At 39.8% G+C, this 144,179-nt stretch overlaps 1 protein-coding gene and 1 long non-coding RNA gene across 2 annotated transcripts; both read left to right on the forward strand.

Annotated features, from left to right (window-relative positions):
• Nucleotides 1-21,679: 21,679 nt before the first annotated feature.
• Nucleotides 21,680-29,567, forward strand: OSR1 (odd-skipped related transcription factor 1). The gene is made up of 3 exons (XM_036380480.1): nucleotides 21,680-21,733; nucleotides 27,092-27,784; nucleotides 28,325-29,567. Exons 2-3 carry the CDS (start codon nucleotides 27,138-27,140, stop codon nucleotides 28,458-28,460), a joined length of 783 nt encoding a protein of 260 aa, XP_036236373.1. The 5' UTR covers nucleotides 21,680-21,733; nucleotides 27,092-27,137; the 3' UTR covers nucleotides 28,461-29,567.
• A 1,553-nt stretch (nucleotides 29,568-31,120) lies between these two features.
• Nucleotides 31,121-94,667, forward strand: LOC118685104 (uncharacterized). Its single transcript, XR_004979925.1, has 3 exons — nucleotides 31,121-31,628; nucleotides 61,242-61,342; nucleotides 94,543-94,667. It is a non-coding gene; the product is annotated as an uncharacterized LOC118685104 (long non-coding RNA).
• Nucleotides 94,668-144,179: the final 49,512 nt, after the last annotated feature.

The following is a 144,179-nucleotide window of genomic DNA, read 5'->3' on the forward strand; positions in this document are numbered from 1 at the left end:
GTTTTCTTCTTTGGGCTGCAAATAATTGGGATTTAATTAGTTCAGAGTTTAGAAGCTCTGACCAGAGAGAGCATGATACTTAGCTTCAGCCTTGTCTTTTCATTTACACAACAACTGCACCTTCCTTGTTAGGCATCACTCAGGGTTTCTGAGCAGTGACAAAGTTCAGCTACCATCAGACAGACAGACAGTAAGAGAGTTTGACCTGTACACTCCTATCAAGAAGAAGTCTCAAATTAAGTAGAGATTAGTGGGTAGTTTTAAGTCATTTTCCTATATTCACTCCTCACTTTCATTTTTGTTGCTGACACAGTTGGAACTGAGATTGTGTCAACACTTCCTTTTCAGGTGTTTTGGCTTTCAGGTTTTGTTTCTTTATTTTATCAAAAATGAAAGCTATCAAGACACAGTGGATAATTGATAATTCACCATATTGTTGAAATGAAAAGTGTCCTTATTTTATCTTTGAAAGATCTGTTCCCTAGATCAAAAATTAAAGTTTCTCAAGTTCTAAATATTGTCTCAAAATAAAATGTTTAGTAGGGATTTGAAGGAGTTTGGAAGCGGATGGAGAGACACTAAGAATTAAATATTTTGTAATGTTCTGCTACATGCTTGCTCAGCAGAAAGTATTTTATTAATTCACAATGGCTTCAGCTAAAACTGTGATTAATATGAAGTTTCATTTTTAAATAATTTTAACTAACAACACTCAAATTTATTATTATTGTTGTTGTTATTATTACCATTACTATTTGGACATTTGGAATGAGAGGTTGGAGAGTAGTGCTGCAGAAAGGGACCTGGGGGTTCAGGTCACTGACCTGTTGAACACAAGCCAGCAGTGCCCTGGCAGCCAGGAGGGCCATCCCTCTCCTGATGGCATCAAGGACAGCATGGCCAGCTGGGCAAGGGAGGGGATTGTCCTGCTCTGCTCTGCACTGGGGCAGCCTCACCTCCTGTGCTGGGGGCAGCTCTGGGTGCCACAGTATGAAAAAGAGGTTAAGCCATTAGAGAGCATCTAAGGAAGGTCACAAGGATGGTGAAGGGCCCTGAGGGGAAGCCATGTGAGGAATGGCTGAGGTCACTTGGTCTGTTCAGCCTGGAGGAGGCTGAGGGCAGAGCTCACTGCAGTTACAGCTTCCTTGGGAGGGGAAGAGAGGGAGAGACACTGATCTCTTCACTCTCATGACCAGGGACTTGAGGGAAGGGCCTGAAGCTGAGTCAGAGGTGGCTTAGATTGGACATTAGAAGAAGGTTCTTCGTCCGGAGGGTGGCTGGGCACTGGAACAGACTCCCCAGGGAAGTAGTCTCAGCACCAAGCCTGAGAGAGTTCAAGTGTTTGGACAATGCTCTCAGGAACATGGTGTAACACTTGGGGTGCCTTGTGCAGAGACAGGAGTTGGACTTGATGATCCTGATGGGATCAGCTTATCCTGTGGCTCTATAATAGGTCTCCTTCTACTCCTCAAGATTTTCTGTTATGGATCTCTGAGGTGTCTGCTTCCTTCATGCCATGCTCTTAGCACTTTAACCCCCAGACTGCCCAAACCTTTCTGACCAATGCAAAGTGTATTGTCTGATTCTCTGGTCAGTTGTATATCTTTGTTGTTGTTGTTGTTGTGGTGGTTATTATGCACACTTTTCTCTGGTCTGTAAATGGTCACACTGACTCTTGCAGTAGAATACCTTCTTGCATTTTTCTCTCCAATCAGCTGAGGAGAATAAAAATAAGGCAAATCCCCTTACAGCGCCGGCATTTGTCTTTCAGGGAGCTCTCTGCCTCTTCCTTCACACCTCTGTGTGGTTTCCTCTCTCTATTGCTCTACTGTATGTGAATGTACTCATTTAGCTATCAATGCTCTCAGTGGAGGATTTGCTACTGAGAAATAAAAGTCTTATCAGAAGTGAATGAACTGAGCATTTTTAAAGCTTTCATCTGGAGTTCATTAGATGAAAGGAACTCTATCAAGTTATTTTCTTTCTCTCAGAACTGAACCTGAGCAGACTTTATTCCCTGATAACAAGAATAGAGCGCTAATTTGTGTGTGATGGTCTCTATCTTCTCATGAGCATGACATGAGGTAAAATTTTAAGCTGTAGTCCAGACATCATTGAACCCTTCTATTTTTGTGAACAGCAACTGAGGTCTAATAATGAGACTCTTCTTTTGCTTTAATAAGTTAAATAAAGAACTTTGAAACAACTGTGTACCAGAACAAAGAACATGTGCATTACAGAGAGGAAAAATAACAGGAGCATATTCAGAAAGGAAGGCATTACAGACATTATGGACTCTGTTAATGTTGCATATCCATTTCAAAGGCATCAGAATAAGGTATTCTTCAAGGTATGGGGAATGTCAAGAAAAATAAGACAGGCCAGAGGATCACATAGGCACCTTCCAGCTCTAATCTTTCTAAATGTCAGACAGAGTGTAATAATTTTGCTCCTAACATTCAAGGAATAAATAATTTCTTCCTCTTAAATGTAGCTGCTGCAGTCAAAGGACTCTGATGGGCAAGAGTGTGGCTGAAAGAAAGTAGGTTATTCAATTGAGATAACTGAGTTGTGTAAAAGTGGTTTAAGATGAGGCATCAAGAATATATGGCAGTAATCTTCAGTCATGCACTGCCCAGTAGTCAACATTCTCTTAGGCTCTTACAAGGTTTGCAGTTTATGAAAAACATTTAAGTGTTTCTGTTACACATTTTGGTTGCCATGTTAACTTGGCTTCCATCGGACTGCAACAAACCCAAAACACCTCCTTACATACTTGCTTTATGACATTTCATTAGAATGCCAATATAACAGTTTTATAGTAAATGTAGGATATGGCAGGAGACTAAAATAACACTGTATTCTCTAAACACTTTAATCTAGGTTTAATAATTTTAAGGTTTTTAGACATTTGTAACTTAACCTGTGGGCATAATCTAGTAGTAACAGTGCTTGAGAGAAGTTATGAGCACTGTGCTCTGAGATTATAAGTGGCTCAAATAACATAGTGGTTCCAAGGGAAACTAAATCTTTTTAAAACCCCTCAAACATCAGTTTAAACTGTTAACTTTAATTTTATTTTAAATTCATGTTAGAGTAATTGCATCAAGCTGGGATTATGTGTGTTCTCTGATTCTGTCTTGCAGCACTGTTGCCTCTTTTAACCATTTCCTGTATGGGTGATTCTTACTTGTTGTTTATTAATGGAGGTTTCTCCTTCCCAGGGTGTATTCAGTTAAAACAATATCTTACCAATGACAGCTTTGCTGGAATATTATTGGCAGCACTTGTAATTTATGCATTATGGAGGGAACCATGTAATGCTTAATGTATATGAGGATAATTTTATTTTGCAAAGTATTTGTCAATTTAAAAATAGGTGTTCCATATCCAAAAAATAGAAGATTACCATTTGTATGGAAATATATATTTCTCTTTTATATAGAAGATTGCTACTTTTTACTGATTTGGATATAGCTTTTCAAACACCAAGCAGGAAGAACAAAAGCAGCATTTTTTACAAGTTTTGCATATGAACGTGTGTCCATGTTGTGGTGCTTAGCATGACACACCTCACAGGACTCCAAGATGGAGAAATTGTTGGGCAAGCACCTCTGAAAATCACACATCCTTTTTAGCCAAAATATTTGTAGCCTGGGGGAAGTAGAATTGTTCTGTAAATTACTATAGACCTCAAAATAGTCTTAGGGAGAAAAACCCCTAAACTTTATTACCTTTGCTTTACAGCAGAGGAAACTAAGAGACAGAAAGGCTAAAGCCAAAAATGTTACTGAAGAAGTCAACAGAGAATGTGGCTTCTTGTGTGAGCACTTTGAGCAAAACTCCCGTTTCAGGAAAGATGAGGAGCCTACAGCAAGAAGGCTGAGAACCTTATTTGGTTAGCAGAATAGGAGAAATCAAGCACCAGGAATATCTCAGTCTCTGGAGAAGAAAGATAGGGCAAAGAATTAGCACCAGTACCATGGTCTAGCAACAAGAATGCTGTTTATGTGTGATATACATAGTTAATTTTTTGTCCAATTTTTCCATCAAGTCCAAACAGCCTTAATTCAACGTGATCTTACTCTGAGATGAATTCATATGCTAGATATGTCCTTCAAAACAACAACATAAAATACTGCTTAATGAACACCTGAGAAAATAGGCAGGTCCCTGGAAGAAACTTTTTAAAAATCAGTCTGGCTTTTAAAGGAACCCAAATGTGATCTGCACTTCCTTCATCCCAAATTCAAGTACAATTCATATGCTTATTTACAATTTATTTGATGCCTTGCACATAGAAGTTTGATGTTTTAGATTCCTCAAGCCCTAGAACTTCTAAGCATTTTCCTCAGCTGCTGAGTTAAGATAAAAGAGAATATATCATAAAAGGGCATTAATTGATCTTCCATTAATCCTCTGTCCCATACTGATGAAATATGTTATTACTTAGGTTTTTATAAATCCTGGGCAGCATTTCTATCACTGTGCCACCTTAACCATAAGGAATTTGTGTTTCTGTGGAACCCTTAACCCCTGAAAAAATGTCAAGTGACTCTATACACAAGTGACTAAGAAAATGCTGTCTTTTGTTTATAACTGCCTGGACTAGTAAAAAAAAACCAACCAGCACACCCAAAGAAGACATTGGATCACTCCAAGGAATCTTCCATTGGAAGACTCCTTCTGTCCTTTCAGGGAATGACAGCCTCCCTCCATATCACAGCACCAATCTGAGACTTATCAGAAGCTTATTTCAAATGAGAGGTGTCATTTCAAAGACAAGAATGGGCTGCTCTGCTCAGGGAATTGGACATAAAACAAGGGAAAATAAGAGCCTGGTGGCTGGGACCTGCCATAGAAAAGTAGGTAGAATGAATACTGAGGTTTTATGGGTTTCCAGCTTTTGGCTGCTGCCCTATTCCATCTGTAGCTTAAGTCAACCTCTGGCTTTAAACTCAGTGCTCTCCTGAAGCTGTGTGCCTGCCCTAGATTATGTCTTTCTCACAATGAATGACCCAATATTCTTGTAATCTGAAGGGAAGAGATTGGACAAGTTATTTGGTGTGTGAGAGCCCCATGTATTCTCCTCTTCCTCACTCATGAAAGCAATCTGAATCACAGTATTTGACTCCAGGGAGGAGGCACCTTTGCTCTGCATGTGAATGAAGGCTGATGCTCTCTCCCTAGCTTGCTTGGTAAAAAGTTCTGGCTTGGGATGTAGCCTGTGTATTAACTCGTAAAACCTGGGCTCTGGACCCTTCAAAAATAGCTATAAAGAATGACTGGGAGTTGTGTATTTGTGCAGAAGACACATTTGACTCACATTGTATGTATGGAAGCACTCACATGGTGGATAAACCCTGGATATCTCCAGGATTCATCTAAAAAGACACCTTGGAATTACAGCTGGATTTAGGTATATAATCTGTTTTCTGGATTATTCATCACTTTTTTCCTCACAATTTCTCTTTGAACTTCCCCTCTTACTGGAAAACCGATATGTTACAAATAAGCATATCCCCAGCAGCTGGAAGTAAGTTAAACAATACTCACCCAGCAGTATTTCAGGTCTTAATAAAGCCACTGACCCAAGAAATGGAAACCTATAAAATTTCGTGCTGGCAGGTGAAGAGCTTTTCACTGAACCTGTCTTCTTAGATCATGGGTTTTGGCTATGCTGTGTTTATACACTCTAGCCATGATACAATATGGGCCACTCTCTATTCCAGATCCTGCCCAACCAGGTTGCAAAAGCATTGCAATTTGTCCCCACACCACCCAGCCCTGGTGGGTATGCTAACTTTGGTCCAAACAGTCTAAACGCCAAAAAAATCCCTCACCTTCTCTCTAGCATATGCAAGGTTTTGTGGGGAGCTACTCCCCTGCCTGATGGAGAGAATTCACCTTGTAAACACTTTTATTGTCAAAACTTGGCTTTTGAAGCACAAACTCCTGTTAAGCGCCTTTGACTCTGCTCCCACCACAGACAGACCTCCTCCGTGTGTCCACATCTTCATTGCCTCAGCAGAAATCTTCTGCCACATATAATCTGCTGGAGGCAAGTGCCAAGAAACAAAATAGCTGTTGTGAGGTAGGAAGAGTGTCAGTGTAAAAAGAAAAAGGATGGGAAGAAAGAACAAAACTAACAGCAGTCTGAACATCCCTAGAATTGAGGAGAGAAAAGTTTTTTCCTCCTTGTTCCTGCAACAAGCAAAGACTGGGAGTCAGGTAGCTGTGTCTGCCTAAGTTCTGTCTAAAGATTTTGGGGTTTATAGTTTGATTCCAGCTTTATTAATTCCAAAAAGTATGTAAAAAAAGTTTTGACCTTGTAGTGCTTCTGTAGATAACCAAGACAGATACACAGTGTCCCAGATAGGACAGCTGAGTATTGAGTCCAGCCTGAGCACTGGTGGCCTACAATGCCCAGAACCTGAAAGGGAAGATAATCTGAGCATACTTGTGCTCAATGAACAGTCACTTTTCTTAAAAAAAAGATGGGAACTAGACAAACATATTTTATTATATTGCTTGTTCCTGGGATGCTGGTTCAGACCCAGCCCAGCCTGAAGATGTTTGGACCTTTTGCTCCCACCCTGAGTGAAAGTACCCAAAGACTGTCAATGAAAGAAGGCAAATTGTGTTACTCTTCTGTGCACACACACACAGACATGCCAACACCCAAGTGTGCCTCTGTGCACCTACAAATGGTGCTTAATCATGAGACCAGGTATTGGAACTACTCTCTGAGAACCGTGGAAATCTGTCCTTTTGGTCCTTTTTTCCTAACATTTGTAAGAAATGTATCCTTTTATCTTAAATAGGACTGAACACATAAGTGAATGGCATAACACCAGGATGGAAAATATTTATACTGAATGAAGGGCTAATGAAAGCAGTGTAGCCTAAGGCTCAGCTGCAAACCTCAGCCCTGGCTACAAACATGGGCTGTTCTCACCTACCATGGACACAGGCAGAGATTCCCCCTCCCTCTGATACCTTGTTTCCTTTCCTGTGATATGGTGGTGGCAAAACTCATGTCCCCACTGCTTTTGTAATGTGAGAAACATCTATATCCTACAGCAGGGAATAGGACATAGGGATTAATGTCCCTTATTGAGACAGCCTCTAACTCCATCCCACCAGGAAATGTCTACCTGCTTAAAAGGCAATGGCATAATCAATGAACAGATGGCAGAGGAGGAAAATTGAACTTGGACATCTTTCCTTCCTTGTTATGAGCACTGGCAAAGAAGGTTAATAAGAGCCATGTGTCCTCCCACCCCTAACACACACCCCTTTCAAGAATGAATTCTAAGTGTTCTGCCCTTATACTGATTAGTTCAGTTTTCATGACAAATAAATGGTGTGGTCATCCTTGCCAGAAAGAAAGCCCCTTCAAATCATTAATCTTTAATAAAATTTTAAAGGCTCAGCCATATTCATGTGTTATTTGGAAAAATATGGTTAACAGAAATCATCAAGTCATAACGTCACCTTCACTTAACTAAATATGAATCAACAGATTTGATGAGTCCAGGCCAGGTCCTAGCAGAAAGGATTGTGCATTGCAAAGGCTGTGCCCCACCACTAGGGTAACTTGGCAAGGCTTACTGGAAGCATTGGCACAGGAGGTACAGATCAAACGAGGAGGGCCATCCTTTTCACTCTCTTGAATCCTGAAGGGCCAAAGACCACGAGCAATATGAGGGAGTGATTCTCTGCCAAATATAGCAGGAGTGTGTTTGTGTGCAGCAGGTGCTGAAAGAATAGGCTTTAAAACAGGTTAGATGAATAGCACCCTGTGACTGCCTGCTTCTTCCCACTGATGCCAAGGCCGCTTACTCCAGGGGCAAACTTCTACACTGCAGATTTCTAAAACTGAATAAGACAGTGCCATTCTGTGTTGCTTTTCACACTTTCTGCCCAAAAAAGAGAATTATTTCAGTTATAATTAGTAGTGAGTGCCAGCAATCACTCTTTTGGTCACTGAAGTTAAGCAAGAAAACAACCAAGTAAATATAAACTGAAAAAAAAAATCTTTTTGCTAATTTCTCTGTATCACCTACTTTTTTAGTTCATAATAAATCCGATACATATACCAGGGTGGAAAACTCTCAACAAAATTCAGTTATGACTTTCCTTATAAATTCATAGAGACTGAAGGAAAACTGAATTGCAGAAGATGGCTTTGAAGTGAACCTTCAGCCTGACAGTCAAAATCAGGCTGTATAAATTATACAAAAGTAATATCTGAGAAGCAGCATTCAGCTAAAAATTCTAATTCATGTTTTTGGTCATAATTTTTGGTAAGAATGTCTTAGAGAGTGAAATTCTGTTTTCATGGAAATCTGGGGAAAGTAGTGGTTCTGTGAAAATGTTTACAGCTTACATGTGCATGTTGAGAGCTCTAACACAATGGGTTGAGTCAAAGTAGAACAGTAATATATGATCAGAAAATTAGTGAACATGTGAAAACACAAATAAGTCTCCATTGCAAACAGCTTGCAAGCAATTCATTGCCAAATGAAAAACTTAATATGCTATCCATCAAATGGTATAAAATAAAGACAGATTAAGAAGAGCTTCCATTCAGAATCCATAAGCAAAGTGTCATGAAGTGTGAAATATAAAAGTTTCATCTGATCTGAAAAGTTAAGCTCAATTATTCCCAGGCATCTCCTTTAGCAATACAGTAGCTGAGCTAAATCTAGCAATAGTTGACTTAAACACTGTCTTTAAAATTTAAAGTAAGAACCAAAAAAGCGCAGATACAAGTTTTATTTAAAAAATGTATATAAATGGAAGATCTTTGATGAAGATAGAAAAGATGGAAAGGATACTATAGTCCTCTAAGACAGGAAGTCAGGATTGTATGGTCGCTGGAAATCAATACTGTTAGTTCCTGTGAGAAGTAGATGAAAAATATCTAAAACCAACCACAACTATAAACATCTGGATGCTCAGCTGCCCTGTTGGATGAGAGGAAGCAGGTGCAGTTGTCCTCTTGGTTTGAATTAGCCTTACACTGCTGATGGCAGACATTCCTGGAAGAGGATAACAGCCCCCAGATGGAAACATGACCAGTCCCAATGCAGTGGACAGGACTGTCTGGATTTCAGTGGAAGAAATGGTGCTTGGGTAGAGTAAACCACAATAAGGATCTTATCTTTGGAAGTCATAACCTTTTCCATACCCTCTTCCCTCAGTAAACACTCTCCCTTGAGCCAAGAGAGAGATGAGAGAGCCTCAAGCAGATGGAAAAAAAAGAGGAAAGACACTCAGCTGGCCTGCACACAGCAAGGCTGCAAGAACTGGGGTGTGTGCAGACAGGATGTGTCTGTTCAGAGAGGAGATTTGTAACCAATATTGCTCAGGTCTACTGAGTTGGGAAAAGAGCTAAATTGTACCACTGTCCAGTTTGTGAATAGCATGGTCTTACTTCAAAGGAGGCCCTATTTCAGGCAATGTTAATCAAGTTTATTTGCATGAATTAATAAGACTATAGATGCAAACATTGCATAACCATGTACCTTGGGTACAAAATACCTTTGGCACTTAAATTGCTGCAGAAGCCACCATTAAGACCACTAATTCATAATGAAGGAGATGCAGAGAAAGTTCATCAAAAGGAAATTGGACATGAAGCATCCATCCTTCTGAACAGGATTTGTTTACATTAGGATATGAAAACTGAGGAAAAGGAACATTAATGAAGATAAACAGTTTAAATTAGCACAAAACATATGGGTATAATAAACTGCCCATGAGATATAAGATGTGGGATGTTAGAACCTGATATGGCTTTCTAATAGAGATAAAAACATGAAAAAAGCACCAAAAATAATTCTCAGCAATTTTACAATTATGTGTAAGAAATCCATGTGAAGACAATTGGACTGGTTTGATTGGGACAGTTAATTTTCTTTACAGCAGCTAGTATGGGTCTGTGTTTTATATTTGTGCTGGAAATGCTGTAGATAGTACAGAGATGTTTTCATTATTGCACAGCAGCTCTTAAACAGAGTCAAAATCCTTCCTCCACCTCACCAGTGAGGAGGCTGAATGGGCACAAGGAGCTGGAAGTGGACACAGCTGTGACAGTAGACTCCAACTGACCCAAAGGATGTCCCATATCTTATAGCATCATGCTCAACAGAAAAAGTAGAGGCAGAAAAATAGGAGGGGGAACATTCAGAGTGATGGCATTTTGTTTTCCTAATCACCATTATGTGTGATGGAGCCCAGCTTTCCTGGGAAGTGGTGACCACCTGCTTCCCCTTGGGACCTGGGGTTTTCTAAATCCTTGTTTTACTTGTCAGGTAAAATTTTTGTTTATGAGGCTTTTAGTTGGCCTATTAAGCTGCCTTTATCTCAACCCAAAAGTTTTCCCACTTCTACCCTTCCACTTTTTCCCCCCATTCCACTGACAGGAAGTGAGTGAGCTGCTGTGGGGGTCTCAGTTGCTGCCTGGGGCTAAATCATGACAAAAATACAAACCTGGATGTCTAGAGACCAGATACCAAACTACCCTGACTCAGGAAAACTTTTCAAGCTCAGTTTCTAGCCCTAATTTTCTCCTGTGATTAAAGGTCTGAGTTGTACCTTTAAGTTATTTTCCTTCCATAAGGATTATGCTGAGTCACAACTCAAAAGGCAGTCTCTGCAGTTTCCAAAGGAGATCAAGAAATATAAGTGTAGACCTCTCTCTTGGGTAACTATCCACAGATGAGAAAAGCAGCATTATCTGGTTTCAGCTTTGCCTTTCTTCTTTGGGAGGGGGTGGTGGTGACCACTGGTCAGAAGTCATGATGTCTGACCAGAGAATGACTGCTGTGGAAGAGGAAAGGTTCAATTTTGAGGCTCCACTCCTATCCAGGACACTCTAAGGCAGACAGAATGTCCTGGTTGTTTTCCATCAGAGTCAGAAAGAGTAGAGCAAATTATAAGTCAAAGTCTATGACTCTAGTCCTGCCCAAAATCTGCCCCCAAAGAGAGGCTAGCAGTTTAGAAACTTACTTGCTTTATGTGAGCAAGCTTTTGTGAAAACATTCACAATTTAGGAAGTAATTTTGGCAAGCTGACATTTCCAAGCAAAAGCTCCCCAAATTGCTTAAAAATTGCTTTGTGACTAAACTAAGACAGAATACAACAGTAGCTGAGACAAGGCCAAACTGAAGAAAATGCAGATTGCCAGCAGCTATTTTCCCCTCTCTGAAATATGATATGTAATGTTTTTCTTTACATAATCCCTGGCAGTTAGGTGAACATTTTTACCCACCTTTTACAGATGGATATTCCAGAGCAGAGAATTGATCAAGTATTTTGAACAAAGCTATAGATGAATTTGATAGAAGCAATTGATCCAATTCCACACCTCTTCATTCATAGATGCTTTTGTCTCTTTTGCCCCTTTCTGGGGTAGAAAAGTGTGGGTTTTAGCATTCACATTCACCATTACACCAGGGACATCCTCTCCTTAGCTGCTTCACTTGAATTTGTTTATTCTGCTACTGTTCTCTGATCATCCTTATTACCACACACTAAGCCAGAATTATTTTGGCGTTGCAAGAGACTGAATTGTTAATGGTTAATGACTCAAAACAATTGCCCATTTTTAATTCTTTTGGATCTTCTAACCAATATTTCTATCTTAGGTTCTCATTATTATGCTTGCATTTATGTTATATACCTGTTTTTTTTTATATTTTCACTCTTCCTGCTTTCTACATTTTTTTAACTTCAGTACTTCTGTAATTTTCATTATGTAGAGTATTGAATTGAAATTCAAATGCAATATAAATTGTAATTAACAGGGTTTAGGTCTCACCTGTTTCTATTGTTCTCTTCCATTTTGGAAAGCTACCCATGTTTTTGTTTTGTTTTTTTTTTCCTTCTCCTCTGTTGGCTGTATTGATAAATGAATTCCTACACCTTGCTGCACGCCAGCCCCACACTGCCCACTGCCCCTTCCATGGGACACTTGGTCACTGAGTCTGGGTGAGCCCAGTGCCTCTCCCTTGCTGTGTCCAGAACCTGCTGGCTGTGGGGCTTTTTTCCTGTGGCTTGTGCATTCCCAATCCTCATCAAGAGATTGTAAACTCAGTATTAGTTCTGAAGTGTGTTCACATTGTGTTTTGGTTTACTGTGTAATGGTCTACCCAAATTAGCTTGGAATCAATGGGGTCTGTCATCTAATTTAGCTGACTGTAGAGCAGACAGTAATGAAAAAAGGCAACATTATATACCTTACTTATTCAATTGGCAAAAAGTCCTGTTATCACTAAAATATCTAGAGTTCCTTACTAAAATGTCAGCATAACAAAAAGTTAGATGGTAAGCTTTAGCATTGAGAGGTGTTCCCTTTCCCATTACAGGAATGAGAACTATTTCTAATGAGATGTCAAAAATCTCCAGTTACCGTTTAGTAACAGTAAATAAAAGCAGTAACAGCAAATAAAAGACCCTGTGGCAACAAAAATATCACAAAAGAAACCACAAAGATTCCTGATGTAATCATAAGGGAAAGAAAGAGGATGTATAAGTTTTAAAATGCATTTAACGTAACTCACTTGTACAAAAATATTTAAGCCTCAAGAGACTATTATTCATGCTGAAATATTTGATTTGTAGTATTTTCAAACATCACTGCAGCACAGTGTCACACAGAGACTTCAGATGAAAATTTTTTTTTTCTTTAAGACAGAAGGTCCCAAAATGAAGGCTTTAACTGGCGAGAGCATGAACTGTGGGTTATTTCAGCTGCTGTGAACTGGAAAATACCGACTTCAGCAAGAGCTGTCGGAGAGGGGCAGCACGAGGAGGCGTTCGGCCAGCAGGTGGCGAGTTTTCTTCAGGATTGCACTTCCAAAAAGAGGGTTTTTTTTTTATGGTCCTGTCTCTTGTTCAGTGATGCCCTGACTGTTTAATTCCTGCAGCTTTAAACGCAAAAGCCTATCTCAAAATAACCTTAAAGGCCTGACCTCAAACCACGAATAGCAGGAAGTTCTCAGTTAGGGTTGAAGCTCTGTCACTACTTAATCTTCCCCTTGGGCCAGCGTATTGCAACTTATTCGGTATTTAGGATTGCCTGATGGCACAAAGCCCCCCCTGTTAGGTGACCTTTATCTCTAACACTTCAACATGACTGTGTATGACAGAAAATTGTCTTTCCAACTTGACTCTTAACCTCCTTTGCTTTTGTGACTTTTAGTTGGCCCCTCAGGTTTATTTCCATGTAGTTTCAAAGGGAAGTTATATCGGTTTTGAAAGTGAACACTAAAAAAACAAAAAACCCTAAAAACCCCTCTTTTTTTTCTTTTTCCTATAGTACTGCTATATATTTAGAAACTGCTAAAAACAGGAAAACCATTGTGAGTGATTATACAACTAAAATTCTGAATTCATATACATTATCCTAAATAAACAAAATTTTAGGGTTGTTCTAAATAATTAAATTCTCACCAGATCAATATTTCTACATACTTTAGCCAGACACAAGTCCTGTATTATTAAAACCAACATTTTTTTCTTAAAATAACACCTTTCCACTGAGTAAAAGCCAAGAAATTGGATCTGCAGTGACACAATACTACAGTTGTTAGATATTAATGTCACTGAAGTCAATCATAAAAAATCATATGGTTTTCTCTGGGAGAAAGAATACTTGAACTCCGTGGCTGCTTCAGTGTCATGCAGTCATGTCAGCAGCGTACATATGGCTAAGGACCAACTGGCCTCTGGCAATCATCATTTTATAGAAGAGAGGACCCACAGATGTGGTTTAGAGGATCAAGGACTGATGTAATTGAATTTAAAATGCCCTTGTCCCCTGCAGAGAGCTGGCCATTGTGCCTGCCAGCAGCGCTAGTCAATGAGCTTACAGCCAAGGGAGTGGGCAGCAGAGCCAGGACCAGCAGCCATGGACTACACATTTGTTTGGAGCAGGGAAGGTGACCCCAGTGCATGAACCTCTCAGTCCTGTAGTGAATTTCCATCGCTCTACAGGACATGAAGTACTGGCAGTTTCAAATATTTGCTGAAAGAGTGAAGGACCCAAACGTGTTTTTAAAGTTGACTCCCATTGGGTACCGAGCCAGGTTCTGCCCTCCCTGGATCTCTTTCCAAGGTTCAGGTTCAGGATATTTAAAACACCACCCACATTTCTGAGCTGCAGGCTGTGATTCTACAGACCTGACCCAGCAGATCTGCCCCTGGGGCCTGTCCAAGACTGTGGAGTGGGTTTGCACAATATCTTCCCATTCTTCAGCACCTCTTGTCCCTGTTTTCAGTGCCAGACAGGCATGGCAGCTGTTGTGTCACAGGCATGGAAAGCTCACAGCTCTTGACAGATTGCTAGAGCTCTGTGGCACAAATGATGATTCATTCACCTCTCATGCCTCTGACATGAATTGAATGTTCCTTTGGGCTCCAGTATCCAGTCTGTTGGCATGAGGAGATAGAGTATGGGGAATTGACTGAACTCAGAGCCTTGTTTCATTACATACCTGTGCAGTGGACAAAGCCAAAACAAGATCCCAAATAATTAGGATGTAAATTGTGGAGCCCTGTCAATTTATGTTGCTATCTCTAGTCCTGCTAATCCCAAAGGAGATGCTGAACTGCTGCCATGATACATTGCTATAGTTAAGCTAGGAGAAGCTTTTCTAACCACTTCTGGTGCAGAAAATGTTTCATTTTTTTCATTTGTAACAAGCTTGTTGTCACATAGGTGTATGATCTATCAACTACTGCAGATCTGTACTTCATTAAGTTCTGAAGATAAAGCCTGATAAAAATGTAGAAATAGAAAAGACTTATACTCATCCCCTAACTTTCAGGCTATGAATTGAGATACCTAAAACAAGAACCATTGGGTCTGTGTATGCACCAGCATACGGTCAATGAAAAAAAGGAAAGGTTTCTCTAGAATGATCTCAACAGGAAGTTCCCTGCTTCCAGGAAGTGCTGGATCCACTGGAGGTCACTAGCTCAATGACACTGTGATGAAATCACTCCATGGAAGATAAATCTTGTGGAATCCAGTCCTGTGATTCCAGTCCTGTGACTGACAGACCATGGCATGTAAATGTTGTCTTTATTCACTGAAAGTTATGGAGTCCTCTTTTAAGTGTTAACAATAGTAAATATAAGGCTTATCAAGTTCCGTATATTCAAAAACATTTAAAAGTATAAAGGTCATTGATATTCCTTGATTCAATATAGATGTCCTCCTGCTTCCATTGTTCATCCTGTAATGCTGTCTGTGTTAGTATCTCTCTGTACTTACAAATACATACAAAGGTTCTTCCCTTTTCTAGTGTATATGTATTTATATGTATGCACATGTAACTTTTAATTCATATGTATCTTTTGATACTACCTAGAAGTAACTCTTTGAAGCCTGAGAGATTGCTTTTGGTGATCTTTTTCCTAGACAAACCAGAGCTGGATGGGTTAGAGGATGCCCCTACTGGGTTTCCAGGCCAGCAGAAATGCATATTTTATAGCAGTGGAGAAAGGATTTCCCTTTAAAACATGTGGCATAGGCATAATCCACAGCAAAATGATGTGATGTCCAGGCTTCACTGGCATTTCACTTCAGTGTCCCAATTCACACTGGTCTTTGTCTCACAGGCCCCTTTGGAACTCATGTCACCAAAGCCTCCAGCTCCTCCGGGATCATTAAATCCTTACTCAATTTCCAGCAGACATGGGAATTGTATGTGAGCAAATGCAATGTACACAAATCATTCCAGCCACCCTTGTATTAAATGAACTTTTTTAAGAAGCTGGTTTTGACCTGATAGAACATAATGGTTTCAAGGGAACCATATAGCCATTACAATCCATCATATAAATGAATACTTAGGGACACCTAAATCCAAAGATTATTTGTCTGCTGTACATATACTTGCTTAGACGAGGCTGGAGGATAGACTCCTCAAATCTGCAGTGAAAACATCTGTACTTTTACAAAATTTTCCTTAAAAATGAGCGCATACAAAAACTTTCTCAAAAATGAGCATATACAAAAGTCTTTCTCAGATTTCAAAATGATCAGTTCATTTTGAATCAAAGTGACCCCCAGCATCAAATTACATTTTGGATGTATTGCTAATAAATTATTGGTTTAGAAAAGCAAAGGAATTCAGAATGATAAAGAGTATTTTATACGACCAGTTCTGATTGCAGACCTTGGTTTCTCTATAACCTGATGGTTTTTCATGTGTTATTAATTACTGTGTACTGTACTCCTTTAACAACTATGGCAGATACTGTAAAGCTGAGGAAAAGCAAGTGATATAAAATACAAAAATGTTCTGCAAACCCTGCTTTTGCTTCCTTTTGTTGCTCTCTCGCAATGTAAAAACAGATAAATGGTTTCCTCTTTCAAATACAACAAAAAGAAATGACTCCTGGGAGGAGCCCTAGGATGCCAAGTTTGAGCCTGGATTGAATTTTTATGACCACTGTAAAAACTCCTGAAAATAGGAAATTATAATGGAAATGCTGACTCTCACTGCACCAGTGTGAGCAGCACCACCACGGCATTATTAGTGATCTAAAGGGGCTGGAAGTTAAAGTGGAATCATTTACACAACCCACTTCACATCGCTTTGCAAACAAGGGGTGTGTGGGGCGGGAAACTTGTGGTGGGGGGGATCTTGCGCTTAATTAGTTGCTTGCAAAATCCATTGTGATTCTTGAAGAAGACAAATCCCCTATCGCTCTATTCCGTGCTCTGGGTTTTCTTTCCTACCCCGCAGAAGTTGCTGGCAGAGGGCTGTCCCCGCCGGCTGCGCGGGGCGCGGGGGGGGCCCGCCGGGACTTGCGCGCCCGCGGATCTCTCCCCCGCCGCAGTAACTCCCCAGAGAAGGGCGGCAACACATTAAAGCGCCGGCTTACATCTCAGCATCGCAATCAAGCAAGAACGATTTGTCCCTTGTTAACAAAATGGAGCTGTTCCAAAGTTTGGCTTTTATTTTCAGGGAGCCCTAGAAGTATGAAAAAAAAAAAAAAACCAAAAAAAAAAAAAAACCAAAAAAAAAACCAAAAATTCCAAAGCTAGACGAACAGCGCTATATCCATCTCTGCACAGATTTTCTTTCTGAGGGATGGAGGCGGCAGCTGCTATTTGAAGAGCGTTTACTCGCACCGCGGGAGCAGTTTCCACCCGCGTTGTTTGCCGCTATTCTTCCCTTTCTTGTCATTAGCAGCTATTAAAATACTAAGGGTACAAGGAACCTGAGGAGAGAGCTGTGGTTGGGAGGGAGGGGGGGGATCAGTTTGGGAAAGGGGGTGCGGGAGCGCCCGCGCTGCCTGCGGGCCCTGCCCGGCGCCCACCGCCACCCGCAGCTCCCGGCCACGCTCCGCGCTCGGCCCCCGGGAGCCCGTGGCCTTCCCTGCCCCTTCCTGACTCTCCCTTTTCAGCTCAGTCCAGGGAGGGCCGTGCCAGGGAGGGCAGAGTCCACACGCTCTAATCCTTCACCGCGACCATCAACAAAACCGAAGGAAGAGGAGAAACCAGGCAAAGCGAAGAAGAGCAGAATACATATATACACATACACATGTATTTGTATCCCGGGTGCCACAGATAACGGGGCGTTACACCTTGCCCGGGGAGGAGTGAGGGCAATGCTCAGTGCACTTGTGCCTGCTCTCCCCTGCGTGTCTGCCGCCGGGGCTGCTCCATCCTCCCGGTGAAGCTCCGCAACCTCTGCCGAGCGCTGCCGGCTGCTCGGTCCTGCTCCCGCTTCCTTTCCCCGGGAGTGCCGGGAGCTGCGGGGCTGCCGAGCGGAGGCGGCTTTGCCCAGCCATCCCCCACCCACCGCCTCTACGTTCGCCAGACTCCGGGGGCGATGGAGCCCCTGGACTCGCCGAGCACACGAACCTCCCCCTGCTCCGCCGCAGCCGCTGCTCCCCCCAGCCCCAGCGGCGGATGATGCTTCGCGAGTAGCACAGTTGTTTCTTCTCAGTAAAAGAATTTTAAGGGACTATCGCAGTTCCCCGGTGGGCAGAAAGTCCCAGGAAGAAAAAAGGAGTTTTATCCTGCCCATGACTATGGGATGGGGCCGGGAATCGTTTTTCTTGCAAAGGTTAAGTGGGTGAAGTTGGGTATTCCAGCAGCAGCAGAGAAGAGGAACACCAGTTAGGCTGTGTAACCCTCTCCCAGGGCGTGTGTAGGTGCATCCAGGGATGACCGGCATCCAGAGGAGCGTGAACCAGAGGAGGCGCGATCCCCAGAGCCCGCAGAGCGCAGGGCTAGCCCTTGAACCCAGAACTCCTTAGAGAGGAGGTGACAAACGCAACAGGCTCCCCACGGGAGCGATGGTGAAATGCCCTCAGATGTTCTCCCCGTGCCCCCTGAGTCTGCTTCTCAAGTGTCGCTGAGCCGCTCCCCCCGGGTCGGGCACCAGCAGCGGCACCGACGGCACCGGAGCCAGGCGGCAGCGCCCGACGGCGGCTCCGGCGCTGCGGGAGCGCAGCGGACCGGCAGTCCCGGTGTGCTGGGTCCGGGATGCTGCTCCCCGAAAACGGGGTGCATAGAACTGGGGGCCTTTGACCTGCAGATACGTGGGACAGGATAGGGACGGGATTCTGGGAAGGGGATACAGGTGGGAAACAGGAACGGGGGCTCCGGTCTCCCCAGTCATTCCACAGGTTTCTCTTGCAACGAATTGGGTTTCGCTGTCACGTCTAAATCCTACAAACGTGGCTAGCTTTGGGAGCAGATGCCTTCACTTTTCACAATTCTCTTGAAGTCGTAACATTCCTAATCGACAGCAGATCTTCTCTGAGGGAAAAACGCAGCATATTCCCTGAGTGTCAGATTGGTTTTGTTCCCCGTTCCCCGTATTAGGTTCCCCACCGCTGTAAGTTGACATAATGCAAATTAGCAAGGGACATCATAAAAATCCATTCGAGAATAAAGGTTTTGGAACAACATACGCTTCATAACTTAAACGCCATACATTTAAAACAAATGCACTTAACAAGACAGTTAACCTGAAACTTCAGTTCTATCGCCAGTGGGTTGACAAGTCCAAATATTTTTATTTTTTAACAAATACGTAAATATTAGACGACACATTATCCAGGCAGCTTTCAGCTACAGCTTCCAGGAATATTCTAGAACAGAATGATTTGTCAACGATCTGCTTTGATTATAAACTACTTTCGCGTGGGAATAATTTTTTTTGTGTCTCCCTCCCCCGTAGGCAATGAGATCATTTACTGCCACGCATTTCGATGTTTAAGTATTTATTTCAGAATGATAGGGTTTGTACCTGGAAGTGCATGGTTTTTATTTTTTTCCCTCAAAGGCAGCGCGTGCAGGTATCGTAGCTGGTTTTGTGCTTACCGTCTCAGCTAATCTGCTATTTCTCTAAAGAGAATTGCGACTTTTGTTTTATTAGTGCATGCACCCACCCTCAGCTAAAACAAGATTTTTCCTATGGGAAAAGATACATCTCCAGTTAGAAGAGCTTATCTGCGGTCTGTGTCTTGGTCTGGAGACACTTGGGAATCTTACATTTGTGTTCAGACAACTGGACTTAAACTATATTTGAAAATGCAAAGAAGTCAGTTTACAGTACCGGACACAGGATCACATTCTCGACAGGAATGAAAATACGAGGTTTAGGGGTTTGGGTTTTGAGGGTTTTTCCTTTTTTCCTTTTTTTTTTTTTTTCTTTCTTTTTTGCTTGTCCGGGGGGATGTTTTGTATGTTTATTTTTTTGTTGGGTTTTTTTTTTTTTTAGTAGGTTTTTTTTTGGAGGGGGGTTGAGTGTGTGAGTGTTATAATAAAGAAAGAGAGAAAATAACAACATGAAACGCGAGAGAACTGAGGAAGAACTGGGAACGTCTTTGCTTCCCCTCAGCCTCATAAAAAATGCCACTCGTTTACAAAAAAAGGGAAGGAAAATCTCTTCGCCTGCCTGGAGCAGAGTGCTATGTTGGACCACAAATTGTTCATAAAAATAGAGAGGATTTGGGGTTGAAACGGCAGGGCTAGGCTTGCTTCGCCACGCTACTGTCATGCTCTTGAGCACTTATTCTGCAGGATGATAACGTAGTGTTTTCTTGTTGCTGTTTTATTGATTTTGGTTTTATTTGTTTACTTGTTTTTCCTTCGGAGATGGCGAAAAAAAAAAAAGGTGCAATAACAGGGGTGTCATGAACAATAAAAAGACACATGCGTGTCCCTGAGCACGGTACCGTGTTATCCTGACGGATCTGTCTTCGCTCGCGTGCTATATTACCCTGGCTTCTCGGGACAATGTAATGTACCCAAGCAATTTTCTCCCCTTCCCGGATCTAAAGGAGTGTGAATGGATGGATGAATAGAAAAACAAATAACCGAGGAGATTACGGCCTCAGGATTAATTATAAAGCACGTTTAACCTTTTTCTTTCGAGGGTTATTTTGCTTTTCCTGTGTCGCCCGGGCAGTCGCCCCCGGACGTAAAGCAAAGCTTTGCGTCTCCTTATCCACGGGGAACCCGCGGAGTTTCGCACGCCGTGGAACCCCTCCGGGGAGCGGGGAGAGACCCTCCCAGCCCGTGGGAGGAAGGACAGGAGGAAGGCACCTAGGGCAGGGGCGCTGGGGCGGAAAGTGGGGATCAGGAGGGATGATGGGACGGGCGGAGGAAGCGTCCTCCCGGGGGTGGACCCCTCACAGGTAAGCGGCTCCCGGGATCCTCTCTGAGGATCTTCTCAGAGAGGCAGAACAACTTGCGATCCCTAAACCCGTCCAGCGGGAGCAGATCCCTCCCTCCATCCTCCTCCCCACTTTTTCATCCTTTCTGCCTTTGTCCCCCTCCCGCCCTCTGGGCAGGTCCCGGTGAGTCCTGTCCCGCGGCTCTGCCCGGCGGGGAGGGGGCGCAGCGCGGCGGCCGAGAGCGGCGCGGTTCGGCGCGGTTCGGCGCGGTTCGGCGTGGTTCGGCGCGGTTCGGCGCGGTTCGCCGCGGTTCGGCGCGGCTCGGCGCGGCTCGCAGCCGTGAGGTGCAGAGCGGAGCGGCGGGGCCGGACCGGCGCAGGGAGCGCTGCCGCGCAGCGGCGCCGGGCGAGCGTCCCGAACCCGCGGAGCTGCGCGGGGAACCCGCGGGGGAACCCCCGGGAGGACGCTCCGCCGGGGGGCCCTGGGGAGATGCTCCGGGAGAGGCTGCGGGAGCGGGGAGCGGGGGAGAGCTGAGAGGTTCGCGGGCTGCGAGCCCCGGGCTGCTGTGCCTCCCGGAGAAGCGGGTTGAAAAGTTGGTTCTTCCCAGCCAGGAACTTTCTCCCCGCGTGCGCATGCCCGGAGTGCGGTGGGAGGTTGAGGGGGGAGCTGGGAGGGGGGGTTGAAATAAGGAGGAGGCAGGAGGGAAGGGATCGGTTCAGTCTGAGCGCGACTGCTCCCGGGCGCGTTCGCACTCCAGCGCACGCAGCCGGCTCCGGGAGCAGGAGCAGGGAGAGCACCTCCGGCCGCGCCGGCCGGAGCACCTGGACACCTGGCCCCGCTCGGATCTGCCTGTACCCGCTGGAGGAGCAGTGGGGTGGGTGGGGTGAGCTGTGCCCCCCCAGGGCCAGCACAGACACTGACCTAGCCCAACCTCCGTTTTTCTTTTTTTTTTTTTTTTTTTTTCTTTTTTCTTTTTTTCTCCCTATTTTTTTCCATTATTTTATTTTACCAGCTCCAATTTAGCCCAGGATCTTTTAACTGCTGCCAGCGGTGGAGCACAGATCGGGATTAGGTAAATAAAAAGAACAACTCATTCTGTTTGGTTTTGTTTTGCCAAGCCTCGGGGGTTGGGGATATCGATTCAAACACTTCCTTTACTCTACCTTCTTTCTTTCTTTGCCCCCATCCCCTCCCACAATCCGCTGGATGGTGCAGAAGCGTGGATATTGTGGTTCACGTGAGGAGGACTGCTCTCTTTGGGGCGGGCGGAGGGCTGGGGTAAGCCTTCACATGGGTCTCGGATATTTTGATGCTATTTTAAGATTTGTCCTCCCCTTTTCAAAGTTGTGTCTCCCCCCTTGCGGAGAAGCAGTATTTCAAACCCGAGCTAAAAATGACACATACGAGCAAAACAGAAGCCTGCATGTCCTTTACGGCCTTGAACTTCCAGCTTTTCTCCTTTCTATTATTGGCATGCCTTTCCACTTCTTTCTCTTCTTTCTTTATTTCTGAGAGGTTTCTTCTTTTCTTTTTCTCCTTTTCTTGCAACTCCAGTGTTTTAGGATCTGAAAAGCCGCGTCTCTTTCTTCCCAAGGCCATAACAGGAATGAGCCTGATGTTTATATTTGTCTGATCGAAACAAGTTCAGCGCAGGAGAGACTAAGCTTCTCTCGAGGCCGAGCCTATAAAGTGTCAGTGCAAAGCCGAGGATTAGAGTATGGTTGTTATAGTTGGCTTTTGGCAGGGAAACTATAAAAATAGAGCATTTTGGAGATTATTGTAGCGCCGCAGGAATTGCTCGATAAATCGCGAGCCAGGCAGGAGGGTCCCGGACAGGTGCACCGTAGGTCCAGTCCAGTAAGTCCGGAGTCAGCTGGGAAAGAGGCCCGACCCCCACGGCAGCAGCGCTGGGCCCGGGGCCCCGGGGTGCGGCTCGGCGGCAGAGCCCGGCTGCGGGAGCGGGGCCGGGGATGCTCCGCCGTGCCCCGGCTGCCCCCGGCGCTGGCACCGCAAAGCCTCGCCCCTGCCCGCGGCCGTGCGCGCTGTGGCCGTGGGAAGCGAGGGGGGCAGAGGCAAGAAATCCTCCCTGCGGCCGGGAGAGAGGAAGGACGATGTATTCCTGTGCAGGGGAGGCAGCGGGTATTTCTCTAGGGAGAAAGCGAGGGCGAATGTTGTGCTGGGGGGCTTTCAACACCCGAGGGGATTGCAAAAGCACACGCACAGCACCCCCAAACCTGCCTAAGAACCAGTGCGGGAGAAGGTGAGGAGCTGGCCCCTGCGGCCGGCCCACCCACTCCCGCCGCGGGCCGCGCTCCCGCCCGTGGCCCCGCAGCCGCTGTCCCCCAGGGGCCGAGCTCGGGATCTCGGCTGTTCTGGATAAAGGCTGCCCCGGGCAGTGCGGCCATCGCTGGTGCACTCGCCCCCCGGTTATTCTTTATTATTATTATTATTATTTGAGAAACTAAAGCCCATCTCATTCACCCGCGCTCGCAGTGGTGGTCTGGGGAGACTTGTCAACACCGATTTCGTGATAAAATGTGAATGATGATTTTATAAGGATTGAGCGGAGATATCCAAGGCACACGCTGACTGAGTCCTTCCAGTCCTCATTAATGTTAGTAATTAACTCTTTCACGCTCAATTAGCCCCAAATAAACCTGCTTTAATAGATTCTGCACACTTCATTAATACTTTGAATAAATCTGTGTTGAACAATGCATTTTATTCCTCAAGAGCACCACGCTCGAAAAATGCGGAGCGAAAGGGCAGTTTTATTCCCTTTCCACTTAGTTTCCCAAACACAGATAACTTACAAGCTTTAACTTTAGGAAGGTAAATTTTCTTCCCCTCAAAACAGACAAAATAAATAACCGACCTGGTGGCGAAATGCTGCACACCGATGCGTGCAGCCGAAAGGACAGGGCTACCAGACTTGAAAAAAATTCAGGCAAAACTGTGGAACATTTTTTTTACGGAAGAACCTGATTGCTGTAGTTTGTCGCAAGAATGCATCATTTTATGCCCGCCACTTTATCATGTTTGTAAAAATAAGCAACGTTCTCAGGGTAATTTACCTCCTCCATTCTTCCATGTGGAACTAATTAGCAAACCTCATTATTTATGAGTCAGGTATTTAATGTAACAAATATCCCTTTCAAAGGATACATCGGAAATTGATAATTCAATGTAGAAAGGAAAAATACCGACTAGCCACAAGATTACTTAAAAATCCATTTAATTTCTCCTCTTGCTGTGCTACCAGCAGAAAACCGGGTCTATATTTTTTTGGTTTTTTTTTTTTTTTCTGGCGTATAGAGTAGGTAGAATTTAATCTGGAAGGTTAAGATTGAAATGGTTTTAAAACAGTGGCAACTGGACAATAGCATTACCGTATCTTCACTCAGGGCAAAGGGTAAGAAAGCTGGAGACAGATGTAGACTTTCAAGTTTATGATCCTATTTTGCAGGGTAAATTTATCTTGGCATGAGTGGGTTTTGTTTCAGTCAGAACACAAGTGTTTTGTTCTTAATTACTCACCGAGCTACTTTGTGTTAAAAAAGAAAACCACGTACAGTTTTATTGCAATGGGGGAATTCAAGCAGAGAACTCGCGGGGTCTTCTTCTGTAAAAAAAGAAAAAAAAAAGAAGACCCGATAACGATCTGTTTACATGAAGCAGAATTAAAGGTGGAGGTGACACCGAAATCAAAGAAACGTTGATCTCTCTGCGGGCAAGTGGGAGACCAGAGAGCTACTACACTGTGAAACACATTCGCTTTGATGTCCCGAAGTGAGGGGACTTTATGAAATAGCCTGCTCTTCATCCATATTTTTGACTATCCCGGTCGTACAGAGCAAAAGTGTAGCTTACATTTCTGGAAAAGTGCCAAAAAACTTGTAGTAACATGAACAGTCTGCTCCTACCTCCTCTTTTCTTCTTATTTTCTCCTCCTCTCTCTTTTTCTCTTTTTCCCTTGTTGTCTTTTGCTTTTTCATCATTTTTAGGATTTTTTTTTAATTTAACAGAGCTTCTCTAGCAAGAACCAAAAAATTGCGGGTGTAAGGGATGCTATTATGACCTGACTGCATTTCTTCTTGGTTTGTGCCTTGTTCTTTATTGGGAAAATCTAAAGAGAATTTTTAAAATATTTTCAAGCGAGAATTTACCCATATTGACGTAGTAGATTTCTGCTTATATATTCCATATTAAGTGTTTTCTAAGAATACAAAGAAAGGAAGAGGGATAAAGATCATTTGCAGTAGCCTGTTTCATGTTTAAGATATCTAGAGCCACCTAGACAGGGAAACGGACATGGAGCCATTGTGAAGGACAGAAACAGACATTTTCAGGTACCCAGACGAGAGGACAAGAGTGTTTTCTGTGCACTTTGTTCTTGGGGTCACCAGCTGAAGCATTTGTGCTGTGATGTGGACATGCTTAGTGTATAGGCAGCACTAACTGAATAAAAGTATATCCCCAGTAGAGCAACAAAACAGTCTGGTTGGTTCAACAGCCCTAAATAGTTCAGAAAAAAAAAAAAAAACCAAAAAAACAACAACCAAAAAAACCCCAAGCACAAAAACTCCCACCAAAACAAAACAAAACAAAAAACCCCAAACCCTAACAAAATAGAAATAGGGGAAAAACGACCAAAGGGAGGAGAATAGAGAATATAACGTGTGCATTTTTCAATCAGTCACTATCAGAAATGTATCCAATTGAAAACCAAAAAATGTCACAATCTCTTATTCTGGGTCATTGCAGTGGAATTCCTCTAAGGTTTGAGTCTCTCTTCCTGCTGCTGATTTATGTAAAGCAGAGTGAAAGGTGGGCCTGGAGTATAGAGCTGCTCAGAGTAAGCTTCTCCCTCTCACACCCTCCCAGCCGCAGCTCCTCTTTCTAGGCAACAGCACACATATAAATCAGATTTGTTTCCCTGGTCTTTAGACCTCTTCCACCAGCAGTTTCCACACCCCCAGACTTCCAGCTCAGAGGGACAATTACTGCTCTGCTGTACTTTGCTGCCTGTTTCTCCAAAGGGGCTTAACTCTTCACATGGGGATGAACTCTAATCTGAATACTGTGAGGACCCTGCTGGAGTCCCCTGTAGGGATCTTGTAGGGGAACCTGCCGAGATTTAGCAGGAACCCAGTCAGGATCTTACAAAGATCCTGTTGTGTGGATCCTGTGGGAACACTGCAGCAAACATGTGGGGATTCTGGCAGCAAATAGCCCCACTGAAGGCAAATCCCAGAGCTCACAGAGGGGAAAGTGAGTATAAGTTGAGGACTGCTGAGTAAGGAGGAGGCTCTCTGGGCTGAAGGGATATGATTCTTCCAAAAGCCATGGGTGCCTCACAGCCACAAAGGGAGGAAGCTGTGTCCCCACCAACAACCCTCGGGAGGCATTCACTGCCAAATGGTTGACAGCAGCCCAGGCTGAATTTTCAGACTGGGCCAGATGTGCCTGAATGCTGCTGCCTTGTAGCATTTTCCCCTCCGTCTTGTGGGGTGGGACGTGTGGGGATCTGGCCCAGGAGAGAGGCTAGGGTCTTGGCAGGACCCTGAAACCCAGACCAAAGTGGTGGCACCCAGCCCAGGGAAGGGCTGAAGCTCTGCAGCTGCTGGTCTCGGGTGCCCCATGGGAAGGGTCTTGCCAGTCCTTGTCTTTTAGCATTTTGAAGAGCTCTAATTAAGCAATTGCTTAGATTAGGAAGTGGGCTTGAATCCAGGCACTTCTCCCTGGGAAGAGCAAATGGCATTTCAGGTTTGTCACCCAAATTCAGCATTTTCCTGTTTCTTTTTGCAGTACACAAGAGGGAGGACTTTGTCAGGTATTTTCCCCATAATGTTTTTTCACCAAAATTATCTTATTTTTCTGAAAGAGGGGGAGCATGCAGTTCTGAACATCCAAGTGCCTCCATCACCTCAGAGGCTTGGCTGAGGCCAGACCACAGGGAGCTGAGTGACCCAGGGGCAGGAAGCTCCTCACCCATCCCTTGCGTCACCTCAAGAGACAGGGCTAAATGCAGCTTCTCTGGACAGATGTAGTGGGCAGTATCTCACTATTTTCTAAAGGCTGAGGTCACCTAGGAAGGGATTTTAAATTACTTGGAGATGACTGAGCTTTTTGGGCCAAAAATGGCATCTCGGCTCTCCTCGTGTACAAGATCATTGGAAATCTGCACAGCAGGGGATGCTGCTGAGAAGTGAATGATTGTGGATGCAGTACAACATTTGTGTGCAAGAGAGAGATGGGGAGAGGGAGACTCTGGAGATGCACTCACAGCAAAGACCTGGTGAGGCCTCTAATTCCAAGGCAACCTCTTCCTGTGGCTTTAGAGAGGGATATTGATTAGGGGTGAGGTAAGGTGCTTTGATTTTAATATAAATCTACTTCTTCCTCTTCCCCTCCCATCTTTATTTTCCAGATATTTTCCTCCCCTGTTCTGAAGATCCTCCTCCTGAGCGGCCACCATGGGAAGTAAAACCCTGCCGGCCCCAGTGCCCATCCATCCTTCCCTGCAGCTCACCAACTACTCCTTCCTGCAAGCATTCAACGGGCTGCCCGCCGTGCCCTCCGACCACCTCTCCAACCTCTATGGCTTCAGTGCCCTGCACGCCGTGCACCTGCACCAGTGGACTCTGGGCTACCCGGCCATGCATCTGCCCCGCTCCTCCTTCTCCAAAGTGCCCGGCGTCTCCAGCCTGGTGGATGCACGGTTCCAGCTGCCCACCTTCCCACTCTTCCCACATGTCATCCAGCCCAAGCAAGAGGCTGCCAACATGACCCTCAAAGCCAAACCCCGCTTTGACTTTGCCAACTTAGCAGTGGCTGCCACGCAAGAGGACCACTCTAAACTGGGACAGGCAGACAGTCAGGGCTCACCAGCAGGGCTGGGGTCTTTGCTTGAGGTGACTAAACTCTCTCCAGAAAAGAAACCCACGCGGGGAAGGTTACCATCCAAAACCAAGAAGGAGTTTGTGTGTAAATTCTGTGGCAGGCACTTCACCAAGTCCTACAATCTTTTGATCCATGAAAGAACCCACACTGACGAACGGCCCTACACATGTGATATTTGTCACAAGGCTTTCAGAAGACAGGATCACCTGAGGGATCACAGGTAACTATTTTCTTTCCTGTTCTTTTTCCCTTGTGTATTTGTACTCTCCCAGTTACCAATCCACACTCAAGATTTTTATAAGAGAGGTTAAGTACCCATCCAACCAAGAGTCTTCCCTCTAGTTTTTCCTCTGCCCACTGTTGGTGGAAGAGCCCAGATAACTCACAGTGGAAGACATACCTCACTCACTCCATAAAGACAGCTTTTACAACCTCCTTTTTTACTTCTACGTATGTTTTCAGCCTCCATTTGCATCATGTGTCCTCTGCCTCTAGGATCACTCAGAAGTGTCATGAAGACACACAGTCTGGTGACCCCAAAGTAAAAGAGAAGTTCTTTATCCCTAAGAAGGGCACCCTATAACCCTCTGATGCCCCCCTCTCTTGCACACATACATACCAACACTTGCCCAAGAACCACGCTCCAGCACTCAATCTCAGCAGTAGGTATAAGAAATGTCCAGCCCATTCTCCCTCAGGTGGCTTGCTGCTGAGTTTAGGCCAGTTATTTCTGATATGTCAATTGTTTTTCTCTCTCTAGATATATCCATTCTAAAGAAAAGCCTTTTAAGTGCCAAGAATGCGGGAAAGGATTTTGCCAGTCCAGAACACTAGCGGTCCACAAGACACTGCACACGCAAGTAAAGGAACTGAAACCTGCCAAACTTAAGTGTTGAATCTCCATCTTCTATGAACTTTTCCTCCCCTTCATACTTTACACCAAAACTAGAGCAGAAATGAAACTTTCAGGATGGGAGCACTGGACTTTGTGCTTTGTTTTTGTTTCTACTTTTAAAAGGGCAAAATCTGCACCCCTTCAATTTCCCTGTCCAAGCAGTTGACTTCCTAAGTCGTGGGTGAAAAGATTATTTTGAATTGAAAATATACGTGAATGATACAGAGAGTGCTAGCTGACTTGTGTGGCTTTGATAAACTTTATGCCAAAAGGTGGTGCTCACGTGTTGGACAGGAATCTCTTTAAAACCAAACAAAAACTCACAAGACACCCCCGACCAACCCTGCCCCCACCCAAAAAAAAACCCCAAAAAACCAACCAAAATCGTATCTTCCAAAAGTATTACTTAAGAAAAATCCAAACTCTTATTTTATACTTTTTTTTGACTGTATAAAGCTTCTTATTTTTACACTTCAGGAAATACAAAGAATTCCAGAAGACAATTAAGAACTGAAACGGTGGTTTCTCATCACAGCACCATTAAGACAAGGAGAGGGGCAACTTGCAAATCTCGTTTGCTAGTTTGTTTTCAGAAAAGAAGAAAATTAATGTTTGGAAATGACCTAAGTCTCTCAAGTGGGGAGTTCTATCGTGTGTTAGAAAATGCATCCAGATCTCAGACCCACGCGTTCCTGGTGTTGGGACAAATCAGTGTTCATGGGACATGGAGAACTTTTTTATTACCTTGTGGTCTAGTGTGCTGTGAGGAAGTTTGTAACTTCTGGACTTATTTAAAAAACCCAGAGGAAAGAAAGATGGCAATACGTCAAACTGACGGTATGCACAACGTGGTTTTAGTGGTACTTAAAGTCTTCGTGTGTCCTGGTGTGAGAGAACAAATCTCAACTTGAGAGCGTATTTTTTTAAATGCTGGCTTTCTGAACAGTGTATTCAAATTAAGAGACATTCCAATAAGTTCTGTTTATTAAAAAAAAAAAAAAAGTTGTATGGCTGTTTGGCACTTTATGCTGATTATTGGTAATTGACATTTATCACTGGATTGTGTGTGGTTTTTAAGTATTAAAATAAATTGTTATTTTACAGGCAAGTCTGCATGGAATACATATGTGTTCATTTTGTTTCTGATCTCTGATCTCTTCCCTGGTAAACCCTCTTTGTCAATATTCAGAACGTATTTTTTTTTTTTCTTAGTTAAGTTGTTATTTTCTCAGTGGTTGTTTCTACCGTTCTAACTAGAAAGTCTGGATCTTTTTTCTATGCATTAGCTTTCCCCCTTCTAATTTTCCTTTTCTTCCCTTTATTTTTTTTTTAATTTTTGTGTTTGTTTTTTGGTGGTGTTTTTTTTTCTTTTTTAGTCCTGACAAAAGTAAACATCTGCGGAGAGTCCAATAATTTTGCCGCTAGTGAGGAAAAAAAAATCGTCCTGGGTAACTAAATCGTGGGTATTAGCTGATAAGATTAGGTGTCAGAAGTGTTATAAAACAAATCAGATGAGTAATGGGTGAACTGTTGCTGCTCTCGGTGCCTGGAGGCGCTGCGGGGAGAGACGCCTTCGCACCCCCATTCCCGCGTTTGTCAAGAGAGGCCATTTTTCAGTCACATCTTCGCCCGGTTCCGCGCAGATTTGGGCGGCCTTTGATTCCCGGCAGCTGTCTTAGATCAGAGATGTTTATTCCACTGCGAAACCTCTTTGGATCGAGACGGGGGAGAGAGCGCAGCGCTGGGGCATCCGCCTGAGCCTTTGAAGCGCCTCTTGCCGCCGTCCTTTCTCGTCCTCTCGGCAAACCCTAAACCTTCCTCCTCCCGTCACAAGTCAGTGCCCCCGCGATAAGAGAAGCCTCTTTTTTTTTTTTTTTTGCAAATTAGTGACGCGGCAGAGGTGACCTCGGAGCTGCCCAGCGGCTCCTGCGCGGCCGCGGCGCGGATGCTCGGCCGGAGCGCGGATGCTCACCGAGCCAGCCGCTCGGTCCAGTGCGGCTCCTTTCGTCTTCACCTGCCGCTTTTAGTAATTATTTCTTTATTTGGTCAAAGAATCCTATCAAGGACAGGGGAAAAGGTGCGTTTCTAACTCATTTAGTGTAAGGGGAGGGGGAAGAAACCTCTCTCCCCCTCTTATTTATTGGACAACCATTCCAGCGCACCGTAACTAATGAAAAGGCACTTGCAAGGACGGGCTGCGGACCCACCTCCAACGTGGGAAGGCCCTCGGGGAGCTCGGGATGCGAAGTGCCGCCTGTGCCTGCACCCAGCTCCGGGGGCTGGGAGCACGGGCAGAGTTTGAAGCCGGCTTGCTTCGGCTTTGCTTCGGCTTTGCTTCCCACCCGCACTGGCTTCTCACGCGGCGAGAAGGTTTTTGGTTTTGGTATCTGAAAAGCAGCAAGTGAGGGGTGCGGGGTGAAGTCTGCAGTAACCTGCAGGCAGCCGGGGCCGGCCCTGCGCGGGAGGAGGGCGGGACGAGCGCGGAGCCCTGCGCGCCGCTCCGCTCCGCTCCGCCGGCATCTCCTGCGCGGAGCCCGGCTGGAGCGAGGAGCATCCGCCGCGGCGCTGGCTCGGGATGTTTGCTCGGCAGCTCTTCTCGGAGGCAATTTGAAGGTGTCGTCTCCCGCGCCTCTCCGCGGTCCACCGTGGGGGTTTAGAGGGATTGCCTTGCACAAGCCCCGCAGGAGCGGCCGCCTTTTCGCGGCGTGGGTCGCTGCCCCGGAGCGCTCCGTGGGACGCGCCAGCCGCCCCCGGCGTGCCCGGCTGCCCCGCCAGGGGCATCGCATGCCGCGCCGCGCCGAGGCCGGACCAGCAGCCCCGAGCATTGACACGGCGTTAAGGGCAGCCTGAAGGCTGGGTGGTTCATCCTCCTCCGTGCCCTTCTAAACGGAGAATCAGAGAGAAAATCCCCGATGGACTTCCCCGTCCCTGTTCTGTCGCTCCTGGTACCAAGTAAGGGAAAAAGGATGCACCCGGGATCCTGTCGCCGAGCGAGAAAGTAAAGGGCACTGTCGCTCGGAACCAGGTTTTCAGGGGTCGTAACTACGAGGCAGAAACCCGAGTCGGGTCCACAGGGAGGGAGGAAGGGACTCAGGTCACTCCGCTGAGGCTTTCCCACGGTCGCTCCACCGTCTCCTTGACACCGGGAAACTGAAACACCCGTGGCGAGGTAAGAAACCGTGTCAGTAACTGGTTCCTGGGAGCCATTAGAGCTGCGGGGTCGCAAAGGTGGAGAAACCACTCCTCCCAGCTGGGCATGAGAAGCGTTTCATTTGAAAAGCTGAAGCTTGGTGATCTGACTGCCAAGAATTTCTTGGGATCTGCATTTTTATGTGCAATTAAAAAGAAAAAGAAAACCTCCAGAGCTGACATAATTGGAAATACAGATGTATTAAAACTACGTGGGCATGCTGAGCACAGGATGCACATACAGCCTCTCAATGCCACTTGTACTACACTTAAATGTGTGTGTATTTCCTCCGCCCAGAAAGCCACTTTTGCCCTGGTGCTAACAAAGGCTATCTATCTGGTCATGCTCCCAGCTGCATGGGGGAACAGTTCGCCTTTTCCCTCCAGCATTTTGAAATTTGCTAGGCAGTATCAGTTCAGCAATTCCAAGGAAAGCAAAGTAAAGATGAAATCATGAGTCAGAAGAGATAAGTTGTACTAAACCCCAAAATAAATGAAAGGAATTAGAGGGGAAATGTGCCTTTTGAATCAGGATCACAATTTAAATGATTAATTGCCTTCCCTCTCTTTCTTTTTCTTTTCTATCTTTGCATGTGTTTTAATTTGACATTCATGCAGTGAATAAAACTTACTTAGGCCTCTGTCTGCCAATGGAGAGCTGATTCTGTTTTCACAGTTGCTTTAAATTTTGCATTTTCATCATAAAAACATCACTGAATGGGAGTTTGCAAGAGTAAAAAACCGGGCACCTGACTCTAGTTGCCCCTTCCTGCAAGATCTATAAGGAAAACACAGATTTTTAGATTTTAATTATTTTTTTTTAACCATTTCCAGTTACAGAAGGAAAACATAAAGATGTGTTGGCACATCTCTTGCTCTCTTTCCCCCTCTTTGCATTCCAGTCATTCTTTTTCTGCCCATAAACTGTTAGTACTCCGCAAGAGCCTGATTCTGCACACCCTACTAAGCCTGTTTTCTTGTTAGATGCAGGAAGAAATCCTGTCAGATGGGGTCTTCAGTGTACATCCATGAAACAGAGCAAAAGCTTCTCTCAGAATGTGCGCTGGAACAGCAAATAGTTACTTTTCAGCTGTGGATTGCATGTGCCTCTGAAAAAGGGACCACAAATCATTGGGTTTTTAAAGGTTCTGCATGAGTTGTATATTAATCCCAGTTTCCCTAGGGATGGATTAATCCCAGCTTCCCAGTTGTGTGGCTAGAGACACTGTGGATGGGGTTGGGGGCAGGGGGGAAGCGAGATGGGGAAAGGAGAGGGAAAATAAAAGATATATCACAGGAATACATGGCCTAAGTGGCAAGGAGCCATAAGTAGTTTCAATACCTTTTCTACCTCTGTCACCACATGTAAGCTGAAGTAACTTAGGCTCCCTCTTTCGGTTTCTTCATCTGTAAATTGGGGGTAATGCTGCTGATTTTGGTCCCAGGAGACTTGGCACACTCGTGTAGAAACTCCTGCTCAACCCTCAGCAGTGAAAGGAGAAACTCCAATTTGTCTGAGGGCAACTGAAAGCAGGGGCTGATCTGGGTGATCTAATGGGCTGTGGATGACAAATTTATATTCACGTGTAATTCTTTTCCAGCCCTGGCAGTTTTGTTGAGAGATGGAGTCCTAGAGCCCAGTATGCTTTTCTTCTCTACATTCCTATCCAGTGACTACACAGGAGGAGTGGCATGGGCCAAATTCATCCCTGGTGGGACTCCAATGACATCAGTCATCTTTATAGGAGTTTTTTGAATGAAGTCAATTGGGTTTTACAAGGACCAAGTTTGGCCATATGCATGTTTAACTGCTCAGAGAGCTGCAGCAGTGAATGAAGCTTCCCTTCCCTCAGGAAGAATCAGTTCTCAGTCTGGGAGACACAAGCAAAGCCATTGACTTGTTTTTGCACAGTCAAGTTTACCTTATTTAAACTCAAGGAGTGGCTGAAGTGTGCTCAGCATCTAGCAGAACTTCAAAGAAACAGTAGCCTAGCTGCTGTGAAATGTTCCCAGCTTTTGATGGAGCTCTGCATTTGTCCACAGGCTAAGTGCAGGTCCTACTGATCCCCAGCAGACCCATGTCCATGCAGAGGGCAGGCAGGAGCACCAGCAGGAGACCTGTGAGCAAAGCAGTGGCTTCAGCACGGGGCTGTCTCGGGCTGTTCCCTCTGCCCTTTATCAGACCTGGCTTTTCCAGGGTCCCTGTCATGCCCAAATGTCTCTGCCCCTTCCAGTTCACATCTCCCTCTATGCTGCTCTCTGGGGCTACCAGTTACACCTGATGAGAATGTGGTAAATCACTAAAAAGGGGCATTCTGTCCTCCACCTGTGACTTGGCTGCTGGTGCTAACTCCCCTTACACCTTACTCCTATGCTTTACTGGAGTCTGACATTGCACCAAACATACACAAAAGTTTATAGTAGCATTATAGTTCCTGACTCAGTGGCTATTGAAAAATAAACCAACAATCTGATCAGTGATTACGAAAAGTTTGTCTACAGAGTTTGTCACCACTAATCACTTAAATTATTTGCAAGGTCAGTTCATTTTGTTTTCTTATTGCATCTTCTAAGGAACAGTAAATTTGAACAACTAGAGAACTGTATTGCTAAGTCTGAGTAGAAGATGTGTTCTGGTCATATGAGGGACCTCAGCTGTTTCCCAAGGGATGAATGTCATGCCTCTTTTCCTGATTTCGAATGTGCCTTCTGTCTTTGTTAGATCTTTAAATGATGGAAGTCACATTTAATTTTCAATATTTTTTACATTATTTGTGTGTAATAAAGAAATCTGAGATTATGGGCTTGTCATCTCTTTTACATCAACTTGACTGAATCAAACAGAGCTATTCTAGTTTTATAGCTGAAGTTGTGAATTAGTAATGATTTTGCTGCTGCCACAAAACCCATACTATTGAGACCAACTATCACTTTTTTGTCTACTTTTAATTTTTGTAAGTTTTATTTTACCACTTTGTCTTCTGTCACTATTAGTCTATGTCATTTAAGAGAGAGGAAAAAAAGAAAGTGTTATTAGCTTTTCAACAGGATATATCAACTTGTACTAGAGACTTGATAGTTTTTGGGTTTTTTTCCTTCTTCAATCTTTATTTCTCAGGTAATATTGATTTTTTTAAATTCACATTTCTAATACTTCTTTCTCTCATCTTTTTTTTTCCTCAGTCTTGATAGAATTCATGTCCTGCCCATTTTAATCTGTGTTTCTGCCTTTTATTCAGGTCCATTTTACTTTACCTACATGCTGCTGGAACTTTATTTTTATTTCCCACATCACTGGATCTGATGACTCTATTTCAATCTGACCTTTTTTTCTTCATCATGCTCAAGTAAGTCTTCCAGAACAAAATTCACTACAAATCTTTCTTTTTGTAAGTCTCTGAATTCATCTCTTCGTGGTCTTGCTTTCTTCACTTGTTTCAAACAACCTCATAATTTCCAGCCTTCTCTCATCATGACACCTTTTCTCTTTCTGGCCTTTTGGTTTCAAACTGGAGCTGCTCAAATCACATTTTATGAGTGAATGATTAATCTATTTTTTTATCAATTTTTTTATCCTTTCAAGGATTGTCCAGACACAACATGGCTTTCTTCCAAATGCATGTAAAGATATTTCAGTTTATATATGTCTTGGAATTTCTTTAGAGCCTTGCTTTTTATCTATTCATTCTCCAGGAGTTCAGTACTAGGCTAAAAAAAAAGAAGTCTCAGGTACATTTTCAGAGAAGAGAGGAGAAACCTTCCCTGTTAGAAAATATAAAAATAGGTAAAAGCAGATCTCATCTAAAGTTATATGACGTAGGAGAGGTCTGTGTGCTATTTTGGGAATAGCTTCATCTTGATGAGTGTGTTCCTGACCCTACTGTCCTCCCTCATCTGCCATAGCCCTCAAGGCTGGACAGACACACGTCCAGAGGGAGGACCTCACTGCATGGCAGAGAACAAAGCAGGATGTCAGCAATACACAGCTGCACAGGGCTGTGGGACTCTTCCTCCTCCCAGGAAAAGTCTCTTTTCAGGCTCTTCCATCTCATAGTAGTCGAACTCTCAAATCTCAAGAATAACAATTCCCCATGTTTCTTCCCAAACTTACACACACTTCTGAGGCCACCTCAGTGTTCCAGGCACAGCCACCTCTGTTCTGCATGTTTTCCTCCTTCCTGGATGTCTCTGCTGCATGCAGAGAGCACCTGCAGCCTCATGCTGGTGCCTCTTCCAGTCTGACGTTCAGCTGGTCTCACTGGGACCTGCTCAGGGGTTGCTGTAGCTGGCCACACTGTCATGAGGGCTTGAGGATGTATTTTTTCTTGTGAGTTGCATTTCGTTGTAACTGAGCATGGTGATAGGACAGCTAATTACACACTTTTATTTTTGTTTTGGAATGGTTTGATCTGAACTTTAACAAAATTCTTTATTTTTTCCCAAGATGATTTTTTTTCACTTCGGATGAGAAATTTTGTATTATGAGTGAAACTATATTGGCTACAGTCTGGCTTTTCCCTAGGTAAGATAGGTTCTTTTCCCTATCTCTTTGCACACAAGAAACTGGGTTTATGTAAGTGCTCTTGAAAGGGACACAAGAAATAACATCATCTGTGGCAGAAGGAGAAATCACAGACCATCAAGAATGTGCCACTTTCCATGACTTCTCTTTGAACTGCCAGTTAATTCATTTGGTGCCTATTGTGTACTTATTTTTGTGTTCCTCCTTAAAATGCACTTTGCTTGGAAAATTACTTCTCTAACACTTTACAAACATCTCTGGCTTTCACCACCCCTCAAGTGTATTGCTGGGTGTCTACTGAACATCCCATGAATTGCTGGATACTTCTGGTATGTCAAATTTAGACTGTGTGGTGAAGGCTGCCCTGAACAACTCTGAGCAGAGTGTTGGCTGCTGGTCATAGCAACCAATAAATAATTAAGAATCTGGATATTTGATGATACTTAAAGAAGGATGACTCATCCAGCCCTCTACTGTTGATTTCTTCATTAGCACAGACTTAGATCCAGGCCAAGAATTGGTTTTCCCTTATGCTTTTATTTGGTGACCACTTGGATATGGCTTAGGAAACAGTTAGTGTCTCTCCAGAAGTTGGGAAATGTTTATTTCCAGCTGTTTATTTCCCTCAATGGATTAATAAGTCTATGTCAAAGTGCTGCAAAAATGAAAACTAGATTTTCAAAATGGAGAAGGAACAAAATTCACAGAGACACAGTGTTTTCACCAAACTCCTTTTTTTCTGCACCTCAGTGTTTAAATGAATGGTCCAGTTCCTTAGATTTCCAATGTACCTAATCAAGCATGTAAACCATATGAAGGGTAACAAAAGTAATTCCCTCCACTGGAGAGAACAGGAGGGGAAACCAGATAGAGTTGTTAGTATTCTGGAACACAACCTTTCCACTGAACTGGTAACAGCTTGATTATCGCATTATGGAAACAACACTAAGTTCCTGCAAAGATTTCACTCAGTATAAAACAGCCAGCAAGAAGGACTCAGTGATTCGTGCCTTTTACTCAGAAGCTGTCATCCACAAAGCCTCCTTCTCTTTTCCTCTGGCACAGAGTTTAAGTCTTAAATATAGTTTCAGACTTTTGGTCTTGTTTACTGATGTCTCGTATTCCTTACCAGGTGGGGAATTTTTTTCTTCTGAGTTTGGGAGAAATATCTTTTATACAGTTATCATGATTTTAGCAAGACAGGCATTTTATCCCTGGGTGGATGGAACATACTGTCCTGTTCTCCTGGGGTGCAGATTTACCAAATTCCCTTCAACAGCAATCTTGCAAAAGTAGAATGAGCACAGATAAAGCTGATCATAAGGACAAAGCTCTCATTATCACTGGCACTCCTGTGAGAGCAGCAATGAGATGCATCAGAAGGTACTGAATGGTGAATGAGAGAACAAGTCCCTCTTCTGGGCAATTCCATGGCCAAACAAAGAAGCAGAAATGTCCTGCCACTGTGGACAATATGGAAGAAAAAGATCAAGAGAGGCTTGACTAAACCTGGAGGTGTGAACAGGGATTTGAAAGTCAGAATTCCAAAGCCAAACTTCTAAAATTAACATACAAGCACCAAACTCATGGTGTCCCAATTTTCAGAGATACAAAGTGCCAGAAAGTCCCAACTAAAGTCTTTGTTGGCTGCAAGTATTTAGCATTCACAGCATTGATTTTGGAACTTAAATTCATGATTGTTGGTTTCAGTAGAGTACCCAGTTTATAAATCACTCCTTGCCTTTGGACCAGTGTTTGTAGATCTCCAGATGGAGAAGAGTGTGACTCAAAGGTGGATTTGGCAACTCCAATATGCTTTAGGTCAAACATCTGTAGGGAACATGTGTCTGATTTCCTTACAACTTCATTGTTTCAGTAGATGGTGTATCCAGTGCAATGTTATATCTGCTACTGAAATAGCTGAACGCAAATACCACGAACCTCTGGGAAATTTTTGTTAATAGGAAAATAATCTAAAACAAATTCATCTGGTTATACAGCCAGGAGAAAAGAAATGAAAATAAAAGGAATTACTGATCCAACCAAGTAGGCACAGAAATGAAACCCCTCTAGGATTTTCTTTTTTAGTTTCTCCAACTTCCATTAATTTAACGAGCAAACTAGGTCAGCAGCACAGTCTTGTTATGCTAATAAATGAATGCCATAGATTCACTAATGCTAAAATGTCCAAGCATTCAGCATCATTTGCTGCTTTGCAGAGGGAGCTGTGGCACAGCAGCTCTGTCTTTGGCTCCAATCCTAATTCAGACACTGAGCCGTATGAGTCAATGTAGCAACTGCAGTAATGAAAATCCAGCTATGGAGAAAGCAAGCTGCAGTACCACAGAATAGCACTTAGCCCTTTTCTAGCCAGGGTAAGAGAAGTCATGTAAACTGAATTTTAAGTTCCTACATTTGAATTTTATGCTGATAAAAGACTGGGAGGTCAGCCTGAGATGTGGAAAGTTTTGTATCAGGCTCTCCATTACAATACTGATGTATTTGCTTGTACTCTTCAGTAAACTTCAATAGTGAAACATTGTAAAATCTACAGAAACTTCTGAGATGCTGTTTTCTCCAAGTGATGTCTCTTTGTGGAAGGAAAGTTTATTAACTGTTAAGCTGGTTATCAAAAATCTCAGTGGACCAAAAACTGATAATAGCTTCATGTAGTAGTATTTTATTTCTCATGTGGTAGGTGGAGATCTCCATGGGGAGCTCCATGTCCCTCTCTTATTTTCAGTTTTTGCTGTCAAGGTATACAACAAGTTAAAAATGCAAATAAATGCATTTGAATTAATAAAGCTATAAATCAGTTTAATCCTTAAAAAGGCTGTTTTCCTGATCTGGATTCAAAAACTTATTGCAGAATAACTTCTTGGAACACAGGTACAAAGTTTTACATAACAGATTGAAAGTGAACAGTTTACAAAAAGTTCAAATGTTCTTTGCAAGAAAAATTGGCATATTTATATAAACAAAAAATGCAATGCAGAAATGTAAAAACATGTAGAAATATAGCTTAAATATATTTAGGATGAAATTATTCACTTTATGGTGATATTTCAACGCTATCTAGAATACTGTAGTACTTCTTCTGCCTAGTCTTATAGGCATGAAAAGGACTTTTAAAACAGCATATCTTGAATTTATAACTTGTACTTTTGATTGAAAAAATAATAAATTGGACAATGAAAGGTGGTTAAGACATACTGAGTCTGGCTCTCTATTTCCAAAATAGTATTTATTCATTTTTGGGGTTTTTTTATGTTGTTGTTCTCAGAAGCAAGAACTACCAAATCCTGTTGAGAATATGAACTACTCTTGAGTTTGGCATTGCTGAGGGCAGTAATTCGTGTCTGAACATACATGTAAGAATAGGCACATGCATGGCTCCTTGGCTGCTTTTATGTACCATTCTTGACCTGTGGGGAACTTCTTGTGTAGATGGTAGAGCTTATAGTTTTTCTCAGCTATTTCAGGAAAAGTTTCAAGACTTTTTGGATCTTGGGAATGATTAATCCTTCAAAATGCTGACAAGCTAATTGAGGAAGGTAATCTTAGGTTTAACTCTTCCACCTTTTCTGCTGATGTGAAGTGAGGATTGATCTGCCAAAAGGAAATTTGCTACAAAATGGGCATTGGCTTTAAAATTGTGAGTTAGTTGTACCAAAGGTTTGTCTGATCACTTTATGGTATAGACCACCTCGTAATATTTCAATTTGAGAACTTTTTCCTGTATTCTTTAAATCTCTTTGTCATGGAAACATTTCACAGTGACAACTCAACCATCCTATATTCACCGTGTGACATCAATGCTTTAGATAGCATGTCTTGAAGAGACAAAAATCAACAGCATTTGTGATCTAGGATGAAGTAGAAAATGAATCAAAACAATTTAATCAAACCAGACACTCTTCTTACTTAGCACTGATGCTTGTATGTGTGCAGCATATGAAGCCACATAGTATGTGGCTTTGTGTTTAAGTCCATAACTTAGATGCAGCCATCTGTAACAGAAGTTTGGCAAAATTGGAGAAAATAAAAATATAGTCAGAATGTTTGTTTAAAGCATAATACAAAATTAGTCAAATTAATGAACAAATATTTACTATATGAGAGTATTTTAGTGTTTATGTTGTCCAAATGATCTTTGCTACGTAAATTGTGTGTGGACAGCCAATATTTGCTTTTCAAACTGTCACTGGCCAGACTGGCTGCCTGGCAATATTCCTTTTTCCTGATTAGATGTGTGAGTAATATTTCCAATTAATATTTTTGCAGTTCTGGGTTCCATGAATATTCATATATGACTCCTTTAAATCTGGTGTCTGAATTCATTATGCCAGCAAAATTCAAGGAAGTTGTGGCTTGATGATATTAATTAACAAAACCAGCAAAAGGATATTTCTATACAAAATGAATTGCAGTGTTTTCCCCAGCCTAACACCCAGACACTCATCCTCTGGTAATACACAATGAAGATACTTATAAAGAAATAAATATACATAAATAAAACAATTGAATTTTATTTCCTGCTTGCAAACTGTTTGTGGGTGGCAGTTTATTCTCTTCTCTTATTCCAACTGGGTCAGATTCAAGTTGGGCTTGAACACAGTTTGCATCTTGCCCTTTTTCTTGTGAAACTTGGGAACTTGCAGAAAGGGGTCATCTGGCAGGAGAAGGAGTAGTGTTTAGAGTAAGACTTTCCAACAGAGGTGAAGCTTAACTCACTGTACTCATATGGTGGCTGGATGGCACTTGGTTGCTCCTCTCATGCCAGTGAATCAGAAGCCAGATGTCTTATTTTATTTTTCTTTAATTCCAGACACAGAGTAGTGTGTTGCCAGGGTCAAACAAATATCCACGTATCCAGAAGCAAAAATCATGATCATGCTGAAGGGTTTACAGTTTTAATCCCAATGTAGCCAGATGGAACGTGCCTGGGCTCCTCTGGCCCTTGCTGCTTGACCAGAGGCGGCAGCTGTGGTGTTTCACCTCAGAGACACCTTTGGCTGGCTGGATGCTGCAGCTGGGTGCATGGGACAAGTCCAGGCAAGCAGGAGCTCAGGTTTACCTCTGGCAGAAAGGCTTTAGGCAATGGTGAAGGAAAAGGAGTTGGGTTCTGCTGGAGGGTTTTGATCCAGAGCTTTATTCCTGGCACACAGGCCTCTGAATGCAGCAACAGCTCCAACAGAGCCATGAACCGCGTGGTTGCTGCGTCTTTTAACCCCAGGGAGAGGGGGAGGGAAGGGGTAGGGGTCCCACCGACCAGGTAAGGGGGGGGAGTCTCAGGGGACAAATGGCACCTGGATGGCCCAATGTCCCCAGGGCTGAGAGGCATCTTTTGAACTCTGCCAATCACTCAACGCCCTTGCTGGAATGCCAGATTAACAGACAGCACTCAGCAAGGGGGCAAGGGAGGGGAAGGGAGAGGTTATTGGCATACCTGGGAAAGAACCGGGATAGCTGACACAGGCTATTACATCACACCACAACATACAGTCAAGTTGGAATGTCTCAGAATCTATTTTTGAGTCAATGTCCACACTTGAGCTTTTGTTGCAAAAATCACTTTGAAGAGGAGGATAAAATACTTCTACTTAAATATTTTGACATTTTCATCTACATTATATGCAAATAGAAATTGTTCTACTTAATTTTTTATAGGTGTTATGTAGACACGATGTCTGAGTAGGCTGGCATGAGTTATATGTCGCACATATAAGTTTATTATTTCTTGCTATTGCAAAGGTTGAATGTTAAGTTTGAGCTCTAGAAAGCCCAGCTTCAGTGTCCTGTATTGCCTTAAGGGTAACATCCAAACTGCTCATGGCTGTTGGCTCTTTAGATAACATGCTTCTGAAGCTACAAAAGTGCCAGCCTGTGAAGTGGCTCAGGGATGGGTCTCTTGACTCTGAGACTTAAGAATACACAGTTAAAATGAACACTTAAAGTCTTTGTTTATACAACAAAAACATCTTATTTCACATGTTGTTAAAAAACTACCAATCTTAGGGATGCAATAATTTCAACCTTTTGTGATGTCTGGGGGACAATGTTTAAAATTGGGAATTATAGCTGTTGTATCATGAATGTATTCCTTAGGAAAAAGAGCAATGCTTTTTATACCCTCCTGATAAAAGGAAGTCTGGTGGAAGCTTCATTTGGAGTCCTGTCCTGTGATGGTTTGGTGTGGTTGTGGAGACAGGCCAATGCAGTGATAGGGAGTGGAGGCTTCCAGAAGTGACAGGATAGAGAGGAAAACAGGCAAGGTCTTTTTAGAACAGAGAACCAGCAAGAGGGATGATATTTGCTCAAAGAAAAAATTACCCAGCGGTTCAATAATCACCACAGTTTCTCTGGCAAAGGATTTGCCTCACTCTGCTAGGCAGAGCTCCTTTCACTACTCCCAAGGGCTAGAAGACTTGGATAAGGGAAATGTCACTTCCTCCTCCTTCCCAGGGAAAAGTGCTGTCAGAAGCTGTCCTGCATTTAACAGTAAATTGACTTGGACACTAATGTTACTTTCCTGTCTCTTCTGTATTTTTCTCCAACAAGGAGATAGATAGCACCAATCTGGGTCTGAATACTCATTTGAGAGCCCATTTAGGGATTTTTTCTTCCTCCTATATGTGGTCCTGGGACTCTGGCAAATGAATTTTGAAGTTCCTGTCTTGATCAAAAGTGTACAACCACATGAACGCTGAAGTCCATCTGAAACCTGGAGGTTTTGCTTTGTTTCTGGGAGTTTTAGTGCTAAGAGACTGGATAAGAAAGTAGAGGGAGAGGCATCTCTTCTTTCTGGAGAGTCAGAAATAATCTTTGAATGATATTCCCCTATTCATGTGGGCTGTTAAAACATGACTGAGCCCAGATTTAAAAAAACTTCTGCAAAATTTATCCTTAGAATGTTCACCCAGTGGGAGAGAGAAAGACCTCCTCCCTAGAAAGACATCATACACTGCTGTAATTGGCAACATGTGCATTTGACACACAACCTAAAATTAAATTGACATGTCTCAGGGATTCCATCTGCTGTCAGATCTAACCTACCACAAACTGAGCAGCAGAGCTAGACTCACTCAGAGCCTCTGTCTCTCCCCTCAAGCTTCAATGATATGATAAAATAGGAGTCAAGGCACAAGATTTGTCACCATCTTTCTGTTAAGTATTCTGAAGAAAGATATGATCATCAAGATGAGTAATAATGGCTGAAAACTTAGAAGTCCACTGTGTCCTGTGTGATGCTTCCTTACCATTTCTTACATCTTCATTGCTGATGAAGGTTATTGGATGACGGATTCACCAATTGCATGACTTTCCATGAAAATTGTTTCTAGAAATGGACTTAACAAAATCAAATAAAATAGGTTATTAATGAGAATTAAAAGAATGGCTGGTGTCAGAAGGAATGCACAAGTCTGTAAGCCAACAGAATGACTTCTAAAGCAAATATGACAAGATCAATTGTGTCTGTTGAATTCAGGGATTAGAAACCAAAAAAGCCTCATTGGCCTCAATCATTCATTCTTTATGGCAAAAATGGCTCATGGTAGTGGGCACTGTGCTGCCCACTAGATCTTCATTTTGCTCTGTGTTGTCAAAAAACTGATGTCCACATGAATAAAGACTGATATATTGATTTTAATCTGAACAGGAGCAGGCGTTTGCAGTTCATCTGTCACTTACAGACTGAAAATAAATTTCTTGACTTAGCAGATAGTTACATTTAAAATATTTTTTCACTGTAATAGTAATCCCTAACTATAAAAAAAAAAAAAAAAACCAAAAACAAACCCAAAGCAAATTAATTGGAAAAAACTGTTTATCACAGCTGAGCATTCCCAGAAGGGGAATCAATTTATATAAACATGCTAAAAATGACCTATTTATGAAATGTTATGCAGAGCTGAGAAGAGAACCACAACAGATCTTTATCTTATGTTCACTGTTTTAGAAGCACAATGTCTGGGTGAAAGCTGAGGCTGGCTATTGCATATGTTTTAGATGTGAATGTCAAGGTCATCTAAAATCTGTTGCCAAAGCCACTGTGATTGCCAGCAAAATGTTCCAGGGCTCTTATTGTATGCTTAATATGAATATGCTTTCCTTTGCACATGAATCACAATGAATGCAGCAACTAGTTGATCCTGTGAAAGTCACAAAACACAAATGTGAATGAAAGAAACCATCATAAATAGTAGATGTAGCCCCTAAGGAAAAAAAAAAAACACAAGAAGGCTTGTGTAACAGGTTGGCAAAGTTCAGTTGCATCATTTTCTCCTCTCCATTAGTACCCAGATGCAAGAGATGCATTCAGAGCTCCTTGGGAGCTTGGGCACATAGTGCAGAATGCTCGATGTTGGGAGTGGAGCTGCTTCAGGGATCATTCAGCAGCTCCTGGTCTGTCTGCACTGGTGTTCCTGGTGTTGATGCAGATGTTTCTTCTGAACACCTAGTTACCACAGAAAACTTTAGATCACACAGAAGTACTTTATCATTGCTGGAAATTGCAGTGCTCAGTCTCGAATTCAAAAGTTTCCCTAAAATCAGTGCAATAGTGAGGCAAAGCCTTAAGCAGCATCATTCCAAACCTACAAAATTAGAACAGCTGGAAACATTGACAGGGAGTAAAACAATTTTCCAAATGAGAGAAACACATACAAGTTTAGGAAAGAGCAAGATATAGATTGTTTAACAGTGCCCTGTAACATTTGTGATGTTGCCCAGTAGCACTGCTCTAAGCTAAGACAATCACTGTATAAACATGGATATTTCTAAGAGTGTTAGCTTTATTCACTGAGGAGCTGAGTGAGAGATAGGGGGAAGGCAGACATAGCAAGGAGGAAGGGAGGGGAAAAGGCTGACAGGAAAAACAAGGAGAGTGCCAAGGCAAGAAGATAGTGTTTGTGTTTAAAAGTAGAAATTGAAGCTGTGCCAAATCAGAATTTTCTTCAGGAACTTGAGAGCTGAAAACTTCATGAGCATGCTCAGATCATGGGCAGAGGGAGACACTGCAAATTCACTGTAATATTCTGCTATGAGGCTAGGGAGAGAAAATGGAGAAAAAAGGAAAGAACTGGCCTTTGGCCACTACTGTAATAAACTGAGGAAGGATAGAACACAAATCTTAGCAATTCTTTAGTAAACTTGGCTTAAGCACATGGTGTTAAACAAAATCTAGTAGCAGGCAGGGGATTTCATACCCTTTCTATTCTAGGACCAATAAATAAATAAATAAATGATACATATACATAAATACATAAACAAATGAGATTCAGCTGGTGGATTTGGTTTTGCTCTGAATTTGCAGGGGAAGGTTTCTGAAAGTTGAAACTCTGAAACTCAGGCTTAAATGGCTGAATGAACGTGGGCTTGAAGAAATTCTGCACTAGTTCTTAAGTCCCTGGAATAGCACAAATTCATATTGATGGGAATTACTCTTGAATTGAGTTCAGCCAGGGGGTTCACAGCTTTTATTTTGGTGCTCTGAGATCATGTTTACATGAGACACCCTTGTTGGGAAAATACACTTCATTTGGAAGATTATTTGAAATTTTATTTCTGGCTCAACACAGTTCTGGATAGTTTTGTGTGGACTGTAACTTTATCAACAAAGTTACAAGAAAAAAACTGTTTTCACCGCCATAAAAGAATAAAATTTTGATATTTTTTAATACAGGCTTTAAAACATGATATCTCATCTATGGGATTTGTAAGGTAGGTAAGATTTATAAGATAGGAAGTCATCCTCCTGGCATATAATGAATTCTAAACTACTCTTTAGAAGATAAACTGTGGAATTTGGACATAATCTAAGGCTCCTCTCCCCTTGCAGGGAAACAATGACATCCATGCTTGCAGGGTCTCAGTGTTAAAGGTTTCAGACATAATAAGATATGTTTAATAAGGTATGTTTATTCACTACAATTAATGATTTTATTGTCATTGAAAATGCTGAATTCATACCAGAGAAAGACTAAAAGAGTCAAACCATCATTTCTGCCTTGTCCCTCTTCTCTAAAATGGGGCAGTATGGTGCATTACAGTGGAAGAAGTTAATGGACTGGAAAAAGTCTGTAGAATCTTTTGAAGCAAGGTAAAAGGAAACAAGGAATGATTGTTCAGATGTGCTCTCTGTTCATCTGTGGGCATCTTTCTACTGGTCACTACTGGAGTCCATGTACTGGACCAGCTGAAGGTTTTATTGACTTAGTCCTGTGGTATTCTCTCCTGTAAAAATCATCACTATTCAAAAAGCTGGATGGCAGTGTTCTACTACTACATTTCTAAATGAAGAAACTGAAGAATAAACCCAAGAGATCTGGGATTGTTGCTTTCTTTAATGAGAAAAATGGTAATGGCATTTCCTCCAATATTTAGCTGGATGAACTTTACAGACACCATTCTGATGAAAACTCAGAGCATCCCATCTCCTCCTCCAAGCACCAGCAGAATTGATTACAATTGATTCTTGTAAGAACTGCTTACAGAATCGCAGAGCTGGGAATGGCCTCAAGAAACTGCCAGCATTTCCTGCCTTGAAGGTTGTACTTCTGTAACTTCTGACAGAAGTCCTTCTAATCTATGTTAGAGACCCTCAATAATGAAGAGTTTACAACTTCTCCAGAAATTTTACTTCTGTTTGAATGTGACTGCCTAAGGCCCAAAATGGCTCTTCTATATTTCAGTTTTATCAAACTACTATTATTGGTCTGTTCAGCCTCAGTAGAAAGTGTATTATTCCCATTTTCCTGGATGCAGTCTATTATATGTTATTATGCCCTTCTTTTAGGATTTTATTTTGTATACTGAGTTCACATTTGGGATAAGACCTTATTCTGGATACTCAGTTCTCTCTTTAGTAAAAGAAATTTGTCATTTCTTTTACTAAAGAGAGAGCCATGAAAAAAATCTGTATTTAAAGTAGTAACAGCAGAAACTTGTGTGTGTGCTGCACTTTATCCATGCAGACCATTGCTTTGGATTGGATTCCACAACTCTGTGTAACCACAAAGTTCAAGAGCTTCTAAAAGGGCACTGTGGCAGGAGTAAACTTTACTATTCTATTTTTTATTTAAATACTTTATCAAATATTTGGAAATTTCATACTCACATGGAAGTCAATCCTATTACAGCTGCTACTGCATTCATGTTGCATCAAAATAGAGAAATAAAGTAGCGGATAAATTATTCTTGCTATTAAAATCTACTTCATTTTTTTTTCCTGCAGAGATAGTATTAACCTCCATGAGAAACTATGTATCTCAGGCCTGATCAATTAAATGAGGAATTTGTTTTAAAAAGGTATATTTTTCTTAGGTGGATTTTTTTTGAGTATACAAATTTTAATAAAACCACATCTTTTCATGCTGCGATAAATTTGATCTGTGCAAGTGATTTTCATGCTCTCAAAATAATTCAGAGTTAAAGCTTGCACTAACTTGCTTCACTGGATATCTGTTTATTCTTAGGAATACTGAACTTTTTAAACAGTATGACTCTGTCCCTTGTCCCTGATTAGTAATTCAGTAGAAGTGTCATAAAAAAAATCATCAAAGAAATGAAAATAAGTGGCATGACACTGGAGACCCCATTCGAGCAATGTTGCAGCTCATGCTGGAAATGGAATCTCCAGTTTCATTTGTTTTGATGTACTGTATAAATATTTAAAGAATGCAAGCTGCAATTTTATCCAGCCTTTGCTGAATTTCAGTGTCATGTCTTGGTGGGGGTCTTTGTGCTGATACTAATTGCTCTTAGAATTGCTGGTTCAGCAGACCAATGGGGGATGTATGTAAGCCCATTTTGCTCAGAAAAACAACACAGAACAAGTTTGACTCGAAGCAATGGTTCAAGTCTTATTGAAATACCACAGAAGACAGTGAGCCTTGCTCAATGTTATGAAATTCAGTTAATGAATGATGAATCTCACCTAGCCCTACTCTGTACATATGCCATTCCTGCCTTTCAGGGCTTTTTGGTGTAGAAAGGATATTTTCATACACAATGAAGTAATTTAAGAGTGACTAAAATAGCCAAATCACTTCATGTAAGTAACAGTGTCATTAGAGAATGTTTTGTGATATTTAATTTAGAACATTCATATGAAATTCTCATAATCTGCTTATTGAGAAATCAGATCCTTGTAGTATTAGAGAGCCAGGACACTCTGTCTCAGAAATTAACAGTGGTGTAAGATCAACAGTTGAAGATTAATATACTAAAGTGACACTGTGATGCTCTGTGGATTAAACTGAGGACCATCAGAGCTAAAAATATGAAGTGAAGACCCTGGAAATTCTATCATGGGTTAATAACTGAATCAAATTCACCAATAAAATACATCTGATGGATACATGTAACCTTACTTGGAGGATGAAAACCTGCCAACTAAACATCTATCAGACTCAAGGGGTAATTGATATGAGCTGCAACATGAAACATTTGTGGGAGCTATCAGTCATTTGGCTGTTAATTCATCCTGCTTTCCAACTGTGTTTGCTGAAGAGTGCTCCCAGCACCTGAACAGCAGTATGGGAGGATACTTCTGTAGGATCACTCATCTCACCACTATGACATCCATACTCTTAAAAAAAAAAAGGCAGAGCTGCTGTTTGGTCCTGAAGCTAAGTGACAAAGGGTCATTCCTGTCCACAACACCCCTTGAAGAGGATGCCTCTGTCCAGGGTGGGAATTGGTTTGTTGCTTGGTTTGTGCTATTTCCAAGCTGTGCTGAGGCGCTGTGAGTAATTGTATCCAGGGCTGTACCTTGAAGCACCTTAGGAATTCAATGTCAGGGAAAATCACAGGAATTAACCTGGCTGATCCTGTACCTAGCCCTGTTCCATTAGGAATACAGTCAAAATTCATGGACAGGAACTTTATCCAGCATATCTACTGGTGGTGATGCTAATAAAGGAAAGGGAAGGTGTGTGACCAGCTGCTAGATGACTTCTTATTGTTTCAGAGAAAAGGTCGAAAAGTTAAGTAGAGAAAGCTTTGGTTAGTTCTGAATTACACCAGCCTGCATGGTTCATCAAAAATCTCCCAGACTAAAATTTTCAAGCCTTTAGGCTCTAAATGTAGCCATGAAAGAGAAAGTGTTGCTTTTCCCTAAAAAAGGATGGACTTTTGTTTAAATAGTAGTGCAGGAAACACAGAAAGATATTGCTAAATATTACTGAAGTATTTCTGGGAGTCTGAAGACTTTATTCTTCCCTGGGAGAGGATTATTCATGAAAGCATAATTTAAAACTACAAAGACTCCCGTACTGCAGCACAGCAGCTCACTGAGCTGACAAAATAGGGGCAGCACCAAAAAATGTGACCTGGTTTGGAGTCTGAGGAGCTGGAAGGCAGTTTGCATCAGAACTGCTCATTTTCAAGCTCCCCAAAACCGTTTCAGAGGCAATGTTTTCTAAAATTTTGTTTTGTTTCTGGAGTTAAAGAAGCATTTGTTCAACCCACTCAGACACATGTTGTGATTCTTGGGATGTCCTGTGCAGAGGCAAGAGTTGAACCTTGATGATTCTTGTGGGTCCCTTTCAACTCAGTATATTCTATGGTTCTATGATTCTGCTTGATTTCCTTGAAAAAAATAGATGAAAAAGTTTTGTTGTCATTAATATTGTCCAAGAGAAATATGCTCTCCAAAATATATTCATGTTCATTTCAGGGAACATATCTTGTATGATGTACTGTCCAAGGATGCAGTCCCATATTTAAACACACCTGTACAAAAAATATGGGGGCTATACTTATTTCAATTGCTTTAAATATAGATGAATGTAACACTGACTTCAACTTACTAATCTCATTTCAAAGCAAAATTGCCTTTTCTCCACATGACAGAGCTGTTCTTTCTGCAGCTTGCAAAAAGTACTGGTTTGTGCTTTGGGTCTGTCTGTCTTTAAGCAAGGAAACACATTACACTGCAGTTTTCTCATTCTGCTCCATGAGACTTAGATAATTCACAGTGCTGTGTAAATAGCTCTTGAAATTTGCTCCGTGGGAGATATGCAGTTCCAATAATTTCCTACCTTTGTTACCTCTGAAGTATAATTTGCTTCCTTTAAGAAGATTTCTGGACTTCTGTTTTCAAACACAGGCCTCTGTTTTGGTTTTGTTGCAATTAAGTCTTGCAAAGAAAGCACACAATGTTCTCTCTTGTAGCCTTCACTGTCAGTTTTTCTAACTTTGCAATATCTTTCTAAATTTTTCCATGCTTCATAATTTTGATAAGAACACCAGGAGTAACCAGGAGAAAGTTCAGAATGAAGGAGAGGAGAAGAAGCTTCCTGATTAGCATGAAAAATAAGTATTAAAGGGACAATATTGTGACAGATCTGTAACGCATGTCCAGTTAGAAAAGGACAGGAAAAATGTATATGAAGGTATAATGGATTCACAATTACATTTGTCCTAAACCATTGGGCTTATAGAAGCTAGTTTATGAACCTGCTTTGGGATTCTTCTGGTTGAAAGGGAGTACATTAATATAAAGTACAACCATGGCTGCATTATGCACTGTATGTCAGATGACTGAAGATATTAAAAACATGATGGACTGTGGAGGGTGCTGTGAAATAGAAATTCATGAACAAATGTGCTAATAAGTAAATGAAATATTAAGTATATTATGAAGCATTATTTGTAGTAGAAAAAAAATGATTGTTTGCAGATGACCTAGGTTTTTTACTTTGAAAGTAGAATCTCAAAGTAAGGCAGGTGGAGATTAATTCCTTGTCTTGTACTCAAGTTAATTAATTTTTTCTTTCTACAGTGTTGAGGGAGGAACCCAAGATTAGTTTTCAGAGTGTTACATGAATAAGTAAAATTAATGTGATGTCTCTATCTCCAGAATGCATTTTTACATGTGAGGATAAATTACTTTTGTGTCACTTTCAAACCTAAATAGTCTCTGTCAAGAGACTATAATATCCATTAAAAAGATATTTTTAATGCTTATCAGAGGTGTTTCTGTGCCAAATACACACTATCCTGTGAAGTACAGAATAGTGTGCTGGTTACTCCTTTGATCTCAATATCCTTCATCCTGGTCTGCTGCCAAGGATCATTCACTCTCTGCACACATCAGCTGGGACAGGGAAAAATGAATGCATCTGAATTCACATCTCACTTTCCCTATTTCTCTGACTCTGATGTCCTCAGGGAAGCTATTCCTCCCTAGTGTGGCATGAGCAACACCACCCACATCTGTACCTGCAGCACAGACAGATGGCATCTTCCTTGTTTTGCCAAACAGCAGACAAAGTGCCCCTCTTTAAAGCTTGGAGCCAGCCATGTTATGATGACTTTTCTGAGGAAGGACAGCCTGTGGCACAGATACATTACAAAGTATAATGCAGAGCTACTGATCCAACTTTGCCCACATCAGGATGCGATCACCTCAGCATGGCACTGTTAGTTCAGGTGCCAGCACTATTAGTTCAGGTGCAGCAATGTGCTAACTTGGCTCTGCTACTTCCAACATTCACATAATTTTTTCCTAAAAAGCCTTGCCCTGACTTGCTCAGCTCTGCTATGTGGTGATACAAGGACTTAGACAAATTCCCTGTCTACATGATGCCTCCTGTTAGATACCATGTCTGCATTTATATAGACTTATTTGATTTAACAAAAATCAATAAATTTCCATTTAGGAAAAAATTATTTCATGTTGGTTAGGCACTGGAACAGGTTGCCAAGAGAAGCTGTGAATGGTGCATCCCTGGAAGTGTTCAAGACCAGGATGAGGCTCTGAGCAAGCTATTCTAATAGGTGCCCCTGTCCCTGTCCATGTCAGGGAAGCTGGAATGGGATGATCTTTATGGTCTCCCAACTCAAGCCATCCTATGATTCTGTAACTCTGCTCAATGAACTTAGGTGGCAAATTGACATCCAGTAAAAGACTTTACCTTGAATAGTTCACCACCCTAATGGAGCAGGAGGAATAAGGGTTTGCCTAGCAAAGCAGCAGATTGATGTCTGGCGTGCTGGGGTTTGAATTTTCACTGAACCAGCTCCCCCATGCCTCTGGTGATGCCTAAAGAGTTTTAGCTGTTTTAGAAAGACTGTGTTTTATTCCAGGCATCACTGGATGCTGCTGCTGAGAAGTGCTCTTGATGCCTCAGGTTTTAGCTTTTATATATTTCATATTCTGTACTGCTTTAGTGTGTAGTTCTGAGCTTCATATTTGGGGATAGTAAGCTCTCTTCACAGAGTAGGTAGACAAAACAATTCCTTCTCTAGCTGAGGACCAAAGACAAATGATCCAAGTTTCAGGTCCAAGAACATAAACAATGGTGGACTGAAGAGAGTAAAACAAGAAGGATGGGACTTCATAAGCTAAAGCTATAACTGGACAATTAACTATATAACTATATTAACTATAATTGGACAATATCCTAATGGACAGAACTTATAAAAGTGCGAGACCCCATGACCAGTTGTCCCTTTTGGTGACCATTTTGGATTCGTCTTGGGTGTAACCCTGGCTGAGCTCTTGTGCTGCCCAAGGTGGATCTGCTGAGGCCTCCTAATAAATACCTCCTTTGTTCTTTAACTCTGTCTAGTTTCTGTTCTAGGTCAGCCTTCACAAGTACACCAAGGGAAGCCAGGACAGATTCGTTGTTCTATACCCACCTGTGTCCATCAAACTACAGACATCTAACAGTGATGTGGGGGCTGGTCTGTGGCTCTGTGGTTGAGTGTGACCACTCACAGCCACCAAAACAAGTTCTTGGCAACACAGCCTATGGCTGTGAGTGCACAGTTGGCCTGGCCACTGCAAAAGGCAGTGCAGGCTGGCAAGGGAAAAGAACCAAGCACTATTCTTTCATGCTTATGCTGTGACAAGCACAAGGTGTGCAAATGTTTACAGCACCTTAGCGAACAAATAACTTGGGATTCACCTGAAAACACAGTGAGGAGATGCCTGAAATTGCAAGCAGGAGATTTTAGAAAACGGTTCCCTCATGACAATACTGTGGTATCAGACATCATTAAAAGCCTCAGAGTATCTTAAAGTAAATACACAGTGTTTGCTTAGACCAGAATAATTTTTCTGTGTAATTTTTTCACTGTTTGTTCTGATTTCTACCATGCTTTTAGGGTAATCTTAAATTTTACTGTAGCATGAATTTGGATCTGGCTGTATATATCTTCCATTGATTTATTATTTTCCTATATGCTGTAGAATAGAATATTTCAGTTGGAGGACACCTACAATGTTCTGACTGCCTAAGAACTACAGAGATGACCAAGAGTTAGTGTTAAGGGCATTTTCCAAAGGTCTCTTAAACATTGACAGCCATGGGGCATTGATCATCCCTCTGGGAAATATATGCATATTTCTATATTTAATTTGATATGGTGAAGCTGTGAAGAATCATAAAAGTACTTTGCCCTGAAGTGCTGCCATCAAAGAAACAACAGCAATGGGTCCAAAAAGCCAGTGCTTTACACACAGAATTCTTCTCAGCCTAAACTTTCATTTTTCCACTAAAACAGCATAAATGTCCCTTGGAGAGGGATTGATTAGGATTACTGGATTACTTATATCCATTTTAAGGTATTTTTGTGCTGCAAGGGTGGTAGAAGTGCTCCAATTGTGAATTAAAATAAGGTCTTTTCAGTCAAAATTGCTTTCAATTTCTGTAATCATTAATTTAATAATGGTAATTATGATCCATTACAAGAGTTCCATGCCTGCAACACTCATGACAGAGCTCACGGTGGTAAACCTTGCAGAGCCAGTATAGTGATGTATGTCAGACATTGCTCCAGGTGTTTTTCAAAGAATAAGTGTTTTACTGCATATGTGTCTGTGGGCATTGGACTTTGGCACTGAAACAGACCTTGTGGCACATGGTACCCACACAAGTGGCTCCTGCTCCTGTCTGTGAACAGCCAGAACATCACCTCCTCTTGCACTAACAGAGATTGCACAGGGTCACAGTCAGGTGGTAGATGCAGCTATCCTGGAACAGTCAGTTTGGAACTGTCTATCCTGGAACTGCAGACACCAGATTGGAATGACCCATAACCTGCTTGTAGAAGTTCCTTATGTGTTGGAAATTCATTTGTTTCCTTTTGAATTACTTGAACTTATTCCAAAAATCCTGTCTGTTTTGAATTTATTTCATGATCTTTCTCATTCTAATGCAAGATGAACAAATTTTGAATACTTTTTCATTTACATACTAATATCTGATCAGGGGAAAAATTCTAATACAAGACAAAAGTTCAGCTTCTACACAAAATAGGTTGAGTTTTTCAGGCTCTTGTGCCTCAAGCTGGTGACCAGGCAAGTGCAAAGCAAGTGTAAATATATACCACTGAAGAAGGTGATGAGAAAGGGAGAGAACTTATTTTAATATGCTCTTATTGTCGATTAGAATGATGTTAAAAAAAAATAAAATTTCAAGTCCATGCATTGCCAGATAATAAATAAGAGTGAAACGTTGAGTTTTGAACTCATATGGCACAGGTGCAAGTGATTACTCCAAGTTATGTGAACAGAGGCAGCACATGCTGATATTTGGGCACGAGAGGCTTGACATTTGCATATACATCTTCTGTGGGTGCAGCCTAAGAGCAGAGGCAGATTTTCCACTTTCCAAATCTGCAAGCCAGAACTTGATGAGACAATGATGCTCAGGAGAAGCAGTGAGAATCAGATGGTAAAGTGGATTAGGTAAAGATAACGAAAAGATTTCAGGAACCCATGTAATAGGAAAGGATCTCAATTCTATTTATCTTACTTTGGTTCCTAAAAGAACACATGCTGCAAAGTATTGGCCTGTGCATGCACTTAAGACATTGGAACTCTGAATTAAGATGTATTCATTCAAATCCCTTTTACTGTAAAAGAAGATCATGTGTTTCACATCACTCTCACCACTGGAGTTTAAAAAATCCATTCATAGCCATGATTTCGCCAATGGACCACCTGGTGTGGATCCACAAAACTGCCTTCCACTAACAGTCACCTGCATTTTTAGGGGTCATTTTAAATTTTGGTGAAAAAAGAATGAGTGAAAGCAGAACAAAAGAAAAACCAAAGCCCAAGTTACTGAAAGCTCCTGGAATAGACCGAGTGAAAACTGATTCCTGTGCTGTTTCATGACACATCTAAGCAAAACTCGGCGGAAAAGAAACCTCTTTGAAGCTCATAACTGTTCAGTGTTTGCTGAGGTGTGTTGCCTTGCACCTGTGTTTGTGAAATAAGATGTATTTTGAAGGGGGCAGGGTTGATTTTGGAAGGTGAGATGGCTCACTTTGTTGTGCAAGTCAAGTGCAATGGCAGCACACCACAGATGTCTGCCACATGTTGCACACATTTTAATATTCAGTAGCAAATGTTCTTATTATATGAGAGCAATAAGAATAAGGTTCATTTCATGAAAGCAGGTGAAGTAAACCCCATTGAGATGTGTGTCATATGGAATGCATAATGGATGATGGTCCAGATGCATCCAAAAAAGAAACGTGCTTTGTGTGCAGCTGAGATAGGGGAGCTTGTGGTAAATTCTGCCCTTTGTCTATGAGGCTTTGGCTCTGGACAGGGATTCTTGTCATGTGTTTCTGCCAAATATTTTGGTATTTAACTCATATGTTTTACCATATATGGGTATCCACTTCAGCACTTTCGTGTTTACCATTTGTGTATTTTTTTACTTCTTGTTCTTGCAGAACTGCTTAGTTAAAAATTCAGTGGGCCCAACAATTACTGATTTACATTAACTCAAGACTCACTCTTTTAGTTTGTAATAAGTAGAACACAAGGAAGAAAACAAAACATAAAACCCCATCCAAATAAAAAAAAAAAAAACTAAAAATAATTGGAACAAATTGAAATTCTCAGCAAGAGAACATTACAAGGAAATTCTGACCTCAAAAATATACTCGGCTACCAGACCCTCTTTGGGATAAGTTGCATGGGTAACTGTACAAGCTGAATTTTCATCCAGTGGGAGGTATGATTCCATTTTACAATGGGTCATTTACAAGATGAGAGACCTAAATAAAATGTTGTCTGTTTGTCAAATTCTAATCTTCTCAGGAATCTTCTTCCAGTCTAATTGTAATAATGGTGGTTGTAACAGTTAGTACACAGTCCCTCCTATGAGATGGAGTTTGAATTCTTAATAAGTCTGACTGAATTCAGATGACAGGGGTCAGGAAATAAAACATAGGTTTTTACCAGGACGCTAATGTGTCAAATCAGGCTGCTTATTTAGGTGCCTAAATATGGATTTATTGCCTTATGTTTGTGTTTTACATTAGATTTGCATGAATAACATCTGAAACCTTACATTCTTGCCCTGAACAAATGAGTAATGTTTCTTTAAGGAAAAAATAAATAAAGCCAAAAAGCTAAAAACCCCAGAGCCTTCATTAGTTTTTGTGCTAACCAACATTCTTACATTTTATATTCAAACCAACATATTAACATGAAATAATCATTCCAGATGGAGGAAAATATCACTTCTAGGGTCAGGAAAGGGGTACATAAAATTCTGGCAAATTAGAAGGAAAAATCTACAGGGGCTAAAAAGCTCATTAATATATGCTTTAATCCCCTTGTGGATCATTGTGGTTTGGACCTGAAAAAACTGAAATGAGAAAATGCTACCATAAGCTGACCAGCTTTAGTGCTGAAAGGCAATATCCAAAATGTTCCTCAGGCTTCCAGGGAATGAAAGGCCTTAAATGGATATTTCTATATTGTTCTTCTCTACAGCTGACTGTGTAGACACCTACCCTAAATTAAGCTGTCCCAGGTTATGGTGTGAACTTCAGCAGAAAGCATGTACCTAGCCAAAAGTCAGCATAATTTAGAAGGTAGAACACTTTATAAGCAAGATATTTTAAAGTTTTTTTTTTCTTTTTTGCAGGAAAATAACAACAAAAAAACCCCAACCACTGAGCATTTTTGTTTTGCCTTGGGGATATAATTTCAAGAAACTACAGTTTATGCTATGATTTAGCTAATCTACCTAAATACAGCATCTGTAACCCCTTTATGTGGTAATTAGTATTTTGACAAGAAAATTTTACTAATTTTCTGTCACAAAACATTACCCAACTATGTTAGTATATGCTCTAAATTTTAATTTTAATAGCAGAATCAGTTGTCTCTTCCTTTTATGTATTTCACCTGGTAAGGCAAGCAAACAAGTCACATCTCCTTTTCCTGTCTTTTCTTCCAACTATGGGTTTGCTTCTTTGCAGCTGCAGGAGCCACGTCAAGGGGCACCAACTCATAGAACAAGAGGCAACATTTTTAAACCATATTCAGCTACAGCACTTGATTCCTGGTTCCTTTTGATGTGAGCCAGACATTAATTATCTCCATGTTGAGAAGTGGAACTCATTTTGCATGAGTGCTGATTGAATTTGACCAAAACCCAAGAGTTGAAGTCCCAACATGAGGCTGCAAAGCCAAGCACGTGACTAGTTCTGCATGAATTTCACCAGCTGGCTGTACAGCAGAAAACTCAACGTCCATGGCCAGGACCTGCAGGCATCTGAGGGTACTACTGAAATGCAGCCCATCTATTTCATACCTTCTGAAGCAAAGTGTGATTTATAGCTGGCTCAGGCTGGGCCTCTTGGATTCAAACCTCTTACTGGAGGAAGTACTTACACAGAAACTGCTACTTCTGCTTTCCTTCCATTCTTTCTATACCTCTCTCATCTGCACACACAACATTTGCATGTGTGTTACTCCTATAGTACATATAACTGTTGACTACTTCAAGACTTTGGATCAATAGAAGCTCAGCAGAAAGGGAGGCAATTCTACCAGACAGGAGCCTGAAACATTTCTGAAATATTTCCTAAACATTAACAGGAGCCAGGAGGTATTTTGATAGTCTTATAAATTTAAACTCATTTATAATAAATACTGAATTTATTGGTTTATTATGCGAGCAGGAATTGCATATTGTAATATAAAATCAAAGGCTAACATAGTTCAGATATCTTCAGCTATAATTAAGACTTCCATGTATTTTACAAGATTTGAGTGAGGAATACTATAAAATCTATAGACCTTATTCATTAAAAAAAGCTGCTTATGTAATCAATTCACATTTTTCTCTGTGTTTTATGGCACCCTGGAATACCGGCATTCAATATACATTGGGTGATTTCAGCTATATTTATAATGTTTATGGCTGTGTTTCTGCAAATATAGATGAGATATGGCTGCTAAAAGGTAGGTCTGTTTTTATGCATGTTATTATTTATTATGCATATCACAGTAGCACCCAAACTGTATCCACATCTTTAGTGCCCCTCATGTCAGTCCCCTTTCTAGCAGCAAGGTCTGTCCTTGATTTGTAGCTGAGCATCCCCAGGATTGGTGCCCTGGTTTGCTTACCAGTGGTGGGAGGAAGTCTCTGAAATAAACCAGGTATTTTCTAAACAGATTTTGTTTGAGGACTGCCCTCCTTGAGAAGCAGCTCCTGGTCACCTGACTTCTGACCTCCATATCTTCTTTATGCTCCCCAAAGGATTCAATCCTGTGTCCCTCACCTGACTGATCTTTTTGTCAAGCCCATTTAAGCCTCTACAAAGGAATACATATATTCCTTTGTTTAGCTCTGTGCACACATCCTGATAAAACCACCCCAGGACCCTGACATTCTCCTGGTGTGCAGGTCAGTGCTGCTGTCCCTGTCCCATGTACCTCACTTTGTCCTGCTGCACACCTGTGTCAGTGCTGCTCTGAAAAGAGCAGTTCTTGCAGGCATGAATGGTACATCTGTGCCAGCAGCCCAGAGAGTCACAGCCAGTTTTATTTCCAATCCAGGGCAATGTCAGCCACAGCTCTTTACTCTGGCAGGGTAATACTTTCTCAGCAAGGCACTTATATAAGAGAAAGGAGAACTGCATGCTAACATTGGCAAAAAAATTAAAGGTCCACACATCATGACCTCTTGTATGAATAATTTAGTTAAAATTAGCATCATTACTGTGATTGCAGTGAATGGTTTCTGAGCTGTTGATTAAGATACTAATTTTGAAAGATTTCCATGCCATAATCATTCCAAAGTTGTCTATCTACTAATGTGGATGCCCATATATTTGGTAAAAAGGCATCTGGAGTAGAAGAGGGGTAGGGATGTATACTAAAGCAGCCTCTACCTCATATCCAAGCAAGCCTAGAGAGATTCTAACCCATTCTTCCACTTCATGGTTTTCTTGCTTTAAACTGAGCAATGTCATCTACACAGCTGAAAGGGATCTGCTCAGCTGAGAGGGTGGTGGTGGCCTCCAGTCATGCCTGGGAAGTGCCTGTATATTTGCTGCCTGTATCTGTTATTAATTTGTGTCTTAAAATAAACTTGTAGGCATTCCCACAGGAACTTGAAATTGAAAATATATGAAGGATTGGCAGGATCAGATTCATAATGATGCATTGTTCACATTTGTGATCAGTTTTTGATGCTGAATATGTTCTGTACATTTCATGACAGATTTTTTTTCCTCTAATTATCAGCCTTACTGCTAAACATCTAAAGCAGGATGATGTAAAGAAAAATTACTGCACAGTTCACTACAATAGGGGAAGATTTATTTAGTCAGGGAGATTTCAAGTGGACATTTAGATACTGCCACAGTGGCAGATAAATTAGCATGGGAAAGTGCTGCTGATTCTACTTTCCAATAGATCTAGCACGTTAGCAGAGCACCATGGGCTGGAAAAAATTATAATCTACAAATGGAAAATCGCAATATACTGAAATCTAACCAGGGAGTCAGAGGAACATGTCTCCTGGAATGGCTCCTGTGTTGGCAGAAGTGACTGGGCAGTGATCCCAGAGTGTATTAATCTCCAGTCATGAAGCTAACACAGGAAGGTCATTTAGTTATTAGGAAAATAAAACAGGTTTTATAAACTGAAGTGTGGTGATCATGAAAGGATTACACTCCTACCAGTTTTGCTCAGGAGTGTCCACTGGCTATGGTTAGGGCAGCAGGACAGCCTGTTACAGATTGTCTCCAATCTGCAGGAGAGCACAGCTTGCAATCACACACTTTGGCTTTCTGTCTTTGCCCAAAAAAGGTAGTCCCCAGTTGTTGCCAAGATTTGTGTCTGAGAGTGGCATCTGGCAGGAGCTACAGCCATGATAGAGAGGGTGTTAACAGCTGAAGAGTACAGGCAATTGCTGTTCACTGCTTTAGCTAGCACCTTCTTCTCATTTTATTTGGTTATACAAGCATTATCCATGTATTTTACAACAGCTCTCTGCACAAGGTAACCTCTGGATGTCCCTTGGCCTCCAGGAGCATCCTAGGACATGGTTACTGGAAAGTTTGAATCTCAGTAGGCAAAAGAAAGGACAGAATACAAGAGTGGAATACTCCTCACCAAACTTTAGTGATTTATATGTAGTTAATTGAATTACTTCTTCTATTTCTGGATTGAAACAAGAAGTTTCACCGATCTCCACCTCACAGAGGACAGGTTTAGTTTAGATTTTAGGAAAAGTTCTTTTCTGTGAGGGTAATGAGGCACGTGGACATGTTACCCAGAGGCATTGTGAATGCCCCATCTGTGGAAGTGCTCAAGGCAAGGTTGGATGGGGTTCTGAGAAACCCGGTCCAGTCAAAGGTCTCCCAACCTATGTCAGGAGTGAGAAGGTCTCTAAGGTGCCTTTCAAGACAAACCATCCTATGATTCTGTGATAGGATCAGAGACCTCCAAGCATGGATATTGCGCAACTTGTCTTGGTAACCTGTTCCAAAACCTAGCTGACCTAAGGTTTTTGGAACATGTTAATTAGTGAACTGTCCCCTGGACATCTGACAGAAGCCCTACTGCACCAAACACCCCTCATTGGCCTTCTTCATCAGTATAGACACAAGCCCTCAGATTGCCAAGTGGGACCCTTAACAGCTGGGGCAGGACCATCACTGAACCAGGGAATGCAGCCTCTCCCCCCCATCCTGGCCTTAGATTCACACATCATAGAGAGAGTTGAAAAGAGACCAGAGAGAAAAAAATATTGTTTTCACTGCATCTATGTTTTCATTTGCTTCATATTTTAGGAGCCATCAGACAAAAGGGCAAGGAAGGAAGCTACAAATCCTTTTCAAAAGGCAGAGAAAAGAAATGAACAGCAACAACAAGAAGAAAAAAAAGGAAAAAGGTAATTTTGAAATATATCCTTAACTTCTAAGCTGTAGAGCCAGGCCTTGGATATTGTTAATGAACCATTAGCCCTGTCTTAATCACAACATCTCTTTCTTTTGTTCTCACACCCCACTGCTTTTTCACAGCCGGACACACTTGGATTTTCAGAAGTGACAGCACTCCTCTTGAGCATGGCTCACGCTGGTTGTAATGGACACATCTGTGCTTGCAATGTTTGTCTGTCATATCCACTGTTTGCTTTTAGCAGCACGAGAGGAGAGTGTGGCAGCCTGTGTGTGTGTGCATGTGTGGGAGCAGCAGTGAGAATGCAGAGACTACTTAAAACCCTGCTAAGCTGCTCTGTTTCTCAATACTGTATTTATTGCAACTCACTTTGTAGTCAGATGAATGGAGTATTTTTTTAAAGGAATTTTACTCCCAATTGTTTTTACTACAACATAAATTTGCTGACTCTTTATTAGACAGTAAGAACTTGGGCAACCCTTTGTGAGACTTGATCTTCTATTGAAATGTGTTCAGCTTTGCCCTGGAAGTTGGCCTTTCAGCTGAATAACAAAAACTCACAGGCAAAGCTCCCCATACAGTCACAGCATTGCTCTTCTCTGCACAAGCCTTTCTCCAACACTCCTCCTCAAATGAGTTCCCCGCGGCAGTGTCAGTAATGGTGAGTGAAACATGGCCAGGGTGTACTGTTAAACTGTGAGCACAATTTTGGGCATGGTTTTGGGCATGGTTTCAGCCCTGGCCAGCAAGCAGCTCCTGCACAGTGCCTGGCAAGGTCTGGGGAGCCGCCTGAGAGATCTGGCAGCAGCAATGCTGATGTGGTGAGAGTGTGAGTCATGCCACGTCCTTTTGGCCCCCTGACGCAGACTGGCCTCCAGTATTTACTTGAGGAGATGCAATCACACTAACTGCCCTTTTCTTTCCCTTTCCTTTTTTCCTTTTTTTTTTTCCTTCTCTTTCTTTTTTCTTCTCATTTTTCCTTCTCTTTTTTTTAGTTTCTTTTTCTCTTTCCTTTTTTTCTTTTTATTTCCCCTCTTCAGCAACAACTTAGATTACCATTGCTTTAAGCTCCGGTTCTGCACTGAAGGTTGTATGAGTGATCCTTTCTGCAGCTTTGGACTCTTCCTCATCTGCCTGCAATTCTGATTTTTCCCTACAACAATTTCACTGACCCTGTGTTTATACTGAGTGAGGTGTGGCAACACCTTCGAGAGCTCTACATAAGTTTTACTTTTCATTTTTCTTGAAACTATAGAAATGAACCCAACCATATACTCCTTACATAGGGAAAGGATAAAAAACCATTATCTTTTTGCTCTCCTTGATAATTTTTTTTTTTTGCTTACATATTATTTAAAACAGTTTTTTTTTCTTATATATTATCTAGAATTTACATTTAAAAAAATCATAGAAGCAGAGAATGTTTTGGGTCTTAAGGGACCTTAAATATCATCTAGTTTCAATTCTGCTGCTATGGGCAGGGAATATGTGGATATGCATTTCATGCTGTTTCTTACCTTCAAGTTAATCCTATAAATTAGAGTGTAAGATACAAAGGGATGAAATGTTAGCCTTAAAATGCATTTAGATTTAATTTATCCTTTTGTGCATCTTCCTACCATCATTCATTCAATCTGCTGCTATGTTCCCTTTTGTATATTGTATCCTAAAAATCCTTTAGAACATTTCCAGAATGTTTATTAGCCAAAATGGATATTGTGAATCTAATGATGCTAAATATCAAATTAATTTCCTTATTGGCTCAATATTCTTGGATTAGTAACATGCTGCTTTGAAATAACCCATATTTCAGACACACACTGTTTCTTCTGTATTTAATATTTATATAATTGAGCCAAAACGTAATAATGTGAAGCAATAATACAAATTAATATTAAAAATATTAATACTTTACTTTTACTTAGGGATGCTGATAGCTGGAAGAGCAATGGCAAATATAATTAAAGTTGCATAACTCTTCCATTCTATCCATTCTTTAATTCACTCATGGTTTTCTTAATTGATCAGTATCCATTTCCAACATTTGTATTCATAGTTCCTGTCTGTAAGTGATTTTTTTGGGTGAAAATCTATGTAAAAAATGTGCCAGCAATTCTTGAGAATAACAAAACTACAAAACTCAAAACTCAAAACAATCCCACAAAAAAAGCCATTATTTTCCTCATAAAAAGAATAACTCAAAAAGTCTGTCTTTTAAGAACAGCCTTCATTAAGATAGCTTGAGGAGGAAGATGAAGAGCTAAATGCTTTGTTGTTACAAACGGGGAAATGTTGATAGGAAAAACGGAACTTGTGGTCATTTTCATGTGCAGAAAATCTGGCACATAACTTGCTATGGAAATGGCCTCTTTTGAGACAAAGTGGCTTGGTAAACATTGGCCACATTTTGACCAGAATGGGAATCTTTGGCAAGTCAGCTCTGCTTGCATGGAGTATATTTCTTGTTTGTAGCTATGAGCTGTTACTCAGGGAACCAATTGTGCAGTGAGTGAAAAACAGTTCAAAAATTTGGGTTAAACAGACATCTTGCCTAAAACTTGAAAGTCACACAAGTCTTTGACACACAGAGTATCCAACATCACTAAAAAGCCTCTCTGAAAAGAATGGATGGATTCATCTCAGTAGGTCACATTTTTGATCTTTCAGAGTTTAATTACTGCATGGGTTTTGCATATACTGTAAACCAAGAAAAGAAACTTAGCTTAAGTCTTGATTGAATGGTCAATGATCACCACCGGTACAACTTTCCACTTCTGCTACCTTTTTCTTCTTTACTCTATATTTGGGAATTTATTGGCATTTGGATTCAATTTGACCAAATATGCAATTGTAAATACAGAACAAATAATTAGGTTCCTTTTTTGATACGAATGTTAAGCAAGCAAGCCAAATAGCTTGATTTTGCCCCAGATATATTCCAGCAGCACTTATATTTAAAAAATAAAGATTTTTAGAAAAGCTGTTCCTGTCATCATCCATCTATCATTGAGAAAAATTGTATTGGTTGTGTGTAGATGGAAAAGATCAGGGTTAATCCCAAAAGTAGATTGTGGGCTTTGCTAGCCACCTGTCAGCTAAGGACCAGCACACTGGAGGAGAAGCTGAAAAATACCTCGAAGAAACTTGTCATGCTACAAATTCTGACCTAACAGCATTATTGACTCTGGAATCCTTAACACCTTACTTTAACCATTCAAATATTAGACATTTGGTTTAAATTGGTTACTAAAGTCCATTGTTTAGGCAATGGAGAAATAGATACAAGTCTTTTTGGATGGTGATGCACCCCAGCTTTCAGAAGATGGTTGTGATACAGGACAGACTGTCCTCTGAAGATACATTTCCGATTCCTTGAGATTTAGAAAGAACTTCATATATTGTTGCAGGTACCTAACCCTTAAACTGCTAAAGTCAGTGAGACAAATCCCAGAGCAGATTCTCTAATACCAGCAACAGTCAACTGTTGATTGAATTCAGCAGTTTATTAAATGATTCTTTTTCAATTACAATAATATCAAGATTTGGCCATGCCACTTAACAGAAGTGAGAGGGGACAGGTGACATGTGAGGAAGCTGTATATGCTTCACATGATTAGGAGCACCTTCTGTGAATACTGGGTCTCAGAGTATTTTCTTCTCATTTCTGCCACATTCCAGGTGGAATTGCTGCAGTCCTGTTAGGGCTATTTATTGGGTACCTAAAAGTACCCTAGTTGGCATAGAGGTCACTTTCTGACCTTTTATAAAATATGGAATATAATCTTTAAAAGGTGTCTAATTTTACCTTCATTCCCACATTCACTTCCTTAGGCAATACTAGATGAGTTTTGAATTATATTTTTGCTTCTAACCCTGGAATTAATATTGTCAGCTGTTTAAGATGTTTAATCCACCACAAAACCTTTCCCTTGTATATATATATTTTTAATCTAATTTTTACTTATCTTTAAGTACACATCATGCTATATATGAAAACAGAAAGTCTTCTGAATTGGTCAGCACACACATAAAAGGAAGGTGCGAAAAAGAACCTATTCCATAGCCTGAAACCTGTGGTCACTATGTGTCACATGAGACCACCCCACAGCAAGTAAGAAATTAGAAATGTTGGGGGCTGCTGAACACCAAATTTTCACAGCATATTGGCACAAAGTTGTTTAGCACAGATGTTTCTGTAATTGTGATACACTGGGAAAGTTCTCAGTCTTCCAGCTTCAATGGCTCCCAGACTCACACTTCCACCTGCGTGGTGTGGTGTCTGCTCTGAACACACTGGCCTGTAATGTGAACCATGTGCTAACATGCATGGCTCAAAAACCTGTTAAACCCCCCCTTTCCACCCCTGTTCCCCTCACATCTTTAGGCTTGTTTCCTCTTTTCTATTTTTATGTTTAAAGGGTTTACAAAATGGAGAAAATAGAGACAGCAGAAATCTGGAGAGGGATTGGAGATGTGGGAGGGAGTTAGGGAGTTGGTCAGGTACTTCCAGTTTGGTAGAGGATTAAATTTGCTCACTGCTCTGTGCAGAGCATGCAAGGGCCTTTGGAAAGAAATGTGGTGATGCTCTTTGTCATTGGATGAACAATTGTGGGGAAAAATTTGATGCATGGCTTCTTTTCTTCAGGTTAAAGTGCAACTTAAAAAAAATTAGGCATGCAAATACATTTCAAGCCATTTATTTTTCTAGTGAGCTGTTTTTTTTTGATCAACATTGTTATGAGTCTTACTAGCTCTCACATAAAACTTTGCCTAAATAAATCTCAGTGTGCTTTCAGTTTTCATTGTATACTAGTCAGAGGTTCAATGCGGAACTCACCATTGTGCAAGTGTATGTTTAAGTTAACACAGGAGTCTCAACCTCATAACATAGGAAATGTGGACCAATATTTTTATAATATTTTTATAAACAAGTAGAAAAACATGGGTCCCAGAAATGCATAAATAAATTTTATTTAAAAAAAGTATGTAAAAATGTAAGTAGATAACAGAACATAATGTACATGAATTAAGCACACATTCTCTATTAAAAAAAAAGACTGATTTTTTCCCAAAATCCTGGTTAAAGCAAGACAAGTAAATTGTATATTACTTATGTTTATACATGTACCCTCACTTATTGTTTGCTATTTTGTACAGGTACCATAAAACTGGTAATATTTTCAGCCAGAGCTTTTTGGAAAATTTCCCACAGAATATATTTGCACTGGAAAATTGCTGATTCATAAAGAAATTCTTTTACAGAGGGAAAAGTTGTAATGAAATGGTTTTTAAAGGAAATATACAGAGCTATTTTGTAAGATCAAACCTATTAATTTTGTCATTTTCTAAAAGAATTTTATTTAATGTTCCATATTTTAAAATTTGTTGTAAGTATAATGTTAAAATTGTTGTTTGTTAAAATTTTCTTTGGAAGGCATATTTAACTGGCCTAGAAAATTTCCTTCCTTCCTTCCTTCCTTCCTTCCTTCCTTCCTTCCTTCCTTCCTTCCTTCCTTCCTTCCTTCCTTCCTTCCTTCCTTCCTTCCTTCCTTCCTTCCTTCCTTCCTTCCTTCCTTCCTTCCTTCCTTCCTTCCTTCCTTCCTTCCTTCCTTCCCTTCCTTCCTTCCTTCCTTCCTTCCTTCCTTCCTTCCTTCCTTCCTTCCTTCCTTCCGCCACTTCCTTCCTTCCGCCACTTCCTTCCTTCCGCCACTTCCTTCCTTCCGCCACTTCCTTCCTTCCGCCACTTCCTTCCTTCCGCCACTTCCTTCCTTCCTTCCTTCCGCCACTTCCTTCCTTCCGCCACTTCCTTCCTTCCGCCACTTCCTTCCTTCCGCCACTTCCTTCCTTCCTTCCGCCACTTCCTTCCTTCCTTCCTTCCGCCACTTCCTTCCTTCCTTCCTTCCTTCCTTCTGCCACTTCCTTCCGCCACTTCCTTCCTTCCTTCCTTCCTTCCTTCCTTCCTTCCTTCCTTCCTTCCTTCCTTCCTTCCTTCCTTCCTTCCTTCCTTCCTTCCTTCCTTCCTTCCTTCCTTCCTTCCTTCCTTCCTTCCGCCACTTCCTTCCGCCACTTCCTTCCGCCACTTCCTTCCGCCACTTCCTTCCGCCACTTCCTTCCTTCCTTCCTTCCTTCCTTCCTTCCTTCCTTCCTTCCTTCCTTCCTTCCTTCCTTCCTTCCTTCCTTCCTTCCTTCCTTCCTTCCTTCCTTCCTTCCTTCCTTCCTTCCTTCCTTCCTTCCTTCCTTCCTTCCTTCCTTCCTTCCTTCCTTCCTCCTTCCTTCCTTCCGCCACTTCCTTCCTTCCGCCACTTCCTTCCTTCCGCCACTTCCTTCCGCCACTTCCTTCCGCCACTTCCTTCCGCCACTTCCTTCCTTCCGCCACTTCCTTCCTTCCTCCCTTTTCTTTTATTTTTGTCTTTAGTTACAATATTGAGAAACGGTGAAGTTAGAGAATTTGAGCCATTCAAGCGGTTTTTTGTGTCATACTTAAAAAGACAAAGCTATACATTGTTAAAATGACAGTTTTACCATGGACAATTCCTTATACTGTTAATAAATTTTTCAGTATAAGTACTTTTATATATGTTGAACAGTGTCTAACCTAGAAAGGTCAGTTTTGTTGTACTAAAATGGTACAGTTTGAACTATATATCAGTTAGAAAAGGACTGCTACGTTGGCATCTAAAACATTACTGTGCCACCTAAAAAACCCTTTGAGCAGGCAGGAGTGAAGCCCCCAGAGACTTAAGCATCCCACTTTTCCATCTGTTGGTAATAAAATAACACAGAGGCAAAGATGGGAACTGGACTGTCTTTGTTCCTGAGAAGCAGGGCTCCCTCTCTGGGTGCTTCCCACATCCAGGGAGAATGGCTGAGCTCTTGGCAGCCCTCCTGGTCCTCACTGACCTTGGGCTAACGCTTCACCAGGGGGTCACTGGATAGCAGATTGATCACCCTGGAAGTGCCAGTTTCTCAAGGGTTACACAAACAACCTCCAGTCATTAAAACTAACTATAAAAAAGCCCATTCTCCTTATTTTAAAGTGGCTGAGTCACTGTTTGAGAATGGAAGGTGGACAAAACCACTGAATAAACTCATCTTAATAAATAATTTATTTACTTCTATTTATCAGGCCTTGTAGATGACAATAGAAGTGGCGATGGACGTGAATACCCTCTGCTTATAGCTATTACAATGACTATTTTTTCATATTAAAATTAGAAAACTTGAATATGAAACTCCAATTAACACTTCAGAATAAAGAAAAGTGATTTTCTTCCTCAAAGGATGCACTAAAATTTTATTCTGATGGTGATACATGAGTCATGGCTGAAGGAATAATAACCCCACATGTACTTTGAAAAAAATTCTAGGTTAAGAAGGAGCAGATTTAAGCTGGCTGAAATAGTAGGGATTTATATGATGTTTTCATAAAAATGTCTCTTCATACTGAAGTTCAGTTTTTAATTGGCCAGAATATCACAACTTTGACTCACTTTGCAAGCGTTCGGATAGAAGTAGATGTCACTTTTTGACAGGCACAGAATTTCTATATAAATACAAAAATTCTAGAAATAATGGTCTGAAATATTTTAATTTAGAAAAAAAAATAAGACAAAAAGTATTTTCTTTTCACTGAAATTTTATGTGTTGACCAAAAAAAAAACCTAAGCAACAAATTTAAACTGAAGTCAAAAATTTAAATGTTGTGGACTGTAATGTACATATTTAAAGAGAACTGAGAATTCACCCAAAATAATAATATTGAAAAAGTAGAAATAATTTTTACTTTACTTTTTTGAGCACTGTATGTAAAAGAAAATTAGTCAGATCTTACTTTTTTTTTCTTTGTTTCTTTCTTTAAAATAGATAGATAGAATTTTCACAGTGCAGAATCTAAGCTAGTTTTAAGGAACTTTCAGAAGACTGTTCTTGTGTGGTGGACATTCCCTGTGTAATAAACTGCACACATGAACCTCCAGGATCCTGGTCTTTTGCATTTTATTAAGAGGAGTGATGTGAAGTCTGTGTAATGCTGGATAAAATTATGAATTGCAGTGGTGGTTTTTAAACTTTCTGGAATGTTCACCTGTTCATAAAAAATTACTATGATGATACAAAATATTATCTCTTTTTAGGTGATAATTCTGTTCCGCTGAAAAATGAATCAAATGAATACAATAAAATTAATTAATTTGAGCTATTAATGCAATTAAACAGATTTCAGAGTGCCTACCTCAAATGCTCCAGTGACCTATAAAAGAGGTTATATAACGTAAAAGAAGCCTGTGTTTATGCCAAGTATTGAAAAGTTCCAGTGTCTATATGAGGGGGTAAGTAAAAGGATGCCCCAGTTTCTGCAGTGTTGCACTCTAAGATGCATCACATTTGCTTGAAGTTACTCATTCTTTGGGACCATGAAAAGAAGATAAATTCAAACAGTTTGTCACAATTACAGATGTGCCTCCTTTTTAGTTACTTTTTCTCTGCAAATGACCTCTTTCACTGCAGGACATGAAGATGCAACTTATGTACAATAATGGATTAGCTCTTAAGATTTCTGGACTTGGTTCATTACTGTTTCATGTGCCACAGTCAGAAGGTGACACCAGATTTGAGTTCCTAGTTGACTTTTAATAAGTGTTGCATCCTTTTAAAAGGCAAAAATAAACTTTCCAATACCTGTGAAATAGCATTTCTTATAAGAAGCAATGGCCTATTGCAGCACTTGAATGCTTAGGTTAGAATTCATGTGCTTTGAGTTTGAAATTTAGATTCTCTGCCACATCTTGTAAAGGACTCTTGGGAGCTTGAATACACAGTTTTGAAGAAAATGCTTTGCTTTAATGTTTGTGTTTTCTTTGTAAACTGCAATGGAACCTGGTAACCCATGGAGGAAATTTGCAGCTCCAAAGTTTCAGCTATAGCTGAGAGAGATGAGGTTTTACTGGACTCAGCACTTAGAACTAGAGATTGATGCTTTCATATGTAATTTGAAATTCATAAAAAGCATAAATGGATCTTCTTTCCTTCACCTTAAATTGCAGCAGATATGGTGAAAAAAATTTTTGCTAAAGGAGCATCTGTGGAGAAATACAAAGGTTTCAGCAAGCTTTTTGCTGGAGAAGAGCTAAGCCATCCTGTCCTCTTGTACCTTGAGGAAAACAGTTAGAAATTTGATACATCAGGACTGAGGAGAAATAACAAGATCTTTTTTTTCTGAGAAGACATTTATGTATCAGTTTATGTTTAGCTGGGGAAAAAAAAAAGAAGCAAGAAGAGCTGGGTAGACAGCTGGGTTAACAGTAGGCAAGCACTTGCAGCCTGGTGACATTTGTGAAAATAACAATATTTTTCATTTGTAGACTCTTCATTTAGGCAGCCAAGCTTTACAAGCAAGTGAGATCCCTGCAGAGTGAGATCCTTTCAAAGGGTAAACTAATGTGTCTTCATACCAGATGCCTTTTTCCTTGCTCATTTATGTCACTTTTACGCTACCCTGTGTACTTTTTTAAGCTTTTCTGAGCGATTACATTTTCTTTTTTTAAATGACTGACAGATGTTGTGGATTGAATGTCTATGGCGCCAATTAGTTCTGCAGAGGAAAACAAACAAACAAACAAATAAACATCCCAAAACAAAAACCAAACAAAAACAACAACAAACAAACCCCAACAAAACAAAAAAAAAACCCAAACCAAAAACAAAAATAAAGAAAAAACCTAGGTCCAAACCCTTGGCTTTATGCTCTTGCTTTCTCCAGCTCCTGCAATCTGACTTAATTTCACTGTCTCCTTCAATACTTATAAAAGCTGTGCTCACCTCAGACCTGACCTGCTGCAGCTCTTCCTGCTGCCAACTTGCAGTAAAATTTATTGCCTTGTTCTATCAGATGACATGAAACAATGCCAGCAATTTCTCCAGTGTTATCTATATGTGATCAAACAGCACTTAAATTACCCACACTGAGCAAAAATATCTTGTTTTCTCTTGAATGTTTTTAACCTGTAAAGTCTACTGGAAGCATACTTGTTTGACAACAGAACTCTTAGGCGGAAGCTTGTCAAAAGGAATACTTGACAAGCCAACATTTAAAAGTGCTGGGAAAAGGAATCTTATTGTATACTGCAGAACGTTGCAGTATCATTTGCTTTAGAGGTCAGCCAGCTAAAGTTATTTATTGTTCAAAAGGTGTTTTTAATCAATTTGAAAAAGTATGGCTTCTCTCCAAGTATGCCTCCCCTCTCCACAAGCACCAGTAACTAGGATTAAAGAAGTTTAAATAACAACAAACCAAGCTTTGTATTTTCGCCTTGTGTCAACTCACACTGCTGTAGGAAAAGGAACATTGATTTTTCTTTTGTTACAATGCACTTAAAATGAAGTAGGAAAAAAATCATCTTGCAGTATTTACAAATACACCCCCAAATCCTCCAAGCCCTATGTTTCACAGTGCTTTCCACCTAGAATCTCTGATCACTCATTCCTTAAACCTGAGGACATGTCAACATTTGCAGTGGAGTGAGGCAAACATGCCTGTGCTCACAGAAATGGAAGTCGGTGACACCTCCGTGTGTATCAGCACCCTGTGGGCACACTGATAGGAACCCATAACGAGGACAGTCATGTTCATGCCTTGCTGTCACCAGGCCTCTTTGAACCTGCTTCAGACCTTTTTCCCTCGATGCAGCTCTGCACAAATGCAGTGATGTGATTTACAAACCAGTGCAGCTGTCCCTGCATCGCACTCTTGCACAACTCCACCAATACGAGTGGGACTCTTTTGCATCTCCAATAAACTATTACGTACTGTACTTTTCTTATCTTTATCTCTTTCTTTCTTTTCTGAAAACCTCACATATTTTGTTGCATTTACATTAACCCAACTTCCCCTTTAGGCAGAGAATGCTATTAGTATCTACAAATGAGTAATTGAGGCACAAAATGGTTAAGTGATGCACCTATGGTCACAAAGAAAGTCCAGGGAAGGTGTAATCACCTTGGTAACTTGAAGCATCTACCTCCATCTAACTCAAAACCCTCAAGCTGTCCATTTCCTTTCACTGATGTACTGAACAGCAGTGCCAAAATAATTTAAGTAGTATCCCAGGATGAATTAAATGCTTCAAATACCTTGCCCCATCTTCAGATTAGCACTCCCTTTCTTTACTTCTGGCAGGTTATAAAGATGTGTCAGCATACAGATCAAATTCTATACTTGTTCTAAACATGAGCAAACCTTGAGGTTGCCCAGTTGCAGTTGTTGGCAGAAGATTGTTTAAACTCAGAGAATGCTGGTCAGCTGCTGACTCTTCACGTGTTGCACACTGTTTTGTTGCACGTTGTCTAAGTTACCATTCAACATACGATCTAAGTTTTGATAATGACAAACAGTATAAAAGAAAAAAGTCTGAAAGGCAAAAGGGAATAAAAGCACGGCAGGTCATTGGGAGTTTGCATGTATAGAGAGAACTCCAGCACTGCTACAGTCAATAGGAATTTTGCCTTTGGCTTCAGAGGAGCCAAATTTTCACCCACAGACCTTCTGTGGGATGTGTTCTCATCTTCCAAAAATCTACGCTGCTTATTTTATTTGGCCTTTTTTTTTTTTCAGTTTGATGGTAGAAAGTAGGTTCAAAAACAAATTTCTAATCACAGTGCAGTTATTTAGATGTATTACCCTTCCTTTTCATAACTTGGTCTTTTATGTTTATTTTTATCTAAGTTCTTTCTTCCTTGCTTCCCTTTTTTCTTTTCCATAGTGGCTTTACTGACTTCTGCAGAGTTTTATAAACTTACCTTCTTTCAGTAAACTATTTGAAAACAACGATACTTTTATAATTAAAATTTTTCTTTCTCCTTTCCCCCAAACATGTTGTCAGCTATGTAAAAGCTAAACAATCAAGTGGTATTTATTTAATTATGATTTTATGTAGTTATTTAAGAGAGTTTATTAGTTTAGGTTATTTAAACCTAGCTATGTTTAAAAAAATATGCACTGTACAGAATTACATCAAATTTGTGTAGTCCATAACAATAGAATACTATTCAGCAATTTGGTTCTGTATCAATATTTCAAGTATTGTTACTTATGATGAAGAAAAAGACATCTTCATGGAGAAATCCCAATAACTTTAACAATACTCTGCCTGTAGAATATGCCTGTCTTACTGAATAAAGTAACCAAATGCAATATGACTCTGAATATTATGCCCTTAATATTGTAGGAGCATTGTTGATCTCTCTTCAGTCCTTCTACATTCAAAAGTATGCTGGGGGAAGAATTGTCCTTATAAACCAAGAGAGGCTGGAATTCAGTTCATAACTAAGGCAGAAAGGACTCAGAAGTTATCTCTTGCAAGGAGTATTGATATCTTTCACCTGGTTGTGCCAGGGAAAGCCCCTTCTGTGCTGTTAGTCCTGCTCCATGTACGTGGGACTGCTCTGAGCTTTGCATCTGACTCCCAGGCTGCCCCAGCCAGCAGAACTGAGCTGGCACATGGGAGTGGAAATAACCTGTGCCAGGTACAGGACTGCTGTGGATCAGTGCAGAGGAGCAGGAGCTGCATCACAGCTCTGTCAGCACAGTAAGCTGCCCCTGGGGCAGCCCCAGTGCCTGTGCTTTTAGTAAGGCCATGGCTGATTCCTAAATAAGCTGGTGGTGCTCGCTGTAGTTTTTTTCAGGATATTCCACGTGACCTACCCCTTTGGCCTGGATGAGAATGAAAACCAGAGAACTTGCTCTTTACAGATTAAGTAGCTGGAACTCTTTGGTATTGGCTGCAATGAAAAACTGCTGGCTGTGGATGTAGAAACCACTACTACTAGGGTATTGAAATTATTCTAATTAATGAAAGTAGAAAGTAATTTCATTTGCATTATCAGAACTTTGTTGAAGAGTTCTTTAAGAAAGAGAGGGGGGGAATTAAAGAAAAAATGTGGGCAGGAGAGAGGAATTTTAATGTTTTTCTATCCTGACTTTATAGGAATGGTGCTATTAATGGCTTAGTGAATGCTTGTTTGTTTCCATGTGAAGGAAGATGGATGTGTGAAGAGTCACCCAAGTTCCAGGGAGAAACTGAGCAAGACAGATTAGTCCCACCTCAGCCTGACACCTGGGGCACATCCTTATCTAGCGGGGTAAATGGATCAGAATCTTACCGCCCGTTTATTTATTCTCCTTCTGTTTGGAGACTTTCCCTGATTAATTACTCTCTAGTAATTGCTGCTGTTAACTAATGTCAAATCTAATTAACCTGGAGTCCCTTCATCCAGTACCTTCAGCATCCCTATGCAGAGACGAGAAGGTCATCAGCAAGGAGGTTCTGAGGATGGCCACACTTTACCCATTCGTTTATTTGCTTTGGGCCTTGTTTGCTATTCCTGCTGCAATGCCTGGCGACAGCTTTCTAGAATTCCCATCAAGTCTAATTGGCCTGCTGAAGCAGCAGTGAACACAAGATTTAAGAAATGTTTTCTTTAAAAACTTCTGGTCCTACAGACACTTTGAGATCAAGTTTCACTCTGCTGAAATCACACACGATTCCCTGTGATTTTCATGAGAAATACTGCAAGAAAGTATTAAAAGAGAAACATGTCTCTGTGGTTTGGAGGGACTGATGGCCAGGGGGGTTGAAGAGTGGGTGGTGGTAACATAGCAAGGCATCTACAGAATCTTTAAAGGTTGCCAAAATTAACACATACAAGGTATTCAGTATCAAAGTTTTCAATATTTGGCTCCATAAACACAATACCGGTTGCAAAAACAAAGCTAAGGATTTCATGCTGATTACTTAAATAAAAATTGTTTAATTATGAACATTTGGGAAATGAAGTTATGAAGGACTGACCAATATTGCTATGGCTTCCTAGTGTTCCTAGCATACTGTGAACACTGTGCCAGCATCTCACTGTGTAGAGCATTGTAGATCCATCTTTGGTAAACAGTCCTGAGGCTCAGTGTGCTTCGGGCAGATGGCTCCATGCAGAAGGAGGTCTCCCATCATTAAAGCTTATGGCTTTTAGCTTCACTAAGGAGTGGGCTTTCCAGTCCAAAAAAAGCTACCAGCATTGTCTGTGGAGAGGCTGATCAGGGATGTCAAGATTTTATCTGCTTTTAGGTATTTTCATAGATCAGCACTAGAAGATTTATTTCAGAAAATGAATAGGAATAATTCAAGTCATGTTAGTATTCAGGAAATACTGGATAATACTTCAGATTGGTCACAAAAATCTGTTTTTTCTTTATGGTTTTCTAAGATTAGTACTGAAAATATGCATCTCTTGGAAATTTCAGTCCTGGATTACTCCTGTCTGTGTCTGACTTTTTAACCTCTCCTGTCCATCCCTCTGACTGGCTGCAAACCATTTTTCTGCCTCAATTGCTTTATCTCACCATTTACAGGTCTCATAGATACAACTTCCAGTTGAAGCTTTGGCAACATAAATGAGAGCTATAGAATGACTATGGTATTAGAGCAATGAGTTGTATGTTCTCAAAAACAGAGTTTGAGGTCACATGATTTACACTAGAGTGGTAGTAGAACATATTCCCAGACAGCAACCACTCAACAACTGGTGAGCTCTTGGTATGACTACCATGTACCACCTGTTTAAGGCTTTTCAGTCATAAATTGGATAGTAGAAAATCTCATAAGGCTAATACATTGAATGCTCTGTCCTGCCCTGTTGTATGAGAAAAAGAATTGTTTATGAAGTAAATTCTGCACTTTAGAGTCTAGCATAAGAAGGTAAACAGGATTTAATTTTAATTTGTAAATAATTTAGATTGCAGCAGTTCAGTTGTTGTTTCACAAAAAAATCAATATTTGTACTGAGAAGAAAAGGAAGGTGAGGACAACAGGTATCCAGAGTTTGAAGACTTTTTCAGCATTGTATATAAGTCATTCCCAACTAGGAATCTAAGATGTAACACTGTAGTTACTCACTGGGTTGAAGGCAGATATGTTTAATCACAATACTCCTTGTGTTACCAGTGCTCTCACCTAATCTACATCTTTGAACTACACTCCTTTTCTTCACTGCAACTCTTCTGTTATGAAAATTCTAAACCATATCACTCTTAATGGCCATGCCTCACTACTAAATTAAACCATTACACATAGTGTTTTCAGGACACAAATTTATTTACCACTCATATTTGATTGCTAGTGTGGCGCCTGATGTATTTGCCTGGGTAATTTAATATTTTCCCTAAATGATCACTAGGCACACTCTTGGAGTTTGAAAATATCAGGGACTATTTCCACCAACTGATTTGGTCACAGCCATCCCACTTTAAAAAGCCCCAGAAGTCCTCAGAAATACACAAATAGTTTTTCCCATCATACTGAAATTCTTGTCTAGAGATTGTCTTGGATAGGTCACTTTGCACTCCTTTCTTCTCTCAGAAGTCCATCAGGAGTCATTCAGAATTAGATAATGTTATTCGATGTTAATTTTTAAATAGCTAACATTGGGATTGTGTTCTGCTTTCATTTCCTATGAAGGCAAAGCCAGGGGAAGATACAAAACTGAAGAAAAAAAATATTCCTAACATTTCTAAGTGAAACACATCACCACCAGCAGCAGAACATTAAACCTTCTTGATCTTCTGAACTTCCTAGATTTCCTGTGAACAGTAAGGTGGATGAAATTTCTGCCACCATCTAAAACAAGAAAGGAGCACTCTTTCCAGATTTACACAAATGAATATATTTGACATAAAATATGGTGTTATTATTAATTTTAACCAATCATATAAAATATTGTTAGATTGTTAACAAAAATGTAGGTGCAAATATCTGGTTTTCATTTATATGACACTAAAGCCTTAAGAATATTTACCACCTTGAAGAATGACAGTCTTTTATCCTATTATTCTCTTACCTTTCTTGTGCAATTCCTGATGTGAACAGGTGGAAAATGGCAGAATTGCTTCAACTGTGATGTCCACAGAGTCAATGATGTCAAAGTGAATAAATTTAAAGAAAAAACTTCTTTCCCTCCCTTGTTCTTTCCCCTTCCTTCCCCTCCCCTCCCAACAGTACAGAACAAACCATAATAGAAAAGGAAATATGGCAGGAGGTGTAGGCAGATAACATCTGGCTGAGGAGCTCAACTTCTGGAGCTCTGAAACTGCTTCTATAATGGCAAGTTAAAGACTACCTGGAAACATTCCCAGACACTGAAACACTGCACTGTAAAATTGTTAGCACAGACCCTGGAATGGCTTTGACCCTCTCCAGCTAACCCCTTCCCAAGCATTCCTAGATAATGTGCAGGAGTCTACATTGCTGGGGGATCATTGCCAGGAGGCAGTTTGGGTGGAGTTACAATTTAAACTAAAAAACCTTAATTTCACAGATGTGGCCAAACTGTGCCACTTGGCCAGCCCAGGGGTCTTGGCTCTGCTCAGTTTCCTGGTACAGATGTTACCTGAAATTTCCAAGATCTGTCCACACCTACAGTTGGTTCTGCCACAGATTAAATTCTGTTTTTCTGGAAATATTTCTAGGTATTCTTTTGCAAGTGCTCATGAGATTGCAATTCCAAAGTCATTTTGATATATATTTATAATTTCTGGCATATCTGAGTGTTTCACAGATAATTTTAACTTACCTGACTACACAAGATGTATAAGAGACCAGGATTATGAACATATTATGAAAGTCATACACAGATCTAGAATAAAAAGGTATTTTCATGGCCACCTTCCCCCCCACACACTCAGAAGCACTCAACCCCCTTCCACCTATGATTTATTTTTGATTCTCAAAATATAGCAAGGTCCATCTGCAAATCCTTTGCAGTCATACTGAGTCTATAATATAAGATATTTTAAGGAAAAATAATGATAAAGAGAATTTTCCAACTCTATTTTACCTCTTCCATAACACTGTGCAAATGAAATGGCTTATTACTGTAATTCCCTCATAAAGGTACTCTTGCCAGAGCTACAGCATCTCTGAAAACATGACTCAGCTACAGATATCAGTACTATGTGCTCAGATTTTATACTGATGTATCTGAGAACAGAAATCTTCCCTTATTAGTCATCCTCTTACTTTTAACCAGTATTGTCTATACTAAAAGTGACAACACTCAGATACAGGTACACACATAGGTATGCATTTGTTTGTTTGTTTCCTTTCCAGATGCAGTTATACTGACAAACACTTTATTTTTCTTTATAATCTTAATCTAACAAGAAAAAAATGAGTTAAGGTGTTAAAAAATACCGTTACTGCAAAAGGCTTTCTGGTATGTTTACACCAGTTGATCTATACCAAAAAAGGTCTTTAAATATAGACAAGTGATAATATTCATACACGCTGAATAAAGAGGAAAACTTCTGTTAGAGGTCTTCAGCATATTAGACTCAGTTTCAAAATATGTGTGAGGGAAATTGTCAGAGTAGTTTAACATGAAAAGTTTTGAACAGCTCATTTACTGTAATGAAGACAGAGTATAGGCAAAGCCTTCTTAAGGGTCTTTGTATTTCCAAGCGCCTTCAGCAGTTGCATTTATGCAAAGCAAGTGACAGGGGGGTTATCCATTGTATACAAAAGTACTTATTTTTTTTTTCCTAGTTGCATGCATTTCTGTTTCATGTGACAGATTCATCTCTGTATCTTCTGAGAGCTTAGGTTTTCAGAAGATCTTTCATCACCAAAGAGGAAGACATGTTAATACTGGTAGGTTTGCCATAGGATTTCTACTTTGGGATAGTAAAGTTCAACGGGTTGCACCAATTTAGCTGCTATATTGAGAAATACCACAGCATAATATTGGAAATACTGTATAAAAATGTCAAATTTTTGTCACTCTTCAGATGTAATTGATGTGCTTAGGATAACTAAAATTATCTTCTAAGCTATGAGACAGACCTTTCCAGTGACATGCAAATATACTCCAGAGGAAGGCAGTTTTATGAAAAAGCAAAAAGGAGACAGGAAGAGGAGAAATAAAACAACGGATAGATTTACAACTGAGATTCAGCTATAAAAATCTTGGGAACTTGCAGCCTAGGACAATTGTGACTTGCATCCTTGGGTGTTTCTTTGACTTGTGTCAGATTTGAAGTCAAGGAAAACTGTGGATACTCACTGAATGCTTAAATCTTGTACATTGTTCGGTCTTTCTTTCTCTTTCAAGCATCAAACCTAACAAAAAATCTTGCTATGCACATATAAAAAATTCCACTCCCACCAAACCTCCAATTTTCATGCTGTCCAAGGAGCTGAATGAAATTCCTTTATACATTTTTTATTCCTGATCCATATAAGTAACTTAATTTAGGGTAAAAATTAATTGGCTGGTCAAAATTTCTGAGGGGATTGCTTGCAAAAAAGAGGCATTTTATTTTAATAGAATTCACTGAACTCTGTTGAGCTGATTAATAACACTAATATATCCAGAAAGACTGAAACAAAAAGCAGCATATTTAAAGTAGAAGAAATTACTTTTCAGTTATGACTAGTTTGTGATCAGAAACCACTTAACTACAGGAACAATTTATGCAAGATTTGGGAAAAAAAAACATTAACAATAAATATTAGTTAAAATTGGAAAAAATAAATAAATAAGTCAATAAATTAGCAATCATATTTTTGCTTAAGTTAACCTCCTGTTAGGCAAAGCAGTGTGCTGAGAATTTTTCAAAGAGTATAAAAGCTATCCTCCGTATCTGGAGTTGATAACATGCTGTGTCTCATTGCACCGTTTAAGCAATAATTTCACTCCTATTTCTGTTTTTAGAGAACTGTGCCTCAAAGTTCCTGTAGCCAAATCAATCTATAAATGAGGTGAACTTAACAATGGAGGCAGCTAATAACAGAAAAAAAAATTCAAATAAATATCATAAATTCTCCATTAATATCAGTCTTTCCATCAGACCTGTGTGGCTATGAGAGAGAGACTAACACAAACAGAAGTTATCAAAGGTAATGCAGAGTAAAAATTCCCTGCAGCCTTAAAAATCCTGAATATTTCCGTTGGTAATCATCCACATCAGTCAAGAGAAGTTCAGTAGTGGAATGGAGAAACAGAAATTGTCAATTTTGGTTTGCATTTACATGGATGAATTTGACTCTTAGAGGACTGCAGAAAAGTATCTACAAAGTGGATACTTAAACTGTGCAACTGAACTTTGTTGATTTCTGTAAACCAATATCATGAAATGCTCTACAGCTGGTTAGAGCAGGTTAGAGCGGAACTCAGAAAGTCTGTAACAGTTTACAATATTTATTAAGAAAACAAGCAAAAAATTCTTAAAATATTTGTCATCACACAACAGCATATGTTATTAGGTCTTTTGTACTGTGTGACTTGATCAGAATTTCCCTCTGCTTAAAACTGCTATTTACATTTGCTTACATTTCTTAAGATGTCGACTGTTTAAAGCACAATTTGGATATTTGTGCTCTCAGAGAATATAACCTCAATTGGATTCTTTTTCCTTCCTTTGTAATGAATACATTCTCTTGCCTTTCTCCATACCTTTATTTTTTATATTTTTTTTCTTTGAAAAGCTTGCAATATTTTTAGGAGGTTTCTAGTGCTTCTTTGCCAAGGAATTTCATCAGATACCTTAATATCTCTGAGGAACTTGTCTGAGGACATGCAAAAAAGGATATATTTTAGCAAACCCCCTTGTGCCATGCAAGCCAGAAAAAAAAATTATGTAGCTTTGGCCTCATTCTTGTCAGGAGTAATTTTGACTTTGCTTTCAAAATGTTCATTCATCATTTGATCTATAGTCCACTCACTTTGGGGATGAGATGCTACCTGCATTTGTCTGAGCCTGTAAATTTGACAGGCGATCCATTTTTAGGCATTGTGAGACATTTTTTAACACTTCAGCTGTATGTCCCAGCTGGAAGCAAAAATACCAAATCAGTTATTCTTAATACATGCAAACAGAATTGTTTCTATTTGTCCTTGACAGAGTTTTTTCAGGGATGTCAATTTCTTTACCTATCAGTTTATTAGTAAAATCTAAGTATCTTTATCTAATGTCTCCAGCCAACTGCAAGTACAGCCTGAGATATCTAAATAAAACATTGTTTTTTCCTGTCATCTCAGCCAACATCTCCTCTAGCTCAGCCTTCTCCTGCCAACTACAAAAAGCAAAAAGAAATCCAAAATGTAACAAGTTCCCAAGCTATCCTTAGCATGAACTGGTATTTTCTAGATGACACAGAAGCCAAAGTTAATTATCACAGAATGGCCTCAGTTGTCACAGAATGGCCTCAGATGTATGTTCTCTGAGTTGTACTGTCATCTGTACAAAGATAGCTCTGATGCAATTTCTTTCTTGGCTCTAATTTGTGGTAAAGAAAAGTTTCACAGTTAAATACACTTGCCATCTGCACAGGAAAGTAAATCAGATCCCACTGGTAAAAATGTCTCCTGAAAAGATCCCTTTCAATCCCTTTCACAGTTTTGAAACTTTTTTGATATCTCCAGATCCCTTCTCCGATGGCATTTCCAAATGTCTGTGCTGGTTCTCTCTTTCTTATAGATCTAACAAAGAAATAATCTTGGGACATTGACTGGGCTCAAGAGATGGTTTAAAATTTAGCATCCCTTTCCCTAAAAGACACTGTTTGGGGATTCTTATTACTTCATCCATCTTTCTCTTCCCCCCGGGTGGCTTGGGAAGGACCATCCCATCTTGGCTCTGACCCTCCACTCCTGCTACTGTTGTTGATACTGCTGCTGACTCTCTGTAGTCATGATTGATGTCTTGCTGACAGGCACATAAATCATGCCTGTTCATAATGGTTAATGTTGGTATTTGCATGTATTAAGCATGTTTTAGCTCTGAGACACTTAGCACCATGTGTGCTGCATTCATTCTGCTACCTCAGGGCCTTGAAGGGAGAGGAAGGGAGTTTTCCATTTATAGATACTTTTGTTTGGGCAGTAGGGAGAGCAGAGACCATTGTTAAAAACCCATCCAGATGAACAGGAATGAACTCTGCAGCTGCAGCACAATTCTCTCAGCCTACAAGACCCTACAGGATAAATTGTCTGGCCGACAGCGTATCGGCAGCTGCAAACAACAATGCATCTGCACTACCACTGGATTTTGTACCATGTGCTGGGATATGAGTGCAAAAGAAAGATGTTTCTTAAATCCTGAACCTTTTAATGTTTCACACAGACTTTTGTGGATACCTGGCCTTTTACAGATGATTTTTGAAGAAGGTGCAATTTCAATTTTATAGATTTTATCACTATAATTTCTTCTCCCTCTGTTGGCCCAAAACCCCCAAGAAACTATTCTTATTATTTCATAATACAATTATCAGTCCTATGTTTCTGTCCTCTCCAAAAGTTCTCTGCAGGGAACAATTTGTCCCAGAATTTGGCAGCCTGGACAGCCTTCAGTTTTTACTAACCCTCCTGATGGGAATGAAGTTTTGGCAGCTGATGGAATCACAGAGGTATGTGAAAGTCAAGACTGAAGAAAATCCAGGCTCAAACCTCCAAATCTGCAGAGAGATTGTCCCTTTGGGGATCTCCAGTTCTTCGATAGTCCAGGTCATAGAGGCAGCCTGTGACCCTCCCCACGCAGTTGTAGAAAAGAAAGCTAATGTCATGAACCATTTCCTCCTTTGTCGACAAGGCTGTTTTCTTTGCAAAACTAGAACTGGAGAGCAGATCTACCTGGCATTATCGATTTGTGATGATAATCACTAGTTTTACTTTTTACTATAAAATAGTTAGCACAGTTGCTTGTATAGTTTTGGGCTTTGGGCTTTGCACTATTCCAAGAGATACTCTGCATAGTTTGCAGTTTGCAGCAGGTCAGATATCATTTACACATGATCAATTTTTCATGATGTAGTTTCTAACTTCCCTTTAGACAATATTAAGGAATCTGCATATGTTTTTGCTCTTCTAGAGGCCACCTTAGTATTAAGTGAAAAAAAAAAAATCACAATGCAGCAAGACATTGCAGTATGGACCCCAGTTTAAATGGGCATGTTTCAAACAAACTTTACAGCAGCAGTTGTAATACCAGTCCAGAAGAGGCATATGTAGTTAAAAAAAAAAAAAAAAAGAAAATAATTTTGTGGACATTTACAATCTATAGAGAGAATCTTCTTTTCAGAGGGTTACATTTTTTTGTTATTTTGCAAACATACTCATTGCTCTATAGTGTTTTTCCATTAAAAAATGGGCTAGATGACAGAGAAAAGTAGCCATCAGAAGTCCTTATGATGAAATAGGTCCAAATCTTCTGCTCCTGGGAGTTGAACCCAAGCCCTTTGGCATAGCAGAGAGCAGTGATTCTTGTAAATGTCAGTGCTGATTAATTAGGGGCCTGGCCTGAACATACCTATTGAAGTAAAACTGTCATTTATTTCAGAGGGGATTTTGCTCAATCAAAAAGAATTGCTTAAATATTATGTAGCTAAAACTAACACTGAATTTAGAAAATACTAGCTTCTGAAATAATGGAGGGCCATCCTGCAAAGAAATTTTTCCCAGGACAAAATGGCACAAGAACCATACTCCAGATGTTAGGAATATGGATTTTTCATAAGCCTCATTTAGACAGAATATATAATCCTGTTTCACTGAAGTTCTTCAGGTGTGGGACACCAACCCAAAGACTAAAATCTAAAACCTTTTGGTTTGCAAAAGCAACATGTTCAGCTGCCAAAGGGGGTATTGTTGTTTTTTACCTTCTTCTGTTAATTTCCAGGGTGCTTCAGGACAATTAAGAGATTTTTTTCTAGGGAGCATTACACTTTTCACATTAAATGACAGCTAAGGAACAGGAGAGGATCTTGGTCCATCTCATCTTGAGATTAAGAAGTGAGAAACCTACAGTGTGAATTCTTAGACAACAAAGAAATCATTGGAAGAAATCGCAAGTTCATTTTTTAAAAATGGAGATAGAGAAAGGGAGTGGGAAAATGAAGAAATATGATGAAATTGTCTGTTAATTTAACACATAAATATATGCATCTTAAATATTATACAGTTGCTGCGATTGCAACAGTAAAAGGTGATCCAAGAAGAAGGTGCCTGTCTTTTTTTACTACATGAACTCTGACTGTTTCTTGACTTACAAGTTTTATAAAGACCCCAAGGATTAAATCTTGCGTACTCCTGTGATCAACAAAACATGGTAAAGTTTAGACACCAGCCTTCCAAAAGGCTGAGACTTCCTGGCACATCTATAAGACAGTTTGCAGATGATACAGAATTGAGAGTTGCTGAGTGATCCTGGAGAGAGAAATTAAAGGACTGAGGAAAGAGGGGCTGGAGAGCAGTGCTGGGGAAAGGAACCTGGGGGTCCTGGTTGATACAAAGTTGAACACGAGCCAGCAGTGCCCTGGCAGCCAGGAGGGCCATCCCTGTCCTGGGGCATCAGGGACAGCATGGCCAGCTGGGCAAGGGAGGGGATTGTCCTGCTCTGCTCTGCACTGGGGCAGCCTCACCTCCAGTGCTGGGGGCAGCTCTGGGTGCCACAATGGAAAAATGACATTAAATTATTGCAGAGTGTCCAAGGCAACAACGATGGTGAAGGGCCCTGAGGGGAAGCCGTGTGAGGAGTGACTGAGGTCACTTGGTCTGTTCAGCCTGGAGGAGGCTGAGGGCAGAGCTCACTGCAGTTACAGCTTCCTTGGGAGGGGAAGAGGAGGGGCAGGCACTGATCTCTGCTCTGTCATGACCAGGGACAGGATCCAAGGAAATGGCACCAAGCTGTGTCAGGGGAGGTTTAGGTTGGATATCAGGAAAAGTTTTTTCACCCAAAGGGTGGTTGGGCGCTGGAGCAGGCTCCCTAGGGAAGTGGTCACAGCTCCAGCCTGACAGAGCTCAGGAAGTGTTTGGACAGTGCCCTCAGACACATGGTGTGACTGTTGTTGCTGTCCTGTGTAGGGCAAAGAGGTGGATTTGATGTTCCTTGTGGGTCGCTTCCAACTCAGAATATTCTGTGATCTTTTCTTTAAATTTAGGGATTTTTTAAAAAAATATTTCATCTCTTAGTATTTTAAGCCTGTTTCTCTCTCCCTGAAAGCATTTGTATACTTGTGCTTACATAAAACATTTCTGCAGAGGTGTGGAATATTTTAAGACACCTCAGAAATATTCTTCCCTGGATTTGCCAATAGCAGAAGGATTCAGCAGATGGCAGGATGTGGCCACTTCAAGACAGCCAAGAATCTGGGCCCCCACCCTCCTTTCTGAGCATGTGTAACCAAGCTGTCTGTCTGTCAGACAGTGGGAGAGAGACCAGTGTGGGAACTGCATGTACTATTGGAAAGCTTTTTAATGAATATCATTGCCATAATTAAGAAATTATCTTTCTGCATTTAAACAGAGGCCCCACTTATGTGCTGTATGAAATTCTTACTTTGCATCTCTGGAAATCATAGAATATTTCTTTGCATTGGCTAGGAACCCACATCTTAGCACATGCATTATGGCAAATATGAAAGGATTTTTTTTTATGATCCATTAAGATTAAGAAGTACATGCACCCATTGCCAACAAGCACACCATCTAATCAATCTTGCATTCCATTACTCTGTTTCATACTATTTTTGATGGGAAAATTCCACTGGGTGGGCTGTCATCTCTTTTATAAATAAGGAATAAAATAAACAAACAAATAACCCACTCACAAGCCAGACTGATTCTAAGGCTCACGAGATTCTCATATATTAACTGCCTACATCCCAAAGTAACATCTATTTTGCCTTTGAGTTCAAATGATTTCAATGAAAATTAATGGCAGTTATGCACATTTGGGAAAGTAAGGATAGACCCTGAAATACAATACTATTGCCTGGTTTTGATGGATTTGGAAGGCTTGCAACCCAGCTTTCTATCAGGGGAGAAATCAGTGATACAGAATATCTTAGAGTCATTTATTTATACTGTGTACAACAGAAACTGAACATAGGTGGTCATAGACTACATGCAGGCTAAACCTTATTTAAAAGTCTTAACCCAAAAGCCACTTTCAGGTTCTCAGGAAATAATTTTCACCAAGAACTAAATCTAATCAGAGAGCATAAGATAGGTTGAATTCCCTGGTTGTTTACAAAAGCTCCCTCATAAACCTGAACACCAAAAACTAACAGTACAACATTCCTTGAAAGTGCATGTATTCCTTGTAGACTAAGAAAAGGAATGTGTAAGATTATATTTAACATGACCACCTGGTGACTCCGCTCCTACTAGAACAAAAGAAAGCTAATATTTTAAAAGGTGCTTAAGACTCTCTGACTTTAGTGTAAGTAACTTTTATGTTCCATAAAGGATTAAACACCCAAGTCCAACTCACAAATAGGATCCAAAAGTGGCCAGAATGTAGCCTCCAGGTGCAGTGCTGCTGACATGAATACTCTTTGGGTGTAGAAGTGGAGTTCAGTCATCTGCACTGCAGGGATCTCTGTCTGAGCTTACTGCCAACACTCCCTTTTCCACCTGTGAAGACAAAAAAAAGCTTCTGAGGTGACAGTCATCTCATCCTGAAGTAAATACCTGAACTAGATGTGATAAGACGTCACTAACAATAAAAAATCTGGCATAGAGTACTGTCTGAGGCATGGTTTTCTATATTGCAGAGGTCTATATTTGGGTGAGATGAATCCCACTGTTTGTGTTTATGCAGTTTTCACATAGAGAACTAGAACAGTTTTGACATTAATGAGCAGCTTGTCATCTAGTTTGTGCTTGGACTCAAGTAAGCTCTGAAAGAAAGATCTCTCTCAAATCCACAGGGAATTGCAATGCTGGAGGCCTCTCAGGGAGCACTACCATGCTCCAACAAGAGAGGAGTCTCAACAAAATATTGCTCTGGCATCTTTCTTTCAAAACCCCAGGCAAAATCTCCTACTGTGACCAAGGCTCCCCGGCAGAGGGAAGGGTTGTGTTCCCCTTTACCCTGTGAGATTCTGGAATGTTGTCTCCCACTCTCTCCAGGAACACTGTAACCCTGTTCACAAAGCTCTGACCTTCTTGCTGGAGATTTCTATCAGGACAAAAGATTAAAACATTTCTTGAGCCAGAAAGAAAAAGCAGGTGTGACTCCTATATTTGATTGCTAGTTATTAAAGGCATAATTAGTTATTAAGGGCATGGGCAAAAGGAGAATTAGGTGAACTGAGCTACAGGCAGTGCTGTGAGAACTGTCTTACTGTTTGGCATGAGATAAATCTGGCTAAAGTGTATGAAATGCAAAAACAAGAAAAGATATGTCTCACAGGAGGAAAAGTATTTCATTTGAGGAAAGGAAATCAGAGGTAATACTGTAGTTTTGCAGTTCATGTCATTTTTAATAAAATCTGCAGGTGGCTTGCTTCTTGTGTAGCCTAATGCTACAGAAAGCAGCTAACTGTGAAAGTGTAAAATTGGAATAAACCAATAGAAAATAGGTCCAAAGTTTAGACATTTGACTGACTACATTCATCGAGTAAGGATGAGATTGCTCTGAACACAGCCTACATAGTTGGGAAATCTTTGCATGGGTCCTTTGAATTTCAAGAGCAGAAAGTAGGAGTCAAGTTTATTAAAGCAGATAAGGGAGGTGGAAGATTGTGTAGGAGTGTGCTTGAGCATGCTGACCTCTTCCAGACTTCCTTCAGTTAACTTTCTTGTGAGTCTTCAAATCCCAGAGGCTTTGGAGCTCAATTCTTAGGCTGTAGTAAAGTATTTAAGCAAATATTTTAATAGCTTTTCAACTCTTGTTCAAACACATGCATTGCTCAGCAGCAGTTCAAGGGTTAATAAAAGCACACAAACATAATTTATTATAAGTTTTTCCTTAATGTGCAGACATTTCCAGCAACATTTTAGCCATTTTGCAGCTCATACAACAACAAAAGGAACGGTTTAGGGTGCATATCAATTATGAAAACATTGGATTTTTCTGCTGCTTTGCACGGGAGGATCTCAGGATCTCACTTTCTGCCAGGAAGAACAACTTTCTCAGAGGTGCCCCTTCTTGTTAGGCTTGCTTTTACTCCATACCTGGAGACTGTGTAGAGTTGATTTTCAAAGTAAAGGAGACTTTTATATTCTCCTTGGACATATAGCTCTTTCTCTGGAAAAAGGAGTTCTATCCATATCAAAATTTGACATGCAGAAATGACAAAAAAAAATTCACTCAAAATCTATGGTGAATAAATATTTCTATTATGTTAATTAGAAATCAGATGAGTAAAGCCCTTGGGACTGTTCCATCAGTTTCAGCAAGCACTGAAAAGCTGCAGAGTGGTTTCTGGAAGGAATGTAGAAGTCTGCTGTATGGGAATACAGCTGCCTGGGGAATAAAGCACAATGTTTTGACCCAAGTTTGAATTTGTTCAGGACAGACAGACAGATAAGTATTACAATATTTCCCTTAGGGGACTTTAATTTGTTCCATCTACCCTCAGAAGGTGGTCACTACTCATCACTAGGTTGTCAGGTAGTCACTGTTAGTCACTTCAATGAGACCTTGCACAGGGCTAGTGAAGTAAATGGAAGGGATCTCCAAACTTAGGTGAACCTCAAAAGCCCTCCAAAGGCTCATGTGGGTCATTTCAGTGCCTTTGGTGTTTTCTGGGGAGTTGGCATCTCATGAGAGCATTCTTATGAGAGATCAGGTTGGCTAGAAAGAAATGTATGAGCAGCTGCTCTTGTAAAATCCCAGAAATTCAGTTTATTTTCTCCCAATTCTGGAACTTCAGAAAATATTATGGATTGAATTTAAAAACTTTTATTCAAAAATAAAAGTTCAGAAGTATCCTAATTTCATCCAATTTGACTTAGCAATAATCTCCCCCCCATGCCAATGGGCATTTATTGCTTAATTTTGTATGGACTGGTGGCAATGGTACTAGCTAAAGATTTCTATTTGTTCTCTGTGATGGAGATATTCCCAAACTTAAAGACAGATGCAATTTTGATGTAGCTTAAATTTGTACAGCTCCCATTATATTCTTTCAATAGATTAAACCCAGAACTTTAGATTAAAACAAGCCTTAAACCTGGGACAAATGTGAGCAGAATTTTAGACTCAGTTTTATTCACTTTAATCTTTCTATTTAATTTCTAAATTGCAATTTAAAAAAGTGGTTTGTTGTTTCATGTGTATAAAAGCTGCTGTGTTACAATGGCTTAAGTACATATCATACCTTATTCAGAGATATCCCCTATATTTACTCTGTAAACTTTCTCCCATACTGATTGTTTATCCTCAACTCTGTTAACAACAGAAAGTTTACCAATAAACACAGCACCTTTACTCAGATAGTTTAGATCAGGTATTTTTAAACTAAACTCCAATTTATGCCTCCTTTACCTTTACTGGAACACAGGTACCTTTACTGGTACCTGTACTGGAACACCTTGGCTAAACCTAGGCAAATAAAAATGGTGTAATGTTTCTGTTTAACTTCCTTGGTAGTAGAGATGAAAATTCTAGACTGAAATGATATTGTATGATATGAACCAACAGTCTGCCTAAATAGTCTTTCCCTTTGCTTTTGGCTGTCTGGATCAACTCCTTGATGAGTTCAGTAAAAAAGTACAAAACTGATTGTAATCTTCTCTATGTTAATTTTACATGAGCAAAATTTTGCTGGCTTTGATTATTTTATTTCTGAGCTACCCCAGTACAAGATTACTGAGGAGCTGAAGATGTCAGTCCTTGTTGGTGTAAACACCTGTATCTTTAGTGAAAGGATCATAGTCATGTACCTGTAAACAAAGAGAGAAATAAAATTTTCTGTTTGTTTCTAATCTCAGAGTAACTGTTTACACTGTCTATTTAAATAAGTAAGTTGATGTATAATTCCATAAATAATAAACAGACATTCCAGGTACTTTGCCAGGAGGAGTATACTTAGCAAAATGAAGGAATTTTGAAGTCCACCTGTAAAATTATTTGTCCTTATAAGCAATAACAGGCATATGTTCTGCATCATATTTGGGCCCAGTCTCTGTGGCCCAGAACCAAAGTAAACACACTTTTCTGATGTAATTGTTTATTCTAGTTGAATTAGTGCAACACAGTCATAGCTGTGAGAAACATTTTATTTGGATCAGCTCTCAACCAGAGCTCAGAGAGGTTGCCTACCTGGCAAATCAGCAACAGTAGCTTGTTTTCACAAAGTCCTCCAAGTTTTTTACTCAGAGGAGCATATAAAAACATTTTAAAGCATGGGTTGTGGTCCTTCTCCAGCTGACACTTGAGTAAATCAGAAGTAACTGCAGTGAAGTCAAATGCAGCCCTCCCCGTGTATGTGAGATGGGCTTTATGTTCCACTCCTTGCTCTTTCCAACTCTGACGTACTTGGCACTCAGAAGAATGCACTCACACACTGCTTGCACACCACAGCTTTTTTCTCCTCCCTTTATTTCCTTGGTGTTGGCCACCAGATGAATATGTGGCAGTAGTGACAATAACTGGAGCCCTCTACCTGGGTGCTTCACTGGAAATACCTGCATTGCCCTCACTACTTCTTTGGATTGATGATACAACTACTTTCACCCTTAACTGTCCTCATTCACATGCTAAAAAGGGAGGGAAAGTAAGAAAAGGATCTAAAAAATTTTACCCAGCACATGAATACCATGTTCTTTATACATTATAGAATTTTGAAGAAAAAAGTGTAAAGTTAAAATGGGAAGTTTTTTTTTTTAGAGTTTTAAAATCTCAGGATAAGCTTCTAGAAATACTAAACTCAAAAAAAGCTCTCTGTTTTGACTGTGGGAAGCTCACTATGTTTTAGGAGGATTAAAACCACATATGCGTCTGTAGATAAGTACATTAAGAAATAAATAAGCCACAAGTAAGCAACAGAGGTTGGGAAACATGGGAGTAAATACATGAAATGCTGGTTGACTAAAGTTATTTTCAAAATTAGGGTGATATCTTGCACACATTTTCAGGTATGAAAGGGATTGCACAGTTCAATTTATTAATGTTTATGTGGGGTTTAAATATGGAGGTTCTAACTTTTTATGTATAATTTTTGGAAAACAAACAAACACTTTATCCTTTTTGAGGGTCATTCAAAAGTGAAATAAAAAAGTTTTAAATAACTAAAAATTTTCCAGCCAGTTTTTTTTTCTTTTTTACCAGATTCTTGAAAATGTTCCACTTTAATTCTAATATGAATTATTACTATTCACTCCTTCCCCATTATGCATAGAGGTCTGTTACGCACACAACTAAAGCAATCATGAAAATTTCAGATTATATTTTACTAGCAACAGAAGGACTGAATGGAGAAAGAAGTTAGGAAAGGAAGTGACAGGAAAGAAGGGGGCAGTTGTAAGTCTAAGGCTGTTTCAATGTGCTTTTGCTGTACTTCAGTAATGATCAAGTAAAGTGCAAGAACGAGAGCAATTGGTCACAGGGTTTTTTGGCATGATTGCCTGAAGATTGAATGTAACGTTTTATCACAGAAATTCTAATTGAGAAATCTCACTGGCACAGTGTGTGCACATGGAAAGGAACTGATGTAGCATTTCTCTATACAGTATTCCCACGTGATCCTCAGAAACTCATCCAGTTATTTAACAGATAAACTATATCACTTTTTTTCACATATACAAATAACTAATGCTGAAAGCTATCTTTCTTCTGTTTCCTATATTGTTACACAGGTGGTTCATTCATTGAAAACACCCTCTGCTGTTCCAGATAAATTATTGTACAAACAAACAATGGAAACCTCTGCCCTGGCAACTGAAAAGAAAGATCTCCAGCTTTATTCACTCTTTCCAATCAAATCCTTCTGTGAATCAAAAAGAATTATCCATAAGCCATTTTAAACAAAAGATGTACATCTGGAAAGAGATTACCTAAGCACAAATGTACAGCAGAAATCTGCGAGTCACAAAATTATAATCTTTCTGCATTCTTAAAGTCTTATGCCAAAATGTTTTGCTTATATTGTAAGTTCCCTGTTTGGCCTCTTCTGTCTCTACTCTTTCATGAAATGGACTTTTCAACATGAGGAGGGCAATCTGGTTCTAGATATTTAGCTGGATGGAGCAGCCTGTTCATTTTCATCCTCTGGGTCATGCTGATCTTCTCTGGTGTAGATGTGACACTAGCCAATATCAAATCAGTCTTTCTGTTTGCAATTTCTCTTTTAAAAACATCTTTCACATCTTATTAGTTTTCCACTCAGCCAATAAAAGCTACTTATGCATGGAGCATAAGCCTTTCAGTACTACTTATAACCTGATTTCTTTGGGGATCAATGGCAGAATTCAGTGTATTCAACTTCTTCCTAAAACTCACCCACCGAAAAATAGTAGATGCCTCCCTTCCTAGCTGAAAGTCTCCCACAGATGCTTTGCAAATTTTATTGGTCATGTGATGCCAGAGATGTCTGCTGTGTCTGCACAGTGCTTGACTCTTCCCAACATGGTGAGCGAGGACAGAACAGTATAAATTCTGCCTCACTTCTCCTCAGAACTAGAACTTCCTCTTGATTTTAATGAGTGGTTTCAGCCACGTTTGATACATTTTTCAGAGATGAAAATTTCACATGCACTGTGAAAACAGACACCTTGGTAAAGGTAGGAGGTGTTATTATTGCTGCTGAAGGAAATGACACAAACTCTACTTTCACTAGAAACCAGAGAAAAACTTCATGTGGCCTGTGCTCATAATTAGTCACTGCAGGATGCAGAATACTCTCCTCTAAGGACTATGTGATATCTAATAATTTATTTTCCCTCACTTTGGAATATTCACAGCATCTCCCTCATATCTAAGGACCATAATGAGTGAATTAATGCTATATCATTTGTATCTTTCATCTAAAACTGTGAGTCAACCATGAAACACAAACCTGTCAGAAAAAAGGCTTCCTTTTCTTGACTATCATGAAATGATCTCTCTTAAGTACTTCAACCACACTTATTAAAGTCTAAAAAAAAGAAAACATTTTTTTTTCCGGTATGCAATAATTCACTGAAAAAAGTGGAGTGAATTAAAAAAAAATTAAAATGAGAATGTATGTAACTGGAGAGATTGTCTTGTGGTGAGGAAATAAAAAAAGGAAGGCGTAACACATTGATGGAAGTGTACCTACTGGAACTGACATACTCAGCATTGATAAAACTGTTTTCCCAGTAGAAACTAGAATATTCCACCTTGGCTATGCTGTATTTAGCAGTCATAAACTGGACTTTACTCATGTGAAGGGGATAATGCAGGATGCCCACACAAACTATGGGTTGCATTCCCTTAGAAATTCCAAAAGAGCAGGAAGGGCAATAGTGGCTCTCCACACCCCTCAAACATCTCAGTGATTTTGTCCTGTGATTAACACTCCACAAACTCAACTTTTTCAATTGTGAGAAGAAGCCCAGTAGAGGACTTACCTGTGATTTTAAATAGAATGAATTAAAAACTACCTTAGGAAGAAGAATCAGAAGATCAGTGCTAAAATAGCTGGGGAACCATTGGAATAAATACTAGGAATAAAAATATGTTTGGAAGTGGTATATATATTTTATGATGGAGTCCTGCTAAAATGGGCAAGGAGAAAGAATCTAATTTTCTTTGCATTTTATTGAACAGGGTAGCCAGAAGTACTCCCACATGCTCTAGAATACAGATAAAAGCCAAGGCTGGAGTACCACCAGTGTCAGATATTAGACTGGAAATCAGTCAGTCTTTGATTTTCCACAGGCCAACTGTACAAATTTTACAGGAGCACAAAATGAGTTTCATTCCATTCTTCCTCAAGGTCTCAAGAGGCCTTTGAAAAGAGTTAGGAAATGTTTGCAAGGTGGTGTGCAGTTGCACCTTTCATAAAGAGGAAACAGAAAGCAAACAACTGCCTGTGCCATAAAACAGCATTTTACCTCTTTGGGAGCATTCTGCTGTGGTGTCTTTGAACTCTGTCAGCTCCAGCTCCCACTTGGAGGCAGCCAGGCCTTCTAATGGAAGTGTCCAATTCTCCAGCATGGTGTATGGTAAGAATGGATACATTTGAGTGCCTGTAGAGAAGTTCTGTCTCTGTGGCATATACTCACAGGAGAAGTAAGAATTTAATGCAAGAACTGTAGTTTACTACATCCAAAGCATTTAGACAGAAGTTCAGGACTTATTTTAGGTGAACTGATTGAGCTTACACATTCACCAAAGACCCATACTTTGAAACTCTCATCGCATATTTTGTCAGAGTGACTCGACTTTGTTTTACTTCACAGGCAGAGCACTGAAATGTTTGAAGACCTGGCCGGAATTCTTTTACTCAATGGAACAAATAATCCAGTGACTGGTTTTGTGTTTAGTGTTTGTTTCTGTAGTAGAATCTCATTAATAAATATGATTACTGTTATAGCTTCTTGGATTAATTAAAAGGGATTAATGTCTTTTCCACAATATTTCTTGATTTTGTGGAAAGTAGCAAGACTTAGACTCCTGCACCCATCTTTTCTTATGTATCTGAGATATCTTGTAATACATCTGCAGAGAGCCGTTGTTTTCAAATGCAGTCACTTCACTGAGCTTAAATTTTATTATGTGTACACCAGGTGGATAAGTGCTGTTAAGAAACTACTTTTGCAGTTGTGTTTTTTGGTGATTGTTTTCCTTCCAGATTTATATTCTACATACGTTCATTATTAATAGAGAGAGAAAAACGCAAAAATGTGAAGACTCTGCCCTTTCCTAAGTGTTCATTTTGGGATTGTATCAGGGGTACATTGAACAGCCTTGCTTCAATCCATGAATTTATGATGATATGAAATACAACTCGAACTTCTATTATAATATAATCCTCATTCCCTTCATGACAATATTTTTCTGCAGATTTAGACCTTTTTCCTGTGGGGTGACGGGGATATATATGCCCACTTCCATCCCCTGTACAATGTGGCATCCATCAGGTGATCAGACAAGCAGTGACTGAGTACAATCAGCTCCTTCTGAAATCAGTGCCTGAATGCTTTTGCTGGGCAGTGGGTGCATGATCTACTCCCAGGGTAACACATTGTTTGGTCTTCTCATCTGTCTCCTGGCCGTTGACTGTAAATATGGTTTCAAACTCCTTTCCATGTTAGAAAGTGAACTGGGCAGCTATTTGAAGTCCTTCTTCTGCACCATGAGAAAAGGCAAGCTCCTATTAATTTATCAAAGCAATTATTTTCCATTAACTATTCCTTTTGTTGCTTTAGAGGTAAAACTCTATTTTCCCTCAGGAAAACTTAGCAAGAAAATGTAAATAAAGCCCACAGCAGAGGCAGATCCAGCGGCCAGCCAGCTCTGTTGTTTAGGTGCTAACACATTGTTTGGTCTTCTCATCTGTCTCCTGGCCGTTGACTGTAAATATGGTTTCAAACTCCTTTCCATGTTAGAAAGTGAACTGGGCAGCTATTTGAAGTCCTTCTTCTGCACCATGAGAAAAGGCAAGCTCCTATTAATTTATCAAAGCAATTATTTTCCATTAACTATTCCTTTTGTTGCTTTAGAGGTAAAACTCTATTTTCCCTCAGGAAAACTTAGCAAGAAAATGTAAATAAAGCCCACAGCAGAGGCAGATCCAGCGGCCAGCCAGCTCTGTTGTTTAGGTGCACCGCAGGAACAGAACTCGGTGTATTTCAGTGTATACTCAGCTCCATCATGCCGATGCAGAAAAGCAGCCAGGAAATGTTCGTGCGTGAGCCGAGACAGGGAGGAGAGGTGCAGGGGATCACCAGGTGGCGCTGGAAGATGCTGCGAGCAGAGCCGAGCCGAGCCGAGCCGAGCCGGGCCGGGCCGAGCCGAGCCGAGCCGAGCCGAGCCGAGCCGAGCCGAGCCGAGCCGAGCCGAGCCGAGCCGAGCCGAGCCGAGCCGGGCTGAGCCGAGCCGAGCCGAGCCGAGCCGAGCCGAACCGAGCCGGGCCGAGCCGAGCCAAGCCGGTCCGGGCCGAGCCGGGCCGAGCCGGGAGCACGGCGCTGCTCTCCATGCTCTGAGGGTCGAAGGCCGTTGTTTGAAAAGCTGTCAGGAGAAACATCAAAGGTGCCTTCGTGCTGCAATTTCCCCTGAGGGGCTGTTCTGTTTCCCGGACACTGTTTCCTGGGAAGTTGGTTTTGAGTGGAGGTTTCAGACAATAGTAGAGTCATAGAAAATTTGTGTTGGAAGGAACATGAAAGATCATCTAGTTCCAATCCCCATGTTATGGGCAGGAGCCTTCCGCTAGACCAGGCTGCTCAAAGCCCCAACCTGTCCTTGAACACTGCCAGGGAAAGGGCATCCACAGCTTCTCTGGGCAACCTGTGCCAGAGCCTCACCACCCTCCCTGGAAAGAATTTATTCCTAAAATCTGACCTAAACCTAGTCTCAGTTTGAAACCATTCTTCTGTGTTATATCACTGCACACCCTTGTAAAGCGTTCCTGTCCAAAGTTCTTGGAGGCCCCTTTGGGTACTGAAAGGCTGCAATAAGGTCACCCGAGGGAGCATGTCTTGCTTGGGTGTTCAGCATCCTGATGGTAAAGGCTTGGGGCACGAAACCTGGGGCAGGAAGCCCTTCTTCAGCAAAAACTCACAATGGGTCAGCAGGGAGCAGTAAACCTTGGGGTCTGGGCCTTGGACCTGCCTGCCTGAACCTGCCTGTCTTGCTGGTTAACTTACCTAACAATTAATTATAAATGGCTGAAAATATTGGATCCTCTGTGGCTGAATAAATTCTGGTCAATTTTGTGATCGAACTATTTTGTATTGCATAATGTGCTATGCATTAGTGGTTTTTTGTTGGTGGTGTTCCCAAACACCTTGCAGCCTGATAACCATATGTGAGACTTCTACTTGAGTGCATTGAAATATTTCAATTTCAGAATTAAAATTAAAAAAAAAAAAAAAAAAAAAACCAAAAAGAAAACCAAAACAACCCCCCCAAACATCATCTGCAATTCTGCAATTGAACCGTCCCCAAAATACAATAGAATTATATTCTATGCATATTACTGGGGACCAAAAGGTGAGAAAACTGTTTATGTATCTGAAACTATTTGAGAATCACCAGAGTTCAGATGACCTTCCTTGTGACACAATATGAGTACTTGAGGATATTTTTCATGCTTAATTTTCAATTAAAATGTAGTTTTTAAAATTCTGTTGTTGTTGTTCATAGAATCACAAAATATGCTGTGTTGGAAGGGACCCATCAGGATCATTGAGTCCAACTCCTGGCCCTGCACAGCACCGTCCCAAAAGTCACACCATGGACCTGAGATTGTTGTCCAAACACTTCTTGAGATTTCTCAGTCTTGGTGCTGTGATCACTGCCCTGCAGAGCTGTTCCAGTGCCCAACAACCCTCTGAGTGAAAAACCTTTTTTAACTTTTTCTGATATCCAACCTAAACCTCCTCTGATCTGAGGCCATTCCCTCAGATCCTGTCCCTGGTCATGACAGAGATCAGTGCCTTCTCCTCCTCTCCCCCTCCCAAGGAAGCTGTAACTGCAGTGAGCTCTGCCCTCAGTCTCCTCCAGGCTGAACAGACCAAGTGACCTCAGTCACTCCTCACACAGCTTCCCCTTAGGGCCCTTCACCATCTTTGTTGCCTCCCTTGGACACTCTCTGATAGTTCAATATCTTTCTTACATTGTAGCACCCAAAACTGCACACAATATTCAAGGTAAGGCCCCCCCAGTTGTTTAGAAACATATTTTGGGGAGAAGTCAAAGAGAAATTTGAAAGCATCCTCTTTTTCTTCTGTTTGAGAAAATAGATAGTATCCACTTACTTTTAACCTTTCATAGCAAATATTTACTGTTTTGGCTATCTATAGCAGTTAACTATAACAGGACTATAACAGTCTCCTGCCAGCACTTTAAAATGAACATATTTCTCTGCTCTCTTTCCTGTTTCCTAAGAGTTTGTGCATTCTTTTCTAGTCACAGTTGGTTGGAGAGTCTGATTTGTGTTTAGTATTAGTGCACTGAGAAAAAGTGCCACCTCTCACATTATTAAAATCACTCCCTGCATTCTCAGGGGATCTCTATACGTCTCTGCTTCTTGTATGACCCCTCTTGATCCTGTTTACCTTGTAAAATTTGACTGGATCCCAGCTCCAAGGGCTGTAGTAGATGTACTGTCTCATTTTAACTCCTTGATGACCTCAGAGGAGTTCCTGTACACAGATATGCACATGCCCATCTGGGGCTGCATCCAGGGAGGTGCAGAGCAGCATGGCTCTGCTCCAGCAAAGCACTTAAACCCACTGCTCACCCAGAGCCACTGGGCTCCAGCCAAGAGGGAGGTGCTGCTCCTGACCTGCACTCTGCATTGCATTCAGATTTATGGCCAGAGCTGGCCATAAATAGGTAATCCAAACAGGGTGCTGATTTTGCATTGAAATGGGTTATTCACAAAGGTTCCCTCAGTCTGATAGGGTTACTCCCAAAGGCTCCCCAGGGAAGCACACCTTGCTTCTCTCCCTGAAGAGGACATGTCTAGAGACATCAGGCTTGTGATGATCAAGTGACGCTTTATGAATACTCTCAAAAATGTCATGCAAATTGTATTTTTCTAGTTGGCTCCAGTTCTTGAACGCTGGATAATGCTTCTGAAGTCTTCTGAAGCATTCCAGCATTTTCTAAAGTGTTGCTGTTTCACTTAATCCTCGAGAAGATGGTGTAGTATATTGAACCATGGGTTTTGCTGAAACTTCCTTTCAATGCTGATGTTAAAGACAGCTTTATCCTTGCAGGTTTTCAATTGTTTCTCCAGTTCACTGGGTGAGGGATGTGACTGTCATATCTGTGTATCATAGGAAGTTGATTCTTTCACTAATGATTTGAGCAAAGATGATGCAGGTTTCCAAGGTGTTAAAGTAGCTTTATACCTTTCAGCAATTTTTACCTCAGCCAAATACAGTGACAAAGTTTGTGTTGAACAAGTGAAGAGTAAGATATTAACACAGACAGTGGGCTTACAGCAAAGGTGAAATCTAGATGATAAAACATTAAAATGTTGATACATGACCCTAGGATAATTTTTAGTATAAATTCATTCAAGACTGTGTCAGAGCATCTATTTTTGTGTATTTTATACACTCCATATTCTTGATTTTAAGTCTATTCTCTTCAAAACATTCTTAATTTTGTTCAGTGTGCAGAATTAAACTGGGAATTAATCCTTTTGGCATTCATAATCCTATGGCATGAAGATTACAAAAGGAGAGGACAGGATATTGGTGGACTGAAAGGCTGAAGATGATTGGTAGCAACTGGCTTCTAATAGTTCTGATGTGATACATGAGTGTGCTGTGCTAAGTGCAGGAGTTCAAGGCAAGAGGATAAATTTAGGAGATTGCAAGCATCTCCTAGCTCTGTGTGTGGATTTTGATAATTTGTTGTAGTTGTGGCTAGTTCTTTTCAAGACAGTTTTCTGGTGCTCTATCTGATCAGTTCCTTCAGCATATAATACATATTCCTTCCATGAGATGATAACTCTAGCATCTGGACATTGCTTCAAATAAATAATCATTTTATTTGGCAGTACTTGTCCCTCACAGTCAGATTATCTGGTGGTCTTTGTCCCATGTGCTTTAGTCTCATTTTAGTAAAATTCAGTCAGAAGCTTTAAATATTCTTCATCCTGCCTGAACTCAAGTCTAATCAAAGAAAAAACATGCAGGTAGTCAAAGTACTTATTTTTTGTTTCTGTGCAAAGTATAAAACTATTGACTTTTGTCTGCTGAAATATGAAAAGCATATTTTCTTATACTTATTTTGACCTTGATTTTAGAATCAATAGACAATTTTTAAAAAGTCAAATGGTACATAAGCAAAAAACCAATTCAAGACTGACAGAAAATTGATTGTTTTTCCTGTATGTTTTCTCTCCAATGCATAGTAATAGTATCTAAATTTCTGACAGAGAAGCTTTTGTGCCATTTGGACTGCACAGCTGTGAAAGTTACTGTCTATCCAGAGGGAAGGCTTTGACTGACTGTCATAGAAAGGGAATGGTTTCCTAGGGAAAAGGAGTCCACTAGTATAACGTTCATGTCCTCCTTTACATCTGCTGATTCACACATATAAAAAAAAAAAGATAAAAAAAATATCTGGGAATGAAGGTCTTTGAAACACTTTTTGGGAATGATCATTTCACATAGTGTGGTAGAAAATAGATGGAGGAGGATAAATTTTTTTCTTCAGCTTACATCTGTCATTGTCTTTTCAAGCACAGCATCAGTATAGAGAAGACTCCTGTTTTGATCTGTAATCAAGGCCTGCATTTTAATCCTCCAAAGCCTAGAGATTTTTTTTTCTTTTGGATAAAAAGAGACAAATCTGAAAACACATGCTGAAGCTGTACAGACTCTGAGCTGGAATAACTCCTGAAGGATGCTGGGCCTGATGGGAATTAAAAAGCCTGACCTGCTTCCCAGCTTCAAGCTTCCTCTCCCAGGCATGCAGCAAATGTGTTATTCACTCCCTGACCCTTTGCACAATGGGCTGACCTTCCTCTCAAATAAGTTAGCCCAGCATGAGAGCAACATATGGAGCCTTTGGGGCCTTCCTCTGTCCAAAAAATTGTTTTTAGGCATCACAGGAGTCCCAGTTATATGGACATTCCTCCTGCTGAGGTAAGTATCAAGACTCTCACTGACTTCTGTGTAAAGGGAACTGGGCATTAAACTTTCCTCTGGGAAAACAGAATCTAAATAAGGAAAGTTATGGGGATCCCTGAGAGTCCATATCATAGGAATTACTCATGCAAATGCAATATTTAGACTGTTTTAAATGCATACTAGTTGGAACACGCAGAGTGATATTTTGCAGTTTCTCTGCAAATAGAGCTTCTGTGTGTGCAAAGTAGCTGGTGGTGTTGCAGTGCCACAGGGCAGGGAACAGCAGTCCCTGGAGTGGGACAGCAGAGAAGGGTTTGGAAAGGCTGAGGCAAAGCAGTTCTTTACTTTGGAGAAGAAGATACTTGTACAGTAAATTGTGATATTAAGCTTTCCCTCTGAGTATCTTAGAATTGCCATCAGATCATGAACATAATAATTTATGAGAATTTTACCTGCACTGCCTTGGGAAAAGAGTTTGCTATACATTTTTGTGGAAGGAAAAATACAAGTTTTTTGTAGGTAAAGAAAAAAATGGTATAAGTTTTCTAGCTTCTGAAGTCCTGCTCCAATGCATTTAAGACTGACTTTAAAAACTTCAGTTCTTCTCTCAGTTTGCTTATGAATAAACATAGGTGTTGGTGATGCCCTGTCCAACTCCCCCCAAAAGGACATGAAAATTTGGACTCACTTTTGTAAAACAAAACAAAACAAATCTCCAAAATGCTATATAAAATCCTTTGATGATCTTAATGAAGAAATATTGAATCCTAGAACCAGATACTCTGTGATGGGTATCACAGAGTATCTGGTTCTAGGATTCAATATTTTTTCATTAAGATCATCAAAGGCAGATATAGACAATTATAGAGCTAAAACTCTGTTCATGCTTCTCTGCATGGCACACACTGATGGAAGAGGTTTGTCCTGCTTGTAAATCCATATCTCACCATTTCTATGTGTTAGTTATGAACAAATTATAATAATGGATCTGTGACATAACCAGTCCAAATACCTTCCTCTTACTAGAAATTATACCAGAGACTGTGAAAAATTGTAACACTAACAGGAGCTTTCACAGTAAAACAAAAAAACCCCAATCTCCTTTGTTTTGATCATTCCAAAATGCTGTTCATGCAAAGGTTACTGGGCAAAACCAAACTTAAAGCAAAACAGATTCATCCCCATGTTTATGTACTGCTATATGTGCTCTCGACAAATCAGGCTGTGTAATGATGGGACTGACCTCAGAATGTGGGAGGCAATAGGTACAACAGGTCACCATCTTCCTGCAGGAGAAACCTTGTCCTGGAAACAGACAAGCCAGGCAGTGTGCATTTTAATTAAAATCACATCATGGGCATTTAAGTTTTCAAAAATTATTAGTATGACAGAGGTTACCTTTTCTTGTGACTACTATTATTACTGTCAGACTGTCTGCTTCAAGTGGGGGGCTGAAGGTTACATATGGGATGGGGGAATGTAAAGTTAGCTGGAAGGGGTTTGTACACAGGGCTGTAGCCTTGGAATGCTCTTTGTTGGCCAGAGTTCTCTTGCTGTCTTGCCTACAGCTGTGCAAAAGCCCCCTCAGGACACCACATACAACCCTCAGCAGTGACTGCAGTGCTATAAACTGCAGGTGACTCTGGTCAAATCCAATTTCTCTTCCTGAACAGAGTGCATGCTATCACTGCATGCTCTTGCCAAGGTAAACAGGGGTAACAATGTTACAGATTATTTTAGAGAATTTCATTCAAATGTATGCTTGGTATGGTTGCATTTCTTTAAATAATGAACTGTTTAATTCCTATGCTTGTAATTCAGTCTAATGGGCCATGATGAAATAAGATGATGTTTGGGTGTATATAAATAGATTTGCAGATGCAGACGATGAGCTGTTCAGCTTAGTAAAAGACACACTTTCATGTAAAACAAAGAGTTTTTCCAGGAATGCCTTAATTTTTTTTTTTTACTATTCATACTGACATTCCTGTGATTCATTGATTTGCATTTTACAAATTAAGCTCTGCCACAAAAGGCTGAAATGACCTACCCAAGGCTGTACAAAAATCTGTGGTGCAGTCAGCAGTTGACTTATGCTCCAAATCTCTGTTCCATTCTACTATATTATTCTTTGTCATCCAGCAAAATCTTGTGCCTTGAAAAGTCTTCCCTTCGTAAACCAGGTTTTGTTTCAGCTCTGAGGAGCACAACCACTTTAAAAACAGAGACACAAACAGCACACATCTTTGGGGAAAAGTTTAAAAAAAGCACAAGAAAAACAAATTATTTCATAGTTTAAAATTCCACTTTGAAGTGCATTTTGGTGATTATCAGATAAATCCCTAAGAACAGAATTGGAATGACACTATATATGTGCTTGAAACAGTTCTCCCTTTAATGGATCTTTTGGAACTTGCCTAAGTTGCCATAAGAAGTCCATTTTTATCATGCTGTACTGTAAATATTTTAGTACTGAAATTGGCTTTTAATAAAATTAACTGCAAGTTCAAAATGTTTAATGGACTCCATGGCAGTAAAATTAAGAAGAATGTCATTTTGTCTCTTTAATGTGCCCCGAAACATTCTTGCGTTGAATTAGAATGCTGATTGTTATTTTTCAGCTCAGGACTTGGCAGGTGTGTAATGTGACTCCTGATAGCAGGACAGCAGATTACATTCTCCTATAAAACCATTTCTAAGGGACTTGGCACAAAAACTGTTATTGCATGTCTGCAGGTGTTTAGTAATTGGATTAATGCAGAGCAGAAGGAATGTCTGATGCCCCAGCAGTGAGAAATGTTGAAGAAAGACACATCCATTTCTAAGAGTAACCTGGAATGCATGATGACAGCCTGTTCACACACACAGAGCCAGATCTAAGCCTGCAAGTTTAAAATTAACTGCTGTGAGCAATCACCTTCCAGAGGAAAGTTTATCCAAACCTAAATACAATAACAGGAGCTCTGTAAGTAAGGAGGTAGGGAGCTTTGGGCTATGTTTTGATCCTCTTCCAAAAGTAACTTGCATAACCCTAGAAAAAGTTCTTATATCATGCATATCAGGAATCCCTAAAATCCTAGGTGTCTGATAAAAATGTCCTTGATAAACATATAGACCCTCAAAACTCTGTAAAGGTATAGACAATATAATAGAATTTCAGATCGAGGGCTTTCAGAACAAAATTATGTTCTTTTAAATATCTTGGTCATGAATTAGAAAGACTTTTGTAATGGTCAGGGACCTAAATCGTAAATATTTCTATAATGATGAAAATAGCTTAGGTCCTGACAGTACTCAGAAAAACATTTACATGAAACCTTCAGATTCTCTAAGTTTTGATGTACAACGGATATGTTGTCCTCAAAAATTAACCTGAAAATGGGTACTGTTTTGAAAAGCATCTTTTACACCTGGTCTATACAGTAATTTTAACAGCAGAGGGATTTAGAAATAAAAAAAATTCTTTGTTTTATCTAATGCTGGGAAAACCAGACCCATGAGAGAAAGCTCTCTGCTGCTAGGGCTCCTGGGAGGACAGAAGTGATGTAAATCCAGTGAGGACACTTCAGGAAGTGCTGCTTTTCTTATCTGTCAGGAAATAAAGGTACTGAGGTAACTGAGCACTCTTTTTTCTGACTGTCTGTTTCCTCTGGAAGCACTCCTAGCTCACTGAAGTTAGGACTGACCAAAGCCATGTAACAGGCTCCTGCCTAATTAAAAAAGCCTGTGAAGCTGGATTTTCATGACAACTTTGTATTAGTGTATAAATAAAGTTCATGACTCACACTTGTTGGGGTTTCTGCAGTACTATTTCCAGACCATGGAGATGTCTCAGGTGAGGTTTTCAGTCATTTTGGCTTTTGCCTCATCTCTCATTAATTTCAAGAACAAGTTGTATTTGCATTATTTATATTTTCTCTATGAATTTATTAGAAAATAGGAGTAATAAGAGAGGACAATACATTCTTAAGACTAAAATAGGTCTAGAAAATTTTAGGTGCACCACATTGCCTACAGAAAAGAGCTTTCCTCAGGGAATTTAATCAAAATATCCCTAATTTTTGGGAATGAGACTTGGAGATTTTGCCAGAATCTTAAAAGCTTTGTCCTATGCAATGAATACTATTTCCTTGGGGATCAGGTGTTTAATGACCATGGAGCAAATAGAAGCCTCATGGAGGCTGTTGAGAGCTCTGCACTGACTTCCAGGCACAAGTCACAGGCCACTCCCACTGCAATTAAAGTTGTCAAACAATTCCTGTTATAGCTTTGTCTTTTACGGGCACAGAGCTCTTCCTGAGCTTGGTCTCGATCAGAGAGGACATGGACCAGAGGGGGTTGACTGCATGTAGAACAGAGCTCATATTGCACTGAGAAGTGCACATGCACAATCTACTGCTTTGAAAGTTCTTTAGAATGAAAGGATCAGCTTTTTTGAAGCTCAGGGAATGCTGCATCACCATTCCCTTTACAGTGGTGGCTGTGCCTCTGCTTAGATCCTTTTTCTCCATTGCATGAATCAGTTTCTAGTGTGGAGGGTCCATTTTATGTGGTATGGGGAATACTTCATTTCAATTTTTCCAGATTTCAGATGTTTGACTTTGGAACTTTAAAACTGCTTCCCCATCAGCTTTTATGACTTTAATTGACAATTTTTTTTTTTAAGAACATGAAAACAAAAAAAAAAATCTGTGGTGAAAGCACACACTTGAGCATTGCATTCCCGTGGCACAGAACTGCTGTGCTGCGTGATGATTCTGACCATACAGACTGACAGCAGACTGTTCTAACAGGGAAATGAATATTGCTGGAATGACTCTGGGAATAATAAAAATAACCAGTTCTACATCTAACCATCCCATCCCCCAGGAAGATGATGGTGTTTTCATCTAACCTTTTCCAGCTTTACCACTCAAAATTGGATTACCCCCCGAAAAACGACTTTGAACATTTATGAGAAAGTCTCTGAAACCCAGAGTTCCCTGCAGGTGGAGGAATGATTGTATACTAAAAACCATCCCAACAGCAGTAATTTAAAGGAAGTAAAGGGACAAGTTTGCAGATGTTTGTGCTGTTTGTACACTCACTATGCATTCACTCAGTCTATTTTTGAATGCAGGAAAATAAGTTTCTGGACCTTTTCTTGGACTCAGTACATGCTGCTGTGTTCTTAAGTCTGAAAGTTATAGAGTTCGGACAAAACCAGTTGCCTCCACTCCCTTTATTGTCAGTGAGGACAAAATGATTTATGTCACACCTGGAGTTGCATTTTAGTGGTACCTGCACGTCTTTCTCCACTGACTAAAAGAAGACTGTGCATAAGTCTTAAGCCTGCCTAAGACTTGAACTTTAAGACCATTGCATTAACTTATCTTAATCTCATTCCAGCCCTCATTATCAGGAAGGGCTCATTATGTGTTGTTGCACTGAAACACCTCTTTGTCCTCCAAAGAAAATTACACTATCCTGTAAAAATTTTAAATTACTGAAGCAACTGTTGACACTGCTATATTAGGCAAGATTCAAATCTTGCCACATAGCTATGTAAGAAAATTCTGCAGCATCTTGACCAGCTCTTGATATTTTTATTCCCTGTAAATAGAGGTGTTTGTCTGTCTGTAGTTTCACTGATTTCAGGGTGTGTCCTCTGGGAGAAGACTGTGTAGCAGGGCTGATTCACCTGCTCTGTGTGTTTACTGATGGGAATTACAGACAGTTTTTCTCAAGAAAATAAGCATTCATCACCCTTACCAAAGGAGTTTGTTAGCTCTCCTTTTACAGTATTGAAATTGAAAGACTTCACTAGAAAGTCCTAGAAACATTGCAGACTGTTCATTGTCCAATTTTATATCTATTGATTTTTTTCACATTGTACTCAGAATGGGTGATTGCAAATGATAAAATTTTAAAAAGCAAATTTTTCAGCAACTGAAAGAAGAAATATAGACCTCTTTCCTAAGTTAGATGCCATGGCTATTTTTTAACTGTATACATGCTTTTTAGGAAGAAATGTGTGAAAGGATTGTCTTAAAGTATTGAGTATTGCAGCCTGTATTTTTGAAGAATCATTAACTGTGCTATGGAATATATATCTGTGGAGTTTCTTTAAGGTGTTTGAAATTCCTATCATGTCATAGTTTGTTTTAGTTTCTTTCTTATATTTTGCATTTTAAAAAATTCAGAAGATCAAGAGGTGTGCCAAGTAAGGGTGGAGATGTGTTCAGACCTGTAACCTTACAGGTTCAGGAAGACTTTAAAGTTGAGACTGGCAGGATCCAGTTACATTTCATCACAAAGGATAAATTCATGCCTGTAAGCCATAACCTTTGGCCAGTCTCTGTTTCTTCCTATTGGCTGAGAGATGTACTTGTGTTATTTGCCTGTCATGTATTCACACTGCATAAAATTCTCTTTCCTTTGTTTTTCATTTGTTTTCCTGGCTACTTACATCTTCAACAAAATGGAAGCTATCCAAATTGGTGGCGTGCCTATCTACAGAAGGCAAATCAAACTTTTAAAATATGTTATCCACTGTGCTAATGCAAAGGATGGAAACTGCAGGAGCTGCTGTAGAAACTAAAATGTAGAATAGATTTTCCTTACATAGAAACTGAATTGAGAAAACACTGAGTTGTTATTAATATTATGCTGTTGTAGCCACAACACAGTACTCTGAGGCTGCATTTGTATCAGTAAATAAAATGGACATTGGCTCTGCTCTGGGTTTGTGACCAGTTGACATGAGTGACCTTATGATCAGCCAGCTGAACTCCAAATTTACAAAACCACCTGACTGCCTCTGAACAGGATGGTGGTTTTTGAGTCAGCTAAGACCTGAAAGCTGTGTCTACACACAAAGTAATACTCTGGAAGAGTATTACTTTGGATCAAAACAGTGCCAAGAGGTGTTCTAGTAATTAAAGGTCATGACCTGCATCTGTTTATTATGCTTACATAAAGGTAGGTGCTGTAGAGAGCCAGAAACCTGTGCAATGCCACTCAGACAAAGAAGATACAAGCAGCAATATTGAGGTGACACGTATAAAAATATGGGTTCTGCAAAGATATACATAATTTTCCTTCTGCACTGCAGAATGGAATAAAAAGACACTAAGTTTCTTCTAAATTTGGGGAACAGATGTATGCTTTTGCAGCTACTATTAAAAGTCTGGGAAGGGGAATATACTGTCATTCAAAAATGTTCCTTATATCAACGAAAGGCACTATGTGAACAATATAATACAAAGTTGTCATGAAAATCCAGCTTCACAAAACTAAAACAATATGAAGCATTCTCTTCATCCCAAATTATGAAGGTTTCAAATGTCAGCCTGAATGAATAGTTTTGTTTTCCACCCAAACACATTTCTTGGACAACTCTTGGAAACGTGATGCCTGCTGCCTCTTTATAGGAGCTCTTCTGATTTCTGTGTCAGTCTGCACCTGAGGGTACACTGGCTACACTGGATACATGGCTGATTATAGCTGGAACCCCAAAGCTACATATGTACATCTGCAATGCCTTCATTATGGAGTGGACTTGGATATTACACCTGACTTCAGCATTTAACACATATTCACTACTGAATTCTGGTGGTGTGTGCAGTGTGGGCTGGCTGGTGAAGGAACTGAAGCTCAGGTTTGTATTTCAGCCTCATTGTGAAATGAGGAGATCCCTCAACTGGATAAAGATTTTCTGTAGACAAGAAGATAATTGTGGGTAGATACCAGAGAAGGGGTTAGAGCCTCAGTTTGTTGTGAATTCATGAGTACCTTAAGCAGCTTCAGGAAAAAATGTCTGATTTTTACTGCGAATAAGTGCAGCCCTAAGAAGGACTCAATAATGAGGCTGTAGTTTTCTTTTATCACAGGCTAATCTAACCTAGTCACAGAGGTGTTAGTGCTGATTACATGAATTAATTTGACAACACAGACATCCTATTCAGATTTAATTTCAGAAATAAATTCTTGACTTTAAGATGAAAAAAAATTTGGAGTGTTGGACTTCTGAAGGATAAAAGAAAATATAAGGTGCTGTGCTTCTGAAGATTCTTTAATAAAACAGAGAATATTACGACTGGAATTATTGTCTCCAGTTCTCTCCTATTTGGAGAAATCTTATTGCTAGCTGATAATATTTATCAAAGGTGCTATTTAAATTTCTTAGCATTCTTTCTTGTGTGGTGTTCCATCCTAATCAGAAGGAATCTGGTGCTAAAGTACATCTATACTGGCAAGCAGAGCTTAAAGAAATGCAGGGTGCAGCTGGTGTTGAAAAAGTCTCTCTCACATTTCTGCATAACACAGACTGCAGCGCAAGACAAGATGAAGCCACTAGAAAACCTCAGCACAAGAAAGATAAACAAGACTGTATGGCCAATGATAACAGGAAAGTTTAACACTAGATCAACACAAGTATAATTAGATGTTTCAAGTGGAGACATTATTCTTCATTTCCTGCCCTCAACTTGTTGCTCAGAACTGTATAACAATAGCTGTGTTTCATGCAAGAAGGGTTGGGTTTCAGAGGCTGGTGAAATGGCTCTCCTGTGGGACCAGATCCAAGGGTGCACAGATTCACTGGGAGTGTCTCTGAGCTGCTTCAGGTCGGCCAAGCCAGCCTGACAAACACAGAAAGAGTGGGGAGAGATAGCTTGCTTGACAACAAAAAGCCATCAGGATTAATTCAGCAATATTTTCATCCAGCTGATTTCAGTTCTTTTGACTCACATAGTCTTTATACCCACTGTACAAAAACACAATCAAGAGATCCCTTTCCTTTTTTTTGGTAAGCTCCAAATTTTTAATATAATGAAACAGTTCCCCTTTCTTTTTCCTACTAGTCTTTGCACAACTCTTCCTTTTTCTCCCCACTTTGCCAGTCTCCTTCATCAACATCCCACCCTTCAGTCATATTTTTTCAATCATACCTTTTCTCTTTCAGCATTCTCTTTGCTGCCTACTATTATCTTCCAGATGCACTAAGCTGTCTTTCCTTGGATCCAGACTTCTTCATGTCCCAGTGGGACTTGCTCTTGCCAAAGATCACAAGACTGTGGAGGCAGGCTGGACACCATCTGAGTCAAATTCCTGGGTTACAGGTAATGAGAAGCAGCTAGATCCAGGGAAGAGCTGCCCTGGTGCTTATCCTGCAAGTTTTATAACACCTCAGTATTACATAGTGAGTCTAAAGTGAACGTGGTCTTTTACCAAATTCATAAGCACCCTGCAATATCAGCAGTCTGGCATCATCCTCTGGGATAAGAAAACCTTTTAGAAGTGTCTAGTTGAAAAGTTTATGTAATTACATCAATCATTAAATCTTTTCTATACCTGCAGGTTATAGTTACCTGCATGTGTACCTTATCCTTTTTGTCTGACATAGTAAACATTTGATGATTTTTTGAAGTCTTCTGCTATTTAAAAATGGTAGACTACAAAAAATATAGGATATATAGTGCTCCAAACAGTTAGAAGTTTTCTGAGTGCACACATGCTATTGCTGAAACCTATTCTGACTATCTGCAGATGCAAAAAACATGACATGCAAAAGGGATTACACATAATTGGAAGATGTGATGCAGAAAATTATTTCTTTCACTGTCACTCTATGCCTTTATTTGTTCTTGAATCTCTTATTAAAAAAAAAAAAAGCCAACACCACACACAAAGAAACAAACATGTACACTGTACATCAGAACCTGGAATTCTCCCAAGCCACAGTCTAAGAATTGGCAAAACTATCAGATAAGATTCAACAGAAATGCTACAATGTGATGATGGGCTGATTTTAAAGACAAGAGACAAGACATAAATTTCTGGTAGGGTTCCTAGATAAAAAAAAAAAAAATCAATTTCTGCTTCTGGTATAGGTTTCCTATGTTATCATGATAAGTAATATATGATTTCTACTCCTTTGTTTCTCAAATTTGAAAACTAAAGAAAACCCACCACCTTTCTTTTTTCCTCCCACAATTTATCTGACTTCACTTTTTAAAATACAATAAAATGTTTGCAAATAAACCTGCAAATGAACAAATTGAACCTTAGACCTAACAAGAGTTTATTGGCCCATAACTAATGTCAAGTTCGTGCATTTAGATAGTGTATAAGCCATAATGAAGCATTCTTCTGCAAAATTGTTTTGTTGTTGGTTATATAAAACAGTGACTCATTTCTTTCTTGTAGCAAACATTTTTTCTTGTCCTCATTTAAATAGTACAAGAGAAGCAAAAGGAAAGTTTGCCTGGATGGTGTGAGATGGGATAGATAGAAAGATTGGAAAGAATCTGTGGAAGACATATAAATGGCTTCAGAGCATGTATAAAGACTTTCTCTGCAATCTCTGATCTTTAAGTAACATTAAACTGCCTGCATTAGGTCTTCTTCAGCTGTATCATTCTATACAACAGATGTTGATCCCATGAATCTTTCAAGTGAAAACATTCCGTGATTCATAGAAAATTTATGATTAAAAGATGGTATAAAGATGAGAAACCGCCCGCCATTATGAGCCATGATGAACATGTGTGCAGTTATTGCAAAAGACACTGTGCATTCTACTCCCAGAAAATGGAAAAAATGTTCCCTTTGGTTGAATAAAACATAGAAATTAAGTAAAGATGGTCCTCTCCTACTGTTTAAGTCTTTCATATCAGTTTTACAAGCAGTAAAATCAGAAGCAATAAGTACAACATTACTTCTACTCATCTGTCAATTTCAAGAAATCAGAGTATATAATTTGTAGAGTAATCCTTTGAATCCCCATCTGAATATTAAAAATGAAATGTGGTATCACTTCATGTACCTGTCTGTGACTTTTCAGACTGTAAACAACCCTCAGTGCTTAGCTGATCTGTCTGAAGCCATGAGGCAGGCATTTGTATCAACAAAGGGTTAGTTTAAAGTTGCTGATTTTATCTAAAAAATTCAGTGATTCTTCCCCCTCCCAAGAGCATATAGAAAAGGCAATGGAGACAGTAGAATTTACATGATGTTGCTACCTTTTTTTTTCATTCAGGGAAAAGGAAAAAAAAGCCATCTGAATTAAGTAACAATGTGAAAATAGAGATAAATGCAATAATCTGAACGTTCATTTCATAGAACATGAAAACCTAAAAAGGTATACTGTGAGTGAGGAAAATAAGGATGAAATAAAAATTTACATATGGGCTGCCCACCTTCCTGGAGGTTCCCTGCACACCACAGATGTATTTCTGAGCTGGAAGGGGTGCAGGTCCTTCCAGCCAGCAAGTGCCAGAGAGCCAGAGGGGTTTGGTGCCATCATGGAATTGGAGAGATGAGGCTCCAGGGCTGTTCTGCTGGCACTATAACAGTCAAATGGAAGAGATAAATGGCCCTGTGGGCACGGTGTCTCCTTCTTGCTGTGTGATGGGGTGGGTCCTTCTCCAAACTCTCTGCCTCCTCCTTTAAAGAGTCATCTGGATGGCATGGAGGTGACCTGAAAGCCCTGGGACAGTTAGAATCACAGCCTTGAGCTCTGGAGTTTTCTAGCAGCTACTTTTGTTTGAGGCTGAAGATGCTGTGCTGAAAGCCCTGCATCTTACACTTTGCTTTTCCTGAACCAGATCAGATCCTGGCATGGGAACAAGACCAAGGAGGAGGAGGAGACGAACAGGATCCCCCAAGAGACAGAGTAGTAGGGCTGGCAGAAGGGAGTGGGGGAAAGAGGTCTCACTAGTCTCACTGAGACTCTGTGTGGCTCCTGACCAATTTCTTTTCTGAAATAAATGGAAGTGATTTACTGCATCTGAGGTCAGCTACCTGCAGAGTATATATCTAGTTTGAACTGGTCATCTTTTTAGTCAGTCCTGAAAGATAGGCACATCCAAGCTGAGGCTAGCAAGCCGTTGACAGTAAACGAGCGACATTCATTTATTGTGTGCTGTACTAATAAACAAGGATGAAGACCAGAGGGACACTCTGGTCTACAAAACCTTTCTGCGATTAACCTGCTGTATCCATCTTGGAGTTCATAGGGTTCATATTCTTTCTTATAAACGATGTCCTGGAACAAGGCACTTTAGACTGTGCCTGGTTTCTTAGGCTGTTTGGTATGATATGTTTTTAATGCTAGTTTGTGTTATGCCCTTGAATGAAAAGAGAAAATTAAAGTACAGATCTTGCCTGGAATAGAGATTAGGAATGTTAAAATGTTGTAAGACCTTGGCAGGGTCCTACAGAAAAGGAAGATTATCTTGGAGGCAAGGAATTATCATGATGTCCTCATCTGTTCTGCTGATAAGCTTCTTAAGTGAGACACTGGTCAAGGACATATTTATTCTATTTAATGATATCTTGTAATATTTCTGTGTGGTTTTTGGATACAGCTGCAATGTGAAAAAAATATAGCTGTTGATCAGTTAAGGGAGTAGGTACTCTGGGTTTTTATAATCAGATACTCTAGAAGATTTTCTCAGGTATCCTTGTCAGGCATTTTTTAGATAACGCAGTATTTGCTTGATCATGTTCCAACATGGTTGTTAAAAGAATGCCTGCCTTCCTCGGTCATGTTATCCTGAGAGTTGTGAATTGCTCTCTTCAGTCTGGGATGGCTCCAAAATAATTTGAAATGGGCTACAATCATTCTTTTGTTAGAGAAGATGTCTTATCCATGTATGTTTTCTTTAATAGCCAACCAGTTCATAATTTACACATTTTTGTTAACAAGGAGAATAGTTTAAAGTTCAGTGCAGATTTTATTATATATGTTATAGTACACATCTGGGAGAGCTAGACTTTATGATTGTCCCTTGGTTGTTAATAGTGTAACTTTTTTACATCAAGCTCTGTTCTTCTTGGCAATTTACTTTTTGGCAGCCATCTGACAAATAACTTAAATACCTGATTAGTGTTATGCACAAGCCTTTTCTTATAGCTATTATCATGCTTGCCCTTGTATGTAAAGCAAAATAATAGTTATTTCTTATTAAGGGGATGTTAGTTGCAATTCTGAATGCAAAATGAAGTCCTACCAATTCAGTTCCAATAAATTATGAACATGATTGACAGGGAATAAGTAAATAAAAGTATCGGTGAAACTTTGCAACAGAAACCCCAAAGATATTTAATAAGCCTGACCCATTTTGCTTAAAAATCAATGACAGTAAAATTCATAAACATTTCCTAGATTTTTCTAGGAATATTTTCCTAGGTGCACAGGGAGAAAAAAAGGCACTTTCAGAGGGTTATTCACCTGTGTATGAGTTTGTACTCTGGAAATGCCCATTTTTTCTGTTTTTTTATGAAGGGACAAAGTTCCATAATAAGGAGCAGACTTCTGCTTTTAGGTGTTGAGGTTCCGTGAAATAGTCTTGAAGACCTTTTCCGAAAACAAACTCTTTGTGAAGCAACTGGGGCTCTTCAGGCTGGTGAAGGCCAACCTGTTGAACAGCAATGTCAAAGTCAGGATTTCATTTACCATCTTTCCTCTATGAGGCACAATGATCTGTGAGGCTTTTATAGTTTCCTAGAGAATGGCACAAGACTGCCTGCTTACTGATTTTTTTGTTTGTTTTTATTGTTTATTTGGTGATTTTTGGTAGTTTCTCTTCCCTCAATGAGTTATATAAAATGTGCATATGCCAGAATTCACTTGAAAAAGTTCTAGCCCTCAGGGCAACATAAAAGAAGCTATAAAATAGAAACCATATATAAGTAGTAAAGTTGTGATATTTAATGTTTCTAAAGAGTTGTGGGGCCTGAATTATTAGAGCCCAATCATGGTTTGAATCATCTGTGAAATACTCCCATTCTTAAGATAAACACATATTTTTGTAATACAATCTCTCTTCTACCAGTAAATTTCATTACTCAACTATTTGTCAAGGAAAAGTTTAGCTAAGTGTCAGAACATAAAAAAATCTTATTTTTTGTAGACGACTCCAAGAAGTTATCTTTCCAATATTCTTTGTACCAACAGTGAGGAGGGTTTCACTGAGCATATAAAGCTTTGTGTGAACTTGCTGTTAGAGACTGTGAACTGCCTTCCAGCTTTTTCTGAATCAGTTGGAAATGAAAAATAAAACCATATGAAAGATTAAATAAGCATGTTGATGTCTTATTTTTTCAGATATCACACCAGTCTTTCTAGCAATGGGAGAAAAAAAATGGTCAGAATTTTCCAAAATCATAAAAATGTTTTAAAATACTATAAACCAATTTCCAAAATTGTAAAAATGATTTATACTTCTTCACCCTCTTAAAGGAAATTATTTTGGCAAGGATAATAATAAAAAGAACTACAGCATGAACAAAAGCCACTTCATTTAAAAAGGTGGGTTCCCCTAACGCAGATTATTTGCTTTTGTAAGCCTGGATAAAACCATGATATGGTAAAATTGTGAACATCTGGAATACTCCAAATCAGTAGGAAATTATTTTAACACAGAGTATGGGATTAATCTGCCTAAATTTAGACATCTACAAAGTAGACATCTAAGTTTGAACTGGTTTTCCAGGCCCTAGGTAATCAGTAAAAAGAAACAGAACAGAACAGTTTTGCACAGAACAATTCATCTGCATTCTAAAGCACATCGGAAATGGTCCAGATGGATTACCCCCAGAAAATGTTTATTTTTCTCTGTTGAACACAAAGACAGACATGATTGACTACCTTGGATGTAAACATCTGTAATGCAGTCTACAGTTAGGCAAGGCACCTTCATTATTTTTAGAGCTATAGCATAGCAATTGCATGTAGAGTCTCCACTCCAGATTTGGGCACAGAAATCAGCTACACAGTTGAATTTTCTTAGATTAGTTACCTCAAAATCTGTGCATGCAAGTGAACACATACATGTATCTACTTGTCTTTGTGGAGGATGTATAACCTCTATCAAGGTTTATATCAGAAATATTCATCTTGATAGCCTCTGCAATATCACATACAAAAACAACTCATGTTACTCAGACAAGATTTTCAAATTAATGCTATGCAGCTGAGCAAGGATATCAGCAGCACTGTGGTGGAAAGTTCCTTCACTTATTTTGTAGGCTCGGTTCCAGATGAATGCCACATCATCTTCCTTAACTCATTCATACATGTGTTTGGAAATCAAGAGGAGATGAGTTATGTACCAGAAGGTTATTAAGGCTGACTTTACTACAGGCATCATCTTACAATACACAATACACAAGGTGTAGAATTATTTAACCACTTTGATCCTCAGATTCCAAAGTCATAAGAACCATTCTATGAGAAACAGAGCTAAGGGGTTGCTTAACTGTTAGGCAGTGCTTAGAAGGTGAAATATTTGCGGTTCTAAAGCCTGTATGAAAATCTTTAAGGGGCAGGGAAATGCTTAATTTCCACTTTTTTTTCATGAAGTCTGTTGTGTAGTGGTGAAGGCACTGGTAAGTGTCATAGTGGTCACATGACAAAGATGAAGCTTGGGTTGTGTCATATGTGATGGAAAATAGCACCATCATTTCTGCTTAAGAATATCAGTTTATAAATCTGCATACCAAGTACTGAATACCTTCCCATGACAGGACCTGATGTCACCCCTTGCCATCTCCTCCAGTTCCTTCTACAGTATTCTCTCACACTTATGCCAGTAACCCTAATCTATTTCATTTTATTTTATTTCTCTTGAACTCAGTAAGATAAATGCCAAATTGGCATCAAATTGCCTTCATGTCTCCTTCTTGGCTTGGTGACCCCCATGGCAGGATTGAATTTAAGGTGCTTTTAGATGTCAGGAAGTATGGATCTTAGAAACTGGAATCTCAGATACAAGCATTTGACTATCTGAGATCCTGTTAGAGCAAATGGAGAGCTAAAGCTCAACTCATTCCTCTAAACCTAGACTTGCAGTGGAATTTAAAAAGCACTAACATATCTTAGGACAATGGACAGGATTGGAAGTTGTGAGCCTTTTGGGGAACAGAATTGTCTTGGTTCAACAACTGGAAGCTAGCAGGAGGCTAAAGCAGTGGGCACCAGATGCCTATTGGAGCCCTTGTGGTCTGGGATGTCATTCCCAAATCTCACACACAGGCTATCTGCATTTGCCACCATTCACATGGTTCAGCTGGAGGGATTGGTGAAGGAATTGATCTGTCATGGGATTGGTGCTGAAACAAATTAACCTGGAGCTCTGGGTATGGCCCAAAGGTGCAAGGTTTAAGAAAATTATTTACCCTAGCCATGCTACACAGAGGATCAGGCCAACTGTGCATGAAATAGCTTCCAGGATCAGATCTATCATGTATTGAACATTCTATACAGATTTAATAAAACTGCTTCAGCAGTATAAACTTGGTTGTAAAATAGAGAATTTAAATCAGCATTCAGCCTTTGCAGTGTTTTATGCATATGATCCACTTACAAACTTTCATTAAGGAAGCTGGGTTAGAGTCATGAGGCATAGTTTTTATAAGCTTTGTCTCCTTCAAATCTTATAAAAATAAATTTAAGTAGCTTACATATCCCTAAATAAGCTGTAACAATAGTAGAGCACAGTTAAGTTAATTTAGTATGTTAGAAAAAGTTTTCTTGCTGGTTTTCAAAATGTTAGAGTTTTGCCGGATATATCATTACCACCAAGTTGGTACTGACTTGTGGAGGCTATAAAACAAATAAAGTCATTAAAAATAATTTGAACAAAAGGAGTAACTTGATATCATAATGCCATCCACATTTGGTTAAAATGACTAATTTTAAAGCTCCCTTTCATCTTGCTAAACAGATTTCCAGAGTTAAAAAAAATGTGATTAATAAATTATCCCCCATAAATCTTATGATAACTATGATAGTCTTTGGAGAATTATGAAGCCACATCTGGAAAAAGTATTTTACTGCCTGTAAAACAGCATGCCATGAATTTTACTAGTTCATATTAGTAAGTGAAATACGGTATATAATTTTGCATTCATCAGTGTGAGTGCAAAACACATAATTTTCTTCTCCCCAAAACCATTAGATTTATTTCAAAAAGAATGTTTCTTGTAAAGTTTATAAGGAACTTGTTTTCTTTTATTCATATATAGATATTTCTCCCTTATATTAGCTGTAATTTACAAGATGAACTGGAGAGTACCTAACATTAGAACAGAAGTAAGCAAACAGTAAGAGTAATAGAGTTCATTTGTTATTATTATTACACCAAGGCTAAAATGAGCAAGGCCAAGCCCCTGAATAAATGCCAGAGCACTAATCAAGAGAGAAAGCAAAGAAGTTAATTTTCTGCTATATAATCCAACAATAGCTATTACGTTATTCTTTTTCATTAAGGACATTTTTAAATATATAGATTAGAGTTGCAAGTCATTCAAGATGAGTGGCTGTAATATTTCTGGAATTAAAAACTTGATTAAACTTAAGTATTTCTTAAATAAAATGAGCAATGTTCTACTAGAGCCAAGTATGTCCCTGGGAAATATAAAACCCTTTTTATTTCCAAGCAGATGTTTGCAATAAGAAATGGATGGTGAGTGAAAGGGAAGAACACCATTAAGCTAAGGTAACCCCTAAAGATTTTTATATAGTTCTGCAATCATAAGCTCCATCAGTGATAAATATCACAATAGTGCTTTTAATGTACCTGGTTTTATTTATGTGTAGATCCTTGAATATGCTTTACCTCAAGTAATATAATTTGCTTAATGACCACAGAGAAGTTATATTTTAATATAAATGAAAGAGACATAATTTTTGTAACCTGAAAAGGTTCTTTCTCTAAAGATACTATAAATCAGCACAATAACATCTGTAAACATGCTTTGTTTTTATAATAGAAATAAATAAAATGCCAGAGAAATGCTTACTAATAAAATGTATGTGGATTAGACCACTTTATGGCAAATGATACTCTCACAATTTCAACACAAGTTATTTGTGTAACGTGTTGCTCAGACTGATAATGTGGATGATATTCTGGCCATAAAAATGCTATTGCAATAAATATAGCTCTCTTCTGCTCTGATTTGACATGGCCATTATGTCACTGCATTGTTATGCTTGTTGTAGCTGATTTTTAAAATAATCTAAACTGAATTGGGTTTGTACCTATTGATACTTGCTGCCTTTTCTGAAATCAAAGACTTTATTTTCTTTTAGCTTTCCTCAAGCTTTCCTTACTTCCCTTGATTTTGACAGAGCTTTATGAGAAAGGTTGGAGCCTTTGCACAGCTGTTGTTACTGTAGGAAGGGTTGGATAACATCAAAAACTCATGTCCCCAGACAGGGGTGTCCCAGTTGTCACAGGGACGTTCAGATATGTGTTGGGTTTATATGACACGGTCTTGGTGGTGAGCAGGCTGCAGGGAGAGGTCAGGGAGTGTACACTGCCTGTCACAGCCACTTCCAGCCACCTCTCCAGCAGATTCAATGTGCCAGAGGTCAGCCCACCTGGGGAGCTTATGGTCCTCTGGAGAATCAGTGGTGCTGCTGAGGAAGCACATTCAAAAGAGGGTAAATAAAACAAGAGGGAGATAGGAGGAGGGAGCAGAATCGAGTGAGAGAGAAGAATGGGTGCACCAGAGTCCAAGAAGGAGCTCCAAGCTCCAGAGCAGTAGCTCTCTGCAGCCCATGAATAACCCATGCTCTGCAGAGCAGGTTCATCCTGAAGGGCTGCAGGGATTGTGAAGGACTCATGCTGGAATGGGTGATGGAAAAGGAGTGGAAGAGAAAATCTGTTATGTATGCATTGATCACCACCCCCATCTTCCATCCTTCCTGTGCTGCTGGGGAGGGTGCAAATGAGGTTGGATTGTTGGAGTGAAGTTGAGTCTGGTAGAGGAGGAGAAGAAAAAGTGTTTGGTTTAGTGTTTGCCTTTTTTGATCCTCACCACCAAAGTCTATTTTAGTTGACAATAAATTATTCTTTCCTCCCCCATCACCCTAACTTTCAGTATTTCCTGTGATGGTAATTAGGAAGAAATCTCCCTCTCTTTTTCTCAACCCATGAGCTTTCTCATCCAATTTGCTCCCCGCTCTGTCACAGTGAGGTGTGGTGGTGACAGTGACATGGGAGCAAGCAGCTGGGTGGGTGTTGGGCTGTTAGCCAAGGCTGACTCATCATAAAATAGCCTAACACCCAAAAATTAGATGACAGATGTATAAACAGACTGGTACAGTGCACATCATATGCAAAAAAATCATACTTTTCAGCTTTCTTATTATTGAGTTATTCCACACTTTATGTGACCCTTTTTGAAAGATAGCTACAAAACTCGCAAAAGTTCATCAATCATTTTTCTCTATTAATTCCAGCATATAAACTGTCCTAAATAAACCTCAGTGGGAAAAATTTCTCTGTATAAACCAGCCTCTTACCCTTATCATTAAGGTGCACTCTACAAACTCTGGAAAAAAGAAACTCTTAAGAAAGAAAAAACCCAACTGCACAGACTAGTCAGAAAGCACCCGTGTGAAAAAGTTTCCAGGAACTATAGGGGAGCACAAAATTTTTCCAGTGCTCCTTGAAACTACTGCAAAAAAGACAACTCTCATTTGAGCGTTTAGTAATAGAGGTGTTGCCTCTGAGGGAAAGCAGATTATTATTCCTTACCTTAAACATAACCAATCAGTCATAGAATCATGAAGCTTAGAAAAGTCCTTTAAGATCAAGTCCCATTGTCAAACTAGCACCGCTACCCTTAAACCATGTCCTCAGTTGCCATATCCACATATTTTTGAACACTTCCAAGAATGATGACTCCACCACTTGCCTGGGAAGTCTGTTGTAAAGATTTACAATCCTTTCTGTAAGAAAAAAAAAAAAAATCCTAATCAGTAATCTAAACTTCCCTGAGTGCAAATTGAGGCCATTTCCATTCAACTCCTCCCCTTTTCAGTGACAGGGCATTTAAAACTTCTGGAAAACTTGTTCCACTGTCTCACCATCCTTGTAAAAATATTTCTTTTTCATGCCCAGTCTAAATGTACCATCTTTCAGTTTAAAACCACTGTCCCTTGTTCTGTTTCTATATCCCTTGGTAGAAAGTCTCTCTGTCTTTCTTATAAGCTCCCTTTATACCTTGAAAGGCCACAAAAATGAGTTCCTTAGAACCTTCTCCTCTCCAGGCTATACAACCTCATCTGTCTCAGCCAGGTCCCTCTCCACTGATTATGGACTGTTAGTTACTTACTTATGAGGCTTAGTCAACTCCTGAAGTCTACATCAAATTCTGGACAACAAAATAATTTTAAAATGGTTCCTCCACAGGCTCCTGGAATAACTTGGTACTACTGTACTTCAATCCATTCTCTAGCATCTCTAATAGAGACTGCTTCACATGCTTTAAAGATATTTGATACCAAGACAAGGGAGGGGAATATTTATGATGTCACATAGACACAATAAACATTCCTGCCAGTGTCTTGTCAAAATACTATGGTCAAAGGTTTCACAGGCTACTGTTGGAGCTTTACATGACTTGTGATTCCATATTTGCTTTGGGAAACCTGTTCTCAGGGTTGTCATCTCCCTGACTTCAAAATTGAATGAAGATAGAAATCTTTTCTCTGTTTCAGCCAAATCCGTGGAAAAACCAATGATTTATTCAGGGAACCCCTTGACCAAATGTACTTATGATAAGAATTAAGGGAATGGATGTCTGGCAACTGAAAGAGGTACCACTAGCAAGGACAGAAGCATAAGAGAGCCAGAAATCAGAAATGCTGGGAAAACCCACCAGAGAGTACACTAATATTTGCTTCTACTCATGTGCTCTGCAGGCTGTGTGCAATCAATCCTGTGTTACAGGCCAGTAAAAGATGTCTTACTGGACTGGAATCAGTATTCCACCGTTGCTTGTAAATCTCTGTCCCAGAGTCTATTCTCTGTGTTAAGGTCAGCTTGCACAGTCTGACAATGTGCACAATATTATACTCCAAATCATATCAGTTCCCTCCAACTTTCCATCCAGTGAAGCCTTTGGCCTGAGGGAGCTGCTGCACCATTCTAAAGGTTCTCTGACAGAGAGGGAATATTGGTTGGTCTGAGTGAAAACGTTGCCAGCAACCAGTCTAGCATTTTTCACAGTAGTGACACTCGACTTCCAGGTCTTAGCAACGTTCCCTGGATTGTTCAACTTCTTAGTATAAAGAAAGCCAGCACATTCTGGGTAGATAAGGACTGGCAAGTAAGGCTGCAACTCTATATCCTCAAAACCACCTATACCAATTCAGAGCATAGTGTTTTTGGAGGCCTGGAAGAAAAGTATTTTTTACCACCCATCTTCCTGAAGAGCGGACAAGAGCTCTCCCCTGTAAATCACAGGACCAGTCTCACTCCAACTAAGAGGACACCTATTTATCTCAAACTATCAAAGTGCTCTTAATTTCACTGTACTATTTTTTTCTCCTTCTGTGAGTGAGCACAACAGTCTTCCACATCAGATGCTTCTGATGTTAAACATGTAACAGCCCTATGTAACATAGTCAGGTGGTGTTGTGAAGTTTTCCATAAGAACTAGGACAGAGACACTGTGAGGTATCCACACATCAAATAAACATGGATTCATATAAATGTCTCTTTTTTGGAAAGGCACTGTTAACTTGGGCCACTTTTTACATCTAGTAATATTCAAGGGAACGAAGACTTCTTGTTTGTTTGTTTCTTTTAAGCAACATCATTTAACTTTTCCTCTGTCTTATTTTTTTTGTTTAAATGAAGGTATTACCATGTTCCTTGTAAAAGATGCATTAAATGATTCACTTCCAGTTTATGTATGTTTTAAAGTCACTCTGTATCCTCAGGCTGCAAGGAGTTCTGATCTAAATATTTTAAATAAAATATTGTTTAGGTTTCTGCTGTTGTTCAACCATAAGAAAGAGTCTTAAAAAGCAGGAGTCATGACACTGAAAAATATTAATGATACTGAACCTCCAATGATTCTAAAAAGTTTTCTTGTGTTTAAATTTCCTATATCTTTTCCTATATCTTTGCACAGAAAATCATAACATGTATCCTGGCTTGTAAAACTTCTAGAACTCTAGACAGCTAGTGCCACTGATTTGATGATGTGTGAGACACAAAACTTGACATTTTTCTAGGATAGCAAGATGGATAATTTAGGATTTTTTTGTTCTCAATTTCCACCATCTTATAAACACAAAGATGATTTGTTTAAATGGTATTGTTATAAAATACACTGCAAGTTCTTTCAAAGTGTTTTTTTTTGGAGGAGTCGTGTGGGGCGATTGATTCTGTCAGAAATACCTCTTTAATTTGGAATTCAAAGCACCATAAACTGTGACAATTGTATGTTCCATCCAGAGGTGGAACTGAAGGGAGAGGCACTGGTCAGCACAGCTACACTGAGTCCAACTACATTAATTCATGCAGGAAAATGTGCTCACCTGTACCTGGAACACCAGAGAGGTGAGTTTACCATTCTATAAACCTACTATTAGTTTGATGAAAATGTAAGAGAAATCAGTATTTAGAATAACTCAAGAAATAGGAACTCCAAAGAGTAAAGATCCCAAACAAAGTCTATAATTCCAGGCTTTCATCTTGATACTGGAATTGTTTCTCTAATATAACTTTTAAAAAGAATTGCAAGATTTTTTTTGTTTTGAGTTGACTACAAGTCTGGGCTAAAATATGTGAAGACTTGTATAGATACTTCAAGATTGTTTCTTCTGTTCGGAACTTCAGAAGAATCACTTTTATGTTGGAATAAAAAAACCTTAGATAGATCTGATTCCTTCAGTGCACCAGCACACCAACACTTTTAAAGGGAAAGAGATATAAAACACACTGCATTTCTTTTTTCTAGGAATCATAATTCATCGTATGAATTATGTTTAGAATATACATTTATATGTTTAATATATAAAGTGCTAAAACAGACCCTATGTAGATTTGCTGAAAAATACTGAAAAAATTGCAGGGGAAAAAAAAAGTATTTCCTTCTAAATTCCTTACATGATTTTTGTATTTTGATGAAATGTTTCCAGTTGTTTTCTCTCTCTTCACATAAGAAAAATAAATTTCCCTCGTTCACACATTTATTTTTTTTACTGCCAAGAGGAAATGAATGAGGATGAAAAGAAGCATATTAAGAAAAAGGGTGAGTGTGCAGGAAAGTAGGAAGAAAACTCTTAAAAAGCTGAGGGTGGATATTAACTCAAACAAGCAAAAGGTTTTTAGAAAGTGCTGTCTACCCAACTCAAAAACATGGCCATCTACATTGCCACAGTTCACACAAGCCAGAGCATGGGGGTGTCATTAGTGACTCTAGAAGGTGCCTCCTCACGGATGTGGCCACGAGAAATATCTCCATGGTGAGCTGGACCTCTGCTGCTTTGCCACAGTGAGTATTGAGATTCCCCAAGGACCCAGGAGAAATGGCTCCAGCTGCTTCTTACTGACTCCCCAGAATTGTTCTCATTTCCTTTTTCAGATCTCAAAGGCAAAAGATTAATGGAATCCAATTTGATTTTTCTTGGTTTGATGAAGGAAGGAAACTGCTTAGGCTGGCTGGTCCAGCTGCAGTATCATCACATGCAGCTTTAAATTCTATGTCTACAGGTGCTATGTCCAGCACATATATTCTTTCCTAATGAAGCAGCCTAGCTGAAAATATTAATAGAATTACCTTCAGTAACACTCAATGTAACCTTTATTCTCACTGCTTGGAGGATCTGTCTCACATCTTTCCAAGGCAGAGTAGTCAGAGTGATTCACTGAAAAATAAGGTTCTTTCTCTTCCAGTATCTGAGGAAATGGCATCCTTTCCTCCTGTGGAGATAAAGAAGAAAGGAGTCAGTGTTCTATATGTTTGCAACCTCATTAAAAGTTTCATCTGAAACTTAGCATGCTAAAATTTCCAGCTGGCACAGAATACAGCTGCCACCTTCCTGGCATCAGACAGAGCATAAAAACCTTGGATTAATGGTATGAATCCTGTGACATCTAGTGACATCTAGTCAGATTCAGAGCTGGAATAGTCTTTGATTTTAATTTTTAATCACTTTTCAGCTACATTAAAAATATTAAACTGCAGTCCATCAACACACACTAGTTCACACTAAATCTGGGGCAAAGATGCTGTCACAGACCAGAATGAGAGATTTAAACCAAGTCTCAAAGTTTTCCTCATGTAGCCTTCTCACCAAGAAGACTATAATCATGTAAGTATCCTTCTTTATTTCTAAATCCCATATAATCCCTGCTTCCCAATCTATGACCTCAAACATTTATTGCTACAAAACCAGAAGTATCTTCAAGAGGCTTCATGAAACCCGGTGAAGACCTCTCTGTTTGGGATGGGTAACTAATGAACACTGCAAAGGATAAAGGACAAATTGAAACTATAAATAAATAAACAGATAGACTCTAAGTGCAAAAGTATTGGAAACCACCATTATTTAATGCAAAAAGTCCAAAAAAGTGTAACACTGAGATAGGATTATAACATAATTTCCAAATTTGACTGGCAGATATTTAACTATACAACACGTTCATACCATCAAAGGGTAAAATTTCCATTACATCAGTAAGGAAATGTTGTAATGTCTATCCTGAAACAGAAAAAAGAGCATGACAACCCTCCTGACAGCTGAAAAATAAGGATTTGGACAGGAACAATCAGTCCAATAACATGAGCTACTGGAGCTAAGAGGTAAGCTGAATTGCTATCCTTTTCTTCAGTTACGAGTATACTTCCTTGTCAGACAGAGACAAATCTTCAAAATTCACTTATCCCATTACCATGAGACAACATATGAGAACAAAAGAGAATGTGAGATGCCAAGGGTGTTCTGCTTTTAATTTCTGTAAAATTCTGTATCGTAAGGCTCATTTATTCACCTCAATTATGCAAATTTTGTCACAGGTGAAGAGTTTTGCCTGGTTTCAATAACACTGGTTGTCTTAACGAGGTATATTCAGAGGGTGTTTTAGACTTCACTTTTCCCACTATTCATTGCTCAGTACTGCATCAGTTTATTATTCTCCTCTCCTCTCCTCTCCTCTCCTCTCCTCTCCTCTCCTCTCCTCTCCTCTCCTCTCCTCTCCTCTCCTCTCCTCTCCTCTCCTCTCCTCTCCTCTCCTCTCCTCCTCTCCTCTTCCATTAAAAAAAAAAGAAAAATTGGCTCCAAGCCTGTGGATAGTTGACAAATTAGCACATGTTTTTCTCCCCAGCAGAGAAAAAAATGTGTTTATCCTAATTTGCTTTAACACCCCTCTCTTTAGAGTGTTTTGACCAAATTACACTCCTAAATATCTAACCTCTTAGTTTCCTTAGCTTTCATTTTAAATGCATACTGTGTTTTGAATGTTTTTAAATGTTTGGAAATATAAATCAGTGTTGATAAGTCCGTGTGCAGTCAGGTCACATGAAGAGGAAAATACGTATATTAGGAGCAGAATTTTTTCTTCTTTTATTCTTTTAGATGGAGAAATATACTGGAGATTAGAAACTAACTTGATTTGAATAAAATGAAAACTGACATTTCCTTTCATTTCAAACATTTTGTGTTTCTGGTTTTCCATTTTTATGAGAGTTTTTTCATTTTCTTTCTCCCTTGTTCTCCCTTGGATTTCCTGGTTTTGGTTTCAAAACAGAAATAGCAGATTAACAAGGGACGAGGCTGTTTTCAAAATTTCCAATCTCAACTGAAGCCAAACCAGTCTTCCATTTTGTATGTTCTCAACAATGTTTGACTTTGAATTTGTTTAAGCATCTGAATAATTATTCATTAATATCCTGCTTACAGCAAACACTTTTCCTTCACCCTCAGGTTGAAATTTGCATTCTTGTTTCAGAAATTGTCTAATCTCTGATTAGAGTCTTTACATAAAATTAAAGATCATTTGTATGACTAAGGCAAAAAAGAATTAATGTTTTTGTGATCAGAGGTGATCAGCACAGGGTGAGGTGTTAATTCACCACCAGAGGGCATCCACGTGGGAAGGAATATGATCCTAATGAAGTTACAATAGAAGAATTAATAACAATTATTAAATGAGGTCAGCAGATGTCAAACAAAGCACGTTCACTACTTCCTGCCAAATTCTACATGTGTACAAAATTAAAACAATGCCTTAGAATTAAACAATCTTCAAACAAATTATCAATCCCATACTCAGGTTTTACTTAGAAAATAATCTCTGGTGGATCTCCAGAACCCAAAGTCCTTATGTTTTTAACCACTACAGCTTCAAGAAGGCTCCTACTGATATTCTCCCGGGTAAGAACTGACAGAATATTGACCAGCTACTATATCACTCAACTCACAGACGTGTCTGCAACTGCAAGATAAATGGACTTTTAATTTCTGGCCCCAGACAATGCTTTATGAGGCTGCTAGGATGTTGACAGAACTCTTTGTAAAAAAATAGAAAAAAACAGAATGTGGGAAATTTATTTTCAACATATCAAACAGCTGAAAGTAATAGCTTTTTACACTCTGTATTCCATAAACTGTGTGTTTAAGAGACCAGGAATGAAAGGGCAATGGTTTGGGTCCAGAATTCCAATTTTCTAAAAATTATTTTGAGGAAAGCATCAGTTGCCTCAATATTATGAAATCTGAAGACTTTTGAAAACTTCTGATTTCTAAGGAATTTCAGGAAGAAACAGGCCCAGGATTGTTAGGTTTTCTACTTTTTGAAGAGTGTGTCTCAGTAGGATGATGAGACATCAAGTGCTATATTTCTTACTAGATTCTGTCTACCACATAGCCTGCTCCCAGGCATATTTATATTTTGGAATATTTGGCAAAAAGTTTTGTATTTGCATGATTACATTCTAAGCACTAAGAGTAGGCAATAGTTCTTTAATCTCCCATTGATTGTGTAGACAGTCATCATTGCTGTCAATATTCTCAGTAAAGAGACACTAACATGTGATGTCTGGATTATTTGCCCATTTTTATCCTAAATAATCAGCAGATAATGAGCTGTTAAGCTGAAAGCAACACTCAAACCCACTCTATGTATACTGTTTATGCCCTGCTTATATACTCTTCATTTTACAAATGAGTTCTAATCTTTGAGCTATTTATGAAACTTCTTTTGGGAGTCAGTGCTTTCAAATCTGAATTGTACTTTAAGGAAGGGGGTTTAACTTCAGGGCAATGGTGTACCAGAGACAGAAAGGAGTTACTGGTTTTTTTAAGAGTGCCAAATAACCCTCAGTTGTTGGACTAATGGTACATAACTTTGCAGAAGACTACAAGCAAACTTGCAGTCAGAGATAAAGAATGAATGATTCTTTTCTGTTCTGTATATTAAAAATTGTACATTACTGCAGAAATTCTTACTAGCAGCCAAGTCTGATGATATGTCTTAGAAGAATTAGTTTAACTCATGTGGAATCACTATAACCTCAAGGCTTCAATAATTGTTTAAAGATTTAAGTTTCACAGTTGGTTTCATAAGCCAGAATAGTCAGCATCCAGGTTTGTGGCTGAGTTGTGAAAGTTAACAGAACACTCTCAGAACTCACTCTGAAATATTAAATTAAAGTCATAGGACTGGCAGTGAAGATTTTTAAGCAGGATGCAGAATTTTACCTGTCACAGTTTAACTAGTGAGGAAACCTGCAGGCTCTATAGGAAATATATTTCAACTGAAACAGATTTCTTCCTGTGTGAGTGTGTTGGTACAGGCATAAATGGGCAGAGATGCTAACTGTGATAAACCTGGGCAAATGAGCACACACCAGAAACAAGGCTTGAAGTAAACACAGGTTTTTTGCATGACAACATATAAGCCTGAAGAGCATATGGCACCCCTGAATTAAGGAGCATATCTCTGTTCTTTAATTTGATCGCCTTGAGATGGCCTTTTTAGAATGAAATATGGCTTCATCCATTTAGGAAGATCCAGAAGGTTCTCTTGTCTCAAATAGCAACTCAGAGATGTAATTAACCATGAGTAACCCAGAAGTTACTTTGTCAGTCTCCTGTTTGAGTGAGAAAGCACTGCACACTATTAATAATCTTGTTGTACCAGTAAATATAATACTGTCAAGTAACTGAGCTAGTATCAGTTAAATTGCTTTATTGCTACAGATTTTTTTGACTGCAAAGGTTAAACATTAAAGGCTAAACTGTCCCGAGCTCCAAAGGGTGGAACTCACTGCTGAGAGCAGAGGAAACTCTGTGGCAGCACAATTCAAATACGTCTTTTCTTCACCCAGATGGATCAAACTTTAGGATTCAGATTTTCAGATTTTTGACAAGTTTAGGGCTGAATGAGAGCTGTCATTTGTCAGCAGAGGGAACACACATGATCAGCTTCAGCTCAGTATCTGTTTTAAACAGCTAAAGTTAGATGAGAGAAACCTCAGCCTTGCCTTATAGCCCAGAGTTTTGTCAGGTACAGTAAAAAAAATAGTTCTCTAGTCAGATTATTCCTGGAGCATAAAAAATAGGATGTGAAATCTGTTTTTGTAATCTAAAGCAGTTTAAATTAAATAAATAAATAAACAAAATGCTCTGTATTGAGATTCTGTATAGTTAGTTTGTGTCTGAAACGAAATAAAACAAACATTGGATGTTTCTTACAATGGTGCTCACATTCCATGCTAAGTTCTACAGGCCCTAAACCAGATGGTGAGGCCTTTCACAGTCAGATATGCCACACATCAAGATGAGGAAAGTGTTTTAATTTTCAACAGACAGAGCTGATGACAAAGAAATAAACTACTGTAACAGTTGTTCCATAGGTTTGATGTTTTGAAGAGGCACAAGAACTATCAGATGGAACAAAATTTATTGTTTCACTACTGGGACATTTAATCTGACATAGTGAAGAGCTGATTCAAAAGACACAAAAAGAATCAGAAAAAAAAAAGGAAAAGGAAATAAAAACCTTCTCCTCAACCTCTTCACACTTTCAGAACCAAACTGCAACCAAATATTTTTGAAGTTCTAGAGCAAGTAGAGAGAGAGCTTTTATTATGACAATAGTAATTGCCATCAAGTTCTGAAACTGTAACACCACAAAAATGATGTTTCTGGCCAGAACCTGAAAGGTAAGTGCCAGAAATCTCACATGAAATACTGGTTTTCAGGAGACTGCCAATTCAAACTGGAGATTTGATAGGTTCAGATAATTTCATAATAAACATTCAGAATTCTGTAGAGTTATCTGAACACAACTTGCCCTCTGAACCTTTATGTTCAACTTTCAGAATAGAAAATCACATTTGTAAGCTGTAGATAATAACATTATCAGGGGTGCTATTATCACAGGAGTATAGTACTCAAAGAGGAACAATTATACAGCAACATCTGAGATTTATTTGCCAGTACTTTTATTTTTTTCCTCCCACTTAGGGTCTCCATATTTTGCAGAATGTGTGGATGTGGGAGACATTTTTATGTCTGAAATTTGTTTACAGGAAGCAGGATTTTAAGACAAAGACTTTAGTGGGGCGTGAAAACACATTTGTTAACCATGCTGACAAAAAGAACTTTGATTTTTTTTGCTTAGGCATGTCACCTGCAATCTTATATACATGAATATTTGATTGTAGTTTCAGATTTGCCCAATAGTACTTTCTTTTTCCTTTCAGTTGATGAAATCTCTGAAATGAAGAGCTCAGGCAGGTTTCTTCTGCATAAAATAACATTGGTTTTCTTGACACTCAGAGCCTATGTTAAAGTACTAACCTCCATTATATCACAACTTCAGATTTGTTTAAACAAGTTTCCACCTGCACAACAACTCCTTTTACTGCCAGTGAAACACACTCTTCCCCAAGGAGCCCAGAATTATAAATCACCAAAGTGCACATGCTGCTGCTGCCAGCATGAGAGGGGTCTGGCACGATGAATCTGAGGAGTAATGAGGGGCATGGAATGGCCCACACACATAAGGAGAGGAGAAACCAGAGCACAGCCTTAGAGTGTAGAAAGCAGTGTATCTAAAGGTTTTAAACACAGCCTATTGGATTCAGATATGTGGCTTTTATCTATGAGTTGTGACCATGGCAAGAGCAACCAGTCTCTAAACAAAGAGCCTAGGATGCATGTGTTCATACACCTGTGAATTATGAAACAAGAATAAACTATAACACCAGGCTGCTCTGTGTGCATTTCATCATAACAAGATACAATCTTCAAATGCTTGGACAAAAAATACTAAATTGAGTAGACTAGAAATGGAGAGCCCATCCTGCCCAAGCTGCACATTTTCATCACTTGCCAAGTTTACTGATTTTTTTCTCAATAAGATCTCAGGAGCTAGTTTCAAGTGAAAAGAAAAAGAAGAAGAAGAAAAAAAAAAAGCAGTTCCCAGCTGCAGTTCCCATTGGTAACAGTAAATTGCTTTCTGTTGCAAGAAACTGTAATGCCTGTAGTCTCCATTTCCCCCTGCCTCCTTCACTGTTCTGAAGGAAACTGGTGGTCTTACAGCATCCTGGGGGTGGTCTGCAGACCTCCTCTTAGCTGCAGTTGCTCTGGTTCCTGTCTATGCTCCAATCCATTCATACCCAGTTCAGTGCCACCCACAGTGAACAGTTGCATGTGAATATCTGAAAATCCTCTGAAAGATGCCAGCTCTATCTTCCTTTGATGTGCCATATTAGGTCCTAAAGGGCCGATTTCTTCCATTGCACACATGCAGCTCCTGCTGATCTCAACTGAGGCTGCAGATTCAATACACACAGTGTAATGCTAAGCTGAGACTAGCCACAGTTTCTGAGTAGAGCTCCCTTCAGTGCAGGGATTTATGTTATTCAGTGCTGCAGCTATACCCATTTCTGGAATCTTTTTCCCCAGAAAAGATCCACATCCATGTGTAAACATATTTTCATGGGTACTATTGCAAAAGACTAATTGTGTCAAATACTTCTCACTGCCTGGGGATTTTTCTGTTCTGTGTTTACAAATTATAAATGTAGACACAAGCCTTTTCTAAATAAACTAGCCTGGACACCTACTAGAAATATAGCTAGAAATGTAGGAAGGGATCCAAGATGCAAAACTCACAAGAAGACTGGGTAAAGATTCATTGAATTTATCCATACTATGTTCTGTACTGGGATAGTTGCACTCTTAGCAGTACCTAATGATGTAGTTTCCAGATAAATCAGCTTCAGCAAGTGGTATGAATTGCAGACATAGTACAGACCTCAGCAGAGCCATCCCTCAAACAGTGACTGTTAAGTGTATGAAGTTATTTGCAGGATTAAATCTTAATTATACCATAGCTGTTCCACTCCTCCATGCACCATATGTGTAGATGGCAAAGTCAGGTTAGCAGAACATGACATCCACATGCCTGTGGATTTTTTGTTCATTTTTTAATAACTGACATATATTTTATGGTAGGATTACAGTGATGATCTGGGTGCAGTTCTGAAAGCAATCAGGAGCAGTTATTTACATATACTTTAGAAAAAAGCACCATATGTTGAACCCAAAGCAGTTTATAAAGTACATAGGGTAGTTGAAATACTTCAGAACAATCTTATCTATAACTTCTCAAGTTTTTTTGAAAAACATATAAATATTCATCTGTCAATACTGACCTGAAAGTTTCTTGTGTTGTGTGTACACATGCTGTACTTTTTGCCAAATATATTGGCACAGGATTATCCCAACAGCAAAGACTATATTGAATTTTATATAGCAGACACTTATAGAGTTTGTACCCACATCACTCATTCTGTAACAGCCTGCAATTAATTTGTTGCAGAAGGATAACAGATTATTCATCCATGAGTGGTAAATTTAATACAGGCTGAAAAATCTGGTGGAAAAATTTGGATTGGGCTAATCTCAGCTAGTTCAGACAGTGGTGTTTTGTTAAGATAAAACAAGACAAGACAAACTGACACAATATAAAGTAAGGATAGGCAAGGTGCAAAGCTAGGTGTTGTCTGGTGGTTTGCAAAATCCCTTATCACATTCCTGGTAGGGAGAGATTATTTTGCTACCATTGTTGAATTTCTCTGTTTGTATTGCTTTATTCAGATTATCGGCTCAGATAATATCTGCTCAGATGAAATAGAGGCAGTAGTAGTCCAGTGCAGATTAAATGAGGAGATTAATTGCTCTGTAGCTCCTTGCTTTTTTCTTCTGTGCCTTTCTTTTTTCTCCTCTAACCTCGTGACTTCTCCCTTTTGCAAGGTCACGTAATTCTGCAGAGTTTGGGAAGTGTGCAGTTTCCTCAGCACGCTGATTGCCTTGGCATTTGTCCCTCCGTGTCATAAGGCCTAAAGCTGTGACAGTCCAACAGGCATTTTACCCTGCCATGTTTTTTGGCAGCAGGGTGGGAAAGGAACTCTGCCAAAACCATCAGTGAAATGAACTGACTTCACAGAGCTGGTTATTTTAGATTTCATAGAATTTAGGGACAGAATAGACAAGCAAAAACTGTTTCATCTGGACCTCAGGTTTGTCCCAAAACATTAAATATCTGCAACCCTAATTCAAGAAGCTATTTCCCTAAGAATTGTTCCATATATATTTAAATCCCAACTCCATTGTCTAACTTCAAACAGGTACTGAGGAGCTCAAAACAGGACAGAACAGGGGGGCAAATGGAAGATGACAGCGAGTCCCTAAAACCCTTAACTACTCTCCTCCTCATGCAGCCAAACACGTGTTATTCACAGTAAGAATGCTGCGTGGGCTCAGGTTCAATCTGGGGCTCACCTTCCCACCAGGTCTACAACTGAGTTCCCAGCCTGTGCTAAAGCCTGGACTTTCCTGTCTCAGGTACAGGGCTTTGCACTTCTCTTTTTTGTACTTCAGGAGTTTTCTGTTGGCTCTGTCCTCAAGTTTACCCGGCTTCCTCTGGACTGAATCTCAGCAACTCAGCTTTTCACTGACTTCCCCTCATTTATTATAATCCTCAAATTCCCTGAAGGTATGTTCTGCCTCATTTTCTTATTATGGAGTAGCAAACATTGCAGCAATGTTCATGGCACAAAAGGTAAGGGATGAACAGAGGACTCCAGATTCCGAGATTCCCACGCCAGGAAGACACATTCCACAATGTTCAGCCAGATCTTCTTCCCTCTTTGCACATAGGCTGTGAGCCATCTCCTGTCTTTTCTTACAGATAGGCCAGTATGAGTAAGTCATTCCAATATTTAATCATTCTCAGTGTTAGGAAATTCTAACTCATTTAAGTTTTTCTAAGGAATTTTTTTCTGCCCTTTAGCAACTTTTTCAGATTTCAGTTTGAAGCCTTAATACAGTGTTACATTAATTGATATGGGAAAGCAACCTCAGATACAGACTATTAATATTTTTGTGCCATGTTTTTGAAATTGGTATTTGAAATTTTTTATTTGTCTGAAGAGGGGAAAAATTTTTGAAAAGCTTGCATATCTTTTTTCACTTTATTTGTAATTTTTGAAATTTTTCATTTAAGAAAAATTTAGATCTGCTCCACTGTATGACATTTAGACTATACCTAGACAGCAAGAAACCGTTTTCCAAGTATGTTTTACAGATCTATATGATTTTCAAATGGTGATGATTGTGCACAATGAAATTGCCTGAGTCTGGTACACATGAGAGATGGCAGATGTGAAATCTTTGGAAATTGTTTCAATAAGTTAGGTTAACAAGCTCTCAGCCTGCTCTAGACCTCATGTATTGCTTCTCAAAAGCTCTTGGTTTCAGAGTTGTGGAGTTTGGTGTGGTGCTAATAAAAGCCAACTCGATATTGCTGTCTCTTCCTACAAAGAAATCTGTTTGTAACGAGTTTAAAAACCACATTAGTGAAAATTTGCTTGCATACTAACTTAAGAAAAAGAAATTATGACCTGTTTGGGTTACTGCTGTTAAATGCTTGGGTTTTCTTTCTTCTAGTATTCATTTTCCATATATTTTCACAGCATCTGGAATTGGTACTAATCTTTGATGAGAAAGTCAGAAAAGTGAGAAGGTAGGAATGGTAAAACACTGCAATATGGGTTTGCCATATATGTTGCAGCTGCTCTGTACTTTTCTGGTGACACACAGCAGCCTTAAATTATTTAATCTAATTTTATAGCTGTCTTGTATCACTGGGGTAACATAAATCCACTGGAACATATTGGTGAATCTGGTTCTGTGACTATGCTTTTGGCCAGTTTTGACTTTTATTTTTAGCTGTGTCATTCGGCAAAAATAATTCCTTTGCCATCAGTCGAGTAGTACCTTGTACATGCATGAGGAAGTTAGAGCTACCTTTGAGAAGAAAATGCTTACATTTGTACCTTTAGAGTGAGACTTGAGAGCTCTGTATGCAGTTCCTTATTATCACAACCTTTTTGTGAGAACTTCTGCAAGACATCATTTTCCAGATCATGACATGTGAAAAGACCATGGAACTTTTTTCTTTCATCCTTTGTATGTCCCGTTTACTTGCATTAAATAATGATGTACAGCAACTGTTTCCTGGCATGTCTCTGAAAAGCACCCAGCACAACACAGCCCTAATTTGTGATGAATTTTTGAGAAGGAAAGGAAAGGAAGAGAAGAGAAAAGAGAAGAGAAGAGAAGAGAAGAGAAGAGAAGAGAAGAGAAGAGAAGAGAAGAGAAGAGAAGAGAAGAGAAGAGAAGAGAAGAGAAGAGAAGAGAAGAGAAGAAAGAGAAAGAAAGAAAGAAAAAGAAAGAAAGAAAGAAAGAAAGAAAGAAAGAAAGAAAGAAAGAAAGAAAGAAAGAAAGAAAGAAAGAAAGAAAGAAAGAAAGAAAGAAAGAAAGAAAGAAAGAAAGAAAGAAAGAAAGAAAGAAAGAAAGAAAGAAAGAAAGAAAGAAAGAAAGAAAGAACTGTCCTTAATTCATACTTAATGGTGCTTTAGATGAGGCACAGGGAAGTTTGCATGCACTCTCTTTTTCCTGGTTGTTGTGTTGAGCAGTTTGACTAGAGCTGTTCTTATTTCCAACATGCTGGTAGCATTTTCTATTCTACCAACCAAAGAAACTGAGCCTCTGATAGAATCCTGGAACTGTGCAACACCTAGCTTTTTTGCCAAAATATTTTCAAGGTGTTGCATGGTGGTGAAAAGTAAATTTTGAAAATTATTTTTCCCCCACTACTAAAACTCATCCATTCCCAACAAAAACATTGCTCATGTCTCAGGCACTCTCTTCCTTGCAGGCTATTTAATGAAGAAAAAAAAGCAGGAGGCAGCACTCTCCATAATTCCTCACAGGCCCCGGCCAGCACCTACCTCATCAGTGGAGTTAAGTCTGAGAGGTATTGTTAAATCCTTATTTCATCCTTTTGAGACTTGGATCTAATTTAGTCTCCCTTTGCATGTGCTTCCAGGTCTACTGGGATTGCTTCAACATCAATTTAAAAAAAGAAAAAAAGAAAATGACAAGAGGCAAGGAAAAAAATCCCCAAACCCCCTTATTAATGTGAGAGGTCTCAGCTATTCCAGTAGGACTCTGAGATGTTGAACGTGCTCATTCAGACACAAATTTTGGCAGTTTGCCATCATTAGAGGACAACGTGGGCTCCTGAGCTGTGTACCACCACTGTCCCTCTGCAGGTGTTTGAGAAGGGATGGTTGTTGGAACAGGCAGGGTGAGTTCAATCCCATGTGTCCTGTAGAATAACAAGATGCTTTCCTCTTCCCTGTCCTGTTTGCATGGGCCCATGTTTGTGAGCAAAGGTGGAAAGCTGCTTTGGTCTCTCTTCTGTTTAGAAAGTACTGCTCTTGCTGGCCAGGTGGGCAGAAATTTCTTTCCAAAATTTCCAGTTGCACTATATGCCTTCAGCCAGGTATGACTCTAAGTTATGTACATAACATTTCCATTTATTTGTCATCACCCCTTTCTGAAACTACTCATTTAAGAATCATATTTTTGATTGATTGCAGCAGCTCTGCTTACCTAGCTCTCTTTTTTAAAATATTCCACCTTGATCTGTTGTTTATTCCCAATTCACCTATGAACTGACTCACCTGTTGTATGCTGAAAAGTCTGAGTTGATGATGAATACACATTCTGTAAAACTGTTCAGAAGAAGCAAATTACATGGCCATTATAAGCCAGTTGCATGAAAATCCTTGCGTAAACATCATGTAAGTCAGTGAGCAGAGCTCCAAGTTGGCACATTTTCTTTTTAGGTAATGGATAACCCCACATATAACTACTAGAGTGTTCCCTGTGAACTAATAATGAGGAGGAAGCAAAGATCATATTTGGATTTAGTACAGCCAAGTGTGAGGGCAAGAGTTTTATTAAAGGAGTTCAAACAAAAGGGCAGGCATGACCAAGATGTTATGCCTAAGGATTTAAATTTAGTTTCCTGTATGAGTATGCAACGTCTGCCAAGAGGCAAATTGTTTCCAGGGTAACACTTGAAAAGAGTGATCATATATCCCTTAGAGTCTGGGCTGCTGAACATTTGTAGAGCAGGACACCACCATGACTTTGTGCTTCAAATTTTATGCAGGACCTCTGCTAACTGAAGTGGTACTGGGAGGTATGTCATTCACAGAACTTTTTCTTTTCTCTGTAATTTCCCAGGAGAAGGGCCACCATCAAAGGACTTCCACCTAGAAGTTTATTGTTGTGGATACTGCTGAGTGAAAATACAAATGTCTGTATAAGAGTACCAAGGCTTGACTTTTCAGGGGAGACCGGTGTAATTATGCATTCAGTTCCCATGTACCTGTATTAGAATTTGCATACTTTCTGCCCAAGGTTTTCTTGAAATTCCAGTCTAACACAAAGAGCAGAGCCCATGGCACTGTGAAATGGCTGAAAGACTGATCATTTCATGCATCTGATGTTCTAATCTGAAACTGCGGTCTGATAACAGGAGTCCCTTATTGGTTTCCTAAATTATAACAAGTACAATAAACATTGTATTAAACATTATTTTTGAAACTAATGTGGACGTGTTCATCTGAAGGGTGACTCAGAGGAGCCTGATGGTGGCTCAGAGGAGTCCTGATGGTGACTAGTTTCATTTCTAATGCATCCTGGTCTTAAGTTTGAAAATATTGTGACGACTTCATGTTCATTTTCTGGAAAAAGGAAAATAAATGTTAAAATATCTTTGCACTCAAGGTGTATCCTACTCTATATTTGGGGTTTCTGGTATTTGCAGTAGCTGAGATACTTACTAATTTTTTTTTTCATTTTTTGATAGTTTAAACACAATAAGGAATTTGAAGTTACTTTATGCTTACTCAGAGAGATTTCCATTCTTTTGTTAAACTGCAAAGTTACATGGATATAAATGAATTCATTCTGAAAATATCAGAATTAAGTCTTTGAGTTAAAAACCAAAACAATTCACTCTCCAAAATCGGCATCAATTAGGAAATATTTTGGTTTCTCAAATTGAAAAAAAAAACAAAAAAGCCATTCTATTTTATTGACCTGGAACTGGTTGAAGAATTATACAAGCTAAGTGAAAAAGTCAGAATATAAAAATAGGAGAGTGGCAGGACCTTGTACTGTGTTGCAGATATCCTGTTGTAAATACACCGATATCAATTTTCAGGGTTGCATTTTTTTCTGTTAATGCAGAATCATTTCTCTCTTGGGTGGCTGGGAGAGGAGTGAGCAGTTTCTAAATGTCAGCTCATGCTTTTCTGCTCAGTGGAGCATACTTATTTCTGCCTTCCAAGGTTGATTTAGACTTTATTGAGAGAAACTTTTGTTTTGAACCAAAGCTAAGAAGTTTGGCTTCCTTCTGCTCAAAGCTGAAATACCCAAGCTCCTGCTCTCCTGTAAATACTGAGGTAACTTCTGCTCTGGAGAGTAAAAGTGTTTAAATGACATAGTTGGTTTAAAAACCTCCTTTCTCAGGCATTTGATTGAGAGAATGGGATGTGGGGGAAGGAGGGTTTGATTGTTTGTAGTTTTACATCAGGAAGTCTAGCAGAAGCCACTGCAACATCTCATAAAACATTGTGCAGCTGTGTGCAGACCTCAGGGTGCACAGATGCGTGTGGATTATATTACCTTGGAAGGGGCACAAGCTGAACTTTTCGATTTTGACACCCGACGGCATCCAGCAAAGGTGAGGTCTGCTACTTGTGCCTTAGGTTTTCAAATTAAAACCGTGTGTGCTGCAGTGCTCACATGACATGTATAAATGTATAAATGAGGGCCATTAAGTAAATGCATTTACACATCATTTAAATGAAACAACACACCTAACCAGATGGATTCCTAAAATGAGTAATTGTGTACTGCTATTTCCATAACTTTTGCTTTTGCTGGGATACCCTCACTTCTCTGGTATGTCCATCACTTTGATTTGAGCTTCCAGGCTGGGGGACAGGACCTTGCTTCTCTGTGTTTTCCGTGAAGATTTTCACATTATTATGTGCAACCAGGAGCAGGATTTTTCTCACCTAAGTCTCACCAAGCCATCAAACACGGAGGCATCTACCTTTGAGCCTGCCTTTTGGGCATCTTCATTAGCCAATGGAAACAAAAAGGTTTAACCCACCCAAAGGTATATATGACACAGATCCACATGGTCCTCTAGGTGTGCTTGTCACTGATTTTTTATGATAAAAGGGATCTTGCCAATTGACTTGGACAAAGTGTCTGCTTTTTGATGTAAACTGTGAGATAAAAGTGATCTTATTAAAAAAATAGTAAAGAACTGAAAGGAACACAGAAAGGTAGAAAACGACAACATTCAGGGATTTTAGGAGACACTGAAAGCTTTTACCACATCTCTGCATACACCAATTTCTATAGCATTTTGTTCAACTTTCCAGGACAAAGTCTGTCAGCAGTGCTGCATTTTATTATGGTTTCCAGGATGGCTGCCCAATTTAAAACAGGAAAACCAGGTCTCAAATCTTGACATGCATGGAGGAGGACTCCAGAAGCCAAATTCTAGCTACATGTCTGCAACAGCTGGATAAAACTACCAAACAAGAATAGAATGTTAACTGGTCTACAATCCCTCTTTTAAGTCAGACCCAAAACCTGCTAGTGGTGTGCCCTCTAAACTCTTGGTTTTTAGTTTTTGTTGTCTTTGTTCTTGAAAACCGGTGAAGGTCACATGCAAATATCACCCTCCACGCAGATAGTCAAGCACATTGTCTTTGTTTCTGTTATATCAATTTTCATTTATTTACCTCCACAGATGGTAAGAGAAAAATAGAAATAATGCCAGCTTTTCTCAAAACCTTTTTTTTTGCCTTGCATTTCAAAGTGCTCTACCAAGGTCAATATCATTATTCCCCATTTTTCATGTGTGGAAATTGGAGCATGTATCTGTGAAGAGGCATCCAAATAGAGAACTTGAATATTAGTTTCCAGTTAAAAACAGAAGATGATGGTCCTTTCAGTACTATTTCCAGCAGCTGAAGTGGATCTTAAGGAGTGCTGGTATGCTAATAGTGGTGCATTTAGGAGCTCTGGCATAAGGAAAAAGAATTCTGCAGCTGTCATTCATTATTTTGACCAATTTTGATCTTATGGACATTTCTCTTTGTCACTTGGACATTCCAGACAGCTACAAAGAGAAGTGTTGCATCTTCTGGACTGTTCATCAATTGTTTTTTTTTTTGTGATGATAAAGTGAAAGCTGAATAATTGTGAAAATACAGTATATGTGTTCACATGTACATGCAATGTGTGTAATATAGGTGTATATCTGTGTGCTATGAGCAGTTGTTTGGCTGTGGTTTGGTCTGCATCTGTTAGTAATGAAAAATATGTGTTTTCTCACAGACATAAAATTCTGGGCTGCTTAAAGGTGAATATTTTCATCAGATCTTTCCCCATCCTGTAATTTATAATCAGTGGAACTAGTGAGCAGTGCTCTAAAGCCATAAAAAAAGATAGAAAATAATCATGAAGGGAGAAGTTTGTAATGTTTGCCAGATGAAAATCCAGAGTCTACATGCTTGGAATTTATATTGGTGACCCCTGTTACCTTCTTCAACAACACAAGAAGGAAGAAGATAATAAGCTTATGTATTGAAGAGTAAGTAATCAGCAGTGTAATGGGTCATAATTCTATTAAAGTGTGTGGACAAGATTTTACAATTAATGGCCAAGTTTATACACATCCTACACATGTGCTGTGGGATACAGCAAGGGAAATGGGTCAGGGGAGGCAAGTTTTGGAAAGTATGTCAGAGGACAGATGTGAAGAGCTGAGGGAAGGTAGCAAAACAATACCACCCAGTCATCCATCTGTGAAAAGGGAAAAAGCTTAAATGAAGGATCCTTTCTAGGCTTTAAATAAGCCATATATAATATACAGCTTTGTACTTCCTGTTTATGCTTTGTCTGTTTTTGACCTCAGGAGGATTAGTCAGTCAATGTAAAGTGTAAAAATATAAAAATGCTTTGCTGGAAAAATTTCTGCTCTTTTCATGTGATATGAATCCTTAAATATTAATTTCATCTGCCTTCTATTCCTAATAGGACTGCAGAGCACTTACAGCTCTTGGAGGCACTTCCCAGGACTCCCTGGCTGTATCTATACAAGTTCTATACAGGCTGTTCTCTGGCTTTGGGGTCAGTGGCACAAAGAGGTATCAAAGTCCTTCAGTCTGCAGAGGATTCAGGGGACAACAACCTCACTGACTCTGGGGAGTCTCTGGTCCATGCATCCCATGCCTACTTCCAAACGGTGCCCATGAACTGCCTATGGAAGGGCCAGTAGCAGACATTATTTATTTACTTAATGTATGTACCCTGTTTTTCTCTATCATCTGTAATACAAATATTCCCACACCTCAATCCTTGAAGCAGAAAGAAAAGGCAGTGAAAAAAATGTCTATTATTTAGAGAAACTACCGGTGTTCATGTTAATGGTAGTGAGATAATGATGATGCTTGTCTTCAAAACGGAGTCCTGCTCTATCCTGGCAATACAATGCTAACTTAAAGGGGATTATCAGTTCTGACTTTTATCATTACTGTGCTTTTAGGTGTAGACTGGGGACTTATGAGCTCTATATCCAATGCAGAATTTTCTCTAATGATTCACCTAGGTTGACGCTCAGATATTATTTCTTCTCTTTTATGAATTGAGCAGCTTTATTTTTCCATAAGTCACTATGCAAGACTAATAATGAAGATACAAGGTTTCAGAGATTATGGTAAGATAAGAAAATGGACTGTTTTCATTAAATAATGATTGTTATTGTTTTGTTTTGTTTGTTTTTCTGGGACCTAGGTGATGAAAAATTAAACCAGTTTCTTTTGAAATTGATCGAAGAATTTCTACTGATTTGGTTGAATTTTATATAGCTCTCTATTGTGAGTTTTTCTGGTACATCCTAAAAGGTGAATAGTGACAGAGAGTCTGAAGTATAAAAATCCCCAATCTTCATATAGACTGTGACGTTTACAGGCACTTAAATGAGCTTCTGACCTGATCTTTACCTGAAGAACACAAAGCTTGAAGGCTTTACATCCAAAGTGTCTGTACTCAGTGCCTTCTGGAACTCTTCCAGAAGCGTCCAGAACTTCCTGCTGTCCCAGGATGTATTGTCTTTGTGTCCTGGCAGCAGCCCAGGAAAACGTGCAGGTAGAATCAAAACAGAATGATTCTAGCCCATGGCATATTACATTAAGTGAATCCATTGTATTGACATATGGGTAACCAGAGATGAATAAACTAGTTCAGTTCAAATAACAACCAGCCCCAACCTTTGCCCACTCAAAAAGTGACCCTAACCCAAATCTTTTTCCAATTTGGATTGGTTCAGAGAGATCAGTCAGGTCTGTCAGCTGGTAGCCAGACATCAGAGCAGACATAACTAATTAGGATATATTCCCTCACCTAGAGATTAAATGTACTTTTTTTAATCTCTATATGTTCCCATAGTTTCAACTTCCTTTAAAACCTCTTGGTCTGAGAGCAACATTTTCAGAACCAAAGCAAGAGGGGAAGTAGTTTTTTCCCAGAGAGAGCTTTTCCCCATAAGTTGAATTTGTCTTAAATAAATGTTTTTTCCCTCAATAAAGTTCAGTCTGCAGAGTTACCAACATCCCATCCCAGAACATCTGTCTAAGTTTCAGAGCAATTCATTTCTCAGCTCTTTTAGTCAAACTTAGCCTACCTATTATCAAAATTTGTCCAACAATCATATGATTTTGTCATTCATGCCATGAGAGTAGATGCTACAAATCCAAAATCTAAAAGTATGTGTAAGTGGTAACTTTTTGTGAAGTGCAGTGTATCCTGATGGCTGGAGTTCATGAGGTCACTAGGGAATATGGACAGCACAAAGGACTGGAAAATTTAACTGAGCAGATGAACTTTGGGCTTTCCTTAAACAGTTTACTGAATGCAAGATGTGGAGTACAAGGTTTCCATATCTGTCTGAAAACAAGCACTGGTGCTGAGGTTTTGTGGTTTTCTTGCATGTGCTATAATTGCAGCTTTGAGAGATTTTGCTCTACCATTTATTATTTTCTGACCAGATTTCAGTCTGGTTTCACAGTAGTCAGACATTGTGCTAATGTATTCAATTTGATGCCAGTGATAACCACAATGTGAAAAAAAGTTAATACAATGGAGATCAGGACATCAGCAGGTTTTGAAACCAGAATTAAATGTGCTTATGGCTATATATGACTATAGGACAACCTTTTGACAGGGTGACTATAAAATCACATGTTCCACATGTGTCAGCAAATGATGGGGAAAAAAACCTGAAATATAGCATTTCAGAGAAACTAATCATCATATATTCAATTTATTTTCAATGTGGATTGTCATTTTGAAAAATTTTAATTACACCTTATATATATATATGTCCAGAAATTATTTAGCCATGCTGCTGAGCAGGATGATATTGTTGTCTTCCCAATTTTTTTTTATGCCAAACTTTGGAATGGTTACATGAAAATGGCAGTTTAAATAACTGGAACAGGAAATATATTTCTGCAATCTATCTCCAAGATTTAAGAGAACTGGAATGGCTTTCTAGAAACTCTGCTTTCTGACAGCCCATGCCTCTTTGTTAATTTTTTTGTGCAAATCCAGCTCAAACTTCCCCTGGCTGAGTCAGTCATTGTTCATAACAGAAATGGCCTGCTGTTGAGTCTCACTCCTAAAGTATTGAATGGAATAATAGTCCGGATTTATTTGACACAGTGAAACTCAAAAACATCTGTACCAGAAGGCACAGCAGCCACAAGAGTTGAATGGGGCCTATTTTCACTGTCATTTAAAACTTATACATTTAATACAATTAACAATTCTTGGGAGCATCTTCTAAATTTTTCTTCCAACATGGAGAAATAGGAGTTGAGACTGATTTCATCTGCTTCAGCTGTGTACTCAGACATGTACATGCCAAAGCACGATGCTTTTGTGGACACCTTACTTGCTATTACCCAGACGTTTGTCTAGGGAGGAAAGGTGTCACATAATGTGGTATCAGGTCTGCCAGGTA

The sequence above is a fragment of the Molothrus ater genome, chromosome 3 (genome assembly GCF_012460135.2).
Source record: "Molothrus ater isolate BHLD 08-10-18 breed brown headed cowbird chromosome 3, BPBGC_Mater_1.1, whole genome shotgun sequence".
Lineage (NCBI taxonomy): Eukaryota > Metazoa > Chordata > Aves > Passeriformes > Icteridae > Molothrus > Molothrus ater.

Coding starts and splice junctions, on each gene's coding strand:
- OSR1 (XM_036380480.1), top strand. CDS start 27,138: ATGGGAAGTAAAACCCTGCCGGCCCCAGTGCCCATCCATCCTTCCCTG. Junction 27,785..28,324: donor GATCACCTGAGGGATCACAG/GTAACTATTTTC, acceptor TTCTCTCTCTAG/ATATATCCATTCTAAAGAAA.